The sequence below is a fragment of the Hibiscus syriacus genome, unplaced genomic scaffold, assembly GCF_006381635.1.
Source record: "Hibiscus syriacus cultivar Baekdansim isolate YM2019G1 unplaced genomic scaffold, ASM638163v2 tig00111022_pilon, whole genome shotgun sequence".
In the NCBI taxonomy this organism is placed as follows: domain Eukaryota; kingdom Viridiplantae; phylum Streptophyta; class Magnoliopsida; order Malvales; family Malvaceae; genus Hibiscus; species Hibiscus syriacus.
In genome coordinates this window covers 2,375,010-2,485,021 of record NW_024062956.1, presented here as the reverse complement: position 1 = coordinate 2,485,021, position 110,012 = coordinate 2,375,010, and the positions used below count along the sequence as shown (strand labels likewise).

Genomic DNA, 110,012 nt, shown 5'->3' with positions numbered 1-110,012 from the left:
CGGCGGCATTCTCTTTGCTTCAGCCAGCTGTCTTGGCTGGTTCAAAGTTTGGAACTTATCATGTCCATTTCCATATGTTTTATATGTAAAGCACTATGGTGTTTATTTGATAAATACATATATTTCTGCAAAAGCTCGTTATATATTTTTATCAAGATTTTTTTTAATCAAGGTTACAAATGATTATCTACTATTTTTTATTAATCTAAGTAAGTATAAAGTAATATTTATTCAAAGGTAATTTTTAACTATTTTATATTAATCACTCGTACACCTTATATTATCAATGCTCGAACCTGAGACCTCAAGAAATATCAACCATTTCTTTACCACCGAAGTCACATGTTCGTGCGATTATCTAATGCACTGTATAACACTTTGATTATCTACTATTTAAATGCACTATATTGTATATCTAATGGTTATTAATAAATATAACACTTAGATTGTTAAAATATTAATTATTATGATTAATATTTTAATAATATATTACTTAAATTATCAATATTATTTTACTTATTATATATATAAATTATTGAATTAATTTAATAACTTTATCATGTTGATTTAAAATAATAATTTTATTACCAACAACCGGTTGGTCTAGTAGAATTAGGCACTAGATTCATTAAGCAATGTCAAGGGTTCGAACCCTGACGTTTGTGAATGAAGCAAACTGGGTTGAGAGGGTCGCTCTCATTTTTGTAGTATCAGATCTGGATTAGTCAGTCAATAGATCAGATATCAGTGATTAATTCAAAAAATATATAATTTTATTAATATATACATATTCAACGGTTTAAAGTTCTTATACAAAATAAATAATTATATACTTATAATGTACCTAAAATTTAATATACATAATAGAATTAGTATAATATTAGATTTAATAATTAAATAATTAAAATACTAATCTTAAAAAATTACTTAGATTTTAAATTATTATAAGTAAATCTTTCAATATGTATTGTATTTATATTGTTGTTTTGTTATATAATTTAAAATGATCGAATCTAAAATCATATTTTTAATAGTTCGTGTGATTATAAGTTAATATTTATTTATAATATTTTTTTAATTATTATAACGTATACCCTACAAAAGTAGCAATTCGAATCCATAATTAAAAAAATAATATTATTTTTAACCACCGAGATTACTCAATGAGTCCAATTACTTTTTAATACTGAGATATATTTGTACATAATTAATTTTATAGTTATCCTGCAGGTGAGGTTTTTATCTACAAAATTCATCTCCCATTGAGATATTTTGGTCCTTTCCTTCTTTACAAAGAAAATACATAATCAGATCACATGGGTTGTTGACTTTCAGTTTTTAACTTATGGTAAAGTATACATTTAGTACCTAAACTATTACTTTTATTGCATTTTGATATTTAAACTTATTTTTTTTCAGAATCATACCTAACATTTAGTTTAAGTTTTATTTCAATATTATACTGTTAAAAACTCAACGGAACTGCTATACGTGACACTTTTTAATGGGGTAAAATATACTTTTTAACGTCCAACTCAGACGACTGTTAATTTTTTGATAAAAATGATGAGTTTTAAATATATAAATAGTCGAATCTCAAGAATATATTTTGTTATAAATAAATCTGAGGAGGTAAAAAGAATATTTTTCAAACTATACAGGGAGTAAGTTTATTTTATACCAAACCTCAAGAAAGAAATTGTCTTACCAAAAAAAAAGGTTTGCAGGCAAGCAACCAATAATATGTTTATTTATGGTTAATATATTAAATAAGTACTTTAATTTGATCTGTATATATATATATATATTTTAATTCTAGTTTTCTCACTTTAAACCTGTTTTATTGTCTAAAACTAGCATTGATAACAAATATGAATTTTTATTGTTTTATTTTGGTTAATAAGTATTTCCCTTTTTATGAAAATTGTTTTATCTGTTATTGAAGTTTTTGTCTTGTTTTTGTAAGTTTATTTTTTTTTCATGATTGAATTTTTCGTCGCCTCTTTGGTTGACACTTATATGCTTATCTTATCGATCTATACTATTTTAAATTTTTAGAAAAATTCTCTCAAATTTATAGGTACTTGTAATCACTCCATATATGTTACGCTTGAGTACAGATAAAACTAATTGTTAATATATTTTGATGTTATATTATTATGTTAGTGTTGATGATACTTCCCCATAAACGTCTATTCGAACCAAACAGAGTGTTTACTTAAATAGATGATGACAAAGTGGAGGACGGAGGGGGCACTTGCAAGCAAAACAGATGATATCCGTGAACATGTAATATGGGGTTGCTTGAGAAATCAGAAACCTCTAAAAAGGTAATAGTATTTAGCCTGAAATCAATACATGTGTTTCAGGTTTCTTGGTATCTCATGATTTCTCTCTCTACAATCGAGACTTCCGTGCTCTACTCCTCTTTCATTTCTGATTTCTTTTAAGTTTACTTTTTGGTTTAATTAAATACATCCATTTTTTTATTAATAATAATCGTTAATTTTATTAAATAAAGAAAAAGTATTTTAAATTTTAGAATTATAATAAAAAATAAATTAATCACACAAATCGACTATTTCTTCTAAAATCATTAAAGTATGCAACTACTTGAAATATATAAAAATAAATCATATAATAGCTCTAAATTGTATTAAAACCCCAAATAAATTACTATAGCTCAATAAACAATTTCAAAATAAGACTTGAAGTCCAATGACTTTAATCCCAAAACTTGCAACCTTTAAGTTGAAATCCCAAATAAAATGTACATGATCAGTATTCTGCGTTAAGGACCCAAAGCTCAAAACTTGAAAATGTATGACCCAAACCCAATCTTTATTTTACATCAACGGCCTGAACGTAATAAAGAGAAAAAATAAAATTGGAGGAGGAATGATATGATACTTGTTTTTTAACAGACGAAATTTTCTGAATTTGGAATTGTCGGATGTTCATTGTGATCTTGTAAGTGTGACTGCAACAGATTTTTATCTTTGACTGCAAAAATTAAATCTTGTCTATATAAAAAATGTATCCAACTTTTGATCACGTAATCTTAGACATGACCTATATAATTCACGTGTGTGTATATATTTTGTCGTATGCCGTGTTTGAAAGAAGATTAAGACTCTATTTGAAGGAGATGGATGATGAGAATTTATCGACATGAACATGATATGAGCGACGTGCTTGAAATTAGCTATACCCAAATTCGGTAAACATGCCCATCAACCCATGATTCAAGAAGAAACTTGCCAACCAACAGACCCTCAAAGGCTGTTGTATCTTCCAAGAGCAATTACTGTATCTTTGCATCTATATACTTTATCTATCCGAAAGTTAAGCAAACACGTTTAGTAGATTTGTCAAACTATTCATATTTGTTCACTCGTAGTCCTTTAGATCATTAATTCTCAACCTACTAGGAGCATCTCCCTTCCCTTTCTCTCTGAGTAGGATTAATATTAGATTTAAGATTTGTAAAAAAAACACATCCACAAGTTAGATTATCGAGATCCATTAATTTATGAGTAATCAATGATATTCATATTAACCCCATATAAGTTTGACATTTATCTTCGAAATATAATACATCATTACTTTAAAAAAAATTATTATCTATCCAAACCCAAAAAAACTCACCAGATGTTTAGGAAGATTTATTAGATTAAAATAAATAAATGCCCTTTAAATTATAAGCAAAACTTCATTACACTCAAGCCCAACCAAACTCATTTTTTTATGACATAGTATTTTATAATTTATATTATATGAACACTAAAAATAAATATTTGATAATATGTTAAATTGATTATTTATAAATATACATGTCTCTTAATATTAAATAAAAATAACATTTAAATTCAATTAATTGACTGAATGTTCTTGTTGTAACACTTTGTATGGATTCAAATAAAAAAATTAAAACTTATGTATGAACAAATCCAAACAAACTTTGTCATGTTTTTTAAAAGTATTTTTGAAAACAAAAAACTCTAAAAAGTAATGAAAAACAAATTAAAAGTAATTTCCAAATTGAATTGAAAATTATTTTTCAAAAGTCAAATTATAATCTTGATTTTTTAAAGAACACTTTTGAACAAAATTATCTATTTATGTTTATTCATGTCACTACTTATTACTAATATTTTCAAAAATAATGTCTAACGTAGACATTTTATCCCTTTAAAAACACTTTTGACAATAATACTAAACATTTAAGTTTTAGATCAATCTAAAGTAATGTCAAACTGAGCTTACCTTAGATTAAGGATGTATAAAAAACAGTAAGTATAGTCAAAATATGACTACCCCACCCACAAACATTCTGTCCATGAGCTTACCTTCATGATCATGAAAAATGAGGGTTAAGATCCATGCCAACATGTGAAATTTGCGTCTCCTAGCAAGCAAAATTATCTCTGCTACAACAGCAATTTGAGAAATCTACAACAGCAAAATGTAGGCAATGCCAAAACAATTGCAGGGGTCCTTTAAAATGTAGGCAATGCCGAAAAATTGACTCGAAATCTCCAGAACAGCGGCCAAACAAGCAGATAGCAACAACATAAGTTATGAATTTCAGAGTGAAGTTCTCTCCAACACCAAGGTTTCAAACTATCAATTAATTTGAAGCAACTAAATCAAAACAAAACCTATTAAGATATGCTATCCCCAGTAACTTAGTGATCTCCAGGCATGCTCTTAATGATATCAGAGTCACCTGAAAAAGAAAACAATATTACCATGATCAGATCCGGTATATAGATAAGAGGAATATGTAAATCCAACATGTTTTCAGCACATTAACATTTACCAGGATCAATAATGCTAAGGCAGCACACTCTGAAATATTTGCCACACGCAGTGCCCAAATCTACGTTGTCTGCAAAAGCAGAACACCCGCGTTTTTAACGGAATAATCGTCAAAAACAACAAAGCCATCATATGTCGAAACAAACCAGCACCAGAATTTACACATGAAAACTAAAATAACAGTTGGTTCTCATCAAGAAACAACATTAAATAAAAACAAAGACCGAGTCCCCAACACCAACGAAACAAAAGAATCAAGGGGGTGGAATCAACTAATCATGGGCTTTGAGTGACAAACAGATATGGTTCCTTCTACCATTTCCATAAGCAGCACTAGAAAAAATCTTATTGAAACTAAATAATCAAAAGGGAAAGGGAGGTGAACGAACATGAACAAATCTAACCATAATATGTGAACTGAGCACAAAATGGATATCAATTATCTTGATATGAAAAACAATCAAAATTACTAAGTAATTAACAAGAGTGCAATAGGTTAAGGGACATACTTCCGTTGTAATGGTGAACTCCAACCTTGCACAACATAGCATAATACTCGATCTCCGACTTCCTAAGAGGAGGGCAGTTGTTGGCAATGATAATCAACTTACCTACAAAGCATAAAAGAAAAATAAGAATAAATTTCTTCCAGAAGCTGAATCATAAACAGAAAATTCAAATTTCAAACAAAATCTACAATGCCATTGTTCAAGTTAAACACTGTTTTTAGCCAAAATGAGATCACTCACTTTTAGTTAACCATCCAAAACAAGAAAATAACCCCATCATTTTTCATATAACAAAAGAACTAAAAGTGCGAGATATTCAAATAAACAATCATATAGCTCAACATTTCAGAAATGGCAGAAAAATAAATAAATACCTTTGGAGCTTCTAAGGGATTTGAGGACAGTTTTGTAACCCAAAGTGTATTTCCCACTCTTCATAACGAGAGCCAATCTGTTGTTAATGCTCTCATGGGTCTTCTTCTGCACCATCAACGATATAAAATTCAGTTAACAACATGGTTTCAGAAAATTCAGAAGAAAAAAGAGAGGAAAAAGTGTAGGGATTTTACGGTCTTCTTGGAGGCAACCATTGTCGACGCACGATGGGAGGTCTTCGACGAGAAGGGGGCAGTGACAGCGGCAGCAACAGATGGCTCAGTTTCACCATACGCAATAAGAAGCCCTAAAATCTCACTAATATATAATTGTGTTTTGGGCTAAACGTGATAGTCTGTTTCTTCGATCCAACCCAAAATAAAATAAAAATACATGACGTAGATATTATTGTATTTGTAAAAATATATAAAGAATTTTAATAATATAAAAATTAATTTTAGTAATTGATCATTAAATTTTAGTTAAACATTAATACTTAATGGAGCTTGAAGGCGTACTCTCTTTGATGTTGGTAAAATGTTTCTTCTTATTGTTAAGACCTTTTGAACTTATTTTTATATCTTCTCTATAATTATTTGTCGTTAGGAGCCGTTGAGGATGTAATAGAGTCGTTACCTACAAAGACACAAAATATTTATGTATAAAATAATATTTTATCTAATATTCAACGGTTAAAGTAGTATTGCATCTAAAGTTTAGAAGTCAAAGTAAAACTTAATTATTTTTATTAACATGTATCAAACTAATAAGAGATAATGACTTAGTGATCAAAATATAATAATCGATAACATAAGTGATCAAAAATAATAAATCAGTAATATAAGTGATCAAAATGTGATAATTTTCAGTTTGTTGAATAAAAGCATAGAAATATGAAAGTAAGTGATCAATCTGATAGTTTACCCTAACTATACCAATGATCATTTAACTATTGTCTCCTTTCACTTTAACCATCGATATTTCAATTTTGTCAATCAGACCATCTAAATATTAAATTGTATCTAATCAAGTCACTTATTGTTAACATTTAACGGAAGTACTAACGTGGTAGTCAATAAAATTATTATAATTATACATTTAGTCTTCAATACTTATACATTATATCAATTTGATCATAATTTAAATTTAATTCAATAAATTAATCATTCAATCATGACACATGATCATGTGTTACTAACAACACATGTCATGATCATGTGTTACCACGTTTCACATCCTGATTGAAGGGTTAATACATTAAATTAAATTTAAATTAGGACCAAATTGATAAAATATATAAGTATTGATAATTAAATATATAATTATATCAATTTTGTTAACTACTACGTCAATACTTCAGTTAAATTTTAACAAGTAGTTTGATTAGATACAATTAAATAATTAAATGATTTGATTGATAAAATTAAAATATCGATAATTAAAGTGAAAGAGACAATAATTAAGTGTTGATTGGTATAGTTCAGAGAATACCCTTTTAAATAACCATTTGCACCTTAAAAGAACCGTGTAGGATGGTGCGAAAAGATAGCTATCGGATCGAAAATAACGGGCTTGTTTGTTCTCTTTGTAAATTTGAAATGTTTAAACAAGCCAGAGTGTAGGGGTTCTTACTTTCTCAGCGGGAAAAAGTAAAAAAGAAGAAAATATTTTTACTCCCAAACCTTCAGAGATTCATTTTTTCCCCTAAAAAAGTTAAACTTTCCTCTCCTTTCCAACCCACAATTTTGTCCTTCAATGGTCTCGAGATTTGCATTTTCAGGTACTGCTAACTGTTTTCACTTTCCTTTTAAGTTATCCATGAAAAATTCATGAATTCGATCAACTTCTGCTTTTCTTCAACGTGGTTTTTTGTCTTTCCAGATGATTCTGAGTGATGTGTTTTCTTTAGTTTTGCCTCTATGTTTAATCTAGGGAGTATCGGTTTTCAGCATTTGATTGGCTTCGTTGCTGCTATTTATACGTGAAGAATACATTAAAAAAACCAATTCTTTGTTCTCTTGCATTTCATATGAACGTTTGTCTTCCTTTGTATGCGTAGTTACGCGCAGAACAATTTTTGAACGATATCTTTTGGGCCTTTAAACTATTTGAAAGATGAGTTTATACCTTTTTGTTGATTAGCTAGCTGTTACTCATTACGAGTTTCAGTTTAGTATTTTGCATTAATTGTTTATTTTTTGGATTTGTGTTGTGTTTGCTTGTGGGAGCGCTGGCTTTTGATGCTGAATTGCTTCTTATTTTCTAATTCTGACAGAAAAGGGATGAAGATTGTTTAAAAAAAGATTAGAACATGCTAGGTGCCAAGACATAATTTGCTCACGAAGTAAAGCACTTTGATTTTTATAATATTAAATGCTGGATTAGTATGGATGTCCATGTGATTCATTCAGAAGAGGGCTTGAGCCATCGTGGAATGTCGGATGACGGAGATGCTGATCCCACTGAAGGTGGAGAAGCAAATCATCTCGAGAATTCCTTAGCTCAAGAAGAAGATGGGATTTCTGAGCCATATGTGGGTATGGAATTTAATTCCGAAGATGCTGCTGGAGCTTACTATGATGAATATGCCAGACGTATGGGATTTAGCTCCAAAGCCGGTCATTTTTCTTCACAGTATAAAACTGATGGGACAATAGTTGCCAGGGAATTTGTTTGTGACAGAGAGAGTTTGAAAAGGAGACTGAAAGCTGCAATGCCATGCTTAGGATAGAGTTTGAAAGCTGCAATGCCATTCAGTGATGAGTCCTGGCAAAGTGCATTACCTTCGTCCCCGCAGGCACTTTGCCGGTGCTGCAAAGACCACGGTTGATAGTTTCCAAGGAATTGGAGTTGGAGTTGTACCAAGTGGTGTGATGTATGTTTCAATGGATGGAAACCGTCTCTCCACGGATGCAAACAATCATGACGTCAGTAGAACTCCAGCAGAAGCAAATCGCTCAGGTAAGAACATTGGGACTCCAAGTTATGCACTTAGGCTGGTTAACAGAAAGAGAACACTGGGGAGGGATGCTCAAAATCTACTAGATTATTTCAAGAAAATGCAGGCTGAGAACCCTCGTTTTTATGCAATACAGCTGGATGATGATAATTGCAGGGTTAATGTGTTTTGGGCTGATGCAAGGTCAAGGACAGCCTTCATGCATTTCGGTGATGCTGTGAAACTGGACACTAGTTACAGAGTAAATCAGTATAGGGTGCCATTTGCTCCATTTACAGGGTTGAATCATCATGGTCAGACAATCTTGTTTGGTTGTGCATTAATATTTGATGACTCTGAAGCTTCTTTTGTTTGGCTTCTCAAGACATTTCTTACAGCGATGAACAATCATCAATCTGTCTCTTTAGTCACTGATCAAGACAGAACCATACAGACAGCAGTGTCTCAGGTGTTTCCAGGTGTTCGGCTCTGTATTAATAAGCGGAGTGTTTTAAGAGAAGGTTCAGAGAAGTTGGCACATATTTTTCATGTGCATCCTAATTTTCAGGTGGAACTGTATAATTGCATAAATTTGACTGAAACTATTGAGGAGTTTGAATTATCTTGGAGTTTGATTATTGAAAAGTATAATCTTGGGGCACATGATTGGCTTCATTCATTATATAATGCCAGAGCTCAGTGGGTGCCTGTATATTTTCGGGATTCCTTTTTTGCGGCAATAACTCCCAATCATGGATTTGATCACTCATTTTTTGATGGATATGTGAATCAACATACCATATTACCTATGTTCTTAAGTATGAACTAGCACTAGAGAACTGGTTTGAAAAGGAGATAGAAGCTGATTTTAACACAATATGCACCACACCAGTCCCTCAGACACCGTCACCTATGGAGAAGCAGGCTGCAGATCTGTATACAAGGAAAATTTTCACAAAATTTCAAGAAGAACTAGTTGAAACTTTTGTTTACACTGCTAATAGAATTGAAGGTGATGGAGCTATCAGCACATTCAGAGTTGCAAAGTATGAGGATGAAAATAAAGTGTACATAGTTACATTAAACTACCCTGAAATAAGAGCTAATTGTAGTTGTCAGATGTTTGAGTATGCTGGCGTACTTTGTAGACATGTTTTAACGGTCTTCACCGTTACAAATGTACTTACATTACCACCACATTACATCCTGAAACGATGGACACAAAATGCAAAGCCTGGGGTTGGAACAGATGAACGTGGTGCTGACTTGCACGGTCAAGATTTGTTGACATCACGGTATAATAATTTATGTTGAGAAGCAATCAAATATGCAGAAGACGGGGCTATAGTACCTGAGACTTATAATATTGCAATGGGTGCTCTTAAGGAAGGTGGGAAGAAGGTTTCCGTTGCAAAGAAAAATGTTGCAAAACTTGCACCTCCTGACTCACTGGCCAGTGGAGTTGCCTGTGATGTGAAGAAGAGCTCAACATCAGCTCCAGATGCAGCCCCTTTGCTATGGCCACAGCAAGATGAAATTATGCGGCATTTCAATCTCGATGACACTGATACTCCAGCTCAATCTGTCTCTGATTTGAATCTGCCATGCATGGCACCTGTTTCCCTTCATCGAGATGATAGTAATCCTGATAACATGGTACAATAAGTAATTCTTTATTTTTTAAAATTCATTTCATTCATCCTTTGCTTTTGAATTGAAGAACAGGATACTGACTTGATACATATTTATGGGTTTCTTCAATGCAGCCAATTCTTCCTTGTTTGAAGTCAATGACTTGGGTAATGGAAAACAAAAATTCAACCCTTGGAAGTAGGTTGGCAGTCATTAATTTAAAGGTATACGTGTGGTAAAACTTTAACAGCCCGTGACTGCGTAAAATCCCAAGTCGCAGCGTAGTCGCATTAAACGTTAATATAACCTCAGAATTAATTGCTGAAGTACATGGAACTCTTTAAAACTGTTAAGCTTATGTATGCAATTATGAGGTCCATGGCTATATAATTCATTACTGTTTATTTTTTACTTATGTCGAGCCTTTTTCTTACTCGTATCTGATATATATAATCGATACAGTTGCAAGATTATAGCAAGAGTCCATCAGCTGAAATGGAGGTTAAATTTCAGCTTTCAAGCGTTACTTTAGAACCCATGTTGAGGTCCATGGCATATATTAGTGAACAGCTTTCTACCTCCGCTAACAGAGTTGCTGTAATCAATTTGAAGGTGTGTAAATCCATAATCAAGCCATAATGGTCAGATATTTGAGCAAATTAAATCTAATGATATTTTTATTTTTAAGTATTTTAGAACTTGCTGACAATTTGCTTATAAGGTCGGATTAAGAACAGAATTATGGTCAGATATCTGTGTTTTTTAGTACCATTTGAACAGCTTTGCTTACAAGAACTTTTCATTATTTCATATTCGGTTCCAGCTTCAAGACACCGAAACTAGTACAGGAGAGTCGGAGGTTAAATTCCAGGTATCCAGGGATACATTAGGAGCAATGTTGAGATCAATGGCATACATCCGGGAGCAGCTTTTGAATGTTGTAAGTATCCTCTTCTTTTACATATTGCAGTTAACCACGCGTAAAGAAATGTTTGTTTCACATGGCCATTCCTCCTATTACTCAATCCATTTCATAAAAACTTGATGCATTATACCTTGATTGTTTTTTCATTTATCATAAACTTGACTTTCTCCAGAGTGAACCACAAGCAGAGCCTTCATCAAAGAAGCATAGCAAATAACAAGTTGGGGGTGACAAGTCTGTATGTTGACGGTATGCCATCTTCCATCAGTTAGACTATGACGATGATGAAGACGGGGGCGTATTGAACGATTTTTTTGCCTTCTCTGCAATTGGTTCCTCCTCTTTGTGTACGTTGTATAACATACATGTAAAAAAAGGTACTCATTCATAATGTTTAGCCTTGGTTTTTTTCCCTCTGATTCACTGACTTCAATCGGTACTGTAACGATTAGCTTTTTTAATCATTTTGCGCCGCTGGGGGAATATATCAGCTTGGGAAGTTGCATTCAGAAGCTTGATTAAGCATTTATCTTATATTTTGGTATGAACAGCAAAGTTGAACAGCTAAAGGGTCAACAAAAGGCTCACCTTCTTCTAATACGGACCAAACAAATAAGCTTCTATCCAAGAAAACTTATTCACTTCAAAACAGAAAAATCCATTTTACAGAAAACAAATATTTGTATCTCCATAATCATCTATCTTTTCAAATAGGTTATGTGGATCGAGAAATATAAAAGACTTACACACAAATGACTCAGACTACTCTTGCTCGCAAGAAGTGCAGCTATAGTACAAGGTCAATGCTTCTCTGCTCAGAGAATCGGAGTTCTGATGAAACAGCATTCTGATTCCGTCGGATGCATTTTGGTTCATTTCATTGCTTATAACTACAAACTACGGTAGTCTATAACCGTGACTTCATCCTCGGGTGCATCAAGGTCTTGATAACTGCATCAAATAAAACAGTGAAAACTTCACTAAACTGACTGTAACTAAAGGCAATCTTCATCTTACAAATAATGAAGTGTAAAAAACACAGTGATATCTCAGTTGAGACTAGCATACATCTGAGGTGAGGCAAAATTTATTCAACATCCAAATAAATAAACATATATCTACCCAAACCATAAGGAAGCCATGGAGATTGTAATTTATTTTTATGACAAAGAAACCAAATCTTAAAGTGAGTATAGACGTCGAAAAGAAAGGAATTGTTAATCAAAAGCATCACTTAAGAGCCACCTTGTGATTTATAGATAGGCAGTTTCCCACCTAATTTTGAAAAACACCCATTGGAATAACAGCATACATCCCAACACTATATACAGTTAAAACACAATTTCTGAATTTATCAGATCATAAATTTTAGTCAAGATAATTTCTCAACAGGTAAAATAGCTGCAACTTTCCAATGGTATGGGAGCAGTGCTCAAGCAAACTTACCTTCGTAAATGCCGAGGATCTTGTCGGAAGCCAGGAGGCAAAAGAAAGGGGGCTGGTCCACTTAAATTAGGTCCAGCACGTCCACTTCTACTATTGCCTTCAAAAGGACCACCACCACCTCGCTCTCTAAACACTTGCATTGCGAGTTCAGGTGGAGCTGGAACAAAAGGCCCCAGTGGACTGCAATCACACACATAAGTTATAACGTAATAATAAGCTAACTGCCACTCTGAAGAACAGAACAAAACTTACCCGGCACCAGGAACAGGCATAAATACTGGCGGAGGTGCAATATCTGAAGAAAATGGGGCTGCAACATGCATCCCTTGTCCACCAAAAGCATCGAACATAGGATCATCATTGCTCCCTCCATCAGGCCCATCATTGTTAGATGGAAAATCACTTGATTGAGGGTTTTCAGACCTATCAAATCTGTCACTACCACTTGCTCGATTGTCACGTTCTCTACGTGAACCACGTTCATCTTTCAAACGATTTTCCATTAATTGACGTCTCTGAGGCTTGTCCTTCTGCAAGAAAAAACAATAGCAAAAAGGGGGCAAGTGAGGTTATCTGAACAATCATAACATCAAAACAACACCACTCATAGCATACCAGTAAAGGTTGTTGCATAACAGGTGTCCCACCAGGCGCATCTGGATCACTGTGAATGGCAACAATGAATATCTTATGTATTCTTCAAATCGTGAATAAAATAATATGCTGCATGTAAGACCTCACTTACTTCATGTAGTTCTGGAAATAGAGCTCTTCACGCACATTAGACGTTTGCTCAATCACAAGTTCTGGATGTTTGAGTTTAAGATGCTTGTGCACAAATTCTGCAGCATGAAATAGCTTTGTGCAGCCCTTAGCACCACAGCCATACTTCCAACCATACTTTTCATCCCTTATCTTCCGGACAAAAGGATCCAAAGTTTCAACAGCAGCAGCATCTATTTTGTCTTTAGCAGTCATTACCTCCAAAGGATCTTGACCCCTAAATCTCTCTTGCCAGTGTGAGTCAAGTTTCTTTTCCCACTCAGACCCATTACTAGTAACATCAGAACTCTTTCCCTCAGCTCTCACATGCCTAAGACCCTTAGCTTCACTTGTTTCAACCATTCCATAGTAATCCACACCATGGACACGCCACAAGTAAGTTATAAGAGTATCAAGAAGCTCAACACCTTCCAGGCCTTTTACAGAAGTAAAGCCACGTACAATAATCACTTGGCCTGCCAAACTACCATGAGATTTATCTCTACTTATTTTGTCATTGTCCGGCCCACTTAAAAAATTTCCCTCGATTCCTTTTTCAGAATCCAGTTTACGTACAAGGCCCTGTGCTTGTCCAATGTCGATCAGAATTCTTCTGGGATCAGAACTGACCGGATGAGCCTTTGGAGCCTGAGAAAGATCAGTTTCTTTAGTAGGTCCCCTACCATGCCGCTTCCTTTTGCCACCGGTGTCAGTTTCATCTTCAGAATTAGGTTCACTGGTCTGTCCTGATTTATTTGATGAAAAAGCATTCACACCAGGAGTTCTGCATTAAGAACATAAATTATTGAGAGCAGCTGGATAATATTATGCAGGGAAAAAGTTGAATATGCACATAACATAAGCAATCACAGTATGCTGATCTTACAAGTCCAATGTTCCACTCTGCAGGTCAAGCAAGAAATCCTTCGCAACTTTGCGTGCAAGCTCATTCCTCCTGAAAAACACATGCCAAAAAATATGAAATTCAGGAAAGAATCCAAAAGAAAGCAAGATAGAAAACACTGTATCCATCAATAACACCATGCTAGAAAATGCAGGATGTGTCAATCAACTTGGAAACAAATTCATGAACTGAAACATCACGAAATATAGAAGTACAGCTAACCTTTCAATAACATTGACCAAGTTTGTTGGATGGTATTTGTCTCTCAACCTACAAACATAAGCAAGTTCAATAAGAAATTTGTGAATACAGAGGCAGGAATCAACTAAACAATGGGAAGTACCATTCCTCATCCTTGTGGGCATCAAAAAAAGCTCGTTTTTGGGTAGATATATACTCCAATTTGTATTCTTGGTACCTATACAGTAATAAAGACACATTTACTAAACATCTGATTGATTTAAGCCACGGATACCGTACACAAAAAAAATTGACAACATTGTTCGACAGTTGCACCTGTGCTCAGCTTCAGCTGGTAGTATATCATCCTCAAGATCTTGAATGAATTGCTTGTATGTCATCAATCCTTCTCTGAAAATTTTACTTGTCATGTCATACCACTGAATGAGAAATGAAGATCCAAAATAAAATAATTTGAACAACTTCAAAGTCCTTCTCAAATAAAAGAGGACTTGAATGATATCAACGATTCTATGAAATGAAAAATATTCAAACCATATTTAAAACAAGAGCCCAGAACAAAATGGTAGTTAACCTTTGAGCACTCCCTGAATAAGAAGCATCACCATATCTACCACAGCCAGAATCCCAATCTGCAAAAGCAATATTATTTGGAGACTAAAATAAAAATCATAAATTGAAAGTTGGATAAGTAAGTTTGCTCCTGCCGTGTTATACATGCATCATCACTTTATGGAATCTTAGAAGGAATATGCCCACTCCTCGTAGTGTCATGATTAAGATTAACTGCAATTATGCATCATTTCATAGATGCCTGAAATTACATCATCTACTTTCCAAGTGACATTACTATATAAAGCAGGCAAAATAGGAAACCTAAGTGCCAACCCATTGTTAACCTCCAACTATCATAATTATATCACAAAAGATGAGCAATTCCTAACCAGAGTTTGTAAGCTACAAAAACAAGATATTGGAAAAAGTAAATTATTTATATAAATAACATTAAACATGGTAATCCAAGATTTTAGATTAATAACTAATATAAAAATTGAATATGGGTCTATATCTATAATGTGCCTTTTAAATTATGGGAACAATAAGGGGGCATTTGGTTGCCAAAATCTAAGCTTTCCTTTGGGAATAAGACTACCAAAATGTAAGCTTACGTCTGGAAATAGGATTACCGAAATACAGGATTACTTGACATATTACAGATGTTACATTACCAAATTAAGTATGAATACATTTTTACTAAATTATCTTTCGATAGATTTTTAAAAAAAAGATTAACCTTTTATATTAGATTAGAAGATATTGGCATGAAAGTTCATAGAACTATTTCAGTTGGACTCTATCTAATTTTACATTATTAATATAATTAAATATATTAAATAACATTTAAAAACAAATGCACATTATAAATATAATTAATATATTTACCAAAATAATTTTTTATTTGAAATAGAGGTTCCCATGAGCTGGATTGGGCCAAGGTCTGATTTTAAAAAAATCAAAGTGCGGGCTTGGACCCAACTCATCTGCCCAAATTTTTAATTTAAAAAATAAAAAATAACTTTATACTTAAACTTAAATAAATATTTTCAATTTATTTAAATTATACACCTGACCCATGAATGGGTCTAATTTTGAAGGATTAAGTTGACAAAACTATAAATTTTAGAGACAAAATTGTCCAAAATGTAACATTCCCTCAAGAATATTACATTACCTAAGAAATGGGAGGTAATGACACTACCCATATTCCCAAATAGCGTTTACTACTGCTAATCTTACATTACCACCATTAGGTAATGTTGCAAAAACAAACAAGGAAATGTCATTCCGGAAACTCGATAATGTAAGATACTTCGAACCAAACTGAGTGGCAAAAGGAAGGCAAATAAAAAGGTCAAAATAAAAGTGCTTCAAGATTATGCCAATGAAAAAATAGAAGTTGGATGAAGTTTTAAAGTATTTAAGCAAGTTTGAAAAGACCACCTTGATAACCACCAGAAGAGCGACCAAACCGACCATGAGGCCTATCATCAAGGTAACCAGGCCTGCCCATCATCTCACGATCATATCCACCACCATAATCATACCCAAACCTACACCATCAAAAGTGTTTTACAGCATGAGCAAAAATCAGAATATAAATAAAACTGCCAAGTGAAAATAACAAATCATTTTTGAAAGAATTACATGAGTAACATTAACATAAACAGATCTCCAGGCTCAACAGTCAAAATAACAAATCAATAGAAGTTACACTGGATAGAAAGAAAAATGAGAACAGAATGGATGATCCATTCCACAGGTAACATGAAATGATTCCAGAAAACAAAAGGTCAGTGATAGATATTCACAGGCAGTCCAGTATTTTGTGAAAACAATGTAGCCTTCAATAATCAGAAAATATGAGTGAATCATTCACATGATAAACAAGGGATCTAAATAATATGTGAGCATTACCAAGAAAGAAATGAAATCAAGACTTAAATAAATATACAGAACTCTCAAAAAACAGAACAAACACTTACGAGGCTCTCATTGACCATAAAAATGTTAATATGTTAACCCTAACAAAAAAAACATCATACAGAAATACTAATCCCATCAGCCAATCTCTCTATAAATAGGATCCATTGGCAGCATAAACGATAGCAATTAGGATTCATTAGCAGTGTTTGCATTCTAAATAGTCAATCATGGCCAAATAATGTATGTATTACAAAACTCTGTAGGTTTGCACCTAAACAATTGATTATTATTAATGTAACCCATGTCATCCCAATTTTTAAGCTAACGAACTTTCAATATAAAGAACTCTAAAAAAACAGAACAAACACTTACGAGGCTTTCATTGACCATAAAAATGTTAATACGGTTACCCTAACAAAAAAACATCTTACAGAGATACTAATCCCATCAGCCAATCTCTCTATAAAAAGGATCCATTGGCAGCATAAGCGGTAGCAATCGGGATTCATTAGCAGTGTTTGCATTCTCAATAGTCAATCATGGCCAAACAATGTATATATTACAAAACTCTGAAGGTTTGCTTCTAGACAATTGATTATTATTAATGTAACCAGCTAACGAACTTTCAATATAAAGAACTCTCAAAAACAGAACAAACACTGACAAGGCTTTCATTGACCATACAAATGTTAATATGTTAACCCTAACAAGAAAAACATCTTATATAGATACTATTCCCATCAGCGAATCTCTCTATAACATAGGATCCATTGGCAGCATAAAAAGTAGCAATTAGGAATTTAGGATTCATTAGCAGTGTTTGCATTCTAAATAGTCAATCATGGGCAAAAAATGTATATACTACAAAACTCTGAAGGTTTGCACCTAAACAATTGATTATTACTAATGTAACCAGCAAATGAACTTTCTATATAAAGAACTCTCAAAAACAGGACAAACACTGACAAGTGACAAGGCTTCATTGACCATAAAAATGCTAATATTTTAACCCAAACAAAAAGACATCTTACAGAAATACTATTCCCATCAGCCAATTTCTCTACAAATAGGATCCATTGGCAGCATAAGCAGTAGCACTTAGGATTCATTGGCAGTGTTTGCATTCTAAGTAGTCTATAACTCTATCATGGCCAAACACAATGTATATATAACAAAACTCTGCAGGTTTACACTTAAACAATTTCTTATTATTAATTTAAACCGTGTCATCCTAATTTTTAAGCTAACGAACTTTCAATCTTTAATTAGCCAAGAAAAATACAATATTAAGCAAATCAGAAATATCTTCATGACATTAAGGCTTAAGCCCAGCAAAACGCCTAAAACCATAAAAAGCAACAGTTCAAACACATAGACTTAAATTAAGTAGAATCAATACATTTTAGTTGTAACTATACAAAAAACTCTAAGAAATGAAGTATCACCTCCTGTCTCCGGGTCCAAATCCGCCTCTAGGGCTCCCTCTCCTCCCTTCATACCCTCCATCCTCGCGCCTAGACCTCTTATAAGGCGGAGACCTCCGAGGCGGAGGCGAGTGTCTCCTATCCCTGTAACTCAACGGCGGAGGTGGAGGGCTAATGCTACTGCGCCGCTTGTAATCTCTCTCTCTGGGAGGCGGAGGAGAGCGGTTGCGATCGTAGAAATCGCGGTCCCGTCGCTCACGCGAATCTCGGTCGCGGAGTCGAGGAGGCGGCGGAGCAGGGGGAGAAGAGTTGGGATCGTCAGATGATGGAAGTTGTCTGTTGTTGTTGTTATCTTTACGGTCGCCACCGCGGCGGCGGTCTAGGGAATCTACCGTCATGTTTATGACTTCGGCCATGGGGTCGGGTAAACGAACCCTAGATAGCTCAAATATGGAGCAAAAAATCTTAAATTATTGTGCGATAACTCCGGATCGAGAGCAACAAAGAGCAGCCGAGATGGTCCAGAAAAAAAATATTTACTTTTTACACGTCCTCGTATAATAAGTATTTTTTTCTTAATTATATTAAGGGAAAATTAGTTCATATATTATCAAATTTTGATTGTTGATGTTGTTTTGGTGGGATTATTTTGATGTCTAGAAAGATTTAAAATTACGTTATTTTAATTTAAGAGATTTAATAATTTGTTGGGATTTGAATTCAAAATTTTTGAAAATAAAAATTATAATTTAACCACTCAATCAACTTAAGATTTTTAATATATTATTACAAACATAATATACATATCATATATTTCATATTATTTATAATTGATGTTTTAAAATTAAAAAATTATTTATAATATAAATATATTATAAATAATACTAATATATTATAAATAATATTGATGTATTATATATTAATATATTTTTCTATATAATAAAAAAATCAGAAAACTCCCTGAAATTCTTAAATTTTCAAAAAAAAAATCTTAAATTTCCAAAAAAAACCCCTCTAAACCATAGACACTAATCCATAAATCCCTGAATTTATTCATCATGGTCTTCGATAGAACGTTGTTGTCATCGCACTGAAGTCTCCTCCTCTTAACGTACACAATGTTCGTCATCCGTCCGTCAATCGATCGACATTCATGGTTCGACTAGAACATTTCACATTCAATGTCTAGCGATCGATTAACACATTGTTCATCAATTTCAGATGACGATAGAGTAGAGTTATTGGTAGTAAGAGTCCGGCAACAGAAATAATGGGTAGTGGTCATTGATTCAGCAGCAATGATGAGTAAAATTAGGAATTTGGTATGTAGGGTTTGGGTTTGGGGAGAATTTAAAATTTTTTAAGGATTTTTCTAAAAATTATATTTTATAATAAATCATATATAAAAAATATATTATTAATATATATTATATTTATATTATAAATGATATTTATTTTTAAAAATAAATTATAAATAATCTGAATTGTATGATATGTATATTATGTTGTTAAAAAAATTTAACTTAGTTGAGTGGTTAAGCTCAAATTTTTGTTTTTAAAGATTTGGAGTGACATAATTGAAGCGAAAATTAAATTTAGTGTTAAAATTGACAAATTGAAAGTTTAATAGTATAAATGAGTCGTAACTCAAAATTTTTTAATATCTGAAATAATGTTTTCTTATATTAAATATCCCAAAGTATGACTTAGATTCTATGTACGTCTTTAAATTTAATACATTTTAATTGAAAATTTAAAGTATTATTATCTTATTAATCGAGTTATTTCACTTTAATTATCAGTTTAAACATTAAATGTTAGATTAAATCCAATATTAAGTTTATTTAAAATACATGAGTTAAATCTTAAAAACATATAAACTTGGAGAATGAACAACTTAAATATGACATGTTAAAAAATGATATCGAACTTTAGGAGAATTGTTATTTCTAACTACCTCAATAGTTAAAGGGATTGTTCAAACACTAGATACTGCAAATATGTTTCAGTTTTTATTGTTAAATTATTGAAATTTTGTAAAACATTTACTTATTATAATCACCTTATATTAATAAAAAATATGAAAAGATAAAAGTATCATTATAATAATATTAATTATTATTTAAAAAAGAGTATTCTTTATAATTGTCTTCTCACCATATTAATTAATACACAAACTCAATAAAATATTTATAAAAAAATCTCTAAATTCAATCATAATCCCACCTAGAGGAAAGTGGAAATGAATACTCTAGGAGAAAGAATGTGAGTTTTCTTACTAGGTCTTAAAGTCATAACCTAAAAGAATATAAGGAAACAAATATGAACAATTTAACTGATATCTAACTTCTTAAGGAAACACATATTTTTATAATGGCTTAATATAAAAAATTGGCTAAACCATACATTTTTTTCTCATTTAGGTGCCTAGTTTTTTTTTCCGGTCAATATGGGTGCTAAGTGCATTGGTTGTAACGTCCGTTAAAAAAACGTTAAGTTCCTAAATATAGTTTTATCATATCTTAGTCAGTATATTAGCGTCCAACGCAAACAATTGTGAAATTTTTAATAAGAAATGATGAGTTTGAAACATATAAATAGTCGAGTGATCATTTTATAATTTTTAATAATCAAATGACTCAACAAAAGCATCTCCCTATAATCGAGATCATTTGTATATTTTACCAAAATATTATTTAAATTCATACAATAAATGATTAATGCTACTTGTAGAATTTAAAAAAAAATAATCATTAGTATATCAAATAATAATATTTTATATTAATATTTTCATTAAATTTATAAATTTGAAGGTTAACTTTATAACTTAGGTTGTAATTATATTCTATTAAAGTTTCATATAAATGTTTTTAGTTTTTACCACACATATAGTTTTAATGTTTTAGTTCTTTTATTTAAAGATTATATCAAAGTATAAAAAGATAAAAACATATTAGTTTAATTATTTATTTAAAATTTACAAAGGCATGAAATAATATAATTTTGAATTTTATATTTAAAATTTATATAATATCAAAGTAATATTAATTATAATTTAAAATAATAATTTTCTAATTGAGTAGATTTGACCTTTCCCGCTTAAAACTGGTCTGTGAACTAGAGGATGAAATAGATTTATCCATGGATAAATCTCAACCATTAAATGAATAGGACTATCAACGTGGCGGACATTGTGAATATCACGACCAAACCCAAAGAGAGGGACCCATGCTAAGTAGAGCCGAGTTGAAGAAAAAAAAAAGGTAAAAAAACTAGACAAAATCGGAAAAGGCCAGGGTAAGGGCAAAATCCCGTAATAAGAACAAAATCCAAGGGCAAACGTAGAAGGTTCACTATATTTAAATGAGCAAGAAAGCAAAAGAATAAAAGGCGAACAAGAAATCCAAAAGAATCATTGTTTATCTATCTCTCTCTCTCTCAATTTCTTTGGTGGATTTCTCTTGGCGTGGCGGTGTTGTCTTTCTGAACTATCCTTTCTTCTTCACAGATTCATCATCTTGTCGATCTACACCTATCTGTAAGTCCCTTATCTCTGAAACCCTAAGTTATCCATAATTTTTGCCCTTCGATGTGTATTTTTTAAGATCTATAATTTATCTCAATTTTTTGTGTTGTTTTATTGATTCATTGTATTGCATGTAGGAAATTATTGGTTTATCATTGGATTGTGAATTCGATTTTTCTTGGTATTGGATTGAAAATTCATTTTTTTTCTTTTGAGATTTCTCTAAGTGCCTTTTATTTTTTGGTCTTCTAATTGTTCGACGCTTACTTTCTTGATTAGTTTTTCTTTTTTCCTGGAAATACAGGGTTCAGATTATTTAAGTGAAATAGGAATTTCTATGTTTGACTTGCGATTTATCAAAAAAAAATTATAACCGAGATTCGCGTGAGCGACGGGACAACTATAGTCTCATGATGTGGATATAGATGTAGATATATATATTAGTTGTAGTTATTAGTTGTATTACTTTTACATTTAAAGTTGAGATCTGTTGTCACAAGAGGGAACCTGCTGCCTGCACATTAATTATATGAATTCGATTCTATATGATCATGTTAATGGGAAAATGATGGTGGAAGATGATTAATTATTGATGAAAAAATTATGATAGATAATAGTTAATGACTATTTATCCTTTTGGTTTAGATAAAAAACTATGATCAATAATCTAGCAGACTGAAAAAGATGAAAAATGTGAGGAGGAAATCCTATGAGAAAACCCTAGAGAGATAGATCTCAATCCCCCACCATCAGTTTTGTGTAGTGATTTAAATATCGACTTTTAGTATTGGTGATGATGCTATTTGTAGGTTGATATAACCAAATAGATTTATTGATTATATAGTAGAGCACAGATCATGTAGGTCTAATAATGGTAACATCACGAGACTATAATTGTCAGAAAGATATAAAATTAGAGGAAATCTGGAAGAAGTACATCAAGTTCTATAATTCGATCCAAGTTTAAAAATGACACAATATATATATCAAGCATCATATGTGGATATAGATGTAGTACCTTCATCTATCCGTAATGTCATCATTTATGATTTTCTATTGTACATGGCTGCCTGAACCTGTTTCATGTGCTGCTTAACATGAATGCAGGTAAAAGAAGAAGAAACACCATGTACGCTTACATGTTAATTTTGGTGTAAGATAACAACAACAACAGACAACTTCCAGCATCTGACGATCCCAACTCTTCCCCCTGCCCCGCCGCCTCCTCGACGCCGTGACCGAGATTCGCGTGAGCAACAACAAGACTGCGATTTCTACGATCGCAACCGCTCTCCCCCGCCTCCGCCTCCCAGAGAGAGAGTAATTCCTTGATATGCTTTGTCTTGTTTTCCCCTCCAAGTTTCAGTCATTCATTTAGCTATAAAGAAATCTCTTGTTATTCTAGTATCACCGTAGAGTTGTAGAGTGTAGATATGAAGACATGCATTCATTCACTGTTAGATACTGATAAACAAATATGAGATAAATATATAATTTTTTTTCCAGTAAAGATGAAGAAGTACGGTTTACAGCTGAGGGTTCCGCTGTTCCAACAGAAAAAGACGGCGACAAGACCACCATTACCTCCTCCTCACGGCTTCCAAAAAGACGACGATGATGACGTGGAGAGAGAGATTTCCCGCCAAGCTCACAAAAACAAAGCTCTCAAGGAAGTAAGTTTAACATTGATTTCCTTTATTCTCCTTTCTTTCGAGGATTTTTTTTTAAAAAATAACTTAATTGGAATTTACCTTTTTTTTTCGAAGGTAGAGGAGCAACATAAGAAAGCTTTAGAGGAAGATCCTTCAGTGTTTGATTACGATGGAGTTTACGACGAGATGAAAGAGAAGGTTGTTCGCCCCCGTCTTCAAGATCGCGAAGAGAGAAAGGTATACTTTTCTAATAAATTTTAGGGTTTTCTTTTTGTGGTTTCTAGGATTATTTACTTGCTATTAGTTTAATTATTCCCCTTTGTTTGTCCGCCCTCCCCCCAAACAAAAAAATCGAAATAAATAAATCTGTATGTACATTGCAGCAGGTACAATTTCACTTAACAACTGCTCAAATCTAAAAAAAGATATTCTACAATTACTCAAAACTAACCTGGAATTAATCATCAATTTGACTGGTGATAATGTTGACTGTTTTGAGCAGCCAAAATATATTCATAACTTAATGAAAAAAGCGGAGCAACGGAAATGGGAACAGGAGATAGTATACGAGAGGAAGCTTGTGAAAGAGAGAAGTAAAGAGGATCACCTTTACTCAGACAAGGATAAGTTTGTGACTAGTGCCTACAAGAAAAAGCTTGCTGAGCAGGCAAAATGGATGGAGGAAGAACGCCTACGACAACTTCGAGAGGAGAAAGAGGATGTAAGTGTAGCTTTTTCTGTTGTTTGCTTTCCACTTCTTTGTTTATGGGTTTGGTTTTTACTTTTATTGTATGTTACAACATTTATGATCGAATGAATTGCTATTGATTCCTAGGGTGGTTAGCATGCTGTTGTTAATCTAAATATGTTGATTCGAGTGTCCCAAATAAACAAATTGATTTTGTTTTTATCTGCTGGGACTGGAAATTTTGAAGGATTGTTTGAAAGTGAATTATATTGAAAAAACATAAGTGCAGATAGCATTAATGTTATAAGTTCATATTGAAAAAAGACTGTTCACGTGTATCTATCAGTTGGGTTGCTTATCATTTATGGGATTATAAATTTACATGTTATTAGAATTAGCTAAATGCAAGAAAATGAATTTGGGATACATAATCTACATTTAAAGTTTATTTGTTAAGTGGGAATAAATAGGGTGTTCGTTTTCGGTATTTAATTCCCCAATTTTCTTTCTGTTTCCTGTCTGTATGTGATTGGTTTACTTTAACTCTTAAATTTCCAATTCTGTTGTAATTTATCTGGTTGATGACCATTTTTTTTTTGTTTTAAAGGTTACCAAGAAGAGTGACTTGAGTGATTTTTACTTCAACCTTGGTAAAAATGTTGCGTTTGGGGCAAATGAATCAAAATCAAGAAAGCTTGAATTAGGGAAACTTGAGAAGGAGAGCGAGAAAGATGCATCCAATAGAGATCAGCCGTTGCCTGAACCAACTGCTCCCGAGTCTTCTGCTATGACTGACCAGACTCGAGATGAAACAGGTTCTAGAGAAATATTTGAGTCTCGAGATTCGAAGCCAATAACCAAAGATATACTTCCAGACACTACAATACAGGAGAACACTTCAGAGAAACAACCGTCTGTTGATGGACCAAAAAGCAACCATCATAAAAGAGGTGAAGATTCAGTTGCAGCAGCTAGAGAACGTTTTCTGGCACGCAAGAGGGCAAAGGAGCAATGATATGCTTCCTCTCTCCGACAACGGATTTATGATGTGTTATAATTATTTACGATGTTGCAAATTCTAGACTCAAGTTTTTGGGAAATTACTTTGCTGTCAGAACCCATGTTGATCATGAAATTACTTTACTGTCGGAACCCATGTTGATCATGAATTCACCATGCCAAGAGAAGCCACTGTTATGATATCAATCATGTATACGGAAGTTGGCATCTGATATCAATGTCCAAATATATGTTTGAAAACGGTTAACATAAGTTTTAAGTGAAAATGTAGATGTTAGATATAGATTTGTATCTGTATTCTTTGTCCATTTCCTCTTCTCCTGACCCTGCCGCATTGCTACGTTTGGCGGTGGCCATGGTCTTCCTTTGCCATCTCAACTTGAGCTCAATCAATTCCCACAGCCAAATTTACCTCTACATAGGTTTATTCAAGGAAGGATAAAAGTAGGGTGTAATATTAGATTCTAATATAAGATCAGTGTGTTTGATTCAATAATATTATTTACAAGTTGTAATTTTACATTATAAACATGGTGTTGATCAAAATGCAGGATTATTGTTTAGGGTGCTTAAATGGGTTAAAATGATTATTTTATTAAGCTAAAAAGTAATAGTAATGTGCTATGTCAGATAAATTAACGATAGATAATGTAAGGGATCTTACTGAAAACGAAGTAAAAATTCGGTGACTGTATTATATGTTTTAAAAGTTGGGTGAACAAAATACAATAATCTTAAAAGTTAAATGACCATTTATGTAGTTTTACCGCCAAGCTTACAAGAAAAAGCTTTCAAGGAAGTATGATTCACATTGATTTCTTTTATTCCTCTTTCTTTCGAGGTTTTTTTAAAAAAAAAACAAACTTAATGCGAATTTACCTGCTTTTTTTCGAAGGTAGAGGAAAAACATAAGAAAACTTTAGAGGAAGATCTTTCAGGTTTGATTACGATGGAATTTACGACGAGATGAAAGAGAAGATTGTTCACCCCATATTCAAGATCGCAAAGAGCGAAATGTATACTTTTCTAATAAATTTTAGGATTTTATTTTTGTGGTTTCTAGAATTATTTGCTTGCTATTAGCTTAAATATTATCCTTTGTTTGTCCACCCTCCTCCCCAAAAATAAATCAAAATAAATAAATATGTATATACATGACAACATGTACAATTTCACTAAACAACTGCTCAAATTAAAAAAAAAATTATACAATTACTCAAAACTAACCTGAAATTAATCATCAATTTGACCACCGAGGTCATTCAGTGGGTTCATAAATGTTATTCAATGGGATAACAACATTTTCTTTAACCAACGGCCATTCAGTGGGTTTATAAATATTATTCAATAAGACATTTTTGAAGGGTAAAGAAAATAGAATTAAAGAGAACTTGACTTGTTCAAGTAGTCAAGTTTTGATATATGTTAAAGAAAATTCATGATAGTTCTGGAGTGCCGGAAAAGTTGAAATATGGAAGAAGAAGAAGAAGAAAAAAGTATGGACACTTTTATAAAAAGGATAGACATTTTACAATATAACCACTACCTATTACATTATATAAACGATACCTATTACATTATATAAGGGCTACCTATTACATCATATGTTTACCTATTATATTGAAAGTGTCCATACTTTTTATAAAAATGATCGATACTTTTTTTAAAAGTTATGTAATTTATGTTTCAATTTTTTTAACAGTGTTTCATGTTTTCCACCTACAATATTAATTTAATAATTTCATTTACACAAAAAATTATTTGATTGTTTTGATATTTTATAAAATATTATTTAGAATTTTTAATTTAATAATAATAATATATATCGTAACGTAAAAAATAAATCATTAGACGCCTATAATTACTAAATTAATATCTTAAAACTCACTCAAAAGATGTATATACCTAAATATGTAGTTAACAAACATACCTAAATATGTAGTTATTGTACATACCTAAATTTAATGATAATATACTTGTAGTTATTGTACATACCTAAATATGTACTGCGAATTTAATGTTGTACCCACCCTTTAACTACCACTACCAATGCCACATCCTATTGAAAGCAGCACGACAGAAACATATTCAAAATGAACCTTTGTTTACATCTCCATCAACTCCTGGAGCACTGAACTTGCACAACAAAATTTTTGCCATGGATAATACTGATGTAGACAATGTTAAGCCAACCGAGGAATGCCATGAAGTACATAATGTTGATGAATCTGACAGATTGGTTGGTCAGCTCTTCTGTTCACGTGATCAAGCTTGGCACTTTTACAAGGGATTCGCACGGGAACATGGGTTTAGTGCACGTAAGGGAACAACACGGCTTGACGTGGAAGGGAATGTGAAGACACAAGAATTTTGTTGTTCCAAAGAAGGGTTTCGAGTATCAAAAGTCAATACTGTTGATCGTCAACGTGCTCATACGCCAGTCACAAGAACATGATGTAAGGCTAGAGTCGTAGTTACAGCAACAAATACAAACGATCAGTGGGTTATAAGTAAGTCTGATCAGAAACATAATCATGCATTGTGCACATCTGCTATGACACCATTTATGCGTTCTAATAGAGCTGTAAGTAAGGCTGATATCGATGAGGCAACAACATTGAAAGAGGTCGGTGTTGGCACGTCACAAGTAATGAACTATTTAACGCAGCAGGCAGGGGGCTATCATAATGTTGGATTTACACATAAAGACCTCTACAATGCACTTCAAAGAGGTAAAGCAAAGGAAATCGTCGATGGGGATGTGAATGCGCTTATTGCCTACTTTGATTATAAGAAACATGATGATCCCGGGTTTTTTATGACATACTCGGTAGACGAATCGGGGGCATTGTATAATCTTATTTGGTCGGATTCTACATCGAGATCGGATTACACATGCTTCGGTGATGTAATTGCGTTCGACACAACGTACAAAGATAATTTGTATGGTCGACCAATTATGCCTATTGTTGGTGTCAATCATCACCATAACACAATTGTGTTTGCCACTGCCATAATCGCTGACGAGACGTCTCAATCTTTCGAGTGGGTGCTACAGAATTTTTTAGAAGCCATGATGAATAAATCACCTATTTCTGTTGTAACCGATGGGGATAGGGCAATGCAGAGGGCTATCAAATCTGTTATCCCTTATGCTAAGCACAGATTATGTTCTTGGCATCTTTCTCGCAATGCACAAGCTAACATTGGTGACCCAAAGTTTACAGCAGCATTCTCAAAATGCATGGCTTCCTGGTGGACAACCAAGGAATTTGATATTCAATGGCGTTCGATTGTTTCAGAATTCAACGTCCAAAAGCATCCATGGGTGATTGAGAAGGGAAATACACGACACTTATGGGCACAAGCATATCTAACCGGTCATTTCTTTGCCAATATTCGCTCAACACAAAGGTGCGAGTCTATGAATGCTTCACTAGCTATTGCACTGAAACACAAGAAGACATATTTAGATGTTGTTCGTGCAATTGAAGATGGAATTAGTAGAATGCGTATGAACGAGTTGAAAGCGGATTACTTAAGTTCCCATACGAAGCCCTTCCAGATCACAAAATTGGTCGACCTTGAAAGCCATGCCGCTGCGATTTTTACCCGCGAATCTTTTCGTGTGTTCCAAGATGAACTTATACGGGAGACATTGTACCGGATTGAGGCAGAGATTAAGTCCTTATCAGATGAATGTCAACATTATATTTTGTCAAAGTACGCAGAAAAAAATAGGAAATTTGAAATTAGTTTTGATTCTCGTACGAAAACTCTAATTTGCTCCTGCAAAAAATTCGAGACCGTTGGACTTCCGTGTCGCCATCAACTTCACATTTTGAAGCAATTGGACTACACATATTTGCCCGGGACTTTGATTCAAAGTAGGTGGACTAATGATGCAAAGGCTTCTGCACCCAGCTATGTTGATTTGAATGTGTTTCAAGAAGTGATGCAAATGGCAAGGTTCGCTGCTCTACGTTCAACGTCAAGTAGGTTATGCTACATTGCATCAAAGACAGACGAGTCTTTCAAAACCGCAAGAGATGAGATGAAAAAACTAATAGAAGAATTAGAAAACTCGTTTGGTTTGAATCATTCAGTCAACCAGAGCATTGTAGTAAACAATGTTCGTGACCCTCAACGAAAACAACGCAAGCGAAAAGAAGTGCCGAAGAACAAGGTCGAGAAGAAAATTAGGCGATGTGGGTACTGCAACGGTGAGGGGCATAACAAACTAACATGTCCTCAAGTCAAGCTTAGTTTGAGTACAAGCACACAGCCTACATCAACTGATTTTTTCGAAGACGGAATGGAATGACAACGATCTCCATATAATATATCGTAAGTATCAACATGACTCCTATTGTATGTACATATAAATATTTTGAATGAAGGAAGAAAAACCGCGTTACTTAAAATTACCGACACTTTTTTAAATGGTATCGACACATTTTTCTTCCAATATGGACATAAAGTACCGACACAATATTAAAAAGTGTCGATATAGGTTGTAGACCTATTCGCGCATAAAACCGGTATATTTATACCGGTTATATTACAAAATTATCTATTACATTATAAATCTGGGTTCCGATGTGTAAATGTCGATACTTTTTTAAATCGTATCGACACATTTTTCTTCCAATATGGACATAAAGTACCGACACAATATTATAAAGTGTCGAGATAGGTTGTAGACCTATTCGCGCATAAAACCGGTATATTTATACCGGTTATATTACAAAATTATCTATTACATTATAAATCTGGGTTCCGATGTGTAAATGTCGACACTTTTTTAAATCGTATCGACACATTTTTCTTCCAATATGGACATAAAGTACCGACACAATATTATAAAGTGTCGAGATAGGTTGTAGACCTATTCGCGCATAAAACCGGTATATTTATACCGGTTATATTACAAAATTATCTATTACATTATAAATCTGGGTTCCGATGTGTAAATGTCGATACTTTTTTAAATCGTATCGACACATTTTTCTTCCAATATGGACATAAAGTACCGACACAATATTAAAAAGTGTCGATATAGGTTGTAGACCTATTCGCGCATAAAACCGGTATATTTATACCGGTTATATTACAAAATTATCTATTACATTATAATTATGGGTTCCGATGTGTAAATGTCGACACTTTTTTAAATCGTATCGACACATTTTTCTTCCAATATGGACATAAAGTACCGACACAATATTAAAAAGTGTCGATATAGGTTGTAGACCTATTCGTGCATAAAACCGGTATATTTATACCGGTTATATTACAAAATTATCTATTATATTATAATTATGGGTTCCGATGTGTAAATGTCGACACTTTTTTAAATCGTATCGACACATTTTTCTTCCAATATGGACATAAAGTACCGACACAATATTAAAAAGTGTCGATATAGGTTGTAGACCTATTCGCGCATAAAACCGGTATATTTATACCGGTTATATTACAAAATTATCTATTACATTATAATTATGGGTTCCGATGTGTAAATGTCGACACTTTTTTAAATCGTATCGACACATTTTTCTTCCAATATGGACATAAAGTACCGACACAATATTAAAAAGTGTCGATATAGGTTGTAGACCTATTCGCGCATAAAACCGGTATATTTATACCGGTTATATTGCAAATTTACCTATTTTATTATAATATGTTGAAAGTGTCCATACTTTTTATAAAAAGGATCGATACTTTTTTTAAATATATATAATTTATGTTTCAATTTTTTTAACAGTGTTTCATGTTTTCCACCTACAATATTAATTTAATAATTTCATTTGCAAAAAAAATTAGTTGATTGTTTTGATATTTTATAAAATAATATTAAGAATTTTTAATTTAATAATAATATATACCGTAACGTAAAATAAATCATTAGACGCCTATAATTACTAAATTAATATCTTAAAACTCACTCAAAAGATAACCTTAAATTAATGTTTTCCACAGTGGAAAAAGTATAGACACTTTTATAAAAAGGATAGATACTTTACAATATATTAAAAAAGTATAGACACTCAAATGTATATACACAATATAATCACACCAAAATATAAATACACAAGAATGTTCAAATAATGTACCGACAAACAAAATTAATCCGATGAAAAAGGGTTGTTTCTAACGAAGTCCGGAACATTAGAGGCCTTCAACAAATTTTTCAAATACTCTCGTATGTTTCCGCCTTTTTCTGAGGACATACATAAATAATTTCAATTATCAAACTAATGAGGTGCAATTTTACTAACAATAAATTAAATTCGCATAAGCATGAATAAATTTGTGTCATACCTAGAGCTTTGTCGTTCGAATGGGAAGCAGCGTCAAAGGTATGTGGACATATGTAATTGTATTTCTATATAAACACATAAGTTGTTAAAATAATCAATGTCTGAACACCTGTTCAACTGGAAAAACATATTGCATAAATGCAACTTACCGGATTATAAATCATTTTTTCCGCTGAATCATCGACCAAAAGTGTATTTAGCTCGTTAAAATCTGGACACGCGTTCCAAACATCATTGAGATCTTTACAGTAGGTAACAGAATCGTATGTTTTGCATTTTTTTTGATCCTGTTCACAAACAGTCGAACATAAATATGTAGGAATCATAGACAACGAAAAGTCAGCAAACTGTAATGACATTCATCTTACCCACACGAATAGAAAATGCTCGGAAAATACAGGTAGTTTCTCAAGTACACGGTCGACGTTATGCCTGAGATTGTAATCAAGTTTGAATGTTAACATTCAAATGTATATTAACGATTTTGACTACAATAATTCAATTGCCTCAAACATGTTCTAACCTCATCTTTGAAGACCAAAGGGCAACAACAAAATTGTCGACACAAAATTGCATAAATTCAAATAATCCTCTTCTGAGGACAACATCTACAACATGAAGAAAATGAGATTAAAGTTCTACGCTTATATGTTAAAATAATGGATACAAAAGAATAGAATTAAAACCTGCCGGCAGTCTTGGGATGTAGGCAAGGACACCATTGAGATCAAAAATTAAAAGTTTTCTTGAAGGCGGCTTTGCAGACACGATATACTTGTTTGGATCATCATCTTCATCATCATCATCATCATCGTCATCATCATCGTCATCTTCATCGTCAGCTTCATCTTCTGCGACCGCTTGGTTGTCCACATCTGTTAAAAGAAAATAAAATAAAGTTCAGAACGTGTAAATGTTAAGAAACATAGATAATGAATTACCTAACTCGTTTGATGTCGTTGACATAATTCGTTACGCAACATGGAGACTTCACGTTGCAATGATGAAATATCGGATCGTATTCCACTCACAAGGGAATCAATATGCTCCCGAAAATTGACCATGTATTCCATCACGGTCTTAATTGTGACATCCTCTGCAACTGGAGCTTCTTCCATCATTGCGTCTCCACTTGGTTGCTCTTCTTCATGGCCAACGGGGTCCATTTCCTCCTTCTCTTGATCTAATCCGACCTCCTTGACACGCTTCCAACCGAGTTTTTCAACAAAATCATATCCCGCTTTTTTAATAAATACCATGTCAATCTTGCGGGTTAATCGAACAGGGGCGTCATGCGAAAAATCAACTTCCTTCTTCTTCAACAGATGGGTGATGACACATCTATATGGTAGTGTAGTTGAAATTGTTGCTCCCTTTGTGACCATATATACAATTGTATTAAATATGAGTTTTGCAATGTTTGGAGCCGTTTTGGATTTATACTTTGCTATCCACCAATAATCGCTGTCTCGAAGCGTTGAATGTTTTCCCCCACTAGGCCGGATATACCATATGAGCATTTTGTGAAACACTCTCGACTCTACATCGAGGTGAATTGGGCTATTTCTAGTAACTCGTTTAATTGTAGACCAATCTACACCATTTTCATCTGAATCCCCTGTATTCGCTACACCTAAACCCTCCGCAATAGTTTCTGGAGATATATACATATCCTTCCCCATGACATGTGTATTAATTCCTATTATATTAGTCTTATTAGGCTCGTGCTGTAAGGAAGCATTGTTGTAGAAGACTCTAACTAGGTTGGGATAATATCTTGGTTCTACACCAAGGAATTCAAGCCAACCCCAAGATGTAAATGTGGATTTAAAACTAAATGCATATTTATCATCAAACAAGAAACCCATGTCAATGACACGTTCGGGACGAATCTTCCTTACTTTAAAACTCGTCTGCCATCTTTGTTTCTCCATGTCGGATCTAAAGTTCAGAGTTTCGAAGGACCTGATTTCCTCAGAAGAATCGTTTGTTACAGAAGGAGGTGGTTGAGAAGAACTGGGTTGAGAAGAGCTTTGAGAAAGACCTCGCTTCTGACGCTGACGTTTTGGAGCCATTTTGGTTGGATGCTACCCCTATTACAATGGAACACAAACACATTCAGGATAAAAACTCCAATATAGAAATCAATCAAACCCATAAAATATCGATAAATTTACCTGAATATCTGATCGTCACTTATGATAACGGTAGAAGAAAGAGGAAGATCTGCCTGCTTGCCTTTATGTTTAGGGTTTCTCGATTAAGAGTACTATATATCGTAAACGGTGGAAAACACTTGAAATTTAAATTAGTATCGACACAAACTATATTAGTGTCGACACATTTTTTAGACATATTCTCTCATAAAACCGGTATAATTGTACCGGTTAGATTGAAAAATTACATATTACATTATACTTTTGGGTTCGATGATTTTGGGATCGACACTTTTTATATATGGATCGACACTTTATGGGTGCACCCTGTTTTCCATTCATTCTGGAAAACAAATATCGACACAAACTATATTAGTGTCGACACATTATTTAGACATATTCTCTCATAAAATAAGTATAATTGTACCGGTTAGATTGAAAAATTACATATTACATTATACTTTTGGGTTCGATGATTTTGGGATCGACACTTTTTATATATGGATCGACACTTTATGGGTGCACCCTGTTTTCCATTCATTCTGGAAAAAAATATCGACACAAACTATATTATTTTCGACACATTATTTAGACATATTCTCTCATAAAATAAGTATAATTGTACCGGTTAGATTGAAAAATTACATATTACATTATACTTTTGGGTTCGATGATTTTGGGATCGACACTTTTTATATATGGATCGACACTTTATGGGTGCACCCTGTTTTCCATTCATTCTGGAAAACAAATATCGACACAAACTATATTAGTGTCGACACATTATTTAGACATATTTTCTCATAAAACCGGTATAATTGTACCGGTTAGATTGAAAAATTACATATTACATTATACTTTTGGGTTCGATGATTTTGGGATCGACACTTTTTATATATGGATCGACACTTTATGGGTGCACCCTGTTTTCCATTTATTCTGGAAAACAAATATCGACACAAACTATATTAGTGTCGACACATTATTTATACATATTCTCTCATAAAACCGGTATAATTGTACCGGTTAGATTGAAAAATTACATATTACATTATACTTTTGGGATCGATACTTTTTTATATATGGATCGACACTTTATGGGTGCACCCTGTTAGCCATTCATTCTGGAAAAAAAATATCGACACAAACTATATTAGTGTCGACACATTATTTAGACATATTCTCTCATAAAACCGGTATAATTGTACCGGTTAGATTGAAAAATTACATATTACATTATACTTTTGGGTTCGATGATTTTGGGATCGACACTTTGTTATATATGGATCGACACTTTATGGGTGCACCCTGTTGGCCATATTGTAAATTTGCCTTTTACTTCCAAGTATCAACATGACCCTTCATGTGTATAAGAAACATGTACAACAATATACTGCTAACTTTTCTCATCTCATTCATAATTATATTCACATACAAAAATATAAATCGTATACAAAATTATAAATCTTATACAAAATTAACCCTACATTTACATCATTGCATCCTTTTGTTATTCTTATGTAATATTGCAGCTTTTGTTATCTCCTGTCTTCGTTCATTTTGATTGTGGCTTACGAGATCGTTTAATACTCGCGATCGATCCCAGTCTCCAACAACCTATATTCAAATTGTCAGAACGTTAAGTATTGTCAACTACAGCATTCAATCTACGACTTTTAACAATTTTACCACAAACGATTTTTTCTATCCACTTACAAAATCACCAGTTGCCCCTGTAGAACCGATCGATTCCATCCACATCATCACATTCATGCCGCAATCATATCTGTTACAAAATTTGAAAACCACACATGTCAATTATGATGAATACTGCATAAATTAAGCTTTCTATTTGTGATAACATCTCATACCCATTCAATTGCTTATTCTTCTTATGCTCCACAAATTTGAAATTTTTCAAGGGATACTTTCCTAGAGATCCACAGGACTCAACCCAAATACGTTTCTTATTATAAGAATCTAATATTTTAATCTGCATTAAAATAGAAGAAGTTATGCACCAAAAAAATTATGCATTATAATTTACATAACGTCCTTTCATAACAAACTAACATACATACCAATCTCTTAGCATCCTTCACTCTCTGTTTAGCTGCTTCAGTTGTAAACATACTATCATATATTGTTACAACATGATCTACCATATCCAACACCAACAGATACCAATGTGAATTATGGTAGTTTATTGTGATCATGATCTGCAACAAATTTCACACCCAATTTGACAAAATTCAACATTCTATATCCGAAAACATCATTTGCAATTGGTATGGTGTCTTACCTTCTCACAGTCGGTGAATTTCACATAGTTATCCAATATGACACCCCAGAAGGTAGAAATACTCTCAACACTTTCTTTGTTGTTGGCTTCCAACGCCTGTTGCTGTAATTACGCAACAAACATTATTAATTTACCGTCTATAACACTACTTTTCAATATTTATTAATTTAACTCACCACTAAGAGGTATGGAAGGTAGCCAATCCTCCGGAGTGACTTTTGAGAATCGTAGCATATGGTCCAGGCGAGCAAATCGATAACCTAACAAAATTAATTACACAATCAGAACATATTCAATAAGTTTTAACATTTTCTACTTTCTACTTACCACACCGCCAACCCATTCCGTAGGCTTCAACGTTGCAACGTCGTATACAGTAGCGAATTGATTTCCCATTGAGATTACAGAATATCTGTATGAATCATTAGGATTAATATGTTGTCATGAAATATTTAAATATCACTCACAAAACAATATATTTCACTTACCCCGATTCTAACTCGCTATTCCATAAATAATCACAAATTGCAGCTTCGATGTCATCAATTCCGCTTGGAATATCTGCTTTTTCAACCTACAATTTTGCATACAAATTTTTGTCACAACAACATAATAAAAATCAAATTAAGTATTCTTTTATTAAACTTACCTTCTGCTTCTTCTTCTGGGGTGCAGGACATTCCAATCCAAAACTGCTGCTATAACACTCTCCGGTGTATAAATGACATCGACTTCCTTCCTCCTCATTTCTTCCATCTCTTCTTCTTCCTCCTCCCTCTTTTCTTCTTCATATTTTTTCAGTTCATCGTACTTTTTTTCTACATAGCTCTTCATCTCTTTTATTTCACCCTTCAATTGAGCTCCTTCATCCGAGTATTTATCAACCACCCCCTTCACCCCCGTGAGTTCACTCCTCAAATCCACAACCTCCTTCACCACTCCCTCAAATTTTTCTCCCGTCACCATCTTAATATCACCCCTTAACACCCCAACTTCTTTCACCACTTCACCCCTCAACACCTCTACTTCATTCACCACTCCATCTATTTTTCCTTCCACTACCCCCTTATGCCTCTCGAGTGTATCTTCGACTCTCTCGAGTTTCTCTACGACTTGATCAAGTTTCTCTTCGACTCTTGATTGTCTTTGCATGATTTCAAATTGGATTTTTTTGATATCAGCCAATTCAGACATCAAAATGTCGAAGTTACTCTGTTTTGCTTCACCGTCGTCCCACTCACCGTCATCCCCCAATACAACCATCCCTCCTTTCTTCTCCTCTGCCTCCACTGCCTCCTCTACATCCTTGCCAATAACCTTCAAAATTAAATTACAATATTAAGACATTGATTATATTCTTAATATTATTTAATTACATTTATTACCATTTCTTGCTTCTTCCCTCTATCCAACTTCAACTTCACCATCACTCTAACCACCTCTTCCTTCCCCCATGCACGGATGCGTGCCACTCCGGTTCTTTCATAAGCCGGCACTGCCTCACAGCCCGACCAAAAATCGAACAGTGCAACCTGCATTTATAATAAAATTTATATTTTTATATAAAAACACAAAAAAGTGATTCAACTCATTTACCTCTAAGATTGCTATACACCCTTTGAGGTATCTCTGGCTGCCCTTTTTAAAGGTGATTATTGATTCAATCAATCTCGAATGGATATATTCAGCCCAATTGAATTCACCCTTCAAGCCTTCATCGCAAATGAGCTTCATATATTCCTTGTTCGTTGACGTATCACTCGTTGGACAAAGAAATATCCCGACAAGGTACAATAGAACTCGAGCCTTCAGCTCATCCCCCCAGTAAGATCCACTTTTGATATCCTCTTCAACTTCAACATATGTCACCTTATGATTCAAACCATATTTGGAGGCAAGTGCTTTCCAGTTCTTACTCCTACAGACTTCTATAACACTTTTGCCTTTGTTTTGTACCCCCAATACGGCTGCAGCAGTCGATACCCCCAGAGGGAATGAATAATCACCATACTTAGCCATACATTGACTGACGTCAAATTGTGCCATCAAGGATCGACACAATTCCCTCCGAATAGGTCGATCCCTTACTCCGATCAACGATCCAAAACCTATTTCTCCCAGCACATTCAACTGATCCTTCTCCTTAAGGTGTTTAATTAATAAATTCACCCTTTTAATGCTGCATCTTGTCGACACTTCCTACATTTTTTAACAATATATAATGTTATAGTTCTTATATATTTTGTATCAACGTATTTACAAGTTTAATGAATACCTTATTTTCATGTGCTTTCCTCCGTTCTTTGTACTCTTTACTATCATTCCTTGACTGTGTGATGTAAGGTTCCTTTTCAGCATCACTCATTGAATTCCATTTGGACCTCACATCTTTTTTCACCTAATATTAAACATAAACGTTTCTTAATCAATACATTAACACTAAATACTAATACTACTCAATGTCAATTTCATTTTACATACCGAACCGCTCTGTGTGCCATCTCCCTTCATCCTTTTGCATTCGGCCATACTGTTAACATTTAAAATTTGTAATCAATTTAAAGTTTATCGATACTTTAATCCAATTACCATTTCAACAATAATAACAAAAGGACATTGATACTTACTAGAAGTACATATATCCACCTTTTGGTTGCTTTCGAGTCTCGGCCTCAATTTCAAAGTCATCTGCTCCACCAACAATTTTCCAACCCATTGACTCCATTTTTCCTTCATATATCAGTTTACGCAAATCAAATTATTTCGTTACATACACTTTATTCAATATACAAATATAGATAACTACTCTTGTGGTAAAACGGTTTTCTTCAAAAGAATTTGAATGGCCACACCAAAATGTGTCGGCACATTTATACAACCTATAATATCATTTTCTACCTATAATATTTAATAAAAGTATCGACATTTATATTTTTCCTTGAATATCTATTTCTACCTGCAATCGGTCCCAAATGCTTCCTTACTCCAAAACCCCAAACAACACATAAAAAACCCTATCGCGATTACTGTAATAATAAAAAATTAGGGTTTCGACAACATACTTTTCGATTCGACTGCAGCAACAAACAAACAAACTTCGCTTTAGAAACGCCTTCTGAAATGCAGCAACAATTACTCTTCGATTTCAAAAACTCGTCTGTTCTATCTTTTTTCAGAGGATATTTAGCTATGGCCTTTATATTTTCATCGGATATGTTATTTATATTTAATCGATACAAATATAAAAGTGTCGATACTTTTATGTCAGGTGTCGATACTTTCGGAAGGATAATTACCTATTTCTTTGAAAGTGTCGATAATTTATTACACGTACTTACGAAAGTATCGACACTTTCAATATATCCGGTATCATTTTACCGGTTTTATCATTTTGATACCGGCTTTATCATATTTTTACCTGTTATATCGTTGTGGATCGATATATTTTTTTAAAGTATCGACACATTATAGGCGCTATAACTGCTTCTCTTTTAAATTCACAAAGTGTCGATCCTTATATAACGTATCGACACTTTTAAATTTACCGGTTTTATCATTTTGTTACCGGTTTTATCATATTTTTACCTGGTATATCGTTTTGGATCGATATATTTTTTAAAAGTATCGACATTTTTTAGGATTTAAAACTGCTTTTAAAGTTATGTAATTTATGTTTCAATTTATTTAATAGTGTTTCATGTTTTCCACATACAATATTAATTTAATAATTTAATTTACACAAAATTTTATTTGATTGTTTTGATATTTTATAAAATATTATTTAGATTTTAAATTTAACAATATTAACTAAAGATAATAATAAATATATTTTCACAGTGAAATAAGTATGGACACTTTTATAAAAAGGATAGATAATTTACAATATAACAGGTAAAAATATGATAAAACCAGATTCATTATGACAAAACCGGTAAAATTTACTTGATATGTTAAAAGTATGGACACTTTTATAAAAAGGATAGATACTTACCGATAACCAAAGTTTACCGGTTACCAAATTTTTTAATAGTTTTTCATATTTTCTATCTAAAACATTATTAGTTGTCAACATAATAGGTACCGCTAAACCGAATTTATTAAATACATTTTAATGTATCCGGTAATACTGTATATTAGCCGTATATTAACCCGCCATTTCTGAGACATTCCCCCAAAATGGGACCCTTAGGGCATTTAATTCATTTCCATTTTTTTTCTTTTTATTTCGTTCCTCTAACTGACCAACTACTCCCTCTGACTGAGTCGGCTCTCTTCTGCAGTTCTTCATTCAGATAAAGGTTAGATCTTTGCGTGTTTTATTTTTAATTCTCTTAGTCTTGTTTTTTTTGGCTTGGCTTGTCTTCGATGGGTCTGTATCTGTCGATCTGGTGATATTGAAGTAGCTTTTAATAACAATTTCTTTTCGTTTTAGTGCTAAGCCTGAAACATATAATGATTTCTTTTGTTTTTGTTGCTTTCTGCCTGTCAAGTTTTGAACAACTGTGACTCCAGCTTCTCCATGTATGAGTCATTATATTGATGAACTTAGGTGCAGGAATAGTTCTGTGCATCGGTTTTTCTATTTAGGGTATGTTCCATCAATATTGGATGTCAAGTCTTTCTGAAAATGAAACTAAAACCTGTTTATTGATCATGTTAATATCTTTGGATTTTTTTTGTTCTGATTTTTCCTTATTTCTCTGTTTTTTTTTAATTTCTGAATTATTTTTAAACTAAAACCAAAAGTCAGGGTCCAACTGGGTCCAGCTTTTACTTTGGGTTTCTAATGTGTAAATATGATGGATAATGGAAGAAAAACAGCATCCTTTATTTTCTTTTCTATTGCTTTTTTTATTATATTGGGTGAAAACTCAAAACATATTGTTAGTTTCCAAGTATTAATGGTTTTTTCTAAAAAGATAAAAAAGTACAGTTTACAGCTTAGGGTTCCGCCGTTCTAACATAAAAAGCCGGCGACAAGACCACCGCTACCTCCTCCTCGAGGAAGACGATGACGATGACGTGGGTAGAGAGATTTCCCGCCAAGCTCACAAGAACAAAGCTAATTGGGGCAGATTATTTTCGATTGAGAATTCATTTTGAGATTTCTCTAGGTGCCTTTTGTTTTTTGGTATGCTAATTGTTCGACGCTTATTTTCTTGATTAGTTTTTCCTTTTTCCTGGAAATATAGGGTTCAGATTATTTAAGTGAAATAGGAATTTCTACGTTTGACTTGCGATTTATAAAAAAAAAATTGTAAGGTTTTGGTTGCAGTGTTTTTTGTAAATTGAATGGGAATTTTGGGAGTTCTGGTAAATTATTTTGCTAAGTTCAATTAAGGTTTCAGTGACTTTGTAGAGTATAATAGTATTATTGTCCTTATGTAATTATTTATTTGTTTTGAGGTTTCAGGCAATCATGAGCGACGAAGGAGAAAAAACCTGTCCCCTTTGTGCGGAAGAGATGGATTTGACTGATCAGCAACTGAAGCATTGCAAATGTGGTTATGAGGTCTGAATTATTTTTCTTTTTTCCTTCTAAAATATTTCTTACATTTGTTTGTGCATACAAAAAACCTGAAAAGAAGTAAAAATGTCATAAATAAATATCAAATTGGAAAAAGGGGGTGACAATTTGTGTCATCGGCCTTACCTATTTTGATCTTTGAGGCAGATACGTGTTTGGTGTTGGCATCACATAATGAATATGGCTAAGGATAGTGCAGTGGGGAGGTGTCCAGCATGTCGTAGTGCTTATGATAAAGACAAGATAGTAGGAACGACTACTAATTGTGAGAGGTTGTTAAGCTCCCTTGCCTTTTATTCTCATTAAATATTTTGCAACATTTGCCTGCCATCATCTCATGTATGTTGTTTCAATAAACAGGTTGGTTGCTGAAGTTAATATGGAAAGAAAAACGAAGTCGCAAAAAGCAAAGACTAAATCATGTGAAGGAAGGAAGCAACTGAGCAGTGTGCGAGTTATTCAAAGGAATCTTGTTTACATTGTGGGGTTGCCACTTAATCTGGCAGATGAGGAGGTGCTCTCTTTCCATCCTCACTTTCTACATCTGCAATCTACTGGTGATATTTGACCTAAGCTAACATCTCTTCTGTGCAGCTTCTCCAACGTAGAGATTATTTTGGTCAATACGGGAAAGTTCTTAAAGTATCTATATCTCGGACTGCAGCTGGTGTCATTCAGCAATTTCCAAACAATACATGTAGTGTGTAAGTACATTATCTAATGTATTTGGTTTTAAGTCTTCCAAACATTTAGACCTTGTTTTATGCATTGTTTTTTTAATAGAAGTCATTGTATCATATATATCTTACCATTTTGTAGTGTTCTTTTTGCCTCTTTTCTGAACCCCGGTAACTAAGAAATTTATTTTTTTTCAACTAAGTTTGTTTATACTGTAAACAGATATATTACGTACTTAAAAGAAGAGGAAGCGATTCGTTGTATCCAGTCTGTACATGGATTTGACTTGGACGGTAGACCATTAAAGTACGGGAATGTGTTTGTGGAATTATTTCTTTTGTTATTGGTTGAATGCATATGCGGTCTTGGTTATCTTCTCTAATACTTGAAATGTTCATTTCAGGGCATGCTTTGGTACAACAAAGTATTGTCATGCATGGTTGAGAAATGTGATATGTTTAGAAGTGATTTTTGATTAATTTATTTTGTAAATTGGAGTGAATTTAATGTTGTTTCCGCTAGTTATATAAATTACTATAAAAAATTAGTATTGAAAATTTACGCACTAATTTATGATATTTTACTCAAAAGGCTATACTCTATCTTCTCTTCAAATTGGTAGAGACTTAATTCATTTAATTAATTGCCAAAATAGTTTGAAAGCATTAGTCACAGTACAATATTTGACATGTAAAAAAAAGAAAATCTAGAACTTAAGTAATGGACAAAATATGAAAAGTTTGTGATTTGCCAGCTTGTAAAATTGCAAAATATGAAGGAAAACAATGATGGTAATAATATACTAGGAAACATGATAAGCTTTGTTACTGTAATAGAAAAATAATGTTCTTTTTGGGTTGCAGCCTTGCACCAATCCTGATTGTCTATATTTGCATGAGATTGGTCCACAAGAGGATAGTTTCACAAAAGATGAAATCATATCAGCCTACACAAGGTAAATTGCTTGAGTTTTCATGTCTTCTGTGTTTTTTCTCTTGTACATGTAACTTATTTTTGAGATGAAGAAAATCAACAAGTATATGTTTTCTGATTTTAATGATTTTAATTTCATTCATTTATTAGTAAAAACAATTAGAGGTGGCATATACATGCATGTATACTTTTTATGGTAGCCCACGTGAAAGGGTGCTATCATATGCTCCGAGAAAGCCTTTATACGCCCCATTATATTGGAAAGTATGTTAGAATGGCATTTGTTAACTTTTATTTCTTTGGGATATTGGCGTATCATTTTTGATAATGCTTCAAAAAGCAGTAAATTGGGGAGCTAGTGAGAGAAGCTCCTGCTTCTCTCTAGAATCCAGGCGACCTTCTAGCTACTCATAAGAATCAGGTGTCAGTCGTTCGTCCCCCTTCAGTGCTCTTCAACGTCTTTCGCCGTCGTTATCCTCCGACATTTCTCACCGTCGTCCGCCGCCACTTTTCGACTGCCATTCGAGCTCAAATTTCACAGGGAGGTTCGTCTCTTCACTGTGTTTTCGAATTTGGACCTTTCTTTGCGAGAAAAACTCCCTATTGGCGTAGATCTCAAGTTGTAGGCTGCGACTTTTCACCTTCTCCAGCGCGTTTTGGATTTTTTCGTCGGCCCCGTGCAAGACCCATAATATATAGCTCGTGCATGTCCTGATAAAAGCCCCACTGCGCGTTTTCTTTTATGGTTCATGGCGTCCCAGTTGAAGTCCCAAGATTTTCTCGTCTTGTATGTGTTTTTATGTCTACTCTCAGCTCCTCTCTGTAGCCTGGTGGTGGCGTCTGTTTGGTCTTTTTTAACGTGGTTGTGTTTCAATGGAGGATGGGTGTTGTGGTGACAAGTCTGGTGCAGTAGTAAGAAGTGGGAGAATCGATAACAATAATTGGTGGAAGGAAGGCCGCCCAAAAAACAATAATGAGTACAAAATTGGATGCTATACGTTATACATTGAAAACCTATCAGAGAAGATCCATTGAAAGTGGTTTGGGTCTTTATTTTGCACCCACGGTCAAGTAATTGATGCCTTTATTCCAACCAAAAGAAATATAAATGGGGTTCATTTCGGGTTCATACGCTTTGCAATAATTGAAGAAGCCAGGAAAGCGATCTCAAAAATGAATGGTTCTCACATTGACGGTAGCAAAATTGGTGTCTATTTGGCTAAATACAAGCCTCGACAATCTTATTGGAGAAAGTCCTTGACAGTTGTCTGAAAGACTACGATGGGAGTATTTACAAGGAATAATCTCTATGCAGTAGAAGATGTTGTTGACGAAGCTAAACTTCAAGCGTTGGGAAACTGTCTAATGGAGTGGTGCAAGAACTTTATCAAAATCGGCAATCTTGCTAGCCAAATGCAAGACAAAGGCATCGTTGGTTTCTCGTTAATGAGAGCTGTTGGGAATGCAATTCTATTGATGTTTGAAAACTCTGCTACGTTGAGAAGTGTGAAGAATGAAAAATCAGATACTCTTGCAGAGTGGTTTTCCAGAGTTGCAGCTTGGTTGGAGAGTCTGGTGGTAGAGTGACGTCGAGTGTAGGTAGTTTGCGAAGGGATTCCTTTTCACGCTTGGAATTGGGGTACTTTCAAGATCATTACAGCAAGGTGGGGCAAATTATTAGCAATCGACGAAAGCTCTCAATTTCCTTCGTCTTTTGATTGGGTAAAAATTCAAATCCTCACAGAGGCTCAAGTGAGAATTGATGAGTTGGTGGGTTTGAAGATCGGTGCTAATTTCTTTAAAATCATGGTGCATGAAGTTGAGTCTTCCTTCAAACCGAAGTCTTGGGTCCCTGAGGAAGTCGATGATTTTTTAGATATTGTTTGTTCTCTTGGGTTTTCGTCTGACACTTCTCAGTCAGGATCGTCAGACACTTCTCAGTCAGGATCGTCGGTTTTATCATCCGGTTTAAATTGCACTGACGAAGATGTTGCAATTGAAGCTGCCAGCCTATAAAAGGTTTCACTCCTGAAGAGTGCCAAAGGTGTTGAGGATTCGAGTAACAAATTTGGTGAAGATGATCTAATTAAAAGCGGGTCTGTCGGTGTTGGGTTAGGATTGTCTCCATCCCCTTGTTTAGATTCAGATTTTCATTAAACGGAGGCTTTGGATCATTCTGACATAAATATCGTGGAGCATCTATTTGATAAATCAATTGAATGGAGTCAGCCCCCGGGCCTCGTAAGATGTTCTTATGATGAGTCTCTTTCCTTCTAATGGTATACTCGATGACGCAATACAATTACAGGAAGATACCTCAACAGTGCCCCATTTTCCTGGGAAATTAAGTAGAAATCGTGTGGTGAAGAAAGACGAGAAAAAGAAAGGAGTTTTGAATAAAGTTGCAAGGACATATTGATTGTTGGGAAGGAAGTTTGGTTTTGTTCCATTGAAGATATCTTTAGGAGCTGAATTCATTTTGGTGGCATTGGATCGTGATGGTTCATTTAGGAGAGTTCTCTTCAGAGGTGGATGAATTCGTTTTAATGGTTACAGGTGTTGTTTTACTGTTCTGTTATGTCCTTAGGTGTTGGGTGGTTTTTCTTTTGCTAGAGGTGTAACTTAGGAATAAGGTGATTGTCTCTGGGGCTTTGTGGTTGAGGAGGTGAGAGTTTTAGGTGATTCTAGTTTTTTGTAATGGTGTTTATCCTTGCATGATGGTATTCCGTGTTTTTAAATGTACTGGGTGTTTTATTTAATGAAGTATGAGGTACTCTTTTCTTCATTCCAATATTCGTTAACATACTTGTTAGTATGTGGATGAATACGAAGGGAATTTTTAATGAGACCTCCAATTTTTATCAAAAAAAAAAAAAATACTTCAAAAGGGTTTTGGCCTCCCATTGGTTTTTCTTGGGGATAGTTTGACATTGCTTTTGAAAAGTATGGTTTCAAATTAGTGTTCAGTATCGCTGTCAAAAAGTTCTTTTGAGAAAAAATGTCTATTTTAGACATGGTATTATAAAATGAAAATAAAATAATTTAAATGATATTTTTTAACATAAAATAAAATAATTTAAATAATTTAAATGATATTTTTAACAAGAACAAAGCTCTCAAGGAAGTAAAATTCACATTATTTTCCTTTATCCCCATTTCTTTCGAGTTTTTTTTTAAACTTAATTAGAATTTACCTTTTTTTCGAAGATAGAGGATAAACATAAGAAAACGTTTAGAGGAAGATCCTTCAGTGTTTGATTACGATGGAGTTTACACGAGATAAAAGAAAATGTTGTTCGCCCCCGTGTTCAAGATCATGAAAAGCGAAATGTATAATTTTCTAATAGATTTTAGGGTTTTCTTTTTGTGGTTTCTAGGATTATTTGCTTGCTATTAGCTTAATTATTCCCCTTTGTTTGGCCATAAAAAGAAAACCTTAAAATTTATTAGAAAATTATACCTTTCGCTTTTAGCGTCTTGAATACGGGGACGAACAACCTTCTCTTTTATCTCATCGTAAACTCTATCGTAATCAAACACTGAAAGATATTCTTGTAAAGCTTTCTTATGTTGCTCCTCTACCTTTGAAAAAAGAAAAGATAAATTTCAATTATCTTTTTAAAAAAAGCCTTGAAAGAAAGAGGAATAAAGGAAATCAATATGAATCTTACTTCCTTGAGAGCTTTGTTCTTGTGAGCTTGGCGGGAAATCTCTCTCCCCAAGTCATCGTCGTCGTTTTCCTGGAAGCCGCGAGGAGGAGGTAGCGGTGGTCTCGTCATCGGCTTTTTCTGTTAGAACGACGAAACCCTAAGCTGGAAATCTCTCATATTTGTTTGTAAAGATCTACCCAAGGAATCAGATCAAATTTTTTTTCCTGAAAATATGAAGAAGGGTAGTTTATGTTTTAGGGTTCTATCGTCCCAACAGAAAAAGCCGACGATAAGATCACCACTACCTCCTTGCAATTTCCAGGAAGTCGACGACGATGACATGGAGAGAGTTTTCTCGCCAAGCTCACAAGAACAAAGCTCTCACGGAAGTAAGATTCACATTGATTTCCTTTATTCCCCTTTCTTTCGAGGTTTTTTTTAAAAACTTAATTGAAATTTACCTTCTTTTTTTTCCCGAAGGTAGAAGAGCAACTTAAGAAAGCTTTAGAGGAAGATCCTTCAGTGATTGATTACGATGGAGTTTACGACGAGATGAAAGAGAAGGTTGTTTGCCCCCGTGTTCAAGATCGCGAATAGCGAAATATATAATTTTCTAATAAATTTTAGGTTTTTATGGTTTCTTTTTTTTGGACAAACAAATGGGAATAATTAAGCTAATAACAAGCAAATAATCCTAGAAACCACAAAAAAGAAACCCTAAAATTTATTAGAAAAGTATACATTTCGCTCTTCGCGATCTTGAACACAGGGGCGAACAACCTTTTCTTTCATCTCGTCGTAAACTCCATCGTAATCAAACGCTGAATGATATTCCTCTAAACCTTTCTTATGTTGCTCCTCTACCTTTGAAAGAAGAAGAAGAAGGTAAATTCCAATTAAGTTTTTTTTTATAAAAAAAAAGCCTCGAAAGAAAGGGGAATAAAGAAATCAATGTGAATCTTACTTCCTTGAGAGTTTTGTTCTTATGAGCTTGGCGGGAAATTTCTCTTTCCACGTCATCGTCGTTGTCTTCCTGGAAGCCACGAGGAGGTAGCAGTGGTCTTGTCGTCGACTTTTTCTGTTGGAACGACAGAACCTTAAGCTGTAAACTCTAAATTGGAAATCTCTCTCATATTTGTTTATAAAGATCTGCCCAAGGAATTAGATCAAAAAAAAATTTCTGAAAAAATGAAGAAGTATGGTTTACAGTTTAGGGTTTCACCATCCCAACAAAAAAAGTCGGCGACGAGAATATTATATTTTGGGATCGATTTTTTTTGTTGGTACGATGGCTTTTTCTGAAAAGATTAAAATCTTGTCGCCAACTTCTTCTGTTGGGACGACGGAACCCTAAGACGTAAACCGTACTTCATCTTTTCAGAAAAAAATTTGATCTGATTCTTTGGGCAAATCTTTATATCCAAGCGTTGGCCAATTATAATGGCATTACTTATAAGGGCACTCTTTAAATTTCTTTACACAATGAATTTTCTTGTACTCAAAAGGTTTTTTAAATTAATAGAAAAAAGGTTTTTTTATAAAAAAATTAAAGTTAAAATTAAATATTAAATTATAAAATTAATTTGATGTTTTACTTAAAGAATATTATATTTAAAAGAAATAAGAGTAAAATAAAATATTTTAAACTATTCATTAAAAGTTTAGAATGTTTCTATTTACTTTTTATTTTTTAATTAAAATTTATCAAATATATTTTAAAAAATAAATTATTAAAAATATTAATTTTAATTAATTAATTTTTTTTCAATCAATTTGACTTAAAATGAATTTATTAATGATTAGCACTTTATTGATGTTACTCTATATAACACTATCTCTAAATACTTGTTAATATTAATAATAAAGTTGGTCACTATTTTATCTACAATTATAATATTATTTTTTTGTTATAAGATCATATAATAAGAAATATAAGTAAAATTAGTCGCGAGGAAGAGGTAACAGTGGTCTTGTCGTCAGTTTATTCTGTTGGGACGATATAACCCTATACTGTAAACTGTACTTCATCTTTTTAGAATTTTTTTGATTAGATTCCTTGGACAATTCTTTATAAACAAATATGAGAGAGATTTCTAGCTTAGGGTTTATAACTTAGGGTTCCACCGTTCCAACATAAAAAGTCGGCAACAAGACCTCCGTTACCTCTTCATCGCGGGTTTCAGGAAGACGACGACGATTACGTGGAGAGAGAGATTTCCCGCCAAGCTCACAAGAACTTTGTTCTCAAGGAAGTAAGATTCACATTGATTTCCTTTATTCCCCTTTCTTCGAGGTTTTTTTTTTTTTAAAAAAAATTAATTGGGATTTACCTTCTTTTTTTCGAAGGTAGAGGAGAAACATAAGAAAGGTTTAGAAGAAGATCTTTCAGTGTTTGATTACGATGGAGTTTACGACGAAATGAAAGAGAAGGTTGTTTGCCCCGTGTTCAAGATCGCGATGAGCGAAATATATACTTTACTAATAAATTTTAGGGTTAACTGTGTTGCTCGTAACCCTGTAGGCTATTTTTGGAGTATAGAAACTATACCGATTGTGTAAAAAATACTTTTACTTATGTTGTTTTAATGCAACAGAAGGAGTAGTGGCAACATGGTTTCTTTGCATGAATGCTCTGAGAGAGAGTTATGTGCAAATCTTTGTATTTAGTTGAATTGCTTTCAAATTCCCAAAATAATTTACCAGCACTCCCAAAATTCCCATTCAATTTACAAAAAACTCTGCAACCAAAACCTTAATTTTTTTTTGGATAAATCGCAACTCAAACATAGAAATTCCTATTTCTCTTAAATAATCTGAACCCTATTGTAACACCCCTAACCCGTATCCGACCCGGATACGAATCCGAGGCGTCACATTAACTTTTAAAACACTTTGACTCTTAAAAAAATCTCTATTTAAATTTGATAATGAAAAACGAAACTTAATAAATCATAGTTAAAATTCATATCAGAGTAACATTACATTTACAGTACATGCCAACTACATTTCCAAACACAATCACCTACAATTTAAATCTCTCTTATCTGATAATCTTTAAAGGTATGTTGTCCTGCCCCTTGCTTACCTGTATTACTCATCACATATCTTTGAACCTACGTGTGAAAACACTCACTCGCTAAGTCGATGACTTAGTGAGGCATTATGAGTACTATGACACAATAAAACATTTGTATACTTTTATAAAAGAAGAGTTAAATTATCAAACATCACCAGTATTATAACTTATAACCTCTCTTATTAATCATTGAAGAATTTATACTTATTTTATTCTTGATTATATCTTTAAGTCATTACTCATATAGACTTTTAGTTTCGTATAAACTACATATTACCGATACATTTTCATTTCATATCCATTTGTTTAATTGGCCAAACGTATAATACTGAGAACTCTAGGTATTTGAGTACATTGAGGTTGTGTACTAATGCTGTCACCACAGCTCGTAATTTGCATCGAAGTGCAACATAATTGTCCCGAAAGACCACATAAGTTTTGCATCGAAGTGCCACATAGATTTGCACCGAAATGTCACATAGGTTTGTCCCAAAGAACCACATAGATTGTCCCGAAGGACTACATAGAACTCTCGACTCTTGGCATGCTAACTATACCTCTAATTTTCATACATATACCTTGGGCTTTAACTTTGACATTATTTTACATTTCACTATTTAAAGTATGTCTTATTTCCATGGAATACATTCTTTTAGTCTAATTCCACGTAAGACATTCTCACTTAACACATTTGAACATAAAGCAATTCAAGTAGATCACATTTTCACTTATCATTTATGTTCCGTAAAACATATCCACTTAACACATATTCAGATAATCTTTCACATAAATCTTTATCACATAGCGTTATCAAATGTTATTATTTATTCACATTCAAACATTTATTCATGATATTTTGTTTCACAAAACATTATTCATTATTTTCATTTAATCACATATATCATATATTCATAGTGATTTACATAATTATTTCATATTACGTATCATTATTCAACTTATTCATTTAGTTGTATATAACATACTCATAGAAAATCTTCACATATAATCATATCATTTCATTTTGTTCAAAACAGTTTTAGGTTGGCTCATTGCAAGCCTTCCTTCAAACATCAATAAATTAAGCAAATGACACTCACATTTGCCTCACATAAATTCTAACCGAAACCTTAACACTTTTGGGATGGATACTTATAACGTCGAGTTGACTGGAAGTTGACTTTGTTCAACGCCTACACAAAACAATCGAAAATAATTATCGGAATTTGAATCACTTATATCAAATCATAATAACTTAAACTGAAAGAAACACTTAATTTCTCATTTAATGCTTAGTAGTATCGGTACTACCATTACAATATCGATACTTCCCTTCAATGGTATCGATACCCCCTACGGTACCGATATCATTTTGAAGTTCTAGAAATTTATCTTGAAAATGGTATCGATACTATACCCTTGGTATCGATACTCCCAACTCAATATCGATACCCACTTCAACTAGTATCGATACCACCCTTCAAATTTCACTAATTTTGCCTTGAAGTATCGATATTGTTCTTGCAGTACCGATACTCCATGCTCAGAATTCTATTTCCATTTCGAAATTCAACCAAAAACTTCCTAAATCTCTTACTTTTATCCCTCATTAAGCCTTTAAACTCAACCTTATACATCCAAATCAACTTGTCTTCATTTACTACTCTTAAACATACAAAATCTCACTAAAACTCTTACATCTAAAAATCATATCATGATTTCAACCAAATTCTTATTCATTTCTATTACTCCTAATTCTTTAGTTTGCTTATTGACAAGTGAAATTCATCACTAAAACTCCAGAAACTACACCATATCAAATATTCATTTCAAAACCCATTTTACAAATCCATTTCTAATTCACTCCTCTTGTTTTAATCATATACAAGCTTTCCTTAAGCTTATATAACACTCAAGCTTTCAATACCAAACCAAAAATTGAAGGAACCAACAATTTCATAGAAACTTACCTTTGCAATGGCTTCCACGGGCAAGGAGAAAGAAGATAGAAAAGTTTCCAGACTTTTCCCCTTCTATTCCACGTGTTATATCCCTTAAAAGAGAGAAGATAAAAATCTTTCAGGTGAAAAGACCATATTGCCCTTCCACTAATCCAAATTTTATATCAAGTCCTGATCGAAAATTTCCACAATAAGTCCTAGAATTTCAAATTATTCTAATTAAACCACTAAATTTTGAGTTCTTACATTTTACTCACTGACCCGATGATTGAGTTGTTACAAATCTCCCCCTTAAGAAAATTCGTCCTTGAATTTTCATTACACAAAGAGGTGGGGATATTGCTTCTTCATATCTTCTTCCACTTTATGGTTTCTCCAAAGAACCTTAACTAGCGGAAACGTCTTGTTCCTTAATGGCTTGTTCTCATACGCTAGAATCTGCACCGGTTTTTCCTCATATGTCAGGTCAGATTGAACTTCTATCACATCTGGAGTTATGATGCGTACATGATCTGATCGATATCGTCGAAGCATAGCCACATGAAAGAGATTGTGAATTTTTTACATCTCTGATGACAACGCTAACTGATATGCCACTGATCTAATTATCTTCAGAACTTCATAAGGTCCAAAGAACCTAAGACTGAGTTTTCCTTTACGTCCAAAGTGAAGTACTTTCTTCCAAGGTGATACTTCTAATAACACTTTGTCACATACTTGAAATTCAATTTCATTTCTCTTCATTTTTTCTTCAATTTCTTTGATCAAGTGTCGCACTAAATCTCAATTTTCCTACTTATTTCATATTTTACCAGCACTAAAATTCATCTTTATTTTAAAGACGATCACATATTCAACACTTTCTAAAATAAATATTACCTTATAGCTTTGTCCTATCAGTTATCACATTCACCTTTCATGTTGTAGTGATAAACACTTCCTCATTCTTTACAGAACTTAATACATTTCCCTTCTTATTACTCCTTCGATTTCACACATACTCTTGACTTTTAAGATTAACATAATATAATGTCATTCATCACGTAATTAGGGGTGTTATCACAACCGATATCTACAAATATTACCAACTCAAGATCAGAATTTAGTTGTTTTCTTACTTAATTCTCTAATTACTTTGCAGTAAACTAGAAATTTTCCTCTTGTACGAAAACATATTCCTTTCCAGATTCTAATCATACTAACCTTGAAACTTATGTCAATATTCTTTGCAACATCTTAACATTTTCTTGACACTTATCAATCCAAATAAGTATTATGTCTATCCTCAATAACTTGGTCGCATAAAATGTAATTATTGATTATATTCTTATCCTTTTAGCTGAGTCTACATAGCAAAAGAATACAACTTTAGAAAATCCACACTTATGCTTGGCAACTTAGCATACAAATTTTCTCCTGGTCCTTTAAACTCAATCACACATGCCTTAACATAACTTTTAAAATCTGAATAACCTGATCGGACCAACCATTTAACTATAGATGAAAAATAGTGTTAAATATAGATCGAGTTCCGAAGGCCTTACTCAAGTAATTCCAAAACCTTAAAGTAAACTTTAGATCCCATCAGATACAATTAAAACTGACACTCCATATAGTCTAACTATCTCCTTACTGTATAGTTCCACATACTTATCCATTGAAAAATCATTTGGAACAGGAATGAAATGCACAATCTTTATTAAATGCTCCACAATTCGGTATTCAAAGGTAACCCAGTTACAAAATACATCATAACTTTTTCTCATTTCTACTGATAACTGAAAATTGTATACTTCCACACCAAACTTATATCTACACCTTATTATAACCTTTATCATACTTGATCCTTTATACTCATTCACTTAAATTCCTTAGTTCTTTAATCCTTCATAAATCGAAGCCTCCTTGCTACATAGGTCATCTCTTTTTCTTCATGCTCCATAACTCTTCTCATATTGGTATGATAAGCATCATCATACTACTTGTACTCATAACTGATTAAATTTTTTTCCACCTTCATAACTTTAATATTCAACAATACATGCATAAAACCTTAATCTTTATCATTTCTTATACGAAATTTTTCTCCTCTTGATTCATCAATGACTAGATTCACATACTTAACCATTTAAAATACTTCTTCCACTTCAACTTGTATAATTTCTAACTAATTTTCAAATCCAGATTACCACATTTACACTTAGACCGAACTTGTTATTCTAATTCTTGATTTCATATAAACTAAAAATTCTGAACTCCTTATTCAATTTTCAAAATAAATTTCTCTTACTTCCAACGAAGTCCACTTGTTTATTTTCTTTACTAATTGAGAATCATTTTCAAATATACTTTGTTACACTGCACTTATTTGTCCGACTTATTTTTCTTAACTATCAATTTCCAATTAATAAAACATATCTTGCATTTCCTTGTTTCTTACTAATCCAAATAACTATTGTCTCGTTACTAATAGCTTGTTTAATAAGGAGAGATCGTAGAGAGTTTCTTGATGAATCTTTTTAATAATCAGCCAAGTCCAATAGATTTTGAATTCAAAATAACTTTTTCAACTTTCACTCAATCATATTTCGTACATGTCCTTACTTTATCTCAAGCTATCTATTCGAGCATAACAACGACAATATCTAATCCGCAACCAAAATTAATTTAAAACCTTGATAACGACTTATATGGTATTTATCACCACCCTTGTGGCTCTTAACATTTAACCATTACTCTATTTTGCTATTCTTGTTTTTCCAATTGAGTGAACTATAAACTTGTTTCAATTTACTCTTTATCCAATGGCAGAACATTCCTTTTTCCAAGCTAAAGAAAATTTTAGCACATCACTAAATCTTTTAACTGATTAAAAGATTATAAATCCTCAGAAGCGGATACATATTCTTATTTGTTACTTTACTTAATGGAAGATAATTCATCCATAATTTATAACTCATCTTTCTTTTAATAATAACCCTAATGCTTCACAAATGACACACTTAGTCTTGTAAATTTCTGGTCTTAACAACCCTATATCAATATCTTGATGATATCTACTTCCAAAAATCCCAGATGGGAACATGTTTACCCTTTATATCACACTTAATCCATTATACACATACTTGACCTCTTAACAGTGAGATTATTCCCTTCAACTTTTCCATTTCAAAACAATAGAGATCATCCAACGAAATTTTCTCTTCATTTAATAAAATTCCACAGATACAGGACATTCCTTAACTCAATCTTTAAACTTGGGTACTTCTAAACCTTTTTAACTCTATAATAACATTTATTCTAATAATACGGGAAAGTAGATGATTGAAAACACTTCAGAATAGCGTCCAACGTCCGAAAAATACTCCATGAGGCTTCTGATATTCACTTTGTCGAGTTACTACCTTTCTTATCAACTCTATTTCCCATTTCAATTCGAAGAACTTAGTCTTACATCTATTAAACTATAATCATTTAATTATACCAGCAAGGACAACATACTCCTTACACTATCAAATCAGAGATTTTTGTTATATCTTTGGTATGTACAAACCAAACAAATTTGACATTCGACCGACCGGTGTATTTCGAAAACTTGACTCAAACCTAAGCTCTGATACCATTAAATGTAACACCCCTAACCCGTATCCGACCCGAATACGAATATGAGGCGTCACATTAACTTTTAAAACACTTTGACTCTTAAAAAATTTGTTATTTAAATTTGATAATGAAAACCAAACTTAATAAATCATAGTTAAAATACATATCAGAGTATCTAAATCTTACATTTACAGTACATGCCAACTACATTTCCAAACACAATCACATACAATTTAAATCTCTCTGATCTGATAATCTTCAAAGGTATGTTGTCCTGCCCCTTGCTTACCTGTATTATGCCTCACATATCTTTGAACCTACGTGTGAAAACACTCACACGCTAAGTCGATGACTTAGTGAGACATTATGAGTACTATGAAACAATAAAACATTTGTATACTTTTATAAAAGAAGAGTTAAATTATCAAACATCACCAGTATTATAACTTATAACCTCTCGTATTAATCACTGAAAAATTTATACTTATTTTATTTTTGATTATATCTTCAAGTCATTACTAATATAGACTTTTAGTTTCATATAAACTACATATTACTGATACATTTCCATTTCATATCCATTTGTTTAATTGACCCAACGTATAATACTGAGAACTCTAGGTATTTGAGTACATTGAGGTTGTGCACTAATGCTGTCACCACAGCTCGTAATTTGCATTGAAGTGCCACATAATTATCCTGAAAGACCACATAAGTTTTGCACTGAAGTGCCACATAGATTTGCATTGAAGTGCCACGTAGGTTTGTCCCGAATGACCACATAGATTGTCCCGAAGGACCACATAGAACCCTCGACTCTTGGCATGCCAACTATACATCTAATTCTCATACATATACCTTGGGCTTTAACTTTGGCATTATTTTACTTTTCACTATTTAATGTATGTCTTATTTCCATGGAATACATTCTCTTAGTCTAATTCCACGGAATACATTCTCACTTAACACATTTGAACATAAAGCAATTCAAGTAGATCACATTTTCACTTATCATTTATGTTCCGTAGAACATATCCACTTAACACATAGATAATCTTTCACATAAATCTTTATCACATAGCGTTATCAAATATTATTATTTATTCACATTCAAACATTTATTCATGATATTTTGTTTCACAAAGCATTATTCATTATTTTCATTTAATCACATATATCATATATTTATAGTGATTTACATAATTATTTCATATTACATATAATTATTCAACTTATTTATTTACTTGTATAAAAAATACTCATATAGAAAATCTTCACATATAATCATATCATTTCATTTTGTTCAAAACATTTTTAGGTTGCTCATCGGAAGTCTTCATTCAAACATCAATAAATTAAGCAAATAGCACTCACCTTTGCCTCACATAAATTCTAACTGAAACCTTAACACTTTTGGGATGGATACTTATAACGTCGAGTTGACCGGAAGTTGACTTTGTTCAACGTCTACTCAAAACAATTGAAAATAATTATCAGAATTCAAATCACTTATATCCAATCATAATAACTTAAACTGAAAGAAACACTTAATTTCTCATTTCATGCTTAGTAGTATCGGTACTATCACTATAGTACCGATACTTTCCTTCAATGGTATCGATACCCCCATGTGGTACCGATACCATTCTGACGTTCTAAAAATTTATCTTGAAAATGGTATCGATACTATACCCTTAGTATCGATACTCCCAACTCAGTATCGATACCCACTTCAACCAGTATCGATACCATCCTTCAAATTCCACTAATTTTGCCTTGAAGTATCGACACTGTTCTTCCAGTACCGATACTCCATGCTCAGAATTCTATTTCTATTTCGAAATTCAACCAAAAACTTCCTAAATCTCTTACTTTTATCCCTCATTAAGCCTTTAAACTCAACCTTATACATCCAAAACAACATGTCTTCATTTACTACTTTTAAACATACAAAATCTCACTAAAACTCTTACATCTAAAAATCATATCATGATTTCAAACAAATTCTTATTCATTTCTATTACTCCTAATTCTTTAGTTTGTTTATTGACAAGTCAAATTCATCACTAAAACTTCAGAAACTACACCATATCAAATATTCATTTTAAAACCCATTTTACAAATTCATTTCTAATTCACTCCTCTTGTTGTTTTAATTCTATACAAGCTTTCCTTAAGCTTATATAACACCCAAGCTTTCAATACCAAACCAAAAATTGAAGGAACCAACAATTTCACAGAAACTTACTTTTACAATGGCTTCCACGGGCAAGGAGAAAGAATATAGAAAAGTTTCCAGACTTTTCCCTTTCTATTCCACGTGTTATATCCCTTAAAAAAGAGAAGATAAAAAATTTTTAGGTGAAAAGACCATATTGCCCTTCCACTAATCCAAATTTAATATCAAGTCATGACCGAAAATTTCCACAATAAGTCATAGAATTTCAAATTATTCTAATTAAACCACTAAATTTTGAGTTTTTACATTTTGCTCAGTGACCCGATGATTGGGATGTTACACCTATATTTACAGGAAAAAAGGAAAAACTAATCAAGAAAATAAGTGTCGAACAATTAGCAGACCAAAAAACAAAAGGCACCTAGAGAAATCTCAAAAGAAAAAAAAATGAATTCTCAATCCAATACCAAGAAAAATCGAATTCACAATCCAATGACAAAGCAATAATTGCCTACATGCAATACAAGGAATCAATAAACCAACACAAAAAATTGAGATAAATTATGATTTAGGGTTTAGGGTTTAGAGTTTATGATTTAGGGTATTTTTGGAGTATAGAAACTCTACCGATTGTGTGTAAAAAAGACTTTTACTTCTTTTGTTTTAATGCAACAGGAGTAGTGGCAACATGGATTCTTTGCATGAATGCTCTGAGAGAGAGTTATGTACAAATCCTTGTATTTAGTTGAATTGCTTTCAAATTCCCAAAATAATTTACCAGAATTCCCAAAATTCCTATTCAATTTACAAAAAACACTGCAACCAAAACCTTACAATTTTTTTTTTGATAAATCGCAAGTCAAACATGGATATTCCTATTTCACTTAAATAATCTGAACCCTATATTTCCAAGAAAAAGGAAAAATTAATCAAGAAAATAAGCGTCGAACAATTAGCAGACCAAAAAAAAGCACATAGAGAAATCTCAAGAAAAAAATGAAGTCTCATTCCAATACCAAGAAAAATCGAATTCACAATCCAATGACAAACCAATAGTTTCCTATATGCAATACAATGAATCAATAAAACAACACAAAAAATTGAGATAAATTATGGATCTTAAAAAATACATATCGAATGGAAAAAATTATAGATAATTTAAGGTTTCAAATTCAGAGATAAGTGACTTACATATAGGTGTAGATCGACAAGATGATGAATTTGTGAAGAAGAAGGGATAGTTCAGAAAGACAACACCACCACGCCAAGAGAAATCCACCAAAGAAATTGAGAGAGAGATAAAGAAGGTTCTTTTGGATTTCTGGTTCGCCTTTTATTCATTTGCTTTCTTGCTCATTTAAATATTATGAACTTCCTACATTTGCCCTTGGATTTTGTTCTTATTACGGGATTTTGCCCTTACCCTTGCCTTTTCCGATTTTATCTAGTTTTTTTTTTACCTTTTTTTCCTTCAACTCGGCTCTGCTTAGCAAGGGTCCCTCTCTTTGGGTTTGGTCGTGATATTCACGATGTCCGCCACGTTGATAATCCTATTCATTTAACGGTTGAGATTTATCCATGGATAAATCTATTTCATCCTCTAGATCACAGAACAAACTTTGTCTCACTTGAGACATTCTTCCTTAAGACACGAACATTTGATATTGTTTTTACTCAAAACAAATTTCGTCTCACTTGAGACAGTTTCCCTCGGAACACAAATTTCAAAGGGTTTTTTACTTGAAACAAAATTAATCTAACTTGAGATTGTTTATTTCAAACAGATTCGTCTCGATTGAGACAATTTTTTTTCCTCAAAATACAAAATTTGGAAATTGTTTCACTTGAAACAAAATTGATAAACTTTGAGATTGTAACATCCCCAACCCGTATCTGACCCGGATCCGAGTCTGAGGTGTCACATTGACTTTTCAAAGCATTTTCCTTTACAATTGGGTTAAAAATCTAAATTCACAATTCAATAAAATGAATAATTTACATTAATTAGAATAAATTGGTTTTACAAAACATATCAGAGCTTATACAATTCAAATCTTTAAACTACATACCAACTATATTCTATGTAACAAAATAAATATATTTAAATACGTTTCTGATCTAATCCTTGGAAAGGAGAAGCTGATATGTCTTGCTCCTCTTTGCTCCTTAACCTTCTCGAAACCTACGTGTGAAACTTTCACACGCTAAGTCGACGACTTAGTGAGGCATTAAACTTAGAAAGGAAACTCTAAACACTTAATCATGCATGAACATATCATACAATACTATCACACAAAACAATATAACATTACATATAATCAATACACATATACAGATCTTGTCATTATCATTAATAACCTCATTTCATTTTCAATATTATATTCATTCATACTTTTTTGTTATTTATTCTAGGTTTGGCATCTTTCTTGTTCACTAAGTATTTTATAGCTGAATGATCAGTGTGAACTATGACTTTGGTGCCTATTAAGTATGGCCTAAACTTGTCAAATGCAAATACTACGACAAGTAATTCTTTCTCAGTGGTAGTGTAATTCAATTGTGCATCATTTAATGTGAGGCTAGCATAATATATAACATGAAAAATTTTACCTCTACGTTGCCCAAGCACAGCTCCCACGGCAAAATCACTTGCGTCGCACATTAATTCGAACGGTGTCGTCCAATCTGGGGGAACTACGATCGGTGCAGAGATAAGCCTTTGCTTCAGCTCTTTGAATGCGTCATGACATTTTTGATCGAACACGAACGGTTGGTTCTGTTGCAGCAGAGTGCACAAGGGCTTGGATATTGTGGAGAAGTCCTTGATGAATCGTCTATAAAATCCAGCATGACCAAGGAAACTCCGAATGCCCTTGACAGAGTTTGGTAGGGGTAGCTTCTCGATCACCACGATCTTAGCCTTGTCGACCTCAATGCCCCTTGCAGAAATCTTGTGGCCTAGAACAATGCCTTATGTTACCAATAAGTGGCATTTTTCCCAGTTCAGCACGAGATCAACCTCCTCGCATCGCTTCAGTACCTTCGCCAGATTGCCGAGGTATTTTTGAAAGTTATCCCCAGAAACAGAAAAATCATCCATGAAAATTTCAAGAAAATCCTCAACCATGTCAGAGAATATGGCTTGCATGCAACACTGAAAAGTTGCCGGGACATTACAGAGTCCAAAAGGCATTCTTTGAAAAGTATAAGTGCCATAGGGACACGTAAATGTTGTCTTCTCTTGGTCCTCTAGTGCGATGACAATCTGATTATACCCCGAGTATCCGTCCAAGAAACAATAAAATGCATTGCCATCAAGTCGATCCAGCATTTGATCGATGAATGGCAAAGGGAAGTGATCCTTCTTAGTGGCCTTGTTGAGCTTGCGGTAGTCCATGCAGATTCACCACCCGGTGACTGTGCGAATAGGTATCAACTAGTTGTCTTCACTCGTCACCACGATCATGCCTCCCTTCTTTGGTACGCATTGAACGGGACTCACCCACGAACTATCCGAAATGGGGTAAATTACTCCAGCATCAAGCCATTTGAGAATCTCTTTCATCACAACTTGTTTCATGATTGGGTTTAATCTTCGCTGTGGCTCTATGGACTTGTCGTGGCATTCTTCCAGCATGATTTTGTGCATGCATATTGTTGGACTTATTCCCTTGAGATTTGTCATCGTCCATCCCAATGATTTTTTATGCTATGACAAAACACTTAACAAACTAGATTCTTGGTTAGGAGTAAGGGCAGAGGAAATAATCACAGACAGAGTTTCATTACTACCCAAATAAGCATATTTAAGATGTTGTGGCAAAATTTTAAGTTCAAGGGTAGGTGCATGCTGTAATGAGGGCTTGGGAGAAACAAACTCTTCGAAATTAAGAGGTTCAAAGTGCGTACCTGGGCCAGCTTTAAGGAAGCTAGCCTGCTGCTCGGACGAAAAATCGTTAGGCTCTCTGGCCTTTAAGTCTTCCAGTAGCTCCTTATCAGGTCCCAGCTGAATGAAATTATCTTGGCAAAATTGATCTACTTCTGTTGTGATTACTGTATCTACTTCTAAAATGCTCTGGCATTCTTCAGAATCATCCATGTACTTGAGAGATCGGAAGACATTCACAGTGACATGTTGATCGGCCACTCGTATGGTTACCTTGCCCCTCTCGCAATCGATGAGAATACGACCGGTAGCTAGAAAGGGTCTCCCTAGAATGATGGGTGTTGTGGTGTCAACTTCACAGTCCAGGATCAGAAAGTCGACAGGAAAAATGAACTTGTCAACCCGCACGATGACATCTTCAATTCGCCCTTCAGGACGCACATGTGAACGGTCGGCTAATTGCAAGATGACCGAGGTAGGTCTCGCATTTCCTATTCCAAGCTTTACGAATATTGACTTAGGCATCAAGTTTACACTTGAGCCAATGTCACATAGTGCCTTCCCAACGAATTTGTCTCCTATCGAACATGGGATGATAAAACTACCTGGATCATGTCTCTTCGGTGGCAGCTTGCTTAAGGAATAGAAAAATTCTTTTGCCGTGGCAATTGTTTCATACTTCTCAACCTTTTTCTTCTTGGTAAAAATCTCCTTGAGAAATTTAGCATAGGTGGGCATTTGTTCCATAGCGTCCAAAAAAGGAACATTGATTTGCAGTTGACTCAGAATGTCAACGAACTTCTTAAATTGAATATCTTCGTTATACTTCTTAAGTCTTTGCGGAAAATGAGGTGGGGGTCTGGCTTCTTGAACTGATGGGGTGTGGAATGAAGTTGCCTTGGCATTTTTGTTTGCCCCCTCAGAAGCTTTACTCGATGAACCCTCATCCTTATCCTCTTCTATTGGTGCTTCTTCCAGCACTTCCTGCTCATTTAGCATGGTCTTAGGGGGTGAATCGTCCTTCGGTCTTCCTCCAAACTCGTTTTCAACATTAATTTGTGTACCACTTCAGAGAGTTAGCACAGTGCATTGCTTTTTGCCATGAGGTTTGGTGACTTCAGTGTCACTTGGCAGATGTCCTGGTCTGCGTTCTTGTAATGCCGCGACAATTTTACCAACCTGACTCTCCAACGCCCTCAACGACGAACTGTGGCTTTGAAGCAGGGCTCCTTGATTTTTGATGGAGGTCGCATGGTCTTGCAACATTGTTTTCGTAGTGGCTATGAACTCTTGCATTGTGGCCTCCAAAGAACTAGTGTTTGATGAAGATGTCCCTCCCTTGTTAGAATTATGCCATGGCATATTCGATTGATAACCTTGGGAGTCAATGAAATTCTACTGCCGAGCTGGTTGTTGAGCACTGCTGGATCCTTGATTTCCCCACGAAAAGTTTGGATGCTGACGCCATCCAGGATTATATGTATAAAAATAGGGGTTGTTATTGCCTCGATTGAAGTTGCCTACAAAGTTGATGGATTCTTGATTGGTCGGACATTCACTCTCATTGTGATTGCCGTGGCATAATAAACATGATGAATGGGTTGTCTTCACTTCTCTCACCTCACTTAGCCTTTGCAAATTCTTCAATTTATTGGTGATTGCAGCAAGTTGGGCGGACACCGAGTCTTTAGAATCTAACTCGAAAGCTCCATGTGATTTGCGCCCAAATCCAAGCCTAGTGGATGGAAATTGATAATCATTGGTGGCAATCCTATCCAGGATGTCAAATGTCTCTGCTGGTGATTTGTCAAGTAACGTCCCATTTGTCGAGGCTTCTAGTATCATCCTCGTGGGTGCGTTTACTCCATTGTAGAACATGACCACTTGTGTCCAATCTTGAAAACCATGGTTTGAGCACTTGCGAAACAATGTCTTGTATCGATCCCAGCATTCATACATCGACTCGTCATCAGCCTGACGGAAGGAAGCAATGTCATTCCTCAGTTGGGTGTTCATATTCGGAGGATTATACCGTAGCAAAATTTTTTTGCACAGATCATTCCACGACTCCATTGAACCCGCTGGAATGCCATTTAACCACGTCCTTGCTCGGTCACGCAGAGAATATGGAAATAACTTTAATTTCATAACATCTTCGTGCACCCCTTGTTGGCGAAAAGAATCGCATACCTCCAAGAAGTTATGAATATGCTGCATGGCATCTTCATTTGGCATGCCCCCAAACTGCCCTATAGAATTTAACATATTGAACATGACTGGTTTAAGCTCGAAGTGGGCTGCCTGAATTTATGAGGCCACTATTCCATGATTTAAATCATCTAGGATCGGGTTTAAGTGATCACGAATAGCGTGAGGCCTAGTTGCATTCCCAGCATTTAAATTTGCCCCGGCATTCTGATCCTCCTCATGACCAATGCCTTGATTTCCGATTTGGTACATGTTTACACGTTGAGCGCGTCTTCTTTGCCTAAAAAGCCTCTCGATTTCAGGATCAATCGGTTCTAATGGCTCTTCAGGATTGCTTCTGGTCATGTACCTAGAGAAACAAATGAAAAAAATTAAGGAAAGTAAAAAGTAAAGCTAACTGAAAAGAAAATATGAACAAGTAAAATAAAAATGCTATGACAAATCAATTTAACTTCCAGTTTCCAAATCTCCCCGGCAACAGCGCCAAAAACTTGTCCGCTCTGTGTGAGTACTATAAATGTGGGTGCGGATATATGTGCAAGTATACACAATCGAACAAGTAATACAGTGATAAGTTGAGTATCGTCTCCACAGGGAATTGAGGGAGTCAAATAGGTTTGTCAAGGCACTTTACTTTGTCACCTAAGTAAAGTTAGTGATGGTATGCACAAATGATAATGTTGTGGCAAAATGGAATGACTGACGTGGAAATGGAATGATGGTGATATGATGTCAAATGGATATGTCGTGGCAAATTGGATTGTGTTGAGTTGCAAACAAATGGAAATGTCAAGGCAAAATAAAATGTAAATATAAGATTTAATTGATAAGACTTTGGGTTTCTCTCACGACAAGCTGTTATTGGAAATGAGTGATGGAAGTCATTAGGAAAGTCTAAGTCTATTTCTCCGAATGGTATTTCTTCTATGTCTATCCTGCCCGACAGAGTCTACTAAGGTGCCCTATTTTATCTCTAGTAAGGGACTCGACAGATTCAAGTTGCCCTGGCAAAATCGATTGGCGTAAACTCCTGCAGTGATCCTATTGGTCCAGATAACAGGATATGTCTCGGCAATACCTTTTTGCGGCATCATTAACATCTAACCTATCGCTCATGCGCAACTCCTTTTAGTCGAATAAAATCCTAGCCTTATCTCTAAGGTGGATTAGGCCTAGTTACTACCTAGAACCCCTTGTTTATGTAGTTCCTCCCTAGTTTCTCTCGAATACTAAGGATATTTTGCCAAAGTATTCTCTCGAATCTTAAGAACCTCTTAAGGAAAGTCTACTCTCGTAGCTCCTACAACCTTAAGGCTTTAAGTTTCATAAACAAAACAGAATAAAGCATAGAAAAACAATCATTCATTGAAATAAAAACTTAAACATTCAAGTGAACTCCCACCAAATAGGATTAGTTCATGGTGGGGTTCGAAATAAACAAGCACAAAGCAAGTATCATTCGTTCCTTACAACCCAATAACAAAATATGAAAGCAATAACTAAGGGGAGGAGGAAAAGCCTTCAACGTGCACTGCCAACTGCTTTCCTCGGCCACCAAGAACTGGTCCCAACGAACTAGCTCCTCTCGGATGCTTAGAACGCCACTCCCTCTGGCTTGTCAAGGAGAAATGCCACGGCAACTAAGATTGACTGAGAAAAGTGAGACTTTCTCTCTCTAACTTTTTAAGCTCAAATCTGGGTGGAACCAAAGTCTTCTTCAATGTGGCTTCATCCTCTATTTATAGGGGAAAATAAATCCTAGGACTTGATGTTAACTTTCCTAGGAAACCCCAAAACCATGGTTAAGTGCTTGGGAGTCGGGCAGAACAGGCTATGATGCAGCCTGGATAGCTGGCTGAGTGACCGACATAATCCCGTTGTAGGCGCCCAAGGATGGACAAGATCTGCAGGGTCAGGCGACGTCATCAGCAGGATCGGCGGTTGCAGCGCCGATCCCTCCAGGCGGATCTTTGAGGTGGATTTCTCGGGCAGAGGACATGGAGAGTCAGGGACAGCTGGCTAGAAAATATCTTCTTTCACCTTGTGCGCTCTCAAAAGGCCAGTCTGACTTGGCATTTTCATTTTGCTCAGCAATCTCCGTATGTCACGACATTTCCTTTTCTCTTTGCCTTGCTCTCAATACCTACACATCATCAGACAAGCACCTTTCCCATAAGGCAACATCGCTTTAAAAATAAAATGTCGCGGCAAACCGAATTCCACCACATGCAACTAAATGCTTTTAAATGCATACATGGTCCTAAATGAGCCTTTAGACATTCAATAACTTAAGTAAAAAGGTCCCAAAATGTGGTCTTTTACAGAGTTATCACACATATCACATGGCTTATAACTTGTTCTTATGTCTTTTCATAGACATATATTCACATAGATACTCATCACATAGCTCATATCACATTTTCACATATTTCATGAGTTTAGTATCACATAACTTATTTCATATTATTATGGGGTCACATATATTACCTAATACATATATCATGGTCACATACTTAACATATTAACATATGCATGTATTCATGTCAAAGAAATCATATCAATACTTCACTTGCATTCATGGATTCATACAATCTAATAGTGGAAATAGACTCATCGCAAGTCTTATTTCCATAAAACACCATATATAATAACATGCACTCACTTGACCTCACTAGTCAATATCGATCTCTTACTCTTTCCTTGCTTGATCTTATCTCGTTGATTCATCAAATACTCGCTTCCTATCAATATCTACACAATCAACCATTTGATATGCATATCAGAATTCTAAATGTTCTAATTCGATCCTTAACAACTCAAGCTAAATGAAATGCTTAATACAATTTCCACTTTGAATAGTATCGGTACCCCCAAGCATGGTACCGATACTTCCTTAGCTATGGTATCGATACCAAGCCTGGATATCGATACCCTTTTTACATTCGAAATCCTTGTTTCAAAAATAGGTACCGATACTGACCTTATGGTATTGATACTACCCTCCAGGTATCGATACCCCATGAATGTCTTTGTCAAATTCAGACTTATACTATCGATACTGTTCAACCAGTATCGATACCCCTTCACCAAATATTACACTTTTACTCTTGAAGTATCGATACTGGATGAAGCAGTACCGATACTCATAGCCCAAAATTCACTTTTATTACCCGAAAATTCACCTAAACTTACTTAATTCTTCTACCATAATCTCCTTTTAGTCCTTTAAGCTTAACTACACTTATTCAAATTATCTTACATCCATATAACCTATCATCATCTTTAACAACTCAACTTAATTCTTAAAACCAAGAATCTTACGAAATTTCCAACATGTTTGTAATTCATTTTTATTACTTCTATATTCTTAATCATACCTTTAACAAGTCAAATTTCAGTTCAAAATTCATTTACCAACTCTTATTCACAATTTCACTTAAAAACTCTTTTTTTTTAAAAAATCACCTATAACTTGTCCATCTTTTAGTTTTAAAACACTTTAAGCTTTCTTTAAGCTTAAATAGCACTCAAAGAACAAAACCCAGCTTAAAATCCAAGAAATAAACAACAAAATCTTAACTCACATTTAGAGCTGGAGTAACCGGGAAGAAGAAGAAAGCAAGAAGAAATAAGCTTCCAGATACATCTCTCAATTCCCACGTGTTATCTATTAATAAGGGGGAAAATATCCTTTAAAAAGAAAAGACCATAATACCCTTCCAATCTTTACATAATCACCATTTAATCCAATACTAGAATATTTCACTTTAAATCCCTGAACTATTCAATTCTTCTTAAATTGATCACTAAATTTCAAAAACTTCCATTTTAGTCATTAACCCTGATTTTGGGTTGTTACAGAGATTGTTTCTCTTGAAACAAGTTTTCTCTCTTGAGACAGTTTCTCTTGAAACATAAAAACATTGAGATTATTTCCCTTGAAACAAATTTTGTCTCTCTTGAGATAGTTTCTCTTGAAACAAATTATCCCTAAAGATGGTCAGACGTCTTCATCACGTAGGAACCGTGTCATCCATCTACCAGATCTCCTCATCGCGTAGGAGCAATGTCACCCTTAGATAATCAGACTTTCTCATCGCGAAGGAACCGTGTTATCTCCATTTATCCCTAAAGATGACCAGACGTCCTTATCACGTAGGAACCGTGTCATCCACCGACCAGATCTCATCACGTAGGAGTCGCGTCACCCTTAGATAACCAGACTTCCTTATCGCGTAGAAAATGTGTTATCTCCATTATCCCTAAAGATGGTCAGTCGTCCTCATCACGTAAGAACCGTGTCATCCACTGACCAGATCTCATCACGTAGGATCTGCGTCATCCTTAGATAACCAGACTTCCTCATCACGTAAGAACCGTGTTATCTTCATTATCCCTAAAGATGGTCAGTCGTCCTCATCACGTAAGAACCGTGTCATCCACCGACCAGATCTCCTCATCACGTAGGAGTTGCGTCATCCTTAGATAACCAGACTTCCTCATCACGTAGGAACCGTGTTATCTCCATTATACCTAAAGATGGCTAGCCGTCCTCATCACGTAGGAACCGTGTCATCCACCGACCATATCTCCTCATCGCGTAGGAGCAGTGTCACCCTTAGATAACCAGACTTTCTCATCATGAAAGAACCGTGTTATCTCCATTTATCCCTAAAGATGTCCAGACGTCCCTATCACGTAGGAACCGTGTCATCCACCGACCAGATCTCATCACGTAGGAGTCGCGTCACCCTTAGATAACCAGACTTCCTTATCGCGTAGGAATCGTGTTATCTCTATTATCCCTAAAGATGGCCAGTCGTCCTCATCACGTAAGAATCGTGTCATCCACTGACCATATCTCATCACGTAGGATCTACGTCATCCTTAGATAACCATACTTCCTCATCACGTAAGAACCGTGTTATCTTCATTATCCCTAAAGATGGCCAGCCGTGCTCATCACGTAGGAACCGTGTCATCTACCGACCAGATCTCCTCATCACGTAGGAGTTGTGTCATCCTTAGATAACCAGACTTCCTCATCACGTAGGAACCGTGTTATCTCCATTATACCTAAAGATGGCTAGCCGTCCTCATCACGTAGGAATTGTGTCATCCACCGACCAGATATCCTCATCACGTAAGAGCATCGTCACCCTTAGATAACCAGATTTCCTCATCACGTAGGAATCGTGTTGTCTTTAAATTTACCTAAACACGACCAGAACTCTTCATCGCGGATGAGCAATGTCGTCTTCAGCAACAAAATCATCCTCAAATTGACCTGACTTCCTCAAAAAGAAGGAACAACGTCATCTTCAGCCAATAATTTACCTTAAAGCGGCCAGAACTCTTCAACATGTATGAGCAGTGTTGTCTTCAACACCAAATTATCTCCAGATTGACTCGACGTCCTCAACATGAAGGAATAATGTCATTTTTAAATCCTCTGTTTTCAGACAAAGAATTGGAGCCCCAGATGTGAAGCGAACATCATAGTTAGACAAAATTAGGCCATTATTTCTCTTTGTTTCGTTGTTGTTTACACAACAGGCGAGCAAAGAGGGGCAGCTGTAATACCTTAATTTTGTCCTAAAATAAAAGAAGGAGCAAAATGCAGGGACCAAGCTTGTAATATTACCTATTGTAATTTGGGGGGCTTTAAAAGCCGATCAAAAATAGAAATCAACCCTCCCATTTGTAAACCAGAAAGAAAGAAAATAAAAAAGGGGTATATCTTCTTCATATAGTGGTCTTATTTGCTTGTCCTCTTCCTTTTTTCGGATAGCTAAGTGTAGGGGGCGATCGGGTTCCTCGTCGGAGCCTCGTCGGTGTTAGGGTGGTCAGTCTGGGAAGCTGAATGGTCGGAGAACAACTTCAAACCAGGGCTTTAGGTAAGGTTTAGGGGAAACGTTTGGTTTTGTTTCGGTATTGGTTTTGGAACCCAACCACTGGTGGTGGGGGTCGGGGAGTAAGGCCGCCTATTGTAGTCATTAGGGGGTTCGACCGAGAGTCTTTTGATCGTTAGTAGTTCTGTATGTCATTGTTAACGTGAGGCTTTGCGACTCACGGCTGTCGAGCGATGGTTGTGGAGTTTGAGGGTTCACGGTCGAGGGATGATGGAAAGGTTAGAGGAGATCATCGTTTTGTTTCCGTCCGGGTCAGTCCAAGGCCTTCTCCGGTCATAGTTGTAAGATGTCGGAAAATGATAGTTTCAAGCCCGGTGGCCGACGTGAGAAGCGCCACCATTGGGCGGTGGTCAGGACTAACTTGGCCTGAGAGAATCTCTGTTCGTGAGGTAGAATGGATGAAGAAGCTTCATCTTGTTTTTGGGTAAATTATGCCAAGGTCCCTGGACCTCTAGTTTGTTCTTACTTTTAGTCACCTATTCAGTGGATAAATCAGCCACATGTCCTCCCAGTTTCGGTGTGTTTCACACTTTGGTCATTATCGAGGGAAAATCACCTTTAGCCCCTTGTATTTTAGCTTTTTTTATACTATGGTAATTTATTTCTTATTTATTTTGAATATGCATGCATATTTTACTAACTTTTAATTTGGTCACTATTCTGCTATATTATTTATTGCATATTAACCACTAACTTTTATTTTATTGCACTCTAACCATTGTTTATTTATTTATTTATTTATTTATTTATTATTTCTATTATTCGATTCGACCTTCTGGTGACCAGATCCGGGGTATGATCCACATTATCATTGGTCAGACTATGCTAATTACTGACTTTTATTTTATTGCACTCTAACCTTTGTTTATTTATTTTATTATTGTTTCTATTATTCGATTCGACCTTGTGGTGACCAGATCTGCGGTATGATCCACATTATTATGGTTCGGACTCTACTAACCACTAACTTTTGTATGTTTATTTTATTTTATTTGTATATATTTGTTTGAATTATTTGATTCGACCTTGTGGTGACCCGATCCAGGGTATGACCCACATTATTATGGTTCAGACTCTGCTAACCGCTAACTTTTATAACCGCTAACTTTTCTAACAACTAACCTTTCTAACCGCTAATTACTAATTGTTAACCTTTTATTTATTTTTTTGTTTTATTTTATGTTCGAACCATGTACGACTTGCAATGATTCGTCTTGGGGTATGACTCTCATTATTTACGGTACGAGATAAATAATAAAATTCGATATTAACATTTTATTTTTATTGCATTTTATTTCTGTTATTTAACTTTATGCACTTTTAAATTTCTGTCTTTTTATTTTCTTTATTTAATTTCATTCTTTACGTTTTACTTGCTTTAATATTCAAATCGTTTATTTTTGTCTCTTTATTTTTCAGTACTTTAATTTTATTCCTTTAATTACTTTGTTTTATTATCTGTTTATTTTACTTCTATAATTTAATTTTTGTATAGTTAGATTTTGTTTCCTTACATTTTACCATGTATGGATATTATATATTTGTTCGTATTATTTATGTATGTATATATTCTTTGCTTTTGGGAATTGATTTCAAATGATTGTACAAAATGTTTGTTTCATTCTTTTTTAGCGTTTTTTATTCTAATATTTTCGAGAACACTTATTTGTAGAATGAGCGTGGAAAGCATTGTTTGGTCGAAGTAGTGCGATCCGATACGACATTCGAACAAAATGTGAACTCGAAATAAATCAATTTTTTTAAAGTGATAATTAATTCGTTTTTATTCAAATGATGTATTGCATATTTTTTTAATTTATGTTATGCAATTATCGATAGTCGATTTATATGCAATTTGTGAAAACGTTGGGGAGGGGACATTTCTCGTATAAATGAAAAATAAATGGGATAGTCTTCCCATTGGAGGATGTGCAAATCCCGTGATTTCTTCTCAAATTAATGAATGTTCCCTAATAAATAATTCGAAGCAAATTAATTAAACTTTAATAAATGGATCATATTTTAACTTTATATTCGATTTATAATTTTCACCATTTGCGGCAATATATAAGCGACTAAGTACCAATTTTGGGCGTTGTGGGGTGTTAATCCTTCCCCACGTAATTGACTCCCGAAACTATAAAATTGGATTTTTGGTAGACAAACAAATTTTTGTCTTAAAAAATGATTTTTCCTTAAAATTGTTTTAAAAGACGTTTTTAGGTATTCGATCTACCTAGCTCAAAAGTCGATGGCAACTCTCATTCAATTTAATTCAAATTAATTCAAAATCTCAATTTTCAAATAAAAGTCATAATTATTTTTTAACTTAATTGTTTTTTAAAAAAATGGTTATGACAAATTTAATTCGAATTTACCTTCTTTTCCCCCCCGAAAGTATAGGAGCAACATAAGTAAGCGTTAGAGGAAGATCCTTCAGTGTTTGATTACGATGGAGTTTACGACGAGATGAAAGAGAAGATTGTTTGCCCTGTGTTCAAGATCGCGAAGAGCGAAAGGTATGTTTTTCTAATAAATTTTAGGGTTTTTTTTGTGGTTTGTAGAATTATTTGCTTGTTATTAACTTAATTATTCCCCTTTGTTTGTCCACCCTCCTCCCCTCCCCCAAAAAAATCAAAATAAATAAATCTGTATATACATTGCAGTAGGTATAATTTCACTTAACAACTGCTTAAATCTAAAAAAGATATTCTACAATTACTCAAAACTAACTTGGAATTAATCATCAATTTGACTGGTGATAATGTTGACTGTTTTGAGCATCCAAAATATATTCATAACTTAATGAAAAAGCGGAGCAACGGAAATGGGAACAGGAGATAGTATACGAGAGGAAGCTTGTGAAAGAGAGAAGTAAAGAGGATCACCTTTATGCAGACAAGGATAAGTTTGTGACTAGTGCCTACAAGAAAAAGCTTGCTGAGCAGGCAAAATGGATGGAGGAAGAACGCCTACGACAACTTCAAGAGGAGAAAGAGGATGTAAGTGTAGCTTTTTTCTGTTGTTTGCTTTCCACTTCTTTGTTTATGTACTTTTATTGTATGTTACAACATTTTTGATCGAATGAATTGCTATTGATTCCTAGGGTGATTAGCATGCTGTTGTTAATCTAAATATGTTGATTCGAGTGTCCCAAATAAACAAAATGATTTTGTTTTTATCTGCTGGGACTGGAAATTTTGAAGCATTGTTTGAAAGTGAATTATAATATATTTATTATTTTTAATTATTTATAAAATTAGCATCATCTATAGATTACTCATGAAAATGACACTCACTTTTGTCATGTAAAAAGCATGTCCTGTTGGACGCGTCTTTCGGAAGACATTTTATAGAGCATATTTTTGCCCAACGTGACATCGTAGTCAATATATAGATGAGGATCCTTTCGACGACGAGCGTAGAAGCTTTCATAGAAGAGGATAAAGCGAATATGTGGCCAAGCGATATTGGCAGAGTGAGGAAGACATGTTGAGGCATACACTTCATGTTGTACCTTATTGTCAGGCTCTAGGGAGGAACTTTGTCCTCTAGAGTGTTCAGACGGGCAGTCGTCTACCCTTATTGGTACCTCTTCGCATCCTTGACACTAAGAGACCAACAACTCTTGAAGAATTTTCTAGATCAACTCTTGTTGTTATTGGCTCTGCTGCTATAACTGCGGTTGGACCGCATGAGAGGTTTGGAACTACGTATGCAAGCTCTGCATCTCGTTCTGTAAATTGTTAACTCGCATGAAGCTTTGGTTATTGGAATATGCAAACTATCGATCCTACCCGTGGTATTGTTGATCGGTTTGGTTGTAAGTACCATGGTAGATCTAGTAATACGTCGGGCTGTACACGACTTGCTGGTATTGACCAAAAAAATCGGACACATCATAATAATTTTAGAAAGAGACTAGAAAGTTCGGTTGGTTTTTTTTCTCTTACAAGTTCATTTTGACTATTTCTTTTGGTCGGAAAGTACTCTACGCTCACCACACCAATTATTATTGGTAAAATTATGGTTAATGACAGTTGAGGGATATAGAGAGTTGAGGATCTCTTCTCTAGCAATGCACAGTGGCTTATATACTAACACTTAGTATTAGTCTCAAACCTAGGGTCACACTATCTATAGATAAATAGATATTATTGTCAGACAATAAATTCAACTTTGAACAAATAACATGAATCTGTCAGCGATCATGTCAAAATATTATTATTGATCGGATAACATAAAATTTCAGAGACTTTGATCAACGAACGATTAACAGTAGAGGTGGGACTTACGAATGAGATCTATAAGAGATACAACAATATCAAAGTAAATAAGGGATCATCATGTGGCAAGGAAAAGGGTGTTAACGCACACGTGCTCTCATAGAAATCAAAGAAAAGAAAAGAACACAAAAGGGACGGTAGCCAATGTGGGCATTTCTATTTATGCCCAAAAGTTACAAAGTGCAAAGCCCAAAATTCTATCAATTATTCAAGTTATGCTCGTTAAAAAAACAATCCAGCACCAGCACGACTAGAAATAAGAGTCCACCCTCGAGGAGGGGACCGTAGAAAAGGTAGCTGGCTCGGCCTTTGTTTTCCATTATGAACCATCTGGTGACATCTGACAAGTTTCCAATAGGCCAGATAACATGACAATTTCCAACTCGTTCAGATTCCCCTCCATATAACAGTTCAATTTGATGAATAATGGAAGTGAAAGACAAATAGCCAATATTCCATTTTCATTTCAATTAAGCAATTTCCTTGTAACTGATTAAAGTTGAAATGCATGGAAAAAGTTCCTCTAGACCATAGTGAGTGACCTGCAGCAAAATATATAGACTTCTCATCTGCAACTTGTTTGTTTCTTAAGAAAAGTGAGAGAAAGAAACAAGAAACAGCAGATAAGGTTACAGTTGATGATTGGTTTAAATTAAAGAAGAAGTGGATTCCCTTTGACTTGGGGAATTCAGTTGCAGCTTCACCTATGACTTTTCTTAGTCCCCATCAACTGCAACACCAGTAAATTCAACATTTCTAGCATGCAGATATTTCCCAGGAATTTTCATTTGGATATGGTGAAAAGTAAAAAGCAGGATGTATTCTGATTCTTCCCATATGATTAAACAGTCATGGACCCTCACCCTCAATAATTGTGGAGTAAGGTCATAGCTGGTGGCATTTATCACACCAGTAGTAGTCCCCCCCCTCCAGAATCTGTCATTCTTCTTTTCTTATGGCCAATCTGTTCTTGCTTTATCATAAAATTTGAATTAGCCACAGAAACATCAGTAGTGAACTGTTCTTTATATATAAGCTAATCTTATTATTATTATTATTATTATTTATTTTGAATAGTCTGAAGTGATTATAAAGTAGTATCTGATCATAATCTTTCTTAACCATTGACAACGCGTGCACACTTTACATATGCAATTGGTCAAACTCAGGACCTCAAGGGATAACAACACTTTCTTTAACCACCGAGGGCATTAAGTGGGTTCATAAATGCTATTCAATAAGCCATTTTTGAAGGGTAAAGAAAATAGAATTAAAGAGAACTTGACTTGTTCAAGTAGTCAAGTTTTGATATATGTTAAACAAAATTCATGATAGTTTTGGAGTACCGGAAAAGTTGGAAAATGGAAGAAGAAGAAGAAAAACCCTTTTCATTTTGTAAATATAGTCAATTGCAGCAACACCTTTTATGTCCCAAATGAGCTCGATCTTAGTAATGAAGCAATTATTATTAGTTAAGTGATTGTCACATGGGAAAGGCAATCACTTTACGTGGTGTATGAACACGTGGTAATATTCTATTAGTTAAGACAATGTGAAATCTAGCTTCTTATGAATAACACATGTAGACCATTGAATCGCTCATCTCTCTTCTATTTATTAAAATTTTAAAGCTATGAATGAATTATTATTATCTTTTGAAATTTCGAGTTTGAACATCACACATGTAAGGGTATAAGTATTTATTGTCAAACGATTGAGAGTCTTTAAATAAATATTATATTATATTTATCTCAGAATTATAAAACAAACTTTCAAAGTTTAAAACTATAAAAAAAATGACGTGATACTAAAATTAGTATTCAACGTTTATTAAAATGACAAATATTATTTTTGAAATGTTATCTGTTTGTTAACTAAATATTTCTATCTATAAATAAGCTTTTTTACCTAAAATAAATGTTGATAGTCAAAATACTACAAAAACAAAAATTAAAGTAATTATTTTATCAAATATCAAAGACTTTTTTTTTTGACATTACATAAAAAAAAATATTTGGACTTTTAGCTCAATTGGTTATAAAGTGAAAGGCCCAAAATGGGACCCTTAGGGCATTTAATTCATTTCCATTTTTTTTCTTTTTATTTCGTTCCTCTAACTGACCAACTACTCCCTCAGACTGAGTCGGCTCTCTTCTGCGGTTCTTCATTCAGATTAAGGTTAGATCTTTGAGTGTTTTATTTTTAATTCTCTTAGTCTTGTTTGTTTGCTTGGCTTGGCTTCGATGGATCTGTATCTGTCGATCTGGTGATATTGAAGTAGCTTTTAATAACAATTTCTTTTCGTTTTAGTGCTAAACCTGAAACATATAATGATTTATTTTCTGGATTATTTTTAAACTAAAACCAAAAGTCAAGGTCCAACTGGGTCCAGCTTTTACTTTGGGTTTCTAATGTGTAAATATGATGGATAATGGAAGAAAAACAACATCCTTTATTTTCTTTTCTATTGCCTTTTTTATTATATCGGGTGAAAACTCAAAACATATTGTTAGTTTCTAAGTATTAATGGTTTTTTCTGAAAATAATAAATACGGTTTACAACTTAGGATTTTGCCGTTCCAACAGAAAAAGTCGGCGACAAGGCCACAGTTGCCTCCTCCTCGTAACTTTCAGGAAGACGATGACGATGACGTAGAGAGATAAATTTCCAGCCAAACTCACAAGAACAAAGTTCTCAAGGAAATAAGTTTTACATTGATTTCCTTTATTCCCTTTTTTTCGATGTTTTTTTTTAAAAAAAAACTTAATTAGAATTTACCTTCTTTTGTTTTCGAAGGTAGAGGAGCAACATAAGAAAGCTTTAGAGAAAGATCTTTCAATGTTTGATTACGAAGGAGTTTACGACGAGATTAAAGAGAAGGTTGTTCGCCCACATATTCAAGATCGTGAAGAGAGAAAGATATGTTTTTCTAATAAATTTTAGGGTTTTTTTTTGTGGTTTCTAGTATTATTTACTTGCTATTAGCTTAATTATTCCCATTTGTTTGTCCATCCTCCTCGGTGCATATTCTACGTGACACTTCGGTGTAATTTATACGAGTTATGGTGACAACATTAGTGCACAGCCTCAATGCACTCACATACCTTTAAGTTCTCAATGATGTACCATGGGCTATTAAAAGAAACTATATAAATGAACAGTGATGACGATGATGACGATGATGATGACGATGACATATATATATATATATATATATATATATGTTTTTGTTATATGATGTGTTCTATGGTTTCTTTATATGATTTCATGAAATGCTTTGAATATGATTAAGTATTTTAATGTTTTATTACGTACTTTATATGTCTCATTAAGTCAACGACTTAGCGTGTGAGTGTTTAACACGTAGGTACAAAGAAGCAAGAAGAACATAGCTAGGATCAAACAAGATAACATATCTCTACGAGATGATTAGATCAGAAACGATTTACACAATATGTAATTTTGTTGTATAATATGTGTTGGCATGTAATAAAATGTTTAAATCGTATATGATGTGTTCATTTTTGTAAACATACATTGTTATATTTATGTAAATTATTAAGTTTTATTTTCAAATTAAGTTGAATTCTATTTATTTACTTTGATCAAGGGTTCCATCATTTTTATATAAATAAAAGTTTAAATTTTCAACTATATTTTAAAAGTAAAAGATTTGAAAAGTCAATGTGACACATCGGATTTGTATCCGGGTTGGGTGTGTTATAATTATTATCTTATTAATCGAGTTCTTTCACTTTAATTATCAGTTTAAACATTAAATGTTAGATTAAATCCAATATTAAGTTTATTTTAAATACATTAGTTAAATCTTAAAAACATATAAACTTGGAGAATGAACAACTTAAATATGACATGTTAAAAAATGATATCGAACTTTAGGAGGATTGTTATTCTTAGCTACCTCAATAGTTAAAGGGATGGTTCAAGCACTAGATACTGCAAAGATGTTTGAGATTTCATTGTCAAATTATTGAAATTTTTTAAAACATTTACATATTATAATCACCTTAGATTAATAAAAAAAATGAAAAAAATTAAAATATCATTATAATAATATTAATTATTATTTAAAAAGAGTATTTTTTATAATTGTCTAATTGAATCACCCTATTAATTAATACACAAACTCAATAAAAGATTTTTATTAGTAGGTCTTAGTAGGTCTTAAAGCCACCAAGAGGAAAGTGGAAACGAATACTCTACGAGAAGGAATGCGAGTTTTCTTAGTAGGTCTTAAAGCCATAACCTAAAAGAATATAAAGAAACAAATATGAACAATTTAATTGATATCTAACTTCTTAAGGAAACATCTATTTTATAATGGCTTAATATAAAAAATTGCCTAAACTATACATTTTTTTCTCATTTAGGTGCCTAATTTTTTTCCGATCAATATAGGTGCAAAGTGCATTGGTTGTAACGTCCATTAAAAAAACATGAACAATTTAATTGATATTTAACTTCTTAAGGAAACATCTATTTTTATAATGGCTTAATATAAAAAATTGCCTAAATTATACATTTTTTCTCATTTAGGTGCCTAATTTTTTCCCGGTCAATATAGGTGCAAAGTGCATTGGTTGTAACGTCCATTAAAAACATGTTTAGTGCCTAAATACAATTTTATCATATCATAGTCAGTATGTTAGCGTCCAGCTCAAACGATTGTGAATTTTTTAATAGAAAATGATGCTTTTGGAACATATAAATAGTTAGGTGATCATTTTATAATTTTTAATAATCAAATGACTCAACAAAACATCTCCCCTATAATCGGGATCATTTGTACACTTTACCAAAATATTATTTAAATTCATACAATAAATGATTAATGTTACTTGTAGAATTTAAAAAAATCATCATTAGTATATCAAATAATAATATTTTAAATTAATATTTTCATTAAATTTATAAATTTGAAGGTTAACTTAGGTTGTAATTATATTATATTAAAGTTTCATACAAATGTTTTAAGTTTTTACCACACATAGTTTTAATGTTTTAGTTCTTTTATTTAAAGATTATATCAAAGTATAAAAATATAAAAACATATTATTTTAAGTATTTATTTAAAATTTACAAAGGCATGAAATAACATAATTTTGAATTTTATATTTAAAATTTATATAATATCAAAGTAATATTAATTATAATTTAAAATAATAATTTTCTAATTGAGTAGATTTGACCTTTCCCGCTGGTCTGTGAACTAGAGGATGAAATAGATTTATCCAAGGATAAATCTCAACCATTAAATGAATAGGACTTTCAACGTGGCGGACATTGTGAATATCACGACCAAACCCAAAGAGAGGGACCCATGCTAAGTAGAGCCGAGTTGAAGAAAAAAAAAAGTAAAAAAAACTAGACAAAATCGGAAAAGGCCAGGGTAAGGGCAAAATCCCGTAATAAGAACAAAATCCAAGGGCAAAAGTAGGAGGTTCACAATATTTAAATGAGCAAGAAAGCAAATGAATAAAAGGTTAACCAGAAATCCAAAAGAACCCTTGTTTATCTATCTCTCTCTCTCTCAATTTCTTTGGTGGATTTCTCTTGACGTGGCGGTGTTGTCTTTCTGAACTATCCTTTCTTCTTCATCATCTTGTCGATCTACACCTATCTGTAAGTCCCTTATCTCTGAATCTGAAACCCTAAGTTATCCATAATTTTTGCCCTTCGATGTGCATTTTTTAAGATCCATAATTTATCTCAATTTTTTGTGTTGTTTTATTGATTCATTGTATTGCATGTAGGAAATTATTGGTTTATCATTGGATTGTGAATTCGATTTTTCTTGGTATTGGATTGAAAATCCATTTTTTTCTTTTGAGATTTCTCTAAGTGCCTTTTATTTTTTGGTCTTCTAATTGTTCGACGCTTACTTTCTTGATTAGTTTTTCTTTTTTCCTGGAAATATAGGGTTCAGATTATTTAAGTGAAATAGGAATTTCTATGTTTGACTTGCGATTTATCAAAAAAAAAATTATAACCGAGATTCGCGTGAGCGACGGGACAACTATAGTCTCATGATGTGGATATAGATGTAGATATATATATTAGTTGTAGTTATTAGTTGTATTACTTTTACATTTAAAGTTGAAATCTGTTGTCACAAGAGGGAACCTGCTGCCTGCACATTAATTATATGAATTCGATTCTATATGATCATGTTAATGGGAAAATGATGGTGGAAGACGATTAATTATTGATGAAAAAATTATGATAGATAATAGTTAATGACTATTTATCCTTTTGGTTTAGATAAAAAACTATGATCAATAATCTAGCAGACTGAAAAAGATGAAAAATGTGAGGAGGAAATTCTATGAGAAAACCCTAGAGAGATAGATCTCAATCCCCCACCATCAGTTTTGTGTAGTGATTTAAATATCGACTTTTAGTATTGGTGATGATGCTATTTGTAGGTTGATATAACCAAATAGATTTATTGATTATATAGTAGAGCACAGATCATGTAGGTCTAATAATGGTAACATCACGAGACTATAATTGTCCGAAAGATATAAAATTAGAGGAAATCTGGAAGAAGTACATCGAGTTCTATAATTCGATCCAAGTTTAAATATGACACAATATATATATATCAAGCATCATATGTGGATATAGATGTAGCACCTTCATCTATCCGTAATGTCATCATTTATGATTTTCTATTGTACATGGCTGCCTGAACCTGTTTCATGTGCTGCTTAACATGAATGCAGGTAAAAGAAGAAGAAACACCATGTACGCTTACATGTTAATTTTGGTGTAAGATAACAACAACAGACAACCTCCAGCATCTGACGATCCCAACTCTTCCCCCTGCCCCGCCGCCTCCTCGACTCCGCGACCGAGATTCGCGTGAGCAACGAGACCGCGATTTCTACGATCGCAACTGCTCTCCCCCGCCTCCGCCTCCTAGAGAGAGAGTAATTCCTTGATATGCTTTGTCTTGTTTTCCCCCCCAAGTTTCAGTCATTCATTTAGCTATAAAGAAATCTCTTGTTATTCTAGTATCACCATAGAGCTGTAGAGTGTAGGTATGAAGACATGCATTCATTCACTGTTAGATACTGATAAACAAATATGAGATAAATATATAATTTTTTTTTCTCCAGAAAAGATGAAGAAGTACGGTTTACAGCTGAGGGTTCCGCTGTTCCAACAGAAAAAGACGGTGACAAGACCACCATTACCTCCTCCTCGCGGCTTCCAAAAAGACGACGATGATGACGTGGAGAGAGAGATTTCCCGCCAAGCTCACAAGAACAAAGCTCTCAAGGAAGTAAGTTTCACATTGATTTCCTTTATTCTCCTTTCTTTCGAGGATTTTTTTTTTTTAAAAATAACTTAATTGGAATTTACCTTTTTTTTCGAAGGTAGAGGAGCAACATAAGAAAGCTTTAGAGGAAGATCCTTCGGTGTTTGATTACGATGGAGTTTACGACGAGATGAAGGAGAAGGTTGTTCGCCCCCGTCTTCAAGATCGCGAAGAGAGAAAGGTATACTTTTCTAATAAATTTTAGGGTTTTCTTTTTGTGGTTTCTAGGATTATTTACTTGCTATTAGTTTAATTATTCCCCTTTGTTTGTCCGCCCCCCCCAAACAAAAAAAAATCGAAATAAATAAATCTGTATGTACATTGCAGCAGGTACAATTTCACTTAACAACTGCTCAAATCTAAAAAAAGATATTCTACAATTACTCAAAACTAACCTGGAATTAATCATCAATTTGACTGGTGATAATGTTGACTGTTTTGAGCAGCCAAAATATATTCATAACTTAATGAAAAAAGCGGAGCAACGGAAATGGGAACAGGAGATAGTATACGAGAGGAAGCTTGTGAAAGAGAGAAGTAAAGAGGATCACCTTTACTCAGACAAAGATAAGTTTGTGACTAGTGCCTACAAGAAAAAGCTTGCTGAGCAGGCAAAATGGATGGAGGAAGAACGCCTACGACAACTTCGAGAGGAGAAAGAGGATGTAAGTGTAGCTTTTTCTGTTGTTTGCTTTCCACTTCTTTGTTTATGGGTTTGGTTTTTACTTTTATTGTATGTTACAACATTTATGATCGAATGAATTGCTATTGATTCCTAGGGTGGTTAGCATGCTGTTGTTAATCTAAATATGTTGATTCGAGTGTCCCAAATAAACAAATTGATTTTGTTTTTATCTGCCGGGACTGGAAATTTTGAAGCATTGTTTGAAAGTGAATTATATTGAAAAAACATTAAGTGCAGATAGCATTAATGGTATAAGTTCATATTGAAAAAGACTGTTCACGTGTATCTATCAGTTGGGTTGCTTATCATTTATGGGATTATAAATTTACATGTTATTAGAATTAGCTAAATGCAAGAAAATGAATTTGGGATACATAATCTACATTTAAAGTTTATTTGTTAAGTGGGAATAAATAGGGTGTTCTTTTTCGGTATTTAATTCCCCAATTTTCTTTCTGTTTCCTGTCTGTATGTGATTGGTTTACTTTAACTCTTAAATTTCCAATTCTGTTGTAATTTATCTGGTTGATGACCATTTTTTTTTGTTTTAAAGGTTACCAAGAAGAGTGACTTGAGTGATTTTTACTTCAACCTTGGTAAAAATGTTGCGTTTGGGGCAAATGAATCAAAATCAAGAAAACTTGAATTAGGGAAACTTGAGAAGGAGAGCGAGAAAGATGCATCCAATAGAGATCAGCCGTTGCCTGAACCAACTGCTCCCGAGTCTTCTGCTATGACTGACCAGACTCGAGATGAAACAGGTTCTAGAGAAATATTTGAGTCTCGAGATTCGAAGCCAATAACCAAAGATATACTTCCAGACAGTACAATACAGGAGAACACTTCAGAGAAACAACCGTCTGTTGATGGACCAAAAAGCAACCATCATAAAAGAGGTGAAGATGCAGTTGCAGCAGCTAGAGAACGTTTTCTGGCACGCAAGAGGGCAAGGGAGCAATGATATGCTTCCTCTCTCCGACAACGGATTTATGATGTGTTATAATTATTTACGATGTTGCAAATTCTAGACTCAAGTTTTTGGGAAATTACTTTGCTGTCAGAACCCAGGTTGATCATGAATTCACCATGCCAAGAGAAGCCACTGTTATGATATCAATCATGTATTCGGAAGTTGGCATCTGATATCAATGTCCAAATATATGTTTGAAAACGGTTAACATAAATTTTAAGTGAAAATGTAGATGTTAGATATAGATTTGTATCTGTATTCTTTGTCCATTTCCTCTTCTCCTGACCCTGCCGCATTGCTACGTTTGGCGGTGGCCATGGTCTTCCTTTGCCATCTCAACTTGAGCTCAATCAATTCCCACAGCCAAATTTACCTCTACTTAGGTTTATTCAAGGAAGGATAAAAGTAGGGTGTAATATTAGATTCTAATATAAGATCATAGTGTTTGATTCAATAATATTATTTACTAGTTGTAATTTTACATTATAAACATGGTGTTGATCAAAGTGCGGGATTATTTTTTAGGGTGCTTAAATGGGTTAAAATGATTATTTTATTAAGCTAAAAAGTAACAGTGATATCTGACATGTCATGTCAGGTAAACTAACGGCGATCTTACTGAAAACGAAGTAAAAGTTTGGTGATTGTATTATAAATTTTAAAAATTGGGTGAACAAAATACAAGATCCTTAAAAGTTAGGTGACCATTTATGTAGTTTACCCTAAAATTAATCACAATATATTATGAAATCTAGTAGATATAATATTTTAATATGAAAAAAACGAAATTCTACCGCCGACGATCCAGCACGACCGGTTCCATCCAGACGACACACAGTTGACTTACGTGTCAAAATATAAATGGAGTAATGTGGAGGGAGAGAGATATTTAGCGGATCAAAAATATCTAGTTAAGTCGTCGACGTTGGCCCCATCGCTACTCCGATCTGGAATCAGATATTCCACTTTTCCTTTCTCTTTTTCTTCCATCTGAAAAGGAATTTTCTTTTTTCTTTCCTCCCAAACAGCCCCCACTTTCACGTCGTTATTTGATGTATTCTCTCTCTCTCTCTCTCTCTCTCTCTCTCTCTCTCTCAATTTCTTTGGTGGATTTCTCTTGGCGTGGCAGTGTTACCTTTCTGAACTATCCCTTCTTCTCCACAGATTCATCATCTTGTCGATCTACACCTATCTGTAACTCCCTTATCTCTGAATCTGAAACCCTAAATTATCCATAATTTTTGCCCTTCAATATTTATTTTTTAAGATCCATAATTTATCTCAATTTTTTGTGTTGTTTTATTGATTCATTGTATTGCATGTAGGCAATTATTGGTTTGTCATTGGATTGTGAATTCGATTTTTCTTGGTATTGGATTGAGAATTCATTTTTTTTTTCTGTTGAGATTTCTCTAGGTGCCTTTTGTTTGTTGGTCTGCTAATTGTTCGACGCTTATTTTCTTGACTAGTTTTTCCCTTTTCCTGGAAATATAGGGTTCAGATTATTTAAGTGAAATAGGAATTTCCGTGTTTGACTTGCGATTTATAAAAAAAAAATTGTAAGTTTTGGTTGCAGTGTTTTTTGTAAATTGAATGGGAATTTTGGTAGTTCTGGTAAATTATTTTGCTAAGTTCAATTAAGGTTTCAGTGACTTTGTAGAGTATAATAGTATTATTGTCCTTATGTAATTATTTATTTGTTTTGAGGTTTCAGGCAATCATGAGTGACGAAGGAGAAAAGACCTGTCCCCTTTGTGCGGAAGAGATGGATTTGACTGATCAGCAACTGAAGCCTTGCAAATGTGGTTATGAGGTCTGAATTATTTTTCTCTTTTTCTTCTAAAATATTTTTACATTTGTTTGCGCATACAAATAAACTGAAAAGAAGTAAAAATGTCATAAATAAATATCAAATTGGAAAAAGGGGGTGACAATTTGTGTCTTCGGCCTTACCTATTTTGATCTTTGAGGCAGATATGTGTTTGGTGTTGGCATCACATAATGAATATGTCTGAGAAGGATAGTACAGTGGGGAGGTGTCCAGCATGTCGTAGTGCTTATGATAAATGCAAGATAGTAGGAACGACTGCTAATTGTGAGAGGTTGTTAAGCTACCTTGCTTTTTATTCTCATTAAATATTTTGCAACATTTGCCTGCCATCATCTCATGTATGTTGTTTCAATAAACAGGTTGGTGGCTGAAGTTAATATGGAAAGAAAAACGAAGTCGCAAAAAGCAAAGACTAAATCATCTGAAGGAAGGAAGCAACTGAGCAGTGTGCGAGTTATTCAAAGGAATCTTGTTTACATTGTGGGGTTGCCACTTAATCTGGCAGATGGGGAGGTACTCTCTTTCCATCCTCACTTTCTACATCTGCAATCTACTGGTGATATTTGACCTAAGCTAACATCTCTTCTGTGCAGCTTCTCCAACGTAGAGATTATTTTGGTAGTTCTTAAAGTATCTATGTCTCGGACTGCAGCTGGTGTCATTCAGCAATTTCCAAACAATACATGTAGTGTGTAAGTACTAAGTACATTATCTAATGTATTTGGTTTTAAGTCATCCAAACATTTAGACCTTGTTTTATGCATTGTTTTTTAATAGAAGTCATTGTATCATATATATCTTACCATTTTGTAGTGTTCTTTTTGCCTATTTTCTGAACCCCTGTAACTAAGAAATTTATTTTTTTCAACTACGTTTGTTTATACTGTAAACAGATATATTACATACTCAAAAGAAGAGGAAGTGATTCGTTGTATCCAGTCTGTACATGGATTTAACTTGGACGGTAGACCATTAAAGTACGGGAATGTGTTTGTGGAGTTATTTCTTTTGTTATTGGTTGAATGCATATGCGGTCTTGGTTATCTTCTCTAATACTTGAAATGTTCATTTCAGGGCATGCTTTGGTACAACAAAGTATTGTCATGCATGGTTGAGAAATGTGGTATGTTTAGAAGTGATTTTTGTTTAATTTATTTTGTGAATTTAATGTTGTTGTTTCCGCTAGTTATATAAATTACTATAAAAATTAGTTATGAAAATTTACACACTAATTTATGATATTTTACTCAAAAGGCTATACTCTATCTTCTCTTCAAATTGGTAGAGACTTAATTCATTTAATTAATTGCCAAAATAGTTTGAAAGCATTAGTCACAGTAAAATATTTGACATGTAAAAAAAAAAAATCTAGAACTTAAGTATTGGACAAATTATGAAAAGTTTGTGATTTGCCAGCTTGTAAAATTGCAAAATAGGAAGGAAGACAATGATGGTAATAATATACTAGGAAACATGATAAGCTTTGTTATTGTAATAGAAAAATAATGAAGTTCTTTTTGGGTTGCAGCCTTGCACCAATCCTGATTGTCTATATTTGCATGAGATTGGTCCACAAGAGGATAGTTTCACAAAAGATGAAATCATATCAGCCTACACAAGGTAAATTGCTTGAGTTTTCCTGTCTTCTTTGTTTTTTCTGTTGTACATGTAACTTATTTTTGAGATGAAGAAAATCAACAAGTTGATGTTTTCTGATTTTAATGATTTTAATTTCATTCTTCATTTATTGGTAAAAACAATTAGAGGTGACATATACATGCATGTATACTTTTTATGGTAGCCCATGTGAAAGGGTGCTATCATATGCTCCGAGAAAGCCTTTATACGCCCCATTATATTGGAAAGTATGTTAGAATGGCATTTGTTAACTTTTATTTCTTTGGAATATTGGCGTGTCATTTTTGATAATGCTTTAAAAGGGTTCTGGCCTCCCATTGGTTTTTCTTGGGGATAGTTTGACATTGCTTTTGAAAAGTATGGTTTCAAATTGTAGTGTTCAGTATCGCTGTCAAAAAGTCCTTTCGAGAATACAAAATGTCTATTTTAGACATGGTATTATAAAATGAAAATAAAATAATTTAAATGATTTTTTTAACTTATTAATAAAATCTTAATTACTTTTTTAAACTATTAATATTTTAATAATAATGATAACAGTAGAAACAATTGTTCATCTATTAAAAGAAAAGAACACACACACACATATATATATATGTATACATATGATATAATAAAATGATTAATAAAGAAAAAAATAAAAAGGATGAAGAAAAGTAATAATAGAAGAAATATGAAAGAAACAAACCACATAGATTTGTTCTTTGGCTGCAGGTTAAAAATAGAAATTGCCCCAAATGCATTTTTCCAAGCGCAAAAGCTCAATTATTTGGCGTTTCTGTTTGGTTTAAAAAGCACGTTTATAAAGAATATTTAGAATATTTCCCCCGAAATGCCGAGTGTTCTTTATTGCTTATTGAGTGAGAAGGTGCTTTTGGCTTTCTAAACTCAATAACGAACGGGCCCTTGGATCCTCGCTCATTCTTTTTGCAATCACTGTACGTTAAAAGGTTTCTTTTTTAATAAAATATGTTTACTATTGTAGTCTTCACTTTTCAAATAGGGGTTTCAAGTCAAATTTAGATTTCTTTGCTCTTCTTTGAGGTTTTTATTGCAACATTTCATTTCTAAGCATGCATTCAGGTTTCTTGCTTAATTTTGAGTAATGTCTTCTCTTGCATGATTGATAAACATAATTTTTTAAAGGAATAGGCTTCAACAAGTAACTGGTTCAAAGTTTTGCATGATTTATAACTTAATTAGTTGTTTAAAGTAGGGTTCAACAAATAACTGGTGCAACAAACAATATGCAACGGCGTCCTGGAAATATATTACCTCCTCCAGTGGATGATTATTGCCCCAATAGTTCTGCTTCTGCAGCAAAACCAATTGCAAGTCCTCCAAATGTAAGTTCACGTTTGTAATTCCCAAACAAAAATTGGTAGGTAAAATAGTACACAGAGTTCAGGAAAATAGTTTAGTTGTGCTCTGCTTGCTAGCAGATTTTTTCCAAACTTCTTAATAGCGTGTTTGTTTCTAATCTTGAATGATTGCAATAAGATTTGTCAAATAATAGCATGGGTGGGTTGAGGTGGCAATGAATCAAAGCACCATGCATACTTGGTCTTGGTTCCTGCAACTAACCTGGTTGTTATTTTATATATTGTGCAGAACGCAACAGAGACTGTTCCTAAAAGTTCTCCAAATGGAAGCTGTGGTAGATCTATCGCACTCCCTGCTGGAGCATCATGGTATGCTATTTGATTTGTTCTGTGACAAATTGTTATTTTAATTGCTGGTGCTGAAAGTTGCGAATCATTCTGCCAGGGGGACGCGCGCTTTAAATCAACCACAACCGGCTGGTTTAGCATGTTCAAATGGACCTCTTAAGCACAATTCTGATACAGTCAGTAGTGCATTACAATTTTCATCTGCAGTAACAAACACCAATCAAGCTTGTTCATTACATGCTGATGTTGTAAAAAAGCCATCCGAGGAGATTCATGCTATGCATATGAAGGGTAAGCCTGATTTGTTAAAACCTTCAAAGCAGAATGCTGGTTTTGATTGTCAAACTACTGCACTAGACAATCCTTCTTCACCCGATGGAGTAGCTGCTTCTAAATCATTGACCAGTCAGTTATCTCCTAAACCATCATCCAATCATGATCGCCAGGGCACTAATATGCCATCAACTATTACAAACTTCTTTGATCATGGTGGCCAGACTTCTATTTCCTCTGGTGAGAAAGTGGGCAGTATTTCCTCTGCTGATGGGAACACACAGAGGTTGTGCTCTGATATGTCAACATTGACCTTAGATAGGAGTGTCTTGAATGGACTTTCTGACGAAGTTAGACCAAGCAGTTCAGCTTCTGAACATGTATCTAGCAGTTCACCTAGCAGTCAGGGGTTACAACAATGTTATACTGATTACTATCGAGAACCATTAAGTTCAGCAACTGCTGAGAGATCTGTGACCTCTCCCAATGGGGTGTGCGTTTCAAAAGAGCAGTCTCTCTGGGAAATTGATGCACATACTCAAGCTGTGGAAAATATAAATTCTGAAGTGGAGGAAGACATACTATCATTTGATAATCAGAGACTCAAGGATCCAGAAGTGATTAGTCGTTCAAGTTATGTGCCAAATTCACCAATCCCTCTCCATTTGTCAGATCATATTAGGTCTCATTCTTTGCAACATGGTGATACTTTTGGTGCTGTTAATTTGAATACTGATACTCTCATTGTAGATAATAAAGCTCATGACAGTTCATGTCTTCATGGAGCTAATGTTTCTTCTTGGTCTAATGAATACCTTGACAAGTACACAAGCAGTAGTATTGGTTCTGATATTACCACAGATTCGTTGTTAATGCTGAGAGCAATGCTACTAATGATAAAGGGGATAGCAACATAATTTCGAACATATTGTCACTAGATTTTGATACATGGGATGAGTCTCTAACTTCTCCACAGAACTTGGTGAAATTGTTGGGAGACGGTGAGAAGCAGCAACCCAATCCTCTCAAACTATCTAGTTCATGGAAAACACTAAAGAATAATCAGTCCCGATTCTCATTTGCGAGACGGGAGGATTCTAAACATTTTCCAGCTGATGTTGAGTCCTCCTTTAGTGTTTTTGGGCAAATGCCACAGATCCAACCCAGCCAAGATTTTGCAGACAGCAGGGATTCCTATCTATGCAAGTTTGGAGTATCTAATGGTTTAGCTTCCTGTAACTTTGAGGAATCTGACAATTTTTCCAGCAGCCCATCAATTTTCTCCAATAAGCTTTCTGGTGAGAGTCTAGAAATTTACTTTGCTCCAGCTAATTTTAGTTGAATTCTTCTTTTCTCATTGAAATTTGCTCTTGCTGTCTGAATATTTAGTTCAGTGGTATCTGTTTTTATAAACTACAGTCATGCAACAACCATTCTCCCAACGTGTTCTGTAATATCGTCATGGATTATTAGTTATAAATGGACTTTCGAAATTGTATGTGATGTACCATCTTCTTTGCCCAAAATGTGTGCTTTTCCCTGACTCAAGTATATAGTTGATGTGTTTATTTTTGTCCATGCGGAGCATCATTTCTTTGTGTCATTTCTTTTAGACCTATCCAATTTTGGCTTTGATTTTAGTTAATCACTTAATGTTGTCTAACAGCTTCAAGAGCTCAAATTTCAGCCCCACCAGGATTCTCTGTTCGTAGCAGGGCACCACCTCCAGGCTTTTCTTCAATTGAGAGAGTAAACCATGGTTTTGACCCCACATCTGGTAATATTTTTAATTTTGGCTTTTGATTTTGTGAGTTCCTTGCCTGCAACAGATTAATGTTGACTGCTTTTTCCTATAGGAAATCATTTGATGGACCCTTCATCCCTATTAAGAAATTCTTATCAGGCTCCTCAAAGTGGTGGTATTGGTGGCCCTGGGGATATAGAATTTATAGATCCAGCAATATTGGCAGTTGGTAAGGGTAGAATTCAGGGAGGGCTCAACAATCCAGGCTTGGACATGAGATCAAATTTTGCTCAACAGTTGGGTCCCGATGAAAACGAGGCCAGATTCCAACTACTCATGCAGAGATCTCTTTCTCCTCATCAGAACCTAAGTTATGATGTTGGGGATAGCTTTTCTTCTCTGAATGATTCTTATGGAATTTCTTCGAGGCTCATGGATCAGTCACAAGTTAACAATATGTCCCCATTTGCACAGTTGAGTCTCCAACAGTTGAGAAACACACATAATATATCAAATGGTCATTGGGACGGATGGAATGAGGTCCAGGGTGGAAACGGTCTTGGTGTGGCGGAGCTCCTAAGAAATGAAAGACTGGGATTCAATAAGTTCTATTCCGGGTATGAAGATTCAAAGTACAGGATGCCCACTTCAGGTGATCTGTACAACAGAACATATGGGATGTGATTGTTCTCTGGAACCAAGTTGGTTGTTTCATTGCCTATATTGCTATATGCTAAGAGGTAGAGTGAATGAGTTTGTGCAATCTTGGTTTGCACGTTGAGGATGGGCATGTTGACTTGTAAGTGCTATCCTTGGCCTTGAGGGGCCACCCTCATGAAGGAATGATATTCTGATAACTTGCCCTAAAAGGCAGTATCTGGAAACGAGCACAAGCTGGTAAATAAGGAGATGAATTAGTATTATTAGCTTTTAAATTCTGCCTGCATATTGTGTCTGCCAAGGATTTAAATAGCGGTCCATGACTGCTATAGCGCCCACGATATAGCGGTAGCGGTGTCCTCCGAAAACACTATTATTTGACTGCGACACCCGCAATCACCGTGACACCCGCAATCACCGCGACACCTGCAATCGCCGCAATAGCGCTCGCTATGCCCGCAATATAGCGGTAGTGGTGCCCTCCGAAAACGCGATCGCGATTTGAATCTCTGGTACCTGCACCTGCTTGTTTGGGCAGAAAAAGCCGGTCGGAAATCCCATGTAGGCTTGTGGAGGTTAAAAGATAGTCGAAGGTTGGAGGCCGAAATGGTTACGAGTACATTCAACTTTGGATTGCAGGGGTTTTTAGAGGCGTTGGAAGCGATTTCCCCATTTAAATTATACTTTTGTTCTACCCTTCCCAATCCTAGTTTTTGTGCATTTCCCCCAAAACTATAAATTTATGTGTTCAATTTATTGCTTTTAAAAAATGTTATTTGTTAAAGTTTTTCTTTATTGCAATTATATATATATTCAGACTCAAATTATACATTAATAGGCAGTGAAGGTGGATGAAAGCGAGTTGTTTGGGGTCAATTGTGGTTTGTGGAGGATAATGCCTTGAAACTTGAGGCGTCAGTCACTAGTAGCTCAATTCTCTTTGTTGCCGTGTTAAATCGCTACACTTGTCAATAAAAACTGTCAAGCTTGTATAAAGATATTTTTGAGTAGTACAGAAACAGGAGAAATGAGTCAGAAGCGATTTGGAAGAGTTGAAATCCCATGAGAGAGCTTTGAAGTTGCTCGAGAAAGTTGGTGATGGTGACCAACACACTGGCAGCGTTATTTTTTTTATTAGCTAAGGCCATGGACAGAGAAAAGGAAGGGATGGATGAAAGGAAGCGTCGGCGAGATTAGAGATGTAAACAAGTCGAGTTGATCTTGAGTATTGTTAAGTTTGATTTTATTCGAAACGTTAAAAAGTTGAATTTGATTTTATTCAAAAGTTAGCGAATTTAAAATTGTCAAATTCGACTCGAATTTGAAATAAAAAATTGAAGTTTGACGTGAAAGTTCGTAAACTTAAAATTTTCAAGTTTTATTTAAAATAAAAAATTGAAGTTCAATTTAAGTTCGATAAAATTTGAATTTGAAACATTTTTAAACTTAGCTTGATTGGAGTTCAAACTCAAGTTCGAGTTCAAACTTAAATCTTAAATACATAAAATACTTGTATTATATATATATATTTAAAAATAATATATAAATGTTAACATTATTAATGATTTAATTTAAAAAATTAAAAGAAGTAATATTTTAACATTTTGAGTTGCTCACGAGTTTTTGAGTTGGATATAAAGTAGCTCGTTAAGAACTCGATTCGAATCTATTTGATTTGAGTGTTGACCGAACTTTGATTAAGTTGAACTAGAATAGCTCCGAATTTATCTCGTTCAATAAAATGAGAGAAGACAAATCTAGAACTACTCAAAATTTTAATACATTATATTTTAATTTTTTAAATTAAATTATAGTATATATATATATATATATATATATATATATATATATATATATAACTGAATGTCGTGTCAAATTTTTGAACATTTCATTTTTCTTCCTAAATTATGACATTTATTTTAAATTGGTCCCGAAACTTATATATATATATATTTGAAATGTTCAAAAAATTTAATTTTTTGACTCGATTTGATATTAAAAACTTTGACAGGACATGTAATTTTATAAACTCAACTCAATTAAAAAAAATTCAAATAAAGTTAGAGTTATAAAATAAGACTCAAATAACTCAAAATTTTTAATAATTAGTAGATTCATTTTTCAGTTCTAGTCGAGTCCCTCAACTCTACATGATATATGTATATTATATATGAAGAAATATATATGTATATCCTATACGATTATAGAAAGTTGTTTAAACTTGAATCAATTAGTACCATAACATCATAAATATTTACAATTAAATTTAAATTGAAATTCGAACAACTCGACTTAACTCAAAAAATTTCAAATAAAATTAAGTTATGAAATATGACTCGTCAATTCGACTAACTCAAATTTTTTCTCACTCCATTCGATCAAATAAATTAGTTTTTGGATTTCAAAAAGAGTAAGTATAAAAAATTAGATAGATTCATTTTAAAATATATATTATTTACTTTAACCCGTAAATTTTAAATAAAATACCAAAATCTCTTATTGTTGACTGTCATTTGTCACCCTTGGTCGTCGATCGTTAGACCATAAGATTTCAAATTCACTCATTTTAACCGAAGTGAGTCTAATGTCTATTTTATAGTAATTACCTTAAACTCCACAAATCTAACTTAAAACTCTTCGATTTCATATAAAATTAAACCATAAAAACATCAAAAATCTAAATATATATTATAATCAAATTCATATTTTTTTATTTGTATCTTGTATAATTCTTAAACTATAATTACTTCCATGAAACAAATTGTCAACCATATAAGTGAATTATCATAAACAAAACAAAAAGCAATGATAGGAGTAATTAAGGATTAAAAAATATTTGAAGTGTATCTTTGACTCATGCAGACAGTTAACAAAGCTTTGTTAATGGAATGCAGCGTGAAATGAAATCCAGTTACGTACCAAAAGATTTCCCGCTAGAAGTCGTTAGAAGCCTAACTGAATAACTGAAACCCCAAATCCTTATTAAGATTTTCATCACTTCAAATGTTTTCATTCATCAAATCAATCTCTCTTGAGAAGCTTGAAGAAGATAACAGTAAGCAGTAAGGCAACTGGTGAAAGATGATGAGAGCCGGTATCCATCTTCCAGTTTCGATACCAGTGGGAAACGCTGCGAAGAAGGGAAGAAGAGCTTCTCGCTCCGGAGTGTTCCCGTTGGCGGAGATTTGGATCCATGCCATTCCCCTCCTCGTCTTGCTTTGCTTCTTCATTCTCTGGTGGATGTCTCGCCCAGGTATCCTTAATTCCAGTTTTTCTATAATTTGATTGACTCTAGTTTTCTTGTTTGGATGTCATTATATATCTTCCAATGAGCATTTACTTTGGTTGATTACTTGTCTTTTTGCATGTGGATTTGATTCTGGTACTAGTAAAATCGGTTATCAAGTTAGGTAAACTTGTTTAATTCTCATGAAAGCTGTGATGATGATGAAGAAGAAGAGGCAGTTATTTATTATATGTCGGACAATTCTAATGATAAAGTGTTTAATGTTTGAAATCAGTGAATGTAGAGATCAAGGATGGAAGAATTGTGGCCATACATCCTGTTGAGATGCCATTGCCTCTTATTAACTCTCATATTGATGTATCCAAGAATCAACCTGAGAATGGAACACTAATCCAAGAATCATCCATGCTTGCTTCCGATTGACCATCTCGTTTCTATCGGCATTGTAGTTAACAGTCCGTTGTTGAACTAGAGGTTCAAGGCCTTGTGTTCATCACTTGTTTTTCGCTCTATCATCAATATGGATAGGAATCTAACTGTTCTTTGCTTTGTTCATCTGTTTGTAGTGAAAATATTACACCATGAAGAGGGGGGGGGGGGGAAATGGACAATGTGTGGCTCATTTCACTGATTAGTATACCATAGCATTATCTTGTTGCTGAATTTCGTATGCCTAATTTGGCCATGGGTAAACAAAAAGAAAAGAAAAATACCTATCAGTATCATAACATTTTTTTTGGCTGCAACTCACCAACCTCATTCTCATCCTCTCTGCAATTTCCCACAGTTAAAAACAATGTACTGTTATTTTTCAACAACTCTGTGAATAATGTTATAACAATCGAGATGATAATAGCGAGTAGATATAAAATCACAAACAAAAATACATAAAAAATCTTGTAAGGAAAAAAAAATTAAAAGATGACTCCACGAGAGTATGTTTAACTCTAGAATCCTAATTATATATATATATATATATATATATATATATTGTAAGGACATAATAAATCCTAGTTCTGTTGCGAAAGACGGTTATCAGATAGAGCAAAATCACAACTGATAATTTGAGAAAATAAAAATGAAGATAAAAGAGACACCAAAATTTACGTGGAAAACCCCTAAATAATATAGGGTAAAAACCATGGGCAACGGTAGAAGAATTTCACTATGAGAAAATAGGAATTACAACTTCTCTCGATCTACCAAGGAGAAAACAATGATAATTCTCTCTTAATAAAAAGGAGAAAACAACTCTCAAGAAACTCTCTAAATTCTCTAGTATTGGAAGAAAACTAGAATGCTTTGGGATGGTTTTGATGTTAAATGAGCTAGGGTATTTATACTTGAAACTTAAGGACTAATTTGTAAATACCCTAAAATACAATGACTAATTTTTAGCAATTTTACCATACAAAAAATAATAAAATATTATTATTCAAAGCCACCGGCTGCTTAGCAGCCCATGTGGTTTGATTTTTCAACAATCTCCCACTTGAAGATTTGATTGGAACAATCATATCTTCACACCATTCTTTCTACCTTGTACCATCATGTTGCTTACGTCTCTGACAGGCCACAAGAGGATCGACACCAGGTAAATTTATCAGCGTTGATTGCCTTTGTCATGAAATCTACTATGTTGTCTTTGGTATGGATCTTCTGTATATCTATCGTTCCTTCTTCCATCTTTTCACGAATGAAATGGTACTGAACTCGTATGCGCTTTGTTCTTGAATGAAATGCTGGATTTCTTGCTAGATGCAAGGCGCTTTGACTGTCACAAAACAGAGAGACATACTCTTGATTGTGCCCAAGCTCCTCCAATAGCATCTTCAACCAAATTGCTTCTTTACTGGCTTGTGTAGCTGCTACATATTCTGCTTCTGTTGTGGATGTAGCCACAATTGACTGCAATTTTGAAACCCAGCTTACAGCTCCACCAGCAACTTTGAACACATATCCTATAGTAGATTTGCTTTTATCCAAATCCCCCGCATAGTCAGAATCTACATACCCATTGATTAGTAAGTTTGATCCTCCGTAACATAATGCAACATTTGAGGTCCCTTTGATGTATCTCAGGATCCTCTTTACTGTATTCCAATGCTCTTTGCCTGGATTTGCCATGTATCGACTAGCCACTCCCACTACTTGTGCAATGTCTGGTCTTGTGCATATCATAGCGAACATTAAACTTCCCACTGCTGATGCATACGGCACTCGAGACATCTCCATCCTCTCTTCTTCACTGCTAGGACTCGTACTGGAGGATAATTTGAAGTTAATAGGAAGAGGGGTAGAAATTGGCTTACAATCTTGCATGCTGAATCGTGACAAGATATTCTTCAAGTAATTCTTTTGTGAATGCCAAATCTTCCTATTACTTCTGTCTCGGTGAATTTGCATCCCTAGAATCTTGTTTGTTGATCCCAAGTCCTTCATTTCAAATTCCCTAGCCAGTTGTGCCTTCAATTCTTCAATATGATCTTTGTTGGGTCCTGCAACCAACATGTCATCTACATACAACAGCAATATAACAAAATCGTTATCACCATACCTCTTGAAATAAGCGCAAGGGTCTGCATTAAGTCTGTTGTATCCAAGGCACATAATGAAAGAATCAAATCTCTTATACCAACACCTTGGCGCCTTCTTTAGACCGTACAGAGATTTGTTTAACCTGCAAACCAAGTTCTTCTTTTCTTCTTCTTCAAAACCTTCAGGCTGGAGCATATAAATTTCTTCTTCAAGATTTCCATGAAGAAAAACTGTTTTAACATCTAGCTGCTCTAGATGTAAATTCAATGTAGCACACATTGCCAAGACTACTCGAACTGTTGTTAGTCGAACCACAGGAGAAAATATTTCATTGAAATCAATACCTTCTTTTTGAGCATATCCTTTGACCACCAGTCTTGCACAATACCTCTCAACTTGATCGTCACCATTTCGCTTGATTTTGAAGACCCATTTGTTACCAATTGGCTTCCTTCCTTGTGGTAGTAGCACAAGGTCCCATGTATTATTTTTATGAAGGGCTTCAATTTCTTCTTGCATCGCCATCATCCACAGTGAAGCATCTGAGCTGTTTATTGCCTCTTGGTATGTTGATGGCTCACCGTCCTCTGTTAAAAGACAATATGCAACATTTCCTTCTATAACATAATCTGAGTGCCAATTGGGACGTCTTCTCACACGATCTGATTGACGAGTTGTTGGAGCTTCAGAACTCTCTGGTTCTTGTTCATCATGTGCTGGTTCTGCTTCAGAAGAATCTCCTTGTTCAACCTCCTTTTTCACATGTATCTGTGTAGTCTCTGACTTTTTAGCGCTATTATCGTCTTCTTTTCTTTGTAGTTTATCTTCTACAAAGATAACATCCCTGCTAATGATCACTTTGCGGGTAGTGGGATCCCACAAGCGATACCCCTTTACTCCATCAGCATACCCCAAGAATTTGCATTTCCTGGATTTTGGATCCAACTTTGAAATTTCTTGGGAGTTGTACATCACGTACACTATACTTCCAAATACATGAAGGTTTGAATAATCAGTTGGTTTACCAGTCCACATATCCATTGGTGTCTTCAGCTCTATTGCAGTTGATAGAGCTCGATTCACCAAATAACAGGCGGTATTGACTGCTTCTGCCCAGAATGATTTTTCTAGGCCTGTATCCCTCAACATTGCTCTTGTTCTTTCTAACAAGGTTTTGTTCATTCGCTCTGCCACTCCATTTTGTTGAGGAGTGTTCGCCACTGTGAGCTGTCTTTTGATGCCTTCTTTCCTACAAAAGTCATCAAATTCTTCACTTGTGTATTCTCCTCCATTGTCTGTTCTGAAACACTTGATCTTATTTTCAAAATCAAGTTCCACCCGTGCTTTGAAGTTTTTGAAAGTGGAAAACACATCTGACTTCTTCTTAATAGGGTACACCCAACATCGCCTGGAGTAGTCATCAATAAATGAGACAAAGTACTTTGCTCTGCCTAGAGATGTAACTGGTGCTTACCATACGTCAGAGTGAATCAATTCTAGAACACTTTTGCCTCTAGAATTTGATGTGTTGAATTTCAACCGGTGATGCTTACTTGTTATGCAATGCTCACACAAAGGAAGTGATACCTTTGTTATGCCTGGAAGTAGCTTTTGCTCCACAAGGACTTTCATTCCTTGTTCTGACATGTGTCCAAGTTTCTGATGCCATAACATTACAGAATCTGAACTACATGAGGCAACAGAGGCTTCTGCTTCTAGCAAAGTCTCTCCATTCAGCATGTACAAGTTTGCAGCTATCTTTTCGCCTTTCATCACCACAAGCGCTCCACGGAACACCTTCATGATTCCTTTCTGTGTTTCAATCTTGCTTGCATTATTATCCAACAATCCGTAGGATAATAAATTTTTCTTCAGGCCTTTCACATGCCGTACATCTCGAACAACTTTAATTGTTCCATCATACATCTTCAATTTGATGGTTCCCACGCCAACGATCTCTAAGGCATGATCATTGCAACTATACACAGATCCTCCTGAGACATGTTCATAATGATGGAACCATTCTCTTCTTGAGGTCATGTGATATGTTGCTCCTGAATCAATGAGCCATATATCTGCATATTTCTTTCTACCTTCCACGGTGGTTGACGCTTCACAGCATAGAGCATCTCCATCATCTGAAGTGTTTGCGGTATTGCCTTGTGGATTGGAGTTTTTATTGAGACTCCAACAATCCTTCTTCAAGTGACCATTCTTTCCACAATGGTAGCACTTTAAATTCTTCTTGCTTCTCGACTTCAATCTACCATGTTTGTGACTGCTGCTTTGGCCACGTTCTATTGATCTCCATCTCATCGTTGTCAACGCTTCTGCTTATTGCAGATTTACTTGTCTGTCTTCATTGTTCTTGCGCCGATTTTCTTCTTGTAGAACAGCAGCTGCAACGTCATCGAAGACTAGACTGGTGACATTACTATTTGTCAAGTTGATGATGAGTTGATCATATGAATCCGGTAGACTTTGAAGTAGAAGTTCAGCACGTTCTTGTTCTCCTATTTTACAGCTTAAGGATGTAAGCTGAGAAAATAGTGTGTTCAGTGTGTTTAAGTGCTCCGTCACTGAAGTCGATTCTGACATCCGGAGAGTATACAATTTCCTTTTAAGGAAAATTTTATTGTGCAACGATGTAGCCTCGTACAATTTGGTGAGATGATCACATATCTCTTTAGCTGTCTTCTTCTCCTCGATGCTTGACAATACTTCATCTGCTAATGCTAGATGAAAGTTTGCGAAATCCATCGACCTTTCACTGATAGCCGCTAGACACTCGTCTTTCCTCGGGATGACCTTCATCTTCAATTTCCACAATGAGAAATTTCTCCCATTGAATTTTTCAATATCAAATTTTGTTGTCATAGCTTCTATAACGGATAGCTCCCACTATTTCACTATCGTGAATAGTTCTCTGGAACCTTCAAAGAATGAGTAATACTTTCTTACTTTCTTATGTTGGAGGATCCACCTTTTGGTGGCAACTACAAAGGCAATAAGCAGATATTACACACTCTAATCTGGCTCTGATACCAATTGTTGCGAAAGACAGCTATCGGATAGAGCAAAATCACAACTGATAATTTGAGAAAATAAAAATGAAGATAAAAGAGACACAAAATTTACGCGAAAAACCCCTAAATAATATAGGGTAAAAACCACGGGCAACGGTAGAAGAATTTTACTATGAGAAAATAGGAATTACAACTTCTCTCGATCTACCAAGGAGAAAACAATGATAATTCTCTCTTGATAAAAAGGAAAAAACAACTCTCAAGAAACTCTCTAAATTCTCTAGTATTGGAAGAAAACTAGAATGCTTTAGGATGGTTTTGAAGCTAAATGAGCTAGGGTATTTATAGTTGAAACTTAAGGACTAATTTGTAAATACCCTAAAATATAATGACTAATATTTAGCAATTTTACCATACAAAAAAATAATAAAATATTATTATTCAAAGCCACTGGCTGCTTAGCAGCCCATGTGATTTGATTTTTCAACAAGTTCAACAAAACTATACCATACAAAATTCAGGCCCATTTATTTCTTCATCAAGTGAGTTGCACCGCGAAATTTTTTTAGGTCATGCCAAATGAAATTTGGATTACAAATTCTAAAAATATCCACATTGACACAAATTTTGAAAGTGCAAGGCAAGGTGACAAAAAATCTCAATCTCGATGAAAAACATATTCTTCACCTCTTCTACAAAATTCTTAAGGATATTTTTTAATAATGACATTAACTAGGTTTGAATAACGTTCAAACTTGAATATAGAGAGTGACTTAGTCATCATTTTCATAAGATTATCGTGAGTTTTAACTTTGCTTACAACAAATTCACATATAAAATGATATCTCCATGAAATATTTAATTGTTCGTAAAGAAGATTATACTCCGATTGTCACAAAATATTGTACAGATCTTAAAATCTTCACTAAATTCACCGAACAAAATCTCTTTAATAAAAATACTTCTTTTCAAGTCTTACTAATGATCATATACCCAATTTCAATAATAAACAAAATAACATTAATTTTCAAAGTAACTTTCCAATTGATGGCACAACCCTCAATTGTATAGATGTACCATGTTAATTATATTCTTTTATTCAAGTCTCCAAATAAAATCAGAATCAATATATCCAATGATTTAATTTTTTCTTCTCTCAACTATAAGCAAACACTAGTAATACCTTTCAAGTATCTAAAAATATACTGTCATGGACAAACCATAACATACATGACTCACTACACTAAAATATGAAAGCCATGACATTCAGTGTTCCTTCATAGGATTTACTATGTATCTACTATCCGAATTGACTGTATATGATAAATCTAAACATGAACAAACTAGACATAAATGAGATATCTCACTACACTAAAATATGAAAGCCATGACATGGTCAACCTCATCATTTGATTGCAACAAGACAAATGAAAGTATGAAGTGAGCTAACAATAGAGTACTAATATGCTTAGCACTCTATATATTGAACTTATAAATAACTTTCTTAATATACTCTTTCTGACTTAGGTATACTTTACATAATTTTTTTTATCTCATGAAGATTTAGACTGTTGAACGATTTATGATTCAATGGCTGATTAATGACTTAGGTATACTTCATTGCTGGTAAACTTCAACTAGCTCGGTCAAAGTCAACAAGTGTAAACCCATGGCTCAACTAGGATTATAAATGAGACGAGACAAATCGTGAGTTATTCGAGATTGACTTGATCAAAGTTTCGATAAATAATCGACTTGAGCTCGAGCTCGACTCAATTTCTTAATGAGCCGAAACGAGCTATTTGATACTCGACTCGAAAAGCTCACGGTAACTTGAAAAATCAATATATTAAAAATTATTTAAAAAAAAAAATATTATTATTAATATTAATATTCATGTGTTGATATTTTTTTTAAATTACAATATAAGATTTTCATTTATTTAAGGTTTATGTTCGAGTTTGAGCTTCAACCGAGATAAATTTAAGAAAAATTTATTTTGAGTTTTTTCGAGCTTCAATTCATGATTTTGAGTTCGAGTCGAACTTGAAAATTTTAGGTTTGCAAGTTTTCGATTTGAGTCGAGTTCCATTTTAGAGTTTTCGAGTCGAGTTGAACTCAACAATACTCAAACTCGACTTGTTTATAGCCTTAAGCTCAACTCTAATGTATTAAATTTGGAGAAAATCACGCATATTCTTTACTTCCCCTGATAAAGCAAATAGGTATAAGTAAAAGTGAGGCAAATTGGATGGAACTAGACGGGCCGGTGGGGACGGTCGCCCCACCTAAAAATTTTAATTTTCTATATTTTAGATATTTTTTTTATTAAACCTGTTTTAATCTCTCTAAAATTTTATAAAATTATTTTCTTTTAAAATTTATAAATTCGTCAATTCTAACATAAAATTCTACGTCCATCCATGTTAATCTCCAACTGCAGGGAATATCAACTTTTTGAGTGTGACAAGTAAAGGAAAGAATGAATAATCCAATATAAAAACCCCCAGCACAGCCATAGATCTAAACAACACTTTACGACAATGGAGATCATAAAGAGTCGCAGAGGACTCGTCATCGCTTGCTGCATATTTTTACTTGCTTTACTTGCAGGAGGTGAGATTCTCCCTCAAACCATCAAGGTAATTAATCAACTTTGCATGATTTCTTTCCACTTTGTTAGTTTATAAAATTATCATGGTCATTTAAATTAGATTAGGATCTAATTATACATTGTAAAATAGATTTAGGATTAATTTTCAATCATTTAACGATATATTGTGTAAGTGTGAATCCTAACTCAATTTAAATTGTTGTTCTCTTACGAGTCACAAACCTTTTAACATCCAAATGAAGTTCTCCTGTTAATATGCATACTAGATCATTTCTCATATCCCATTAAGTAATTCTGATGAGCCCCTTGGGGTAATTAAATAAATTAACAGAAACATAACATACTTTTAATAATTTTTTCATTTCTTTTACAAATTTTCATTTTTTTCATTTAGAATTTATTAATATATTATATATATTTACATTTTCTACAACATTTTAATTCTAAATGTTCTTTTAATTTCTTTATTTTAAAGTAAAATGATAAAATAACTGATGTCAGCATAATATATTCATTACTTTTTTCTGTGAATTGATTTAATTTAAGAAAATTAAAATTTTAAGAGTCAAAAGAAATAGAAAAAAAAGTTTAAAGAGCCAAAAATGTCATTATACCAAATTGAGTTTTAAAATATTACTTTGTATATTGTGTAAGTTAGGTTTATCAGTGATTGATCATATTGTTTTGGATATATGTTATGGGCCTTAACCAAAAGGATGATGGATAGAGGGAGGATTAGGGAAGACGATTTTTTCCCTAAAGATTTTAAATTCTCACATATTAAAGATTTTTTTTATTTTTTATTGATAATTTATTTTTGCTCTCCAAAATTTTATAAATTAGTTATCTTATAAAATTTTATATATTTGTTACTAAACAATTTTTGATTGGTTTTTACAATCCATTTATCAGCAAGCATGTCAAAACTAGGTAAAAGTCATATAAGAATATGAAGATGCAGATGAATGATTAGTCCTTGGCTAATGTTGACATAGTCACTTTAGAGAAACTGTAGCTACACAGTGACAATACAAACAACATGCACAAAGGGTGCGGACACATCAGACCATGTGAGCTTGAGATTTGGCGATGAAAAATCAAATGACATAATTGTTGAACATCTCAACTCCAAGCATGTAAGGCAAGTTGATCCATTGCAGCCTCTTGTCCTGGATGACATTCCCAGAAAACCATTCCAGGCTTGCTTGGTAGATGAGTTCCAAGTGAAGGGGCAATGCATGGAATCGCCGATCTGCTATTTGTATCTGAAGCAATCGGGAAACGACGATTGGCGACCGGGTTTTGCGCAGGTGGAGGCATTGGAAGACTCTGGTCTCAGCTCCACAAGTTTCTTTTTTCGAAGATATCTGCCCCGGAACGTTTGGCACGGCTCTGATTTGTGTTTTAAAGAAACCACTCCTTTTGGAATCAAGCATAAGAGGAAGGTATTCAACAAGAAACCAGCTGTCGCTGAGAGTCCAAGAACTTAAATAACAATCCGTTATCGGAATAATGACCATTATATAATGGTAAAAATATCATAAATCCCTAAAAGCTCGACTGTAACCGCAATTTAAATCCCTTCTTTCTGTGCAACTTTTAGTATTGGAAATAATTGAATAGGAATAATAAATAACCAAGAGTTATATAATTACTCATATTTCTAACGAATGAAACATCGTTGATATAGTTTGGAAATTTTAGTGTTCTTCTAGGCATATTGTTGATTTAATTTTTTTCTTTTCTTTTGTTAGACTTCGAAAATTCTGTTGACAATTTTTTTGATAGATGATCTCTTTGATAACAAAGACGAATGATCAAAATTGTTTAAACAAGTTTCGAGTTTGAAATTTTGTGTATACAAAAAATTTCTCTTGGGAGATTCACCCACTAAATTAGGTGTACGATACGAGTCGATCTAGATTAATCAAAACAATGTTTTGATAAATCGGGAGGACAACAAAAAAAGACGAAGGATCAAAGAGAGAAATTATTGGTCGATTAAAATAACACAAATCACCTTAAAATCCTAAAACCAAGACAGAATTTGACGAATGAAATCAAATCAAACAAAATTTGGTCTTTCAAACAAAGCATGGATAATGGTTGAGAATAACCTTCTTAAAAGCATGTCAAAGAGTTAACAATGTTACTAATATTAAAGTTGTGGTATGCTACTTTATTTCTCCCTTTAGATTTTATTTTATTTTTGCATGATTTATATCTCTTTTATTATTTGTGTTCCAAATTTAAATGTATGATTGTTCTTTCTAATAACATCATCTTTAAAATTCCAATATAAATATTTCATTAAGAGTATAATGTGTCTTACAATAGTATCCAACCTTTACCGGTCTCCATTGGATTTTATATAATCTGCACACAAAAATTGAATTTCTTGTGGAGATTGGAGTATTAATTTGATACATAAGTTGAATCAATAAATATTATTTCATTTGATTTTGCAGAGTATAGTCAACTTACATATTCTTTTACCTAAATTATTTATTAATTTTTTATATTTTTAAATTAAAGATAATAACGTTTAAACGGTTCAAATCCACAATCTATAAGAAATATCTATTAGGTTAAGACTCAGTCAACCAAACATATTCGTCTAGATATATACGCTTATTTATTCAAACTAAAGGTGCATCATATTTGGAAAGTAATTAGATGTAGATATAATTATATGTAATTAGTAACAAATATAAATCCGATGTAAGTATATATGAAAATGTTTCAAATTCACAATGTCCCAAAAAGGAAATATTGTTTAAAATTTAGGAGGTTACCAAATTCATCCAAAGAACTATCCCACCATTGAGAAACAACAATACCGTTCTTAGTAAACAAAGCCTGAAACGATATGAAAAAGGACATGAAATTTCTCCTTCTGGTGCTGCTTGTGTCATGTAAGTTCCCCTACTAATAGTTGATATTTCATACACTCTTTTAAATAATGATGCATATTGATGTAGAGTGTAGTTGTATAATACCAAATTAATGGTAATTTGTTTGCAGCTTTTGCATTTTCAATGTTACATGGAGTATCGGCTAGGCAGTTGGAGAGTGAGAATGATTATCAAGAAACAATTCGACCGTGTAAAAGTGACGCTGACTGCAGAGATATTTTGTGCGCAGGACAAGGTGGTGTACCTGCATCTTGCGTCGTTGGCGTTTGCGATTGCGGCTAAATGAAAACAAATATTCCAGTGACTTTAACTTGAACAAGAAGCAATATCTATAGTCATGTTAATGGATAAACAAAAATAAAAGTATGTAATTTTCTCAAATAAGAAATAAAAACTTTTCGTGTCATTTAGTGTCGTTTTTTTTCCAGATTAGAGAGATTTGAGTTAGATTTTTATGACCAAATTGAATTGAATAGAATTTAGACTAAAGTCAATCCAACGAGATTTTGATGTTCGGATTAGAACTGACAAGTCGAATATAAAATAAGTGCATAGAGAGGCTCATTCCTTGAGTTGGGCATTCCAAGCAAGCACCAATGGCTACAATCTTCACCGAGAGGTTATGCTTCGTTTCTTAGCTCAAAATGATACAAAGAGGCGGCAAAAGAGAACATTGGCATGAGCTAAAAGTTTAGGTTCAGTTTGGTTGGATACCTATCCTTGAAGATGGGTGATTGTTAGCCATGGTAGAGAAAACTTTCCTTCACCAATTTGGTCTTGCGAAATGTGTTGTTATCTGGTTCAGTAGATTCATGCAAATGATGATAAGAAAGAAGCTCATTTGAACAAATCCAAGCATGGTAACTAAGTTGAAGATTACCCTGCTCTCCCAGACAATATCTACTCCATTCTTAGCCTGTTGCATTTTCTGCATCATGCCAATGAGTGCAGACCGGGCATCGCCTTCTCTATACACACTAGTTAAGTAGTTGTGCATTTCTATAATTTTCTGCAACAATCAAACTAGTTGGCAGAGAGAAATATAACAAGTGAGAAGTTCAAGATTTTTTTTTCTAAACTTTGAAACCTACATTTTGGTCGTATTTCGCAATGTCATCCATGACTCCTTTGAACCACTCGAAGGAATCTTGTTCCCTGGTTACCCAATAGAAATATGCTCTATCAGGATACTTCTTACTGCTCTTCAAACAGCTACAAGTTCCATACTTCCATTGTCTTTAGTATCCTGTGGCATTCAAATTATTTGAATCGTTAAAAACAAGATGAGATTTTTTTAAGGATTGTAATTTGGGTTTTGCTTTAAACTAACAGGTTTAATGTTGCTGAGCAGATCTTTTATGATTCTGATAAATGGAGTAGCCCCAATTCCCAAGCCAATAAGTAAGAGAATGTCGAACTTATTATAGTTTTGCGTTGGTGCTCCATATGGCCCTTTGATGTAAATGCTTGGAAAACTGTGCCAAGAAATCAAAGCTATGTTATATACTGAAACAATGTAAAACAAAGTTGAACCAACAATTAACTCACATAGGTTCATCCTTCTCGTAGTGTTTACTTCAGCCTGATGTTCTGTTGCCCTAGTTTGTAGTTTCATTAACCCTCCTCTTTTTGATCCCACAGTTGGGGGGTTCACAAACCTGCATTCTTTTTATTCATCTTGCAGAAAGGAAAATAACAAAAGGAATAGCTAAAGGGAAGAAGAAGGCATCACCATTTGAAAGATATCTCTTAGTTCAGTTGTCCAATCCCCGAGGCCCCGGATGTGGAGGTTCAAGTAGTCATCTTTTGGTGCCCAAGTGATGGAAAAGGGATGCCCGTGAACGTAGGATAATTAATTTCTGAGGCTTGGAAAATGGCTATTGCCAATGCAACTAACTTGCGGAAGTTTATGTTGTCGTCAAAAGGGATTATCTGGTTTAGAAATAAAGATCCCAGCTTAGTGAGAATTCCTCTACACACTGGAAGGAGAACGAGAGCCATATTAAGCTTGAGAGCCTCAGCAGAACCCTTGGCAACGCATACACAATAGCCTGTGATCTGATACATGGAGAGAACTCCTTGTATTTCCAGAAGAAGAGGATTAAGTTTATGGTTACAAAAAGGATAATAACCCATATTCTTCTCCAATTGTCATGGAGAAATTCTACAGTTATGGACTTGTTGCTATCATCTGAGGCCATTATCCCCCTTAGTAGAATTTCTAGCTGCCATAACTGTTTTCAAGAGAAAATTAACAAAGATTACAATTCCAGTTATCATATATGAACTGATTTAAACTAGGGGAAATGATCAATAATTTCAAACCTCTATATATCCAAATGATCAGGGTCAAGCTCTTCCATGATTAAAGATGCATATGTCCCGGCTTGTTCTTTAAGTTTACCAACTTGTTTGCGGAGGCACTCAACACTATGATCTAACTCATTACGTCACAATTACGGCGAATCCAATTCAGACCACATAAAAAGATTATTCAAACTTAGGGTTGTAAATGAACAGAGCGTTCGATAAATTGTTTGTGAATCGTTTGTATAATGTTTATTTATTAAGCTAAATAAATAGGTTGAACAAAATTTTTATGTTCATTAATAAATGAACGGACATGAATATAGACGTATTCAATTCGTTTATGTTCAAGAACAAGTTTATTTACATGATTATCCTATTCCTTATATTTTTTTATATTTTAAATACTGATAATGGAGGAATTAAATTGAACATAAAGTGAACTTTGAAGTTCAAACCGTGATGCCTAAGGAGCTTAAAGACTACTGGCATAATCACCAATATATTCTCAAGCCTTAAATATGCATGTTCTTGAACACTAAACGAACTTATTTGCGAACGTTAAACGAACATGTTCGCGAATGCTAAACATATTGAACACAAACATTTTCAAAAAAAACACGAACAAGAATCGAACATAAACAACTTCAAAATAAATAAACAAACACAAACACCATCTTTTTCGTTCAAGTAGTTTCATTTATATCCCTAAGCAAAATATAAAGAAGATATCATATTCAGATTTCTTACCTCCTTGACCTCTTCTTCTGACAGCTTACCATCACCGTTCTTGTCACACCTGAAAACAAAAACAAAAAAAAGCTCAAAGCCTGCTGTAAACTTGCTACGTACCATATTAAGCTTACTAAATGAAATAGGACTTTGGGTTTCATACATATCAAAGAAAATCTGAAGCCTTGAATAGAGATCTTAATTGGTCATTTCTTGCCAGAATGAATGCAGCTGTTCCTTGGTTATCCCATCTTCTGGGCTCAAACCTTGACGCCTTGCCAAGGCATCAAATGCTCCCTTGCCAAGGCATCAAATGCTCCCTCTGCAAATTCCTTGGAGTCTCCATTCATTCCTACAACACATTTTACGTACAAAGGTGACTGTTAATTTTCCATCTAATTAGATCACAGATTTAAATAGTGATTCATAATCGGAATAGCGACTGCTATATAACGGTAAAGGTACCGTTCAAAATCATTATTGCACGATCACGATATACAAATGAACGAATATTACCAACGCAGGCTCCAAATTTATCCCTGTAGAGCATTCCCTTGACGGAAAACTGGTTGAACCGCCTCTCAGTTGATTTCCAAGTATCACCTTTCTTCCCGGTGACAGTTTTATCAAGGAAACGTAGACTCCGAAGCCCTCTTGCAGCAGTAGAAGCAGTTCTTTGCACTCTAGGAATATTTGGAGCCCCATTTCTTCTCTTCCTAGCAGTACTAACAAGCCTCCGAAAAGATGTCACCCTGGATCCAGATTCCAGCTATGAAGCCGAGAGTCGGAACCAGTTCAGGTGTTCCTCGACAAGGCTAGTACCAGTTGTTCATTGGGAGAATTGGATATCGATTTTCGAGGCCCATCTGTTGGATCATAAACTTGATCCATTATGGGAGCCTAAACCCAAACTAAATTGATGTCATTGCTTACATCATTTAAGTAAAGATGTCATTGCTTACATCATTTAAGTAATGATGTCATTGCTTACATCAATTTAGTTAGGTGAGAGTTAGGTATTTGTTGAATTTGTAATGGTTTAAATTAGTTTATTTGTGTGGTGTAGGATTATTCTTGAGTAGTATAAATACCCCTCCCCATTTTAGTTTTAAGCATCAAGAAAAATTAAGAGCTTATAAGTGAGTGAAGAAGCAAAGTCTTATAAGAGTGAGTTGTAGTTCTTATTTTTGAGTGAGAGTGCTCTTGTAATATTTGTTTGAGTTTCAATAAAAGTTGTTTGTGTGAGTGTTTTATTTCCAATAAAGTGGCATCAGAGCGAGTTGGAAAGATCGAAGGTCTCGACGAGAGGAATCTGCCGCCGCCAGAATTTTCTCAATCTGAGTTCTGACGCACCGCCACGCACCGCCGGAAGACTGCTGCCAGAAAATCGAGTTAACTCACGGAGTTGAGCCGAGTCAGTCGAGTTGGAGCCCCTTGACTGAGTTGTCCAAGTCCCTCCCAAGGTGTTTTTTGGGCGTTCCGGATTCATCCGTGCAATCGGATTTTGCAAATTCTCATTATATTGAGAGATATGGCAAATGGTATGGCACCCTTCCAAGTTCCGATACTCAACAACAACAACTACGACAATTGGAGTATCAAAATGAAGGCACTTCTTGGATCACAAGATGTGTGGGATATCATAGAGAAAGGCTATAACGAGCCTACGGATGATGATGTTTTTGCTACTCTTACACTAGATCAAAAGACAACTTTGAAGGATTCAAGAAAGAGAGACAAGAAGGCTCTCTACCTCATCTATCAAGCATTAGATGATGATGGTTTTGAAAAGATTTCAAGTGCAAGCTCTAGCAAGGAAGCGTGGGAGA

At 34.1% G+C, this 110,012-nt stretch overlaps 6 protein-coding genes and 3 pseudogenes across 7 annotated transcripts; 6 read left to right on the top strand and 3 right to left on the bottom strand.

Moving 5' to 3' along the window:
* Positions 1 to 4,486: 4,486 nt before the first annotated feature.
* On the bottom strand, positions 4,487 to 5,989 carry LOC120150266 (60S ribosomal protein L30-like). Its single transcript, XM_039162957.1, has 5 exons — positions 5,900 to 5,989; positions 5,705 to 5,810; positions 5,331 to 5,432; positions 4,823 to 4,891; positions 4,487 to 4,729 (listed from the first exon to the last, which is right to left on the bottom strand). The coding sequence occupies exons 1-5, from the start codon at positions 5,918 to 5,920 to the stop codon at positions 4,689 to 4,691; spliced, it is 339 nt and encodes a 112-aa protein (XP_039018888.1). The 5' UTR covers positions 5,921 to 5,989; the 3' UTR covers positions 4,487 to 4,688.
* Positions 5,990 to 8,091: 2,102 nt separating this feature from the next.
* On the top strand, positions 8,092 to 11,417 carry LOC120150584 (annotated as a pseudogene).
* Positions 11,418 to 11,930: 513 nt separating this feature from the next.
* Positions 11,931 to 18,931, bottom strand: LOC120150479 (serrate RNA effector molecule-like). 2 transcript variants are annotated; one of them, XM_039163166.1, is made up of 12 exons: positions 18,443 to 18,931; positions 16,515 to 16,624; positions 15,088 to 15,145; positions 14,829 to 14,915; positions 14,656 to 14,730; positions 14,535 to 14,582; positions 14,295 to 14,363; positions 13,392 to 14,192; positions 13,262 to 13,310; positions 12,899 to 13,176; positions 12,647 to 12,826; positions 11,931 to 12,151 (listed from the first exon to the last, which is right to left on the bottom strand). In XM_039163166.1, exons 1-12 carry the CDS (start codon positions 18,835 to 18,837, stop codon positions 12,091 to 12,093), a joined length of 2,211 nt encoding a protein of 736 aa, XP_039019097.1. In that variant the 5' UTR covers positions 18,838 to 18,931; the 3' UTR covers positions 11,931 to 12,090. The 2 variants fall into 2 exon arrangements, with proteins under 2 accessions (XP_039019097.1, XP_039019098.1); XM_039163167.1 differs by having other exon boundaries at positions 14,829 to 14,903.
* A 2,887-nt stretch (positions 18,932 to 21,818) lies between these two features.
* LOC120150549 lies at positions 21,819 to 91,105 on the top strand (annotated as a pseudogene).
* LOC120150583 (nuclear speckle splicing regulatory protein 1-like) lies at positions 23,459 to 25,302 on the top strand. Its single transcript, XM_039163240.1, has 4 exons — positions 23,459 to 23,620; positions 23,714 to 23,836; positions 24,102 to 24,320; positions 24,895 to 25,302. Exons 1-4 carry the CDS (start codon positions 23,459 to 23,461, stop codon positions 25,300 to 25,302), a joined length of 912 nt encoding a protein of 303 aa, XP_039019171.1.
* LOC120150545 (putative general negative regulator of transcription C16C9.04c) lies at positions 40,940 to 43,255 on the top strand. Its single transcript, XM_039163218.1, has 8 exons — positions 40,940 to 41,222; positions 41,505 to 41,603; positions 41,766 to 41,890; positions 41,979 to 42,132; positions 42,213 to 42,322; positions 42,519 to 42,602; positions 42,700 to 42,748; positions 43,160 to 43,255. Exons 1-8 carry the CDS (start codon positions 41,103 to 41,105, stop codon positions 43,253 to 43,255), a joined length of 837 nt encoding a protein of 278 aa, XP_039019149.1. The 5' UTR covers positions 40,940 to 41,102.
* LOC120150543 (nuclear speckle splicing regulatory protein 1-like) lies at positions 79,504 to 83,232 on the top strand. The gene is made up of 6 exons (XM_039163216.1): positions 79,504 to 79,631; positions 80,735 to 80,941; positions 81,131 to 81,297; positions 81,392 to 81,514; positions 81,780 to 81,998; positions 82,572 to 83,232. Exons 3-6 carry the CDS (start codon positions 81,136 to 81,138, stop codon positions 82,977 to 82,979), a joined length of 912 nt encoding a protein of 303 aa, XP_039019147.1. The 5' UTR covers positions 79,504 to 79,631; positions 80,735 to 80,941; positions 81,131 to 81,135; the 3' UTR covers positions 82,980 to 83,232.
* Positions 91,106 to 102,158: 11,053 nt separating the features above from the next.
* LOC120150547 (embryo-specific protein ATS3A-like) lies at positions 102,159 to 103,774 on the top strand. Its single transcript, XM_039163220.1, has 2 exons — positions 102,159 to 102,257; positions 103,234 to 103,774. Exons 1-2 carry the CDS (start codon positions 102,159 to 102,161, stop codon positions 103,717 to 103,719), a joined length of 585 nt encoding a protein of 194 aa, XP_039019151.1. The 3' UTR covers positions 103,720 to 103,774.
* A 2,067-nt stretch (positions 103,775 to 105,841) lies between these two features.
* LOC120150582 overlaps positions 105,842 to 110,012 on the bottom strand; it is an 8,587-nt pseudogene continuing 4,416 nt past the window's right edge.

Bases quoted from the DNA above. Each gene is read 5' to 3' on its own strand.
- LOC120150266 (XM_039162957.1), bottom strand. From the start codon at position 5,920: ATGGTTGCCTCCAAGAAGACC. The intron at 5,811-5,899 runs GTAAAATCCCTA...TTGATGGTGCAG, and splicing joins TGGTTGCCTCCAAGAAGACC to AAGAAGACCCATGAGAGCAT. The intron at 4,892-5,330 runs GTATGTCCCTTA...CTGCTTTTGCAG, and splicing joins AGTTCACCATTACAACGGAA to ACAACGTAGATTTGGGCACT.
- LOC120150479 (XM_039163166.1), bottom strand. From the start codon at position 18,837: ATGGCCGAAGTCATAAACATGACGGTAGATTCCCTAGACCGCCGCCGC. The intron at 15,146-16,514 runs GTGGTCTTTTCA...TTGCTTTTGCAG, and splicing joins CTCTTCTGGTGGTTATCAAG to ATTGGGATTCTGGCTGTGGT. The intron at 13,311-13,391 runs GTAAGTGAGGTC...TGCCATTCACAG, and splicing joins TATTTCCAGAACTACATGAA to TGATCCAGATGCGCCTGGTG.
- LOC120150583 (XM_039163240.1), top strand. From the start codon at position 23,459: ATGAAGAAGTACGGTTTACAGCTGAGGGTTCCGCTGTTCCAACAGAAA. The intron at 23,621-23,713 runs GTAAGTTTAACA...TTTTTTTCGAAG, and splicing joins AAAACAAAGCTCTCAAGGAA to GTAGAGGAGCAACATAAGAA. The intron at 24,321-24,894 runs GTAAGTGTAGCT...TTTGTTTTAAAG, and splicing joins TTCGAGAGGAGAAAGAGGAT to GTTACCAAGAAGAGTGACTT.
- LOC120150545 (XM_039163218.1), top strand. From the start codon at position 41,103: ATGACGATGACGTGGGTAGAGAGATTTCCCGCCAAGCTCACAAGAACA. The intron at 41,604-41,765 runs GTCTGAATTATT...TCTTTGAGGCAG, and splicing joins ATTGCAAATGTGGTTATGAG to ATACGTGTTTGGTGTTGGCA. The intron at 41,891-41,978 runs GTTGTTAAGCTC...TTCAATAAACAG, and splicing joins ACGACTACTAATTGTGAGAG to GTTGGTTGCTGAAGTTAATA.
- LOC120150543 (XM_039163216.1), top strand. From the start codon at position 81,136: ATGAAGAAGTACGGTTTACAGCTGAGGGTTCCGCTGTTCCAACAGAAA. The intron at 81,298-81,391 runs GTAAGTTTCACA...TTTTTTTCGAAG, and splicing joins AGAACAAAGCTCTCAAGGAA to GTAGAGGAGCAACATAAGAA. The intron at 81,515-81,779 runs GTATACTTTTCT...TGTTTTGAGCAG, and splicing joins AAGATCGCGAAGAGAGAAAG to CCAAAATATATTCATAACTT.
- LOC120150547 (XM_039163220.1), top strand. From the start codon at position 102,159: ATGGAGATCATAAAGAGTCGCAGAGGACTCGTCATCGCTTGCTGCATA. The intron at 102,258-103,233 runs GTAATTAATCAA...TAGTCACTTTAG, and splicing joins TTCTCCCTCAAACCATCAAG to AGAAACTGTAGCTACACAGT.